Source organism: Bos mutus, chromosome 22 (assembly GCF_027580195.1).
Source record: "Bos mutus isolate GX-2022 chromosome 22, NWIPB_WYAK_1.1, whole genome shotgun sequence".
NCBI lineage: Eukaryota > Metazoa > Chordata > Mammalia > Artiodactyla > Bovidae > Bos > Bos mutus.
This window is the reverse complement of record NC_091638.1, coordinates 29,090,551-29,234,729: the sequence shown is the minus strand read 5'-3', so window position 1 is coordinate 29,234,729 and position 144,179 is coordinate 29,090,551. Positions and strand designations below refer to the sequence as shown.

Sequence of the window (144,179 nt, the reverse complement as noted above, 5' to 3'; positions counted from 1 at the left end):
TGGAGTCACCACATTTTGTCTTTGTTGGATTCCAGAGCCCTCAGCCATAACCATGAACTTACACTGCCTTACTGGTTATTGTTGACTTTCTCCTCTGTGCCAGGTATTTGACACATTTACATATTCTGGTTTACTTAGTTTTAAAAGATTGGCAAAGTTGGGGGTTAAGAAGGAGAAGGAGGAGGAGGAGGGGGAGAAGGGGAAGGAGAAGAAGTGGAAGGGGAGGAGGAGGAAGGGGAAAGGAAGAAGAAGGGGGAGAGGTCGGGGAGGAAGAGGGGGAGGGGGGAAGGGAGAAAGGAAGATGGGGGACGGGAGGGGAAAGAGGAGGGGAAGAGAGGAAACCTAGTTCAGTTCAGTTCAGTCGCTCAGTCGTGTCTGACTCTTTGCGATCCCATGGACTAAAGCACGCCAGGCCTCCCTGTCCATCACCAACTCCTGGAGTTTACCCAAACTCATGGCCATTGAGTCAGTGATACCATCTAACCACCTCATCCTCTGTCGTCCCCTTCTCCTCCTGCCCTCAATCTTTCCCAGCATCAGGGTCTTTTCAAATGAGTTAGCTCTTCACATCAGGTGCCCAAAGTATTAGAGTTTCAGCTTCAACATCAGTCCTTCCAATGAACACCCAGGACTGATCTCCTTTAGGATGGACTGGTTGGATCTCCTTGCAGTCCAAGGGAGTCTCAAGAGTCTTCTCCAACACCACAGTTCAAAAGCATCAGTTTTTCGGTGCTCAGCTTTCTTTATAGTCCAACTTTCACATCCATACATGACTACTGGAAAAACCATTGCCTTGACTAGACGGACCTTTGTTGTCAACGTAATGTCTCTGCTTTCTAATACGCTGTCTAGGTTGGTCAGGGTTTCCCTCCTAGCTCAGTCAGTAAAGAATCTGCCTGCAATGCAGGACACATGGGTTCGATTCCTGGGTTGGGAAGATCCCCTGGAGAAGGAAATGGCAACCCACACCAGTATTCTTGCCTGGAGAATCCCATGAACAGAGGAACCTGGCGGGCTACAGTCCATGGGGTTGCAAGAGTCAGACACGACTGAGTGATTTTCATAACTACTACTACTCACTACTAGGTTGGTCATAACTTTTCTTCCAAGGAGCAGGCACCTTTTAATTTCATGGCTGTAGTCACCATCTGACTTTGGTGATTTTGGAGCCCCCCAAAATAAAGTCTCTCACTGTTTCCACTGTTTCCCCATCTATTTCCCATGAAGTGATGGGACCAGATGCCATGATCTTCGTTTTCTGAATGTTGAGCTTTAAGCCAACTTTTTCACTCTCCTCTTTCACTTTCATCAAGAGGCTCTTTAGTTCCTCTTCACTTTCTGCCATAAGGGTGGTGTCATCTGCATATCTGAGGTTATTGATATTTCTCCTGGCAATCTTGATTCCAGCTTGTGCTTCTTCCAGCCCAGCATTTCTCATGATGTACTCTGCATAGACGTTAAATAAACAGGGTGACAATATACAGCCTTGACATACTCCTTTTCCTATTTGGAACCAGTCTGTTGTTCCATGTCCAGTTCTAACTGTTGCTTCCTGACCTGAATATAGATTTCTCAAGAAGCAGGTCAGGTGGTCTGGTATTCCCATCTCTTTCAGAATTTTTCACAGTTTATTGTGATCCACACAGTCAAAGGCTTTGGCATAGTCAATAAAGCAGAAATAGATGTTTTTCTAGAACTCTCTTGCTTTTTTGATGATCCAGTGGATGTTGACAATTTGATCTCTGGTTCCTCTGCCTTTTCTAAAACCAGCTTGAACATCTGGAAGTTCATGGTTCACATATTGCTGAAGCCTGGCTTGGAGAATTTTGAGCATTACTTTACTAGCGTGTGAGATGAGTGCAATTGTGCTGTAGTTTGAGCATTCTTTGGCATTGCCTTTCTTTGGGATTGGAATGAAAACTGACCTTTTCCAGTCCTGTGGCCACTGCTGGGTTTTCCAAATCTGCTGGCATATTGAGTGCAGCACTTTCACAGCATCACCTTTTAGGATTTGAAATAGCTCAACCGGAATTCCATCAGCTCCACTTGCTTTGTTCATAGTGATGCTTCCTAAGGCCCAATTGACTTCGCATTCCAGGATGTCTGGCTCTAGGTGAGTGACCACACCATCGTGATTACCTTGGTCGTGAAGATCTTTTTTGTACAGTTCTTCTGTGTATTCTTGCCACCTCTTCTTAATATCATCTGCTTCTGTTAGGTCTCTACCATTTCTGTCCTTTTTTGAGCCCATCTTTGCATGAAATGTTCCCTTGGTATCTCTAATTTAGGAACCCAACATTTCTCTCATTTTACAGATGAAACTGTCATTCATAGAAGTATAGTGTCTTGTCAAATGTCACATGGCTAGTGAGTCAGAGTTCCTTCCATCCTTCACACTTCCTTCCATGTCCATGAGCCCTTTGCCCTGGCCAGTCTACAGCCATACTTCTGCCAGGTCCCAAATATCACCCTACATGTAAGAGTTAAAGGTATCCTTTGATCCTTCAGATCAGATCAGTCACTCAGTCATGTTTAAAGAAGCCCCAGTTTCCAGAACAGGCTCTCTCAAGAGTTTCCTTCCCTGAGCAGCAGCTCTGGTTTGTTCAAAGGGAGAAGAGTGATTACAGGGATTAGCTCTGATGGCAGAGAAGATTTTCCTCCATCTCTCCCCCTTCCAGACTCAATTTCCTCAAAAATGCTCTGTGGAGATAGATATTGAAATGACACATGCCATTCAGGGACCAAAAAATAAATAGTTATCCCAGAGGATTGACAATGTAGGAGCAGTTTTGAGGATGTACATGGAGCACCCAGAAAACCACCAATGAAACCAAAGAACTTTCTGCACAAGATTTCTCATCCTTCATGCCCTGACATAACACAGGAGCTGCTGCCTTTCCCACACTGTTTATTGCTATAATGTGTCAGTGTGGCTAACAGAAAGCAGGCAGGGAAGGCTTAATTATAAAAAGGAATCTTTTCAAGACACTTTAATTCCCTCATTTTTTTTTTTTCCTGACAAGAACTCACACACAAACACAAAAATGTGAACCTACTTTAATCTGGGGCTCTCGAAATTACTGCCAATGTGATATCTTAATACCTGTTAGTCCAATCTCAGAATTTCAAAAATTTCTGGCTAAGATTTTCTGCTGTTGGAGGCAATGGAGCAAAGAGGTTTAAGGTGTGGATTCTGGAGACAGCCTTCCTGCCTCTGAGTTCCACCCTACCCCTCAGCAAACAGGGAGCCTTGGGTAACTCATGCCCAAGCCCCAGTTGCCTCATATCTGAAATGAAGAGACCAACAGAGCCTGCCTCCCAGCCTTGCTGTGAGGTTAAAGGAAGAAAATATGAAAAGAGTCTAACAGTCCCTGGCACTTAAATATGAAGTGTTCATGTGTTTTAAATGTCAACTATTTTAATATCATTATATTTAAGTAGCCCAAAGAGTTCATATATCTAAAGTATCACATATAACATGTGGATATATGTGTGAGTTGATATAAAATGACCAAGTATACATGTCTCTGTCAGTCACTCAAAAACATGTAAATTACTATAAAAGTAATTTGCTTATTGTGGGAAATGTTTGGGCTATATAGAAGTAGAAAGAAAAAATAGGAGAAGGCTCTGGCACCCCACTCCAGTACTCTTGCCTGGAAACTCCCATGGACCGGTGAACCTGGTGGGCTGCAGTCCATGGGGTCGCTAAGAGTCTGATACGACTGATCGACTTCACTTTAAAAAAAAAGAAAAAAAAGAAAGAAAAAATAATCACCACCTATTATCTAAATTTGTTGTTAATTTGCTAAATCGTGTCCAACTCTTTACAACCTCATGAACTGTAACACTGTTTAATGACATGTGACTATATTTATGATATATAAATCTGTATACTAGTCATATATCAGAGGTATAGTCATGTCATTAAACATTCCTAGATCTCATCATATTAAATAGCTATATAGTCTTCCATCTGAATACATCACAATTCATTTAACTGATCCCTAACTATTGGACATTTAGGTTGCTTCCAACATTTTTACAATATTAAAAACAACATTGAAATGAACAGTCTTGAAAATAAACTACTGTGCACTTCCAAGTTCTATTCCTAAAAACAGAATTTCCAGGTCAAAATTTCTGTGCATTTTTAAGATTATATATAGGACCATAGCACCCTCCAGGAAGGGTGTATCACTCCCTCAAGGGATGTATGAATATTTCTTTTTCCTGTATTTACCACCCCGAGCGTTCCTTGTTCAATTCTTTCAACTTTTTTTTTTTTTTTTAATTGTGGTCCCGCTATTTTCCGGCATTGTTGGGAATGTCTAGAACACAGACTCATTTCAGTCTGGTAGCTTTCTCTCTCAACTTTACTGTCAGAGAAATAGGACTGTCTGATATGTACAACAGGGCAAGGCAGGGCTTCTGTCTCTGAAACTATGAAGGGTCTCTAAAACAGGAATGTGCCAGTCCTAGTATCCCCTTCTTACTGCTCTTGGGTCCTCTTGTTCCTGTCCACTCTTCTGATCTAAGCCTTCTGCGTAATGTGTGGCAAGAGCTTATAACTCCAGGAAGAGGGTTTCAATGCAAACACCAACTCTAGTGGATTATACCTGGATCTCCGATTGAGAAGGATTCTGAGGCTATATTTGAGTTCATTTGAAAGAGGACTATGATTGATTAGAGATGTCTGCCGCCGAGACAGGAATGGGAAATAGTGGTCTGTATACTTATAGATGGTTACTTACTCAATTCCAGGTTTTGGCTGTCCTTAGGATGGAACCTTATGGATTCATGTGCCATTTTCCTATATTTCTGACTTCTTTTGCTCCTTTCTTCTTCCTTATACTCTCCCCTAATTTGCTTTGCTTTCTCCTTTTGTTTTGGTATTTCACACACATTTCTCATCTCTGTAAATTTTGTTTCCTATAGACCACACCCGCATTGTGTTAAGCTTGCAGAGAGAGCTCACTGTTGCACTTTCTTGCATGCCCTTGATCTTTCTCAGCTTCTCTACTCCTACAGATCATCCACTCAGCTTCTCCTGTGTTACCAGAAGCTGTCAATAGCAAACAGTATTTCAGCAATTTATTCTTACTAGACTGACCACAGGAGGGCTGTTTCCCTTAGGAAGCCCCATTGTTCAGTCAGAAGATGCCTGATGCTCTGATACAGTCACCAAGAATCCACCCCCACAGGAAACAAAGCACATCATTTATGATGCCTTGTTCACGTTATAGCATCCGCTGACTGCTTCACGAGCTCCTGGAGACTGGTAAAATGTCACTTGGAGAATAACTCATTGCTGGCCCCGGCCTATGGACAGGCCTCATGGGTCAACTGTCTTTGGGTATAGTATTACATTTCCCATAAACAGCCTCCCTTTACTGAGCTCTGACTATGGACCAGACATCGTGTAAAGGGTTTGCATGTAGTATCTCAAGGAATCTTCCTGTTCATCTGGAAGCTCGTATCATCATTGCCCCATTCTATAGATAAGAAAACTGAGGCTTGGTGAGTCTTAAGTAACTTGCCCCAAATCACTCTGCTAAGGAGCTGAGGAGCCTCCAACTGGTCTGTGCCACTCCACATAATACATGAGTCAATATGATACACTGCTCTTTGTGAGGGAGCCAAGGTGTCCCACTTACCCATCCTGCCCCACTGAAGAACTCAGAAATAAGGAAGACAGAATTGTCATCTTGGAGTTAAACCATACAATCAAGCACACAATGGATCAGATCAGCAAACTGCAAGGTGGTTTTAAAGAGATAGTCTCTCTTCCATGTTTGTAAGAATAAAGATATTAGTAAATTTAAAGAAAATAATTGTGTCCCTTTGAAGGAAGCTTGACTACTATCAGTAGACACTTTTAAAAAGGGGACTGAGGACTTGCCTGGTGGTACAGCAGAAAAGAATCTGCCTGCCAATGCTGGGGACACAGGTTCAATCTCTGGCCGAGGAAGAGTCCACATGCCACAGAGCAACTAAAGGCCCATGCACCCTAACTACTGAAGCCTGTGTGCTCAGAGCCTGTGCTCCACAACAAGGGAAGCCACCGTGATGAGAAGTCTGCAATGAAGAGCAGCCCCCACTCACCGCAACCAGAGAAAGTCTATGCAAAAACAAAGATCCAGTGTAGCCAAAAAGTAAATAATTTTTAAGAAATTCAAAAAGGGGTGGACTGAAAGGATGGTCACCAAGCACCACCCAGGAGAGAGGTGAGTACACCAAGTCTGCTCTGTAAGGCTATGCATTCATTAAACTATCATGTACAGAGTACCTGCCCCATGCCAGCCATGGTCCCAGCACTCATGGAGCCTACACTCTACTCAGGAGTTCACTTATCAAGAACAAATGAAGTCTGAGCATCAGGGCCCTCACCTGCCTTGGGCCCCTTTCAAGAGCCCTAACTGTGTTCATGGGGTCATGTGGTTTTATAAAATTTGCCAGAATAATATCCTTCAGTGGCCATCAGTTAAGGCCATTGCCTCCACTTTTATTTTCTCACTGTATTTAAAATAAATATTCACTTCTGTGCTGACTTAATTTGGTTCCCCTGGAAGCAGCCCTTGGGACAAGAATGGGAATACGGTTGGTTTATCTGGGAGGCGTATTGGCAGGCATGTAGGGAAATGAGACCAGGAAAGGCAGTCAGCCAACAAAGGCTGCATTATCAAGCCAGCTCCCACTGTGGGTGTCTGGAACGTAATCCCATTGGGGCCTTTGGGGAACAGAATGTTTTAAAATACGGGTTTTATTATTATTTAGCTAAGACAAGGCCAACAGATCAGAAGGCGACTGCCACTGAAGAGATAGCTTCTTACTCACAGTTCCCAAGAGGAGGGGACACAGTACATTGGGAGCCACATGGAGAAGCACCAGGAGGCAGAGGGGTTGCCATGAAGAGACTTGATTGAGGTTTCTTACAAAGGAATGGTTGAGGCAGCTTAAGTACATTTGTGATTGGCTAACTTCACTAATTTCCATGAGTTCTGGGTACAGGGCTATTCTTAGTTGGCTGGTACCTGGGCCTGGGGTAGTTAGGGAAAGGGGATGATGACTTGAAGTGTGAGAGCCTGCTACACAAAGAAGGTGCTTGGATAGGTTGGTTTGAATGTGAAGGATACATGGACTGTGCACATTTGCTATCTCTAAGACTTGGCTAACCCTAGGATGTGGGTATTCCCCCACAGTGGGTCAGCAAGGCCTCAGAGGTCAAAACAATAGCAATACAGGAAATAAAGACATGGTTGATGCCCAGGATAGAACATACACCTCACTGACGTCCCACCAAAGGGGTGAGGCAGTCACTGGCTGAGGGCTTCTGAGTGTTGTGGTAGGAGTTATTTCCCCAGCACTGTTGGTGGGCAAAGGCCCTTGGAGACATCTGGGGGTTCTCACACTGAGTGCCAGAGCCTGTGGGACATGAGTGGGGCAGCAACAGCTCGGCTCCCTGCACTGAATTCTACATTCATAGTTGTATATTCCTTTTTTTTCTATTGGTATTTTTATTAAGAGTGTGTAGAAATCATTTATGGGAAGTTGACACCTTCAAGGTAGCAATGTCCATTTGTAAGTAAAATAAATCATGCCATTGCTACTTAATATTCTTATTTTTCTGCCTACAATAGTAATAGTAATTTTATCTCATAATTTCTGTGGGAGAAAGGATAGTCAGGGAGTTTGGGATTGATATGTACACACTGCTATATTTAAAATGGATAACCAGCAAGGACCTACTGTATAGCACAGGGAACTGTACTCAATGTTATGGGGCAGCCTGGATGAGAGGGGAGTTTGGGGGAGAATGGATACATGTATGTAATATGTATGTATATATATATATTCTTTTTTTTACCAAGAAGCCTTCCAACATTGTATAAGCTTCAGACTATAAAACTGGGTCTGTCCCTATGGGGAGATAATCAATATCTGATCATTATGAACTGAATTGTGCCCCCTCCCAAAATCATATATTGAAGTCCTAACCCCAAGTACCTCAGTATATGACTATATTTGGAGAGAGTCTTTAAAGAGGTCATCAAGTTCAAATGAGGTTATTAGGGTGGGTCCTGACCCAATATGGCTGGTCTAGTTGTAAGAAGGGGAGATTAGAACAGAGATGCACTGAACAGTGAAAACACGGGGAGAGGAACAGCCGTCTGCAAGCCACGCAGAGGCCTCAGAAGACACCAGCTCTACTGACACCTTGACCTTGGTCTTCTAGCCTCCAAAACTGAGGAAATAAATATCTGTTGTTTAAGCTACCCAGGGTGTGATACTTGGTTACAGCAGCCCTAGCAAACTAGTACACTGAGGAAGTTCTGACAGGTTGGTACCCTTCCACACTGGGGTCCAAGAACCTCCCGGGTTGGGTCCAGCCTCCCTCTGCAGCTGTGGCATCATCTAATTCTTCAAAGAGCAGGCCTCCAGCTGGATGGGTCTGTGGCCCTCCAGAGGGTTCTTGTTCCTTTTAGAAAGGGCAGTCATCCTTCGCTCCAACTGACCGTTCCCAGATCCAGATCTTCTGGTTTCCCAGGAGAAGCCAGAAATCTGCATTCTATATGGAAACTCCCTATTTTTAAGAGTTGGTAATAAATTCAAACATTGTAAAAGAAATACTCTTCAGGCCAAACAAAACAACACTACAAGGCAGATTAGACTAGTGTACACGGTTTGCAACCTCCAGCTGTATTTCTTCCTCGCAGGGAGCTACGAGGTGCTCATCTGCTGGACATTTCCCTTTCTTGTTGTCAGTGAATCACTTGGCATTGACTTGGGAGCCAGATCAACCTGAGTTAAAAATCCCAGCTCCACCACTTACTCCTGCTGGAGCTCACGCAGCTCACTTCACCTCTCATGCCTCAGTTTCCTCATTTGGAAAGTGAATGTCATGAGGACAGATGTGGTGTGAAGGTCAGAAGCAAGGTTTCAAAGGGCTGAGGGTACAGCAGGCATCCAGAAAATAACAGCGCTTTACATCCCACCTCATCCATTTGCTTTACTGGCTGATGTCAGCCTCCCAGCACCGCTGCAACAGGCAGTGTCTGAGCCCATGTGGGGCCTGTGATAACTGAATCACAAGGTAAATATCTCCTGGTCATGACCTTGTCAGGCTGCTGTCCTCTCCAGGGGATGATCTGACCTTGAGACACTCTCCAATGTCTGCACAATGGAATGAATCACTGTTAGTTTGGCCTTAGAGGGTCCCCAGCACTGAGTTCAAAAGTTGGAGCTTCTTCCCTGATCAAAATCGGTCTCTAAACACGTACTTGGACACGTGCTTCCTGGGCCCCTGATCATGATGTCAACTGATTCCAGAAGGAGGTCAGCTCCAAAGGCATGCCAGGTACTTCTGTTGGATTCACTATATCACACACGTTCGTTTTAAATTCCCAACCAGCCACATAAAGACAGGAAGAGACTGCCAAATATCGATCCTGGGAAATGAGACATAAATCAAGCTAATTCTGTCCACCCGGGCCCCGTTCCCACAAGCAGGCTAGAAAAGCAGGCAGAGCCAGCATCTTCCTTTTTTTTTTTTTGGTATTTTTCATAAATTAAACCTGACGCTTGGTCCATGGATCAATCTGTGAACACAGGCAATAGTGCAGTTACAATGGGCCAAGTTTTCTATGGATCTAGGGGATGTTCTTGTGAGCGTTTGTTTGCTAGAAAGGAGACAGCATAGCCAGGTTGTGGAAACAAGTGCCTCTATTGTAGCTTGATTATTTCCTTGCTGTATGAGGACTTTGAGCAAATCTTACTGAGTCTCAATTTTCTTATCTGTGAAATGGGTAAACAGTAAGACCTACCTCATTGAGAAGGTAAGAGGAATACACAAGGTAATGTTAAATACTTAGTCTAGGGTTGCCCTTAGTTGCTAAAACAATAGTGTGCAGCTCTTTATATGAACATGTATTTTCTAGACTATATGATTTTCATGGCAGGTTCTCTGTCTGGTTTATCTCATAGAACTCAGCAGATGTAGAAAAAGTTTTTAATTCTTTGTACCAACACATACTTTGACATGGATGGGCCTTGAAAACATTAGGCTAAGTGAAAGAAACCAATCACAAGAAAACACATATGATGTGATACTACATAAATGAAATGCCCAGAATAGGCAAATCTTTGGAGACAGAAAGTAGACCAGTGATTCCTAGGGCTGGGAGGTTTAGGGGGAAATGGAGAATGACTGGTAATGGTATGATGTGTCTTTTCACAGCAAAATTGATTATGGTGATGGTCTCACAACTACGAATACACTAAAAACCACTGAATTATACACATTAAATGGGTGAATTGTATACAATGTGAGTTATTTTTCAATCACACTGCTAAAAGTTATTTGTTAAATGAACAAATGATTTAATAATTGAATGATTCCATGTATGAATGAGTTCCTTGTTTCCTTGGCTATTTCTTGTTTCCTTGGCTGTTACAATACACTTTGATATTTATCTGTAATTCAACTCACTTACTGGACATCTGCTGCTGCTAAGTCGCTTCAGTCGTGTCCTACTCTGTGCAACCCCATAGACGGCAGCCCACCAGGCTCTGCCGTCCCTGGGATTCTCCAGGCAAGAACACTGGAGTGGGTTGCCATTTCCTTCTCCAATGCATGAAAGTGAAAAGTGACAGTGAAGTCGCTCAGTCGTGTCCGACTCTTAGCAACCCCATGGACTGCAGCCCACCAGGCTCCTCCATCCATGGGATTTTCCAGGCAAGAGTACTGGAGTGGGGTGCCATTGTCTTCTCCACTGGACGTCTAGTAAGTGCCAAATATGGTATTATGGGCTGAGGGTTCAAAGACAGAGGAGACACAGGATCCATCTTCTCAAAGACACACACTTGAGAAAGGGAAACAGATTGTAAATGCAGCTGCGATAGATAACACTGACATATCACTTACTATGAGCCAGGCACTAAATATAAGTACAAATATATGTTCTTTCATTGAATCTTCATAGCAACACTTGAGGAAGGTACTAAAATTATTTGTAGTCTTTAGATTGGAAGACAGATGCACAGAGGGTCAGTAACTTGCCTAAGGTCACCCAGCCAGTAAGTGGTCAGGTGGGACTTGCAGCCCAGATAGCTTGATTCTATGCCCATGGCCTTGTCTCCTGTGCTCCAATGCCCATTCAGGGTTACGCTGCTCTAATGGCAAGGGTCCTAATCATGGCAGTGATATGAGAGCCAAGGGCACAGTCTCATCCCCACCTTGGGCTTGGTCTCTCAACCCTTCAAAATCTGTCTTTATAATCTTTCCCTGTCCCCTCTCCTCTTACCACCTGGCCAGCCGCTGGCCCTGATCACACTCTTGAGATCACAGGAAAGGACCCCTAGTCCTATCTCTGGCATCAGGTATTGCCTCGACAACTGTCTGCTTCTCTTCCTTTCCTGCAGCAGAGCAGAAACACCACATCATTTGTTATGGACTGAACAGTGGCCCTCCCAAACCCATCTGTTGATTTCCTACCCCCAGTGTGACTGCATTTGGAGACAGGCCTTTATGGAGGTGATTCCAGTTCAATGAGGTTCATAATGATGGAGCACTCATCTAATTAATAGGACTGGTGCCCTTACAAGAGGGAGAAGGCAATGGCACCCCACTCAAGTACTCTTGCCTGGAAAATCCCATGGATGGAGGAGCCTGGTAGGCTGCAGTCCATGGGATCGCTAGGAGTCAGACATGACTGAGCGACTTTTTCACTTTTCACTTTCATGCATCGGAGAGGGAAATGGCAACCCACTCCAGTGTTCTTGCCTGGAGAATCCCAGAGATGGCGGAGCCTGGTGGGCTGCTGTCTATGGGGTCGTACAGAGTCGGACACAACTGAAGCGACCTAGCAGCAGTAGCAACAGCCCTTACAAGAGGAGGAAAAGATACCACAAGTATGGTGCACATAAAAAAAGGCCATGTGAGGACACAGCGAGAAGGTGGCCATCTACAAGCCGGGAGGAGAGGCCTCACCAGAACAATACTGATGGCGCCTTGATCTTGAACTGCTGGCATCCAGAACTGTGAGAAATAAATGTCTGTTGTTTAAGCCACTCTATCTGTGGTATTTGTTACAACAGCCCAAGTAAACTAATATACTGCTCTGCACCTGCTCCTCTCAGAGAGGAAGCAGGCCTGACTGGGAAGGACAGTAACAAAGGATGGAAGGTCTGAAGTGCTGTGGCCCTTCTTGGACATCTCATCTGGCTGTGGATACTGAGTTGGATCTCATCAAACCACTGTTGTGCTGCAACCTGCTCATACCCTCCCAAGAGCTGACATTAAAATTTTTAGGAATTTTCCAAGCTGGTTATTAAACAGTCATAATAAAAAATTAATATATAAACTTCTAGTAAATAACTTATATTAAAAATAAAGGTCATAAGTACTCAAGCCACCTCTTCCTAAGCATTTTACTACATTTTACTATTATGTGTGTTTCTGAGGTTATTTATATCTCCTGTATCTGTAGAGTGGGTACACCATATAAGGGTGTACAACCACACAACTCTTCCTAAATACAGTTTCACTGACATCACCTGGGTAGCTTAAAATAGGAAGGTAGGAGTCTTTACACCACAGATGTTGGCCAACTGCACATCAGACCATCATCTATTGTTTTGTTGATTATCTAGATTTAAGAGGTTACTAGAAAAATGTCAGTAATTAGATGCATCATATATACAGTTGTTACACTGTGAGTAGCACAAAAATCAAGGAACTATTCTTCAAGTATTCAAACATTGTTATCCATTTCAACAAAGAAGTCACGCATGCCACTGATGAATGCATACTATCCCAACATATGTCTTTGTTGTTTCACTGTCATCTTCCTCTTTAACATAAACAAAAATATCAACGAATATTCATGTCAGAACTACAACCATTTGTCAGTTGCAACTGTTGGTTGGATACTGATAGGAGAGTTGGGCAAAAATCAACAAAAACATTTTGTGAAAATCAGTTGACTTTGTGGGATGTATAATAGGGTACTCTATGTTTTATTATTTTCAATTAAATACTACACATCAGTAATATTAATAAACTGTATAATAAGCACATGGTACATATGCAAATACATATATACATATTTATATATATATAGTGTATATATATATACACACACACACACACACATATATACACACATATGTAATTTTTTTTGGAGAAATATTTAGTAAGTATTAAACATTCACCAGTGTACTACTGCATCTAATCTTCCCCATGTGAGAAGGTTGGGGTCATGGAGCAGAGTACCTGTTCCAGAAAACACACCGAGGTCTCCTGACCACCCACCCCCACCCTGGTTTGCTGTCTCCACCTAACCACAGCCCCCTCACCCCATGGGGTTAAAGAATGATAACCCAGTAAGACAGGAAAAGACTCTGAGATTCCATCATTTATATTTGTTTCTGAAATTCTTTCCATGCCATACAAATAGTAAGCCACAAATCCTAAGAAGTGCATAATTTCATTATTCTTATGATACTTAATTAAAATAACACCGAGTCTAGGTTAGTGATTAACTCTCTCTCCACTTTCCTCAGCCTCCCATTGGGGTAATTTGTTTCTGAACTCACCAAACAGGCACAGGCAGGGATTGTGTTTTTCCTCTGGGTATTTTGGTTATTTTTCATGATTATTTTCATACTCCTTGAGGGTCGTATTCCTCAATATGGACCTTACTTGGGAAAGTGTGAAGGAATGAAGGGCAGACAAACCTTGGATCAAAAATGGTTTCAAAATGGGACTGAAACACCATTAAGGAGATGAAAAGACAGGACACAGACTAGGGAGTGGAGGCAGATCATATTATATTCTGTAAATGTGTGTACAATGTATAAATGAACAAATGCATAAAGTATCACTCAATCTCAGTAACAATAAGATAAACAATCCAATTAAAAGTGAGCAAAATATATGAATAAATACTTCACCAAAGAGGATATATTACTGGCCATAAGCACATGAAAAATGATCAGTATCACTAGTTGTTTGGGAAATGAAAAGTTAAGCCTCGAGGAAGTAGGGCTGGCATCCAGTTCAAAGCTGAAAGTTAAAAAGACTGACCACACTAAAGGTTAGAGAGCATGTGAGACAGTTGGAACTCTCATATGCTGCTGGTGGGAATGCAAAATGGTACAAATGCTCTGAAAAAGGGTTTGAACATTTCTTCTAAAGTTAAACACAGAATGGTTATACAATGCAGCAAGTCCACCCCTAAGCATCTACCCAGGAGAAATAACAACAGATATACATACAAAACTTGTACATGAATGTTCACAGTGTCTTTATCTCTAACAGACACAACCCAGAAACAATGCAAATGTCCACCAACAGGCAAATGGTACTGAAAAAGGAATGAACTGTTGATACACAGAGCAACATGGAAGAACCTCCAATTATTATGCTGAGCCAAAGAGTTGGGCATAAATGAGTACTTGCTATATGTTGCCATTATGTAAGATGTTCTAGAAAAGGCAAAAGTATAAGGACAGAAAACAAATTAGGGATTACCAGAGGCTGAAGGATATTGTCTGCAAAGTAGCACAAGGGAATTGTTGGGGGTGACAGAGAGGTTCCATGTCTCACTTGGGTGATAGTTATATGTATCCACTTGTCAATAATACATTGGATGTGGATACATTATAGGAAATTCATACCTCACCAAAATTCATTTTCAAAGTAGTTTTAAAAAGTATAACCTTTGGCAATCGATTCTACTTTTCTGGGGCTTAGTTTCCTCATCTGTAAAATGGTGATAATAGCAGTTGCAATATTATGAGAATTAAAGGAGAGAATACTGCAAACACTGAGAATATGCGTGTGCACAATAGGCTTGGGGTGCTTTCCTTGTTGGTTTTCATTAAACTACAAAAGGCCACATAACGGGTATTCACTCAGTCATCCATTCATGAAACAAGTATTACTTAAGCATCTACTATATTCCAGGCATTGTTCATAGCACATGAAGCACCAGCAAACAACAAAGATTCTTCTCTTCTCAAGATTTTAAATTCTGTTTGGGGAAGACATAATCAATAACAAAGACAATACAAATAAATTATATATGCTATATATACTATTATATAGATACGTGAGAAGATGACAAGCACTATGGGAAAAAAAAAGAAAAAGAAAACAGAATAAGGTGACAGATAAGAGCATTCAGGGCTCACAGTTTGCAATTCAAAGTAAAATAGCCACAAGGGGTTTTAGTGAATAGATGATGTTTGAGCAAAAACTTGAAGAATGCATACTGATGAGAAAAAGGAAAGAACTCAGGCAGGAAGTGGGTGAGGGAGGAATTATAGTTTCCCAATTTGATAATCTATCAGTTGCCTAAAGCTGAGTATTAATTCTACCAAGTGGGGTTGGGGATGGTCATGTTCTTTCTACCATATCAGGTGGAATGAATTTGCTGGAGTATAAGCACTGAGAGAATGACAATCAAAGTGAAGAATGTTTGAGATTCACAGGAAAGCACCTTGGCATGCCAAAATTGAAACACCTATGCTGAAAAGTCACCTCAGCCACCTATTAGCCATGTGACCTCTGGGAGGTCATTCAACCTCTCAGCGACTTGGTTTCCTACCTGAGGAAAGGTGACAAGGGTCCCCAAGAGTGCTTTGAGGGTTAAAGGAGCTAACAGAGTAACATTCTAGCATAATTCCAGGTGCCCTTCTTGGCTGAGATCCATTTGGATCAGCGTGGCTGCCCCTACCTGCAGGGCCCCTCACTTTGCCCACCATGGGCTCCAGAACAACAACTGTTCTGCTCTCTGCAGTCCCACCACTGCTTCTGTGTCTCACCAATTAGCACGTGCAATTTCAGCACTTCTCCAATGAGATGATGTTAAATTCATATTCAATAATTTATGGAAATGGATGCTGGTATTTTCCCCTCTCCCTCTTTTTTTTTTTTTTTTTAAAAAGCAGTTTAAAAAGATGGCCCAATCTTCTGACACTTGACATAGTCGATGAGCAATCTGCCTGGTGGCTGCATGGTGCCACTTCTGCCAGAGCTGGGCCTCCTGGGGAGACTCAGGAGAAAATAGAGCTTTCTCAAACATTTTCATTGTAAGTGGAGCTCATTAGTTTAGATCCCATTACAATAAATTATTAGCCACTGCTTTCAATCTTAACAAAACGGACACTACCATGATTAGAGTCTATGTTTATACAAAGACCCTATAATAAACCACACTTGATGATAACAACAGCAGATTGGTTCTCAACCAAACTGGCTGTTTGTCCCAAGATGGAAGGCCCCATATTTGATGAGCAAAGTAGAAACCTGGTTTTCTTATGCTCAGAACATTAACAATGGTCCGCTGGCAAATTTGATCATGGCAGTTGTCAGCTTAAAACCTTCCACAGTTTCTCATCATGCTTAGGAGAAAGTTCTGTCAAAAAATCATATTAAGAAGATAAAACCCATCTCTTTTTTCCCCCAGTTACATTGAGACATAATTGGCATATAACATTACATGACTTTAAGGTGTATAACATAATAATTTGATATGTGTATATATTATGAAATGATCACCACAGTAAGTCTAGTTAACATGTCACTTCACATAGCTACAATTTTTTTTTTCTTGTGATGAGATGTTTAAGATCTACTATCAGTGACTTTCAAATATACAACAGTATTGTCAACTATAGTCACCATGCTGTATGTTACCTCTCTAAAACTTATTTATTTTATAACTGGAAGTTTATACCTTTTGATCCCTACACTCATTTTGCCCACTCCCCACACACCATCTCTAGCAACCACCAATCTCTTTCCTGTATCTTTTCTACTTTGGTTTTTTTTGGTTCCACAAACAAATGAGATCATATGGTGTTTGTCTTTTCTCTATCTGACTTATTTTACTTAGTGTAACACCCTCAAGGTTCATCCATGCTCTCACAAAAGGCAGTATTTCCTCCTCCTTTATGATTAAATTATTGTTTAATCACTAAGTCATATTTGACTCATTGTGACCCCATGGACTATAGTCCACCAGGCTCCTCTGTCCATGGGATTTCCCAGGCAAGAATAACTGGAGTGGGTTGCCATTTCCTTCTCCAGGGGATCTTCCCAACCCAGGGATCGAACTTGCGTCTCCTGCATTGGCAGGTGGATTTTTTACCACTGAGCCACCAGGAAAGCCCCTTATGATTGAATACTATTCTATTTATGTAGTCTATATATACACAATGTTTTCTTTAACCTTTCATTTGTCATTAGATATTGGGTTGTTTCCATGTCTTGGCTGCTGTGAATAATGCTTCAGTGACCATGGGGATGCAGACATGTCTTTGAGATAGTGATTTCTGAAAACCCAACTCTTATTGATATAGAATAAAAACATGTTGGATGTTTATTTAACTCAATAATGAGAGAACCAGTGGTATGATAAGAGCTAAAAGCATTTGATAACAAGGGTTTAAACTGCCCCTCAGAAAAGATGTAAGGAAGTTAACTGTTATTTACTGTCTTCCTTTTTTTTTTTTCCACACTGTATGACTTGTGGGATCTTAGTTCCCCAAGCAGGGATCAAACCTAGGCTCACAACAGTGAAAGCACGGAGTTCTAACCACTGAACTGCCAGGGAATTCCCTATTTGTTCATTTTTTTAAGTTAGAAACAAAACTGACTAAAGTCCTTCAGGACTATAAAGCAATAACCTTAGGGGCCATCTTCTCTACCAGACAGAAAGCACTTGCTACTCTGCAGAAGGACAGCTCTACAAAAGTACATATAACTTCATAAAGATCAGGCCCAAACAGTAAAGAGCAAACTCAAACAAAGGTACAATCTCAGAGAATTAAGTCATTGTTTGGGTGGGTTTGGTAATGATGCTATAGTCTGACATCAAAAGAATCTATGGTCTTCCTTTTAGCTCTCTAAGGTTTGGATCGTTCTTTGTAAGAGTTCTAAGTTTTCAACATGGCCGACAACATCAGCTACTTCCCCAGCTCCAGCCCCATCCAATACTGCTGCCCTCCTAAGATCGGCTTCTCCTTCCCCTCTCTGGGCCCTGTGGCAGCTTCCTTTGTCTGGAAGACAACCCTCTCACTTCCCTTCTCCTATGCTCATATTCCCAGCTGAAGTCATGGCCTCAAGGGAACTTTCCTAACCCCCTGGACTAGGTCACACCCACTATGAATACCTAAGGCAGCCTTCTGTTGGCCTCCATCTGGCACCTCTACAACTCTGGTTAGCTACTTTGTTGTACGGTTTGTTGTTGAAAGTCTAGCTCCTTGACTGGAATACAACCCCCTTGAAAGCAATAGTGGGTCTGTTTCACTCATCAGCGGATAACCTGGGGCCTAGCACAGAGCTGGGGCTTCCCTGGTGGCTCAGAGGGTAAAAGCATCCGTCTACAATGCAGGAGACCCGGGTTCGATCCCTGGGTTGGGAAGATCCCCTGGAGAAGGAAATGACAACCCACTCCAGTACTCTTGCCTGGAAAATCCCATGGACTGAGAAGCCTGGTAGGCTACAGTCCATGGGGTCGCAAAGAGTCGGACACGACTGAGCAACTTTATTCACTTCACTTCATTCATAGCTCAGAGCCTGGAACAAGGCAAGTGCAGGAGGATGGTCTCTCTCCAAAGGATCATGAGTCTCCATACCCAGGGGTCTTGTGCCCAGTTCTGTCCAAAAGCCAGGCTAATCCTTCCATATTTCAGGAAGCTCACGTGAGGAAGACACACACAGAGCCTGCAGCTCCCCCCGACCCTCCCTGGCTGTAAATGCCTTCACCCCTCATCCCCATTTTGCTTGGCTCATGGAAAGTTTTCAAACAGATTTCAATTAGTTGTCAACATTCAAGGTTTAGGATCCAGAATGTCCGGTTCCTCTTGGAAAATCATTAGGCCCAAGAGGCCACACTTGGCAGGAGCTGAGGAGCAGCAATTTCCTGCAGTCTCTTTGCTGACTGAGCTGAATCACCAACTGCCGCCAACCTTGGTGTGGGCACCCAGCCCATGTCACACGTGTCTCCCTGGTATGAGAGCATTTGAGTTTTCAAGCCTTGTGCAGAAGTCTCCAAGAACCAATGAGGTCATCAGAAAGAAACACATCACGCTGGCTTCCCATCAATATATCCTGCCCACCTCACTCTGGGACTCTGTGATGTCCCCTCTACTGTCAGAAATCACCCGGAGGGAACCTCCACACATTCAGAAAAACTAAATCATCTGAGAAATTTAAATAGTTGCCGATGAATCCTCCACTGTATCTCTCAGTTCCCCCTTTCTCTTGGGAGGAAAACCTCCCAAGAATGTCTGCTTAACTTTAGTAGAGGAAAGCTTTTCTTTCCTAATAATCTGCTTTGCCTTGTTTTATTAGCAGATGAGAAACTCTGAAACCCACTCACGTTTCTTTTTGAGCTTTGATTACCAGGAAACTCAGTGTTAAATTCTGAGCTTGCTTCCTGCTACATTCTTTGGTTTCTTTTTTCTGGCAACTTGGACACTTTGCTCACTCTGCCCTACATCCTCACTTTCCTTCTGGAGAATTATTCCTCCCGCCCAGACCTCCCCTACCCTTACTCAGAAGCAACCAGGATGTCAAATGTGTTCCTGACCCACTCTAGCCAAAGATGATGGATCCAGGAATGAACTCCTGGCTCAAGTCATCTGAGAGATACATTACCCTTGAGATGCTGGATTGTGGAAGTCAAGTTTATATAATAGAGGAGCTGTTGGCTCCATGTGGATTGGGGTAGAAAGAGTACGGAGAAGACCCAACATGGGGGTGAAGAACCCCCAGCTCTACTCAAACCCAGCTTTATTTTTGCCTGTAGTTTCTCTGACACACTCCCACAGTCTTTTAAGAAATCCCTCCTTTTGTTAAAGCTTCCTTGAGTTGGGTTTCTAAATGTTTTAAAACAGTAAAGGAGACTATGCCATTTCTCTGCTTCAAGGGCCCAAAATTCTTAAAATAGTTGAATACTTTATTATACCAGATAAGACCTCGTAGGATCTAGCTTCATCCAACCAATAGAAACTGCTCTCCTTCCCTCATTTTGTTCCAGCCACAATCGTCTTCTTTTTACTATTCTTCAAACTCTTCAAGCTCCCACACACCTCAGGGCCTTTGTACATGCTGCTCCCTCTGTATGGAGAGTTTTTGTCTCAGAGTGTCATGTGGCTGGTTCTTTCTTGTCCTGTCACCTTCTCAGAGAAGCCTTTCCTGATCACCCAACATATATTTGCCCTCCACCCCACCTGGCCCTTTCTCTCTATCCTGTTTATTTACTTCACATCTTTGTCACTCTGAAATAATCTTATTTGTTTGCTTGTTTTCTTGGACTTCATACAAGTAATACGCAAATGTGAGCTCCATGAGGTCACTGCTGTAAACCCAGTGATGAGCGCACTGCCTGGTACCTGGTAAGAGCTCAGCAGACAGTCATTGGATACATAAATGTTCCTTGCAGCCCAAAGAGCCTTCCTTAATACAAGATACGACAATCCTCTCTTCTTACCCCTTTCCTTAGGTGGTTCTTGAATTCCTCAGTCTTCAGTTTACTTGTCTTTGTGTATCTTCATTTTACTGGTCTTTGTGTATCTTCATTGGAGGACTTCTCAGAGCCCTTTTGGAATGGACAGAAAAATATAAGAGAATTTACTTACTTGTGCCAGGTATGTTTCCAAGCAAATATTAATTCATTTAATCCTTCCAACAATGATATGAGGACTGTAGCATTATTATCACCCCATCTTATAGATGAATGACTGAGACACCAGAGATGGAGTCACTTGTCTAAGGAAACCAGCCTATCAGGGGCAGTGCCAGGACTCACAACCAAGGAGTTTGGGTTTGAGCTCACATTTGTGAGCTCTTGGCCAGTGCCCTCCTGGGTGAAGGGGAGGAAGCATCCTCATTCCTGGGAGGTGATCATGGGTCACATTCTACCTCCTCGAGTTCCTTTCTCTAATATTTGGGCTCTTGAGCAGGGCCCAGGAAAGCATATATTCAACCCAGCACAAAGCCAGGGTGAAGTGCGTCTGATTAGGACTTTGACAGATTGCAATGAGACACCGCGGGATGATTGAGGGCTTCCTCTAATCACACCAATTGATATAAATTACTATGCCGGCCGCCCCGAGCGGCATCTGTGGGATTTACACCTCATTAGATCGGCGGTGCCAAATGAAGCAACAGGGTTGGGTCGTCCCCTCCTTAGGAGCTGTGTCTGTGCTGGGCAAAAAAAATTGTCAAGGGGAATCAGAAAGTAGGATCCAAACCCTCCAGGGGATGACAGCAACCGTGCTGGAGAAAACAGAAACTAAAATGGGCACAATTTTGCATTTGGGAGCTTCTGATTTGAAAACTATTTACACTTCTGCCAGACTCCTGCTTTAGCTCTTCTGCAGTTGGAGATTTAGCCTGAAAACAAGCAAAATCACAGCCTCAGGTGGTTCAGGGAGAGTGTTGAGAGGCTCAGCATGTTCTGAGGTTTGGGGACTCAGCAGACGCAAGGATTCAGCTTTGTTGGGGGTGATGCCAAGGGTTAGTTGAACCTCCTCCAAGTTTCCACTGGCCACCACCCCCATTAAATAAACAATGTCAGGAAAAACAACACACACAACTTCAAGATGACCGCCCCCCTTGCCCCGCAAGCCCCACTCCTGAGCTTCGTGCAGTCACTCCTGATCCTGCCAACTCCTCCGGAGGTCTGCGGGATAAAAACAGGAAGGCAGGAAGCCAGGAAACCTGGATTTCCTTATTGGCTTCCGAGTGTGGAGGGGAGGAAGGGAAAGAGGCAGAAAATGAAGAAAGGGCACATCAGAGCCAGGAACAGAGCCCAGACTTGATTATAAATTTGGGAGCCTTTATGTCATGATGATGTTTTAGCAGTCATGGGCCTCTTTTCCAAAAACAATTCTTATTTAGACTGTGTGAGGACAACATCACAGGTTAGTGCCTATATTTACACTGCAGTTGATGAATGAAGTTAGGGGGGCAATAGTTTGGATTGCTTGGATCTGGCAGAAGAGAAGTTCTGGACACAGTGAGAGGCTCACGTAGAGGGTGCCTAGGTGGACGCTGACCACACCCTGCCCAGGGCAGCTCAGCAGGAACAACTGTGACCTCTCAGGAGGACTGTCTGCCTTCCTGAGAGCATAGCCTGTGGGCAGGGCAAGTGGAACAGCCCTTGAAAGCAGCCCTTAATGATGGCCAGCGAGGCACTGGAATGACTTTAGGGCAATGTTCTCTGCTGTTTCCCAAAGCTCCCCAGCAAGCCTGGGCTCTGGTTGTCCACAACAATACCCACCTTGATACATACCTGGACAATTCTGGTCCCCCCCTTCCCTGTCTTACGCCCCTACTTCCTACTAGTGCTTCTTGGGATCATCTTCAAGACCAAAGACCTTTCCTGCAATATTGGTCTCTGGGTCTGCTTCCTGGAAAACCCAAACTAAGGCAGTGTCTTTGTTTAATTTATTAAGAAGCACCTGTCTGAGAGGATGTGGTCTCAGGGGCACAGGACTTACAAACAGCACTCTCCAGTATGATGAAGCCCAACACCACGGTATGACTGGCAGGTGACATGGAGGTTGCATTTCAGCCCCCACCTATTCCTCTGCTGGGTATCTTTGCCCAACACAGAGGCACTGCAGCAGGTACTTCTTCTCTCTTCTTGGCTTCAGGGAAGGAACAATTTACTGGAAGGGACAACTCTTCTATTTTTGAGGCATATCAAAAATTCCACCAACATACTCTTGAGAGCCTGAACATCCCTTTGAATTTAGGGCATGAGCAGAGTATGAAAGAAACAGTGTAGGGTTTGAGTGTAACTTCTTTGAATTCAAATCCCACCACCATCAAGTCCTAACTGTGTCACTTTGGGTTCATCATTTTTGCACTCTATAGCTTCCACTGCCTCAGCTGAGAAAGGACACACAATTGCTTGAGGCATAAAGTTAGGAAGCAAATCGTGGGTGCACCACCTGGCGGCCAGAGTTGCCCTTTCAGTGCTGGTCCCTCCTCACTCCTCCTGCACCCCTCTCTCCAAATAGCCAGCGGGGCTCACCAAGTGGCTGGGATTGGACTGGGACCCATGTGCATATGTCTCCAAGATCCGCTGATACTCAGAACTGGGTCAACCTCGTGTTAGTTTTGAATGTTCGCCACTGTTAGTGCCAGGCTACAAAATGTTAATGAAAGCAGGCCACCAATCAGGTGATGGTGACAAAGCTCCCGTCCCAATCTGTTCCCTCTGCTTCAGGCTAGCATGAAAACAACTTTTCCACTACTCCTCTGCTGGGTGAAGTGATACATGAACACATGCCCACCAAAAGACCCAGTGCCAGGGGAGAGCATCGGCCTTCCCACTTATTTCTTGACTTTTATGTGTCACTGGATTTCTTAGAAAGTCCCCTAGGTTTGGCACCATCTGAGGTTTTCCTCACCTGGAGGTGCTGAGTGACCATGAGTCCTGGGCCTCCTTACCTAAGCACAAACCCTGCCAAGCTTATTGTTTCAATCAAGGGAAAGAGCCAGTAAGAGCTGCAGAAATAAGACTCTGGAAGCCTGGACATCCTGGCAGCACCTCTTCTAGGTTCCCCATAGACCAACCCCTGGCCAGGCAATCTTGTTTTATCCCTTAGGAACATACATACACATATGCACACACAACACACATGCATACACACACACGCACCTTCGAGGTCTCAAAAACACGTCAGGGATCACGAAAAAATAAAAGGCATTGGCTTAAAATATTTAAAGAAAGACATGCAAAATCAGAATGAATAAATGTTTAATTCAACATTTACATTCAGTTCAGTTCAGTTCAGTCTTTCAGACATGTCTGACTCTTTGTGACCCCATGGACTGCAGCACGCCAGGCTTTCCTATCCTTTACTATCTCCCAGAATTTGCTTAAATTCATGTCCGCTGAATCGGAGATGCCATCCAACCATCTCATCCTCTGTCACCCCCTTCTCTTCCTGCCCTCAATCTTTCCCAGCATCAGGGTCTTTTCCAGTGAGTCAGCTCTTCGCATCAGGTGATGAAAGTATTGGAGCTTCAGCATCAGTCCTTCCAGTGAACATTCAGGGTTGATTTCCTTTAGGATTGACTGGGTTGATCTCCTTGCTGTACAAGGGACTCTCAAGAGTCTTCTCCAGCACCGCAGTTTGAAAGCATCAACTCTTCAGCACTCAACCTTGTTTATGGTACAATTCTCACATTCATTCATGACTATGGAAATACCATAGCTTTGCCTATATGGACCTTGCAAACACTGTATCTATTTTGTTCATTTTCAAGTTTAGTTTTCATAAAGATTTTATTACATACGAAGACATTTTGTGTGGTACCTTGCTTTGCAAGAAGTCTTGAGTATGCGTGATGATTGCTTAGAAAGTAGAGCCAATAGCAAATTAAATAAGTTACTATTCATAGCCTATAAGTTCAAAAGCAAACCTCTAAAATTTCTTTAAAATATAGATAATACATAAAAATAAATATATATATATACATATGATATGGGTACATTATATGTGTGGTATATATATGTATTATATAATGTGTATTATAGGTAATATATAAACACATATGATATGGTTTTAGTATAAATACTTGATGTAACATATAATATAGGGTGAGGTTCTAAAAGTAAGAGTAAGTATAAGAAAAGAAACATCTTTAAATGCTCTGCTATGAGGCAAAAGTCACAACTGCTATTTGTTCTTGGGGAACGCTTTACTAGAGTATACCCTCTGAGGAAGCCTGTATTTTTTCCCCCTGGAGACCTTCAGTCACTGGTCACAAAAGATGCAAATAAATCCTGCCTTATTATTTCAACATAGGAAAAGGGCCATTTTGCCCTTTAGAATTAAGAAAATTCATGACTGGCAACCCATATGTGTACATATATATACGCCTTCCTTGGCCTCTTATCCTACAGATTTGCTGCCATATCTCTTACCTTTTGAGGTTTCTGGAAGTTGGTTGGGTTCACAGACAACCGAACCTCTATCTCAAATCTCTGAAATCTTACTGCCTTTTCCCCAGGAGCCTGTGGGGTTCACCGGCCCTCCCAGGAGAGCCGCCACAAATGTGCAAGTGATCAGGGCCCCCATCTTCTATCCCTGGTTCTTGGAGACTGCGCCTTGTGAAACTGCTGAGACTAGAAAGCCACGTCCTCCCCATCCTACCACATACACCGTTCTGCCAACCTCTTCAGAGCAAATGTGTGAAGAGGCAGTTAGCCACAGGTCATTAGCAGAGCCGGAGTTGAGGTGGTGCCAGGGCAATCCCCTCACAGCGGGCATCCCTCACCCTTTTGTTTTCATGCCGCTTCAAGGAGAAAATTGATTTCAAATACACACTTTAGAGCCTCTTGTTCACCCCATCGTCTCTCCAATTAAGACAAAAGGCTCAGGGAGGCTCATCTTCACTCTGAGGAAACCAGAGGCAGGCCAGGGCTGGGGGTGCCCTGGGCAGCGTTGGGCACAGAAAGGTGTGAGCAGTGCTGACTGGAGACAGATGGGTGCTGGGTTTTGTCGATGAATAATTCACACCCTCAGAGAGCCGGGTTGATACTTGGCATCAAAGAAGGATTCTTTCTGAGCCTGGCTGCTGTGCAGATGGGTGGGGGCTCCCAGGCAAAGGCCAGGACAAGCCTGGGAGAAGGAAGGGGGGGGGGAGGGATGGAGCTGCATCCACTGACTGCTTTAGGACACGCATCCAGCATCTCCAGCACCTCCCAAGCTGCTTTCCCACGCTGGGCAGCCAGGGCTGAGTTCAACGTTTCAGTCCACTAGGCCTGGCTCTTAGAGGGCTGTTGAGTGAAATGAAAGTGGATCTTTCTCCTCCTCTTTGCAAAGCTTTGCTCCTGACTTTCCTCTGTCTCCTGGTCCCAACCAGCCCTTGGGAAGCCACTGCTAGTCACATGTGACAGAATCCCAGACTCACAGAAAGACAACTCAATTTAAAAAACATGCATTCAAGTTCTGGTGCAGGAGATATAGCATCAACCAAATGACTAAAAAACAACTTCTTAGGGAGCTGTGGACTCTCTGGAAACCAGTATGATCTAGTCTCCTCTGTGAAAGAAAAAGTAAAAGGGATTGAGCTTCAACTGTTGCCCTAATGATGTGCCAGGAGCTTTATATCTCATTTGAAATTATCAGCACTACTCTAGAAATGATCAAATCAAGGCCCAAGGAAGTTTGGTAAGATGCTCCAGGTCACAGAGCTAATGGGCAGTAAATATTGATCGTCTTCAAAACAGGTAATGTGTGTCTTTCATGAAGCCTCTCCATTTCTCTAACCCATGTGATTAGTCTTCCTTTAAAATAAAACCAAGTTTAGTTGCTAGTACCAATATTTAATAACTTTGTATGCTTGTGTAAGGGACTCATTTTTCTCATCTGTAAAATGGGATTGATGGCACCCATCTCCCTGGACTGTAGTGATGATTATAGGAGATCAGACCTGTAAAGCCCTTAGGAGATCAGATCTGTAAAGCCCTCTGTTCAGAGCTTGGTGCTGGGTAAGTGTTCAATAAATGTGAATTATTATTATTAATAGTATTTTCATATTTGATATGAACAATCTCACATGGGGAGAAAATTATAACACACCTAGTAAATCACTCCTAATAAATGAATAAAAACTAAGTCACAGAAACTTTAATACTAAAAATGAAAGTGTACTAAGTCAGGCCTATAGAAGAACATATGGCAGTAATCATTATAAATTAATTAGGTGCTCAAACACTGCAATCTTTTGACTCTGATTGTCACAGCTTTAGGAAAGCCTAAGAGAAATTATAAACTGTCACATGTGTATCTGACCACTCCATCCTAAAGACAAATCTGTGCTGGATGCAATGATTCCAGTGAACCCTGGCCAGAATGGCTGTCATGGGGCAATGCCACGAGTGGTGCCTATCTAGGTGACTCCACTCAGAATTCAGCATCATGGGCCCCATGCTTATTACAGCCATACCTCATTTTATTGTGACTTGATTTACTGCCATGGGTTTCCACCCCTGTGGAAACCAGAGTGTAGCGTCAGCCCTTCAGACAGACAGGAACAGAACACTATTATCAGAGAGGGGAAGAGGAATGGTTCCCCCGGGAAGATGCCAGACAGACCAAAAGGCATGCCCGCTATTGCCCAGGAGTTCAGTTGGTTATGGAAAGATGCTTTGTATGATAAGCTTTAAAAAATGCTCAAAAAAGATGGGATGGGCCCTCCAAAAAGGATCACAAAAGGGCCATAGCTTTTGGAAAGAGAACCTTGAAGCAGAATGCCACCATTCGTAACCCCAGGAATGATCAAATAGTTCTAAGTCACTCCCCATCCTAGAAAAACAAGTATGACCATGGCAGACCCATGTGACAACCACCAATGGTTTGTCTTTGAAAGCAGCCTCCATCCCTCTCCCCTTGATTGCCCTCCTAGACTGGCACACAACAGCCTCCTCCCCCCCGCCTCCCTCCAGTTTTCCTCAGAGTCTACCCCAGGTGGGCCTGGAAAACCCCAAAAGCCCCAGGCCAGGCACCTAAATTGCTACAAGATACATATCCATATCCCACTTCTCCGAAACCAGGGGTCAGCAAACTTTTCCTGAAAAGGGCCAAATGGTAAAATAGTCTAGGCTTTGCAAGCCAAGAGGCAAATTCAAGGCTATGACATGTAGAAAAACATATAATAAGATGTAACATACGACAAGAGAAAAGAATTTTTTACAAGTTCTTTTCAATCATTTAAAAGCATACTTAAAAAAAAAAAATCTCAGTTTATGGGCCACACAGAAATAAGTGATGGGATGGATTTGGCTTCTGCAATGTCTAGTTTGTGGAGTCTTGTTATAAACCATTCAAGAGGGAAGGAGCCACAAGTAAGCAGAATTTATATTGAAGGGAAGAGGATGCTGTAGGATCAAAATCACAGCCATAGAGGGAGAAGAAGGGAGAAAGGAAAGAAACTGTGGGGGCAGAGATTGAGAGTCAGGGAAATTTGGAAAGGAAAGGTGACTCTTCATTTGGTGGTGTGCAGAGTTGATCAAACAGTGAGAAAAAGACGAAGGGAGATGATTTACAGTATTTGCTGAGCTCTTACAATGAAATGCACCAGGGACTACAATATTCAATTGATTTTCAGTTATTGTGTATAATAGGTTTTCTACCTCCCCCCGGTCCCCGCCCCTGCCACCCCCGCCCTATCTTTCTGTGCCACAAAGCTGAGTCTGGGCCCACAAGTAGATGTGACTTTTATGGGTTGCTTCCCAATCCAATGGGGTGGCTAACCTGCCCCCTTCTCTGTCCCCACCATCAAAGCACTCTGGTTCCTTCAGCCATCACATCCATCCACCTGGGACATGCTTTTTCATTCCAACCTCCGTCTCCTTAATCAACTCCTGTTCATCCTTTCTTCCCCAATCTTCTGTGATCCCCACTGCCTACTTCCTCGGTTCTTGCTGCTAAGTGCCTCCCCAGAAAGCCTGAGCCCCAGCTTTGAAATGGGCCCACTCCTGCCTGCCCCTGTTGAAAACCAGGCAATGGACAAGAAAGCGCTTTGCCAACTGTAAAGCTCATAGTAGTCTTTGGTTCCAAAAACAGACTACTTCTGATCCTCTTGTCTGTGCCTTCTGCTCCAGGCAATACTTCCATGGGCCCCTTGAGTCAGCACTCCACACACACAGAAAAAATGTTATTGGGAGGAGAATGAAATATGCTTGTGATTTAAGGATCAGCTTCGTGCCAAACAGTTTAGTCAGAATGGGGGTGAGAGTAGGCGCTCTGAGTTCTCTATTAAAGCCTCCTGGGGTTCCAGGTGATTATTTTACATATCAGGAAATTCTGGGCGCGCCACCCCTAATTAAAGAAGCAGATGTCTCCTCTCCGCGGCAGCTTCCAGTCTGCTACCTTCTCGAGCTCGGCTCAGAGCTCCATCTGAACCTGTCTCCTATAATTCTTAACTAAAACAGCCCCCTCCGTCGACTGTAATTAAACATACACTCAGCCATCGCTAGTTTGGCATCTGCACCTGCCGCTGGGATCCCCTTTCTCCAGGCACCTGCGCTCGGCCGCGCCCTGCCTCCTGGCCCTCGCCCGTGCGCACGCGTAGTCGCACAACCCCAGCCCGCGCCCCCTCGCCCGCCTCCCGTTGGCGCCGGAGGAACAGATGGAGCGATCATCCTCTTCATTCCGCCAGAAGGGCCCCGCTGCTCTGGGGGGAGTTCTGCGGTTGTAAGACACATAATTAGACACGTCAATGGACAATGCGGCGGATTAGAGGGGGTGGGCTCGCGTCAAGGAGGACAGGCGTCCTCATTGATGTGCCGCACGCCGATCCCCGATCCTCCGCGCTCACACCCGCGCCGAACCCGGAGGGAGCAAGGGCCACGCGAGCGCCTCCAGGGTAGCGGGCTGCCCGCCTGCTGCATCGCTTTGAATTCCGGCCCTCCTCAGCGACATCTGAATTTGCTTTATCTTTTAAAACACCGTGCCAGGATGAGTTATGCGCAAAAGATGACCGGCGCCTTGATGGCTCACCTGTCAAGTTCCCAAGCTCCGCGGGGCAGTGGATCCCGCAGCTCACGAGGTAGACAGACAGTGACGATCTCCACCGACAGCAGCGCGAGTCCCCCCAGGAGGGTGAAAGAGTCAAGAAAATCCCTCTGGAGTGGACACACGCTGAGTCTCACTCTCTCCTCCCACAAGGAGCCGGGTGACCTTCAGTGACTCAGGCCACCTCACCAGGCTCCATGGGGACAGCATCTAAGGTTGTAAAGAGCCCGGGATGCAGAGAGGGAAAGATACAATTTGGAATCCAAGGCTGTCCCTTGCTGCCCAGGGGACATTAGGCAATTCACTCAGTCTGGAGCCCTGGTCTCCTCTTCTGTATAGTAAGGGAGGTAGTCTCTACCCTACAGGCACTGTAGGGTACAGTATATTTGAGCTGAGCTCTTTTGTGAAATCAGAGGCTCATTCAGAAAACCAGTGTGTCATTTGGGTCCTGTGGGGAAGCAGGAGCCAAGACATAATTACAAGCGCATCCTCCATGAAGGATAAAGAGGAGAGGAAACAGGAGTAGGAGCAGAGGGCCTCAAGCAGAAAGGGGACTGACACATGTGAAAGAAAGGAGAGGAAGATTTGGCGGAGTGTCCCAGAGCCTGAGAAGGTCTCAGAGCTATGAAGGCGAGTCCAGAGCAAAAACTGCCTATGCCCACACTGGGCAGCAGTGGCCCAGTGCTAGCATCTGGGAACAACCTGGGACAACTGAGGCACGTTTGTGAACAGTGCTTGATCGGGAAGTGAAAGTGGCAGCCTGAAGCTGTCAGTTCACCATACTCCCCCAAAGGGTCTCCTTGGAGGGAGAGAACTGGTGTCAGCTGAGCTGACACCACCCCCCACCCCCATCCCCCCTCAGCTATCCTGCTCCAGGGCTGGCCACTTGGCTGAGACAAAGTCAGCTAGCACACTTCATTGGGCAACCATGAATGATTCAGTTTCCCTAAACTGATCCCATCAGAGTAATCCGATGTCATCCGCTGAGGATTCAGTTCAGTTCAGTCACTCAGTCGTGTCCAGCTCTTTTCGACCTCATGAACCACAGCACGCCAGGCCTCCCTGTCCATCACCAACTCCCGGAGTTCACCCAAACTCATTGAGTCAGTGATGCCATCCAGCCATCTCACCCTCCGTCGTCCCGTTCTCCTTCTGCCCTCACTCAATCTTTCCCATCATCAGGGTCTTTTCAAATGAGTCAACTCTTCACATGAGGTGGCCAAAGTATTGTAGTTTCAGCTTAAGCATCAGTCCTTCCAATGAACACCCAGGACTGATCTCCTTTAGGATGGACTGACTGGATCTCCTTGCAGTCCAAGGGACTCTCAAGAGTCTTCTCCAACACCACAGTTCAAAAGCATCAATTCTTCGGCGCTCAGCTTTCTTTATAGTCCAACTCTCACATCCATACATGACTACTGGGAAAACCATAGCCTTGACTAGACGGACCTTTGTTGACAAAGTAATATCTCTGCTTTTCAATATGCTGTCTAGGTTGGTCATAACAGCATCTTTTAATTTTTGGGCTGCAATCACCATCTGCAGTGATTTTTGAGCCCCCCAAAACAACAGCCACTGTTCCCACTGTTTCCCCATCTATTTGCCATGAAGTGACAGGACCGGATGACATGATCTTTATTTTCTGAATGTTGAGCTTTAAGCTAACTTTTTCACTCTCCTCTTTCACTTTCATCAAGAGGCTCTTTAGTTCCTCTTTACTTTCTGCCATAAGGGTGATGTTATCTGCATATCTGAGATTATTGATATTTCTCCTGGCAATCTTGATTCCAGCTGGTGCTTCATCCATCCCAGCATTTCATGATGTACTCTGCATATAAGTTAAATAAGCAGGGTGACAATATACAGCCTTGATGTACTCCTTTTCCTATTTGGAACCAGTCTGTTGTTCCTTGTCCAGTTCCTCCCTACACCACCACAGTTTTCTTGTTTCTTTCTCATCTTAATTTTACACAAGTCTGAATACAGAGCTCTAGAACCCACTGTTTCTGAGTACAGCCTGGTAGAAACCCCTCTTCCCTGCTCCCATTTCTTTGGCTTTACTTGGGTTCCAGGCTCTTCCAGCAGGGTTGGCCCTGATTCAGTGGGAGTTCAGAGGAGTGAAATTATTTCCAGCCAGGAAGAATGAAGGGTGACCTCCTGAAAGAGGTGGCATTTGCATGGGGCCTTGAAGGATGGGTGAAACGCAAATCTGGGCAAAGTCACAGGGAAAAGAGAAAGCAGTATGCAAGCAAACAGGGGGAAGTGGGAAAACACAGAATGTACAGAAACATAAAGATAGTAAACTGTACAGTGGGTAAGGCTCCATGGGAGCCTCTGGGTTGCAACACGGCTCTTCTTTTCCAGCATCTCTAGGCTGGTGGTCAAACTGTTGGAGCTCCAGGCCAGATGGACTACAGGCAGGGCTCTCAAGTTGCTCGGCTGTTCCTGCTGCTGCTGCTTCTAAATGCTCACTCTAGCAAGAGCAGTTCGGTAAGGTCGTCCTGGAAGAACTTAAGAGGTAACATCCTATCACTTTGAATACATAAAATACCAGGGGCAGAGCCTTCAGCATGTGATCCTAGCTAGGACTGAGGCTCGCATGGCCAAACTGCTGCTTCCAGTATGTTTAAGGGGAAAGGAAAGCAGATACACAGCCAGATTCTTCCAGGAGGTACATCCTTTCTGTTTGTTTTTTTTCCAAGTGCTCAGGCATCTGCTTTCACATTCATCCTTTTCCTCCAGCTTATCTTTTCACAACTTTGGAGAGAAGTCTTCCTTATCTAGGAAACAAATGGCCTTCACAGAGAGCTCAAAACAGCCAAGTCATTTATCTGTTTGACATGTGTTTCCCTGTTTGTTTTCTCCAGCCTTGAGACAAGAGTTGTGTCAACTGTGGATGTCTGTGCCCCAGTCACTGGAGAGGCATGAATCAATTTCCAGCAGCATTTATCACTTGCTGCCTTAAATCAAGTCTAATCAATGCTTCCTTCATTTGGTATGGATTGAAACTATATATAACACACTCAGAAAATGGGCGGGAAAGGCAGCAGCTGATCACTAACAAAAACTGTCAGGGATTTAGATGGAATGATGTTACAGAAACATTTGCAATCTTTGATTTGCTTTCATGGAGACGCCTGACCAGTCACAGAGATTTGTGTTTATGAAGCTTTAACTTCAATCTACCTGACAGGCAATGACATTACATGACAGATCATTTTATACAAGAGGATGTCTGCATCTTCAAAGATTTTATAATTAATACATTCTGAAGAGTTGGAATATTTCTGATAGTGCAACAACTATAAAGCTGCCAAGAGTTTCCTTTCTATTATTGTCTTTCATTCATTTCCATTTCTTTTAGAGGTATCTCTTTTGTCACCATTGACTATATGGGTCAATTTCTAGTCACAAGATAGAAAATAAAAATCCCCTTATAACAAAAGAGTTATCTAGAAGCCCTCTCTAATTAAGAATTTTATAAAGTCTTAACGGCTAAGAAAACTTGACCCTTTCTCTCCTATGCCCAAGTCTTGGTAATATAATTTGATCCATGCATCCAAAATGGATTTTTCACTAGCAGGTGTGAAAACCACCCCCCAGCTGTTCAACCAATTTAGAATGTGGTAGGGAGCAGCCCTGTCTCATTTGTAAATTAATCCCATGCCAGTGAAAGATGATATCAGCATAGTCCCTGGCACCTAAAACCGATCATGCCCACAGCAAGGCCCCACATTGTTCTTCAAGGATAATGGGAGAGGAGACAGAACATAGAAAAATAGGTCAATGATTCCAACCGGATGAGGCAGTGCTGTGATTCACTGATACAATTAATATTTCTATCTAATCTGCTGAACTGTGCAGACTTTTACCACGAGCACACCTCAGAAGTGATTAAGAGGGCTCTCATTTTCCAAGTGCTGGCTCCCCCAGTGGCTTGTTGTCAGGTAGCTGAAAAGAGCCCTGTGCAGCTCTGGGAAGTGTGACAATAATAATAAACCCTTGTGCTGGTTTAATACTTTCTAGTTTATAAAGTGTTTTGAATATACAGTCTCCTTATCCTATAAGGTGAGCAAGAAAAGTAGTTGTATTCCCATTTCCAAGAGGCTTCCCCAGTGGCTCAGAGGGTAAAGTGTCTCTGCCTGCAATGCGGGAGTCCTGGGTTCTATTCCCTGGGTTGGGAAGATCCCCTGGTGGAGGAAATGGCAACCCACTCCAATACTCTTGCCTGGAAAATCCCACTGATGGGGAAGCCTGATGCAGGCTACAATCCATGGGTCGCAAAGAGTCGGACACAACTGAGTGACTTCACTTTCACTTTCCAAGAGGAAGAGTGAGGTTTCGAGGTTGGCGTACCCCCGGCAGGCTGCTCACTCCCAAACTGTGTCTCTGGGACTCAATGCCTCATCTCCTCAGCCCTGTCACCGTGGTTCTTGCCACTAAGCTGGAGCTAGTCAGCTGCTAAATCCCCCTCTTTGTGCTTTCCCTAACTTTTTTTTCACCATCACCCAGGGTTCTTGGAAATGCATATGGTTATAAGAGATCCCTCGAGTTGCCTGCCAATTATCTAGTTAAAAAAATATATATTAAAAGCAGCATCTTTGGCTGTGTTTTGTGTTATAGACATGGTATAGTGCTCTTAACTCATCTTAAAGACAGGGTAATATAATAAAGTTTTAACCCTCAGCAAACAAAGACAGGGTAAGAGAAACGCTGCAGACATGGAATCTAAAATTAAAGTGCCCATTCTCTTTGTCTTTCCAACGCATGAGACTTGTATGGTGATAAGAATGCTTTGAGGATGTCCAGGAAGGATCACATTTGCCCATCCTCTGAGTAAGGGAGTCACAGATTTTTCCACCCAAGGTGAGTCTCACCAAAGTAGATCCTCTTTAGATTCCTAAGTAAGGACAGAAGTTGATGGAAAGAGAAATTTCCACAGCTTTAAATTTTTAGACAAGAGTAGATTTGTTCAACTTGACATTAGTAGTAGTAAATGAGAGGAATAACAGATAATGCATTTTCAAACTGGCCTCAGGTCATGTGCTACTGAGGAGAAATGCATTTTCAATGGTCATAGGGATTTTGAAGCTCTCCGGGAGCCTGAGAAAAGTCTTGAACACATTCTAACAAAGCTGTTACAGTGTTCAGGAGTTAACGTGCGTGTCAAATGGTACAGTCACCCCAACTATCCTGTTAATACAAGCTGGAATTTACAGTGGAAATACAAATACTCGCAACCCACAGAGAAGTAGAATAAAAGGGATCATACACTTTCCTGAAATAAAAATACTACTGAGATTAATACATATCAGATTTCATTTCATTTCCTCCCCAAAGTAAATTGGTTTATTTCATTTGTTCATTCACTCAACAAATATTTATGGTGCACTGAGAATATGGGCTGATGATTCAGTGGTAACAAGACACGACACAGACATCATTCCCAAGGAGCTTACACTCAAGTGAGAAAATTCACATATAAAATATTAATGGAAGTTTATGTTTCTAATCAAGATGGAGTAACAGGGACTAGGTTTAACCTCCCCCCTTCTGATATAACCAAAAAAGAAAACCAGAACTAGTACATGAAGCAATGGGTTTTTAAGGTACTGGACATGAGGCAATGAAGGACAGTGATCCTGAGGAATGGAAACCAAACCCTAGGAGGGTAAGAGGGCCTCACCTACTGTCCCAGATGATTGTCCAGGCTGCACAGCGAGGGGCAACCCAGAGAGAACTCAGTGGACTCTGCAGTTCAGGAGACAGAGCTGGGGACTTGGCCAGAGTCTACAAGACAGAGTATGGGAAAGGTGAGAGCTGTGGAGAACACCAGATACCAGGAGAGGGTCAACTACTCACTGAGGAGAGCCTGTCAATGAGGCTGGGAAAGAGCCATGTGAAAGGATTAGAGGGACCAGTATTCACACAGGTGTCTATTTTCATCAGCCGGACTGCAAAACACATAATCCCTGGGGCATGGGAAAAATCTTTCCTTAGGGCTGGGATATTGTCCTAGATGGAGCACTGTTTCAGACCTATATAACAAATTAAAAAAGCAAGATCCAAAGGATCAAAACTATTTCCAAACAACTGCATCCCAAAACAAAGCTAAAGAATACTTAGGAGAATACATATATCCAGCACCCAATGAGGTAAAACTCACAATGTTTATCCAATCAAAGATTATCAGGCAGGCAAGGATGACTCATTTAAGGATTTGTATTTAGAATTTATAAAGAATTCTGCAAACTCAGAAATAAGAAAAGCAACCCAGGTCAAAAATAACCGGCAAGAGATTTAAACAGACACTTCACCAAAGATATGTGAATGACAAACACACATGTGAAAAGATGCTTAACACAAGTAGTCTTAAAATGCAAAATAAAATCACAATGAGATACTACTTCACACTTATTAAAATGTTAAAAATTGACCACACCAAGTGATGATACCAAGTGATGACAAGAATGAGAAAGAAGCAGGGCTCTCACAGGCTGCTGGTGGGCGTGTAAAATGGTACAGTCACTTTGGAAAACAGTTTGGCAGTTTCTTACACTGTTAAACATACACCTACCATACGGCTCCATCATTCCACTCCCAGATATTTACCTAAGAGAAATAAAAGCATATGTCCACACAAAGACTTGCACACAAATGTTCGTAACAGCTTTATCTGGAACAGCCAAAAGCTGGAAACAACCCAAATGTCCATTCAATGAAATACTACTCAGATACGGAAAAAAAAACAACAAACCCTCAATACATGCTACATTGATGAATCTCAAAATAACAACACTGCATGAAATAAGCCTGATAATATTAATTACAGTTTGCTTTAGAACTTTGTTCTTAAAGGTATAAGAAAACCAACTGGTGTCAATGTTAGCTCACAAACAATGTTGTATATACCAAGGAAAAGTACAAAGTGAAAATGAAGAATTTTAATTCAGTCAATAAAACCAAATCTGACATAATTCTCAATAACAAATGAGACCACTCAGGAGTCAATCCTCAGGTGTCTGCCGGCTTTCTCTCTCCAGCACACTGTCCTGCTGTCCAGCAGCAGAGTCTTTGGGCTCGGAAATCTGAACCGAAGTCTCCAGTTGTTCTCCAAGCTCCTGGATCAGAGGCCCAGATGCTCTGGGAGCCCCAGGGGAGGCCAGCGGCTGTCCTCGACCACCATCAGACCCCAGGAAAGTGGTGCTTCTACACATACCACCATCGTTAAGAAGCAGGGCCATGCTGCTTTCTTCAACAAAGGGACCGAGCAAGGAATGCCCTGTCTCAGATTCACCGCCTCCAGGCTCCTCCTGTTCCGAGTCTGACTCCTCAGTCTCAAGTGATGCACTGCCCTCTGATTCTTCTGAACCACTCGTCTCAGAGCTGGAGGAAGGTGTCTGCTGCCTGGAAGTGGAATGGACTCCTGCTTTTGATGTGGTTTCTTCCTCCTGGACCAGAAATGCTGCTGCCTCCAGCTCCTCCAGTTCTAACCCCAGCTGGGCCTTGGTTAGGGATGCTTTCTTTAAGGCTTCTGCAAGAGCTGCCAACTTTTTGGACCTTGAAAACCATTTTAAGAACAATTATTAGGACTATTCATTAACTAGTCTGGGGATAACAGGGTCCACAGCTTAAAGAGATGACAAAATAAAGCTGGATCTATACTTCACATGGCACAGAGGATGAACCCCCCAAACAGATCAAAGATACAAACAGAAAAAAGGAAATAAGTATTACAAGGAAATGAAGGAGATTTCCTTTATGACACCAGAATGAGGAAGGCCTTCCTATGATCAAAATCTAGAAGCCACAAAAGAAAGGCTAAGACTGATAAATTCAACTAATAAAAATAAGACAATTTCTGAAGGGTAAAAAAGTAGTAATAATAATAAGAAAAGTCAAAAGGCTAATGCAAAATTGAGAAAAGTATTTGTGATTTATATCATAAAACAAGGCCTAATTCCCCTAATAGAGTTCTTAAAAGCAGAGATAACAATCCATGAGGAAAATGGGCAAAAGATACAAGCAGACAATTCTCACAAAAAGAAATAGAAATGACTCTGAAAATATATGAAAAGATGTTCAACAACTTCAGTCAAATAAAAGAAATACAAATTAAAATCATGCTGAGATATATTTTCATTTATCAGATTGGCAAAAATCCAAACATTTGGTAACACTGCCAGCAAGGCTGTGGACGAAAGGCGCTTTCATTCACTGCTGGTGATAGAGTAAACAGTTATAATCCCGGTGCAGGAGAACCTGGCAATAACTTTCAAAATTGAAAATGTACATACCCTTGACCCAGCAAAACCACATCTGGAAATTAAACACATATGCTACAAGACGCAGGTCCAAGGTAATATTTAGTGCGGCATTGTTTCTAATACTCCAAAATAAGAAATACCCAAATGTCCACCAACATGGCCACAGGAAGGAATAGTCAATGGTGACGTAATGTAGGAGGCTCTTCAGGGACTAAGCCAGATATATTGTTTAACAATGACAAAAGGCTTTCTATATGTATATGCTGCTTTCTATGTTAAACACACAAAAAGAGTAAAGAAGCAAAAACATTTGAAGTTGCTTGTACACTTAACCATGAACTCTGGAAAGCTACAGAAAACACTAATATTTATGTAGAGGGGGCACTGTAGGAGTTGGAAAGATGAAGGATGATAGTGAAAGGGAGACTTTTCATGCATATGGTTTATTTTTAAACTTATGGGAATGGAATATCTATTCAAAATTCCTAACTAAAAAAGAAAAGAAAAGCAGTATAAAAGAGCAACAGAGTGCTTTTTAACTGAAAACCATCTCATGCTATTTCAGAAGATATTTTTGCTAAACTTATAACATTACATGATAAACACTATACTGAACAGATAAACTTTTTCATTAACTCAGATGCATTTTAGTTGTTTTGTTTTTGAAACAGTGTAAAGCATACTGCAGTTTTCCAAAAAAGATGTCTTTGCTGTTCCGTACAGGGAAATCTGGTGTGACAAGTGAAAAAAAGTAGCAGTGAGTGAAAACGGTAAGCGTGCTGACATGGCTTCTGTGTTTCTCTGGCTCCAAAGATTAAATGGAAACAAACTTGAATGAGTTTGAAACAGCTTGAAACAAACTGAATGAGTTGAGTTCACAGGATAAATTCATTTGTCAAAGTGCAGTCCACCCCATAACACTGGGGACTACAGGCTTCATTTCAATAGAGTGATGGATGGGGATTTTCATCTAAGTGCCTGGATATACCTGAGACCCCTTTGTCTCAAAATATTTAGCATAACAAAAGATTCCACAGGGATGCTTCCCCAACCCCCAGCCCAGGTCTGGAGAGTGTAATCAGGACCCAAAGCTCCACTGCAGTGTCCAAGGTTGGGTGGGACGAGGACAATGGCTGTCATGGATGTGCAACTTTCTCTTAAACGAGCAAAACCCTGTGTTTTGGTGCTGGAATTGCAGGAGTTTAGAAAAGGAAAGATGGCCTGCGGTTGAAAGGAAAGCTTGGGTGAGATTCACTGGAGTTAGTAGATGATCTACCAAAGGGCTGTAACTCTGGGTAAGTTCTGGTGGGTTTGAGACATCTTTAAAAAGCACAGTGATAAAATAAGATGTTTGCAATACAATCTACATCCATGTCCAAGACAATTTGGATGATATACATAATATATTTTGAAGGCTTGGGTACCGGTTGCCAAGGATCCGGTCAGAGCTAGTGTTCCAGTTTAAAACCTCCCTGCCGCAAGGCTCTGCCAGCCTAAGGACTAGTTCACTGTCATCTTTCTCACTAAAAAAAAGATCCTCTCTGGGTAATGACACACAGCCTTAAGAGATAAAGAGCCATGAACTTGGAAAAGAAGAGAATGCTTCTTATTAAATTATAATATCCGAAATAAAATTTTTTAATAAAAGCCTTTACACTTCAGTGACCACACATCTCACATTTTTAACAGACATAACAAACACTATTGACAATATATGAAGGATGACGTTCCACAAACATTGTTGTAATTGCTCCTATGACAATCCTGTGAATCAGCTTCATTTTCATCCCTACATGACAGATGGCAAAATAGAAGTTTGGAGGAATTGAGAGACCAGCTAAAGTTTGCCCTGCTGAGCAGGAGGGCAGTCAGGAGCGGAAGCCCACACCTCTGAGCTCTAGCGCGCTCTCCCCTCCACCACAGGGCCTCTCAGGAATACTTCTGAGGGCTCTGAAAAGGTTCCCATGATTTCTTCCCAATTTGATGCCACTCAACACCTTCCCAAGGAGCAAGTTCTCACTTGCATAAGGCCCAGAATTCTCCATAGAAACTGTGACGGGTCTCTTTTTAGCTCAGCAGTCTTAAAGTATACATCTAAGCTTTACCTACAACGACTGCAGGATCTGAGGAAAAAATGTGAGTATTAGTGAATACCACAGATATATGTACTCAAGCTAAAACTGTTTGGATCTTTATTATTGTCTACTATAAAAATATTAATCTGTCACTTATAACTATATAAATTTGGAATTCTAAAGTTCTTCACCTGTAATTTTGGCTCTTTACAGAAAGCATCCCTCGCGATGCTGGGACTAAGAAGTGTTAACTCTAACAGGCAGGGAAGTGGCAAAGACAAGCCAAGTGATCTTTGCCTGTTACCAGCTGAGGTAAATTCCTATCCAACAGAGAAAAGTTCGTTTCTCACTTTTAGCACAATATTATGTTTAAAATGATCCATTATATAATGTGTATTAAAAAATTGATCATATGTGGATTTTTTTTTTGTTCCTTACCACCCTGATTCATCTTTATTTCTTATTACCCACTTTTACTACCTCAAGCTATCTAGTTTCTCAAATTTATATTAAACTTCTGATAGAAACTTAACAGAATAAGCACTTTGAACTCTCAAAGAATGCTAGGAAGAAAAAAAAAACTAATTAAAATTTCAAAATATCATTGGTATAGAATATGACCCAACTAATCTCAGGAATGAAAGTTGGGTTTGTTTCTGTTCAATTATTTGACACAGATAATTTAGCAGTCACTGTTCACAGAAAAGGAAATTATTCCTTTGGAGAAAAAACTGAGCCATGAAAGAGTAGCCTTTTTGTTCTTTTCAAACATTGGCACAATTGGAGGTGGTTCTGTCTGCCACTCCTTGTAAATTCTAGAATCTAACTGTAATGGCCTTTCCATTTCAGAAAGCACCTCATTTAACGCAGTTAGTGGCTTTTCACTGTCACACTCAAAACAGACCAGGCTAGGTCATGTCAAAAAGCCTTGTCAAATGACATTATTAGTTAGCCAGAGTGCTTGCAAAAACCAGGTACATGTGGATATACTCAACCGACACATATGTTGAGTCACTAGTTGTACTTATAGAGTATATTTTACATCTAAGTGAAGAATACCTATCTGTTAAGATGTATTAATTATGGAGTGAAGAGATTCAGCATTTAAAAGACACATGATAGATCATACTAATGTCATATTTTAATTATACTCAATGCAGGTTTTTCTCAGAAAATTTTTGGAAATGTAATCCTGCCATATTAACTTTAAAAAGAAGAAAAAAAAATCTTCCATTCTGTTTATATATGTGAAATAATTTCCTATTTGGAGAAATTTTTTTTTAATTAAAGACTGACAAGCTACAGTAAATCCAACTACCAATGAAGAGTAATAGTAACAGCTAAGGGTGCATGCCTTTACTGTGGCTGAGCTGATATAAAATTTCCTCAATTATTTTATATTTGGTGACTGATTTTAGGAGGGCAAAAAGGGAACTGTAACCTTATGAAACCGCCAAAACAAAGTGCAAAAGGAGCCCTGAAATGTAGGCAAAAGAAAACTGGGTATAAATAGAAAGCATACATCCTGTTTCTTGCTGTAGAATTTTGTCTCAAACTATCAATCAACTTTTCACCACTTCCTGCAATAGCAGGTCTACTATAAATCTCATAGTAACTGACTAGGTTTCATTTCCTCTGCCAAAACCTGCTAGCCTGCCAGCCATGACATACTGACACTAGAGCCAGCAACCGATAATGTAGGACAGGACTCCAGTGAGGCCACTCCAGACACATTTCATACTAAATGATGAATACAGTGACTGGCTTTTAATTTCAAAGGACACATACACACACACACACACAAACACGCACACACCGTCAGACTCTTTCTGGGAACAAACCGTATATCAACATTCGTTTTAAAAGACAATGATGACAATGACATATAATCATAATTCCTTTCTACTAAAAACAACCAGTTCCAAATTTCAAACTCCCCTGCCTAATATACATTTATGCAACCTGATCTAAATAAAAGGTAACGCATTAGCTTTAGGTAGAAGTTGCTGGTGAAACTCATCTCTGAACAGGCATGAAAGACAAATACCAGTTCATGCACAGATGAACATAGAACTAACTGCCTGCCCTGACTCTGTAAGAATGAAAAGCATTTCCAGCTCAGTCATTAGCGGAAACAACTGATCTTTTTGAACAAGAAAATACCAATTTAATGCAGAAAACACTGCAAGATAAGAGTTATTTAGGCCTCACTGAGTATGGGCCAATAAAATATTTTTTCATCCTATTTTCAACTTGACTTAATGCCCTTCTCTGGGTCTGCATTATGAAAAACAATACCTAGTCCATGGGTCATTGGATCAATTTTCCCCAAAACTCCCTCTATTAGTTACTAGTAACCATCATAACAAACTACTACTGGCTGGCTTAAAACAACAGAAATTTATCCTCTCATAGTTCTAGAGGCCAGAAGTCCAAAATCAAGGTATCAGCAGGGTTGCTTCCTTCTGAGGGCTCTGAGGGGAGAATCTGTTCCATGCCTTTCTCATAGCTTCTGGTGTTGCCAGGAATCCTTGGCTTGTAGATACATCAACCTAAGCTCTGCTTCTGTCACCACCTGGCGTTCTCTCTGTGTGTTTCTTCACAAGGCTGTCTTCCGTCTAGATGTGTCTCTTCTCCTAAGAATACCAGTCATACTGGATCAAGGGCTCACCCTACACCAATATGACCTTATCTTAACAATTAATTACATCTACAAGAACCCTATTTCCAAAGTCATGTTCTAGGGTTCTGTGAGAAGATATGAATTAAGGGGAGGCACTATCCAACGACGCACTCTGTCTTCTATCTAGCCTTTGCCTCACCCCCTATTCATGTCTGTCCCACATGCAATATATATTCACTCATCTCAATATTCCCAAAGTCTCAATCCATTCCAACATCAACTCTAGGTCCAAACTTTCATCTAACTCTCATCTCAAACAGGTTTAGGTGGAACTCTGGGTATACTCTATCCTGGGGTAACATTTCTCTCTGTCCACAGATCTGTGACTAAAGAACAAGTTATCTGTTTCCAAAACACAACAGTTGTACAAGTGTAAAAAACAAATATTTCCATTTCAGAAGGGAAAAAATGAAATGGATAAAAAAAAGTTAACCAATCTAAAGCAAGTTCACAATGCAGTAGGTCAAATTCCATTAGTTTTGAAGCCTGAGAATAATCCTCTGTGGCTTGATGCTCTGTCTGGGCCCACCCACGAGGGTGGAAGCTCCACCTACTCTGGCCTCTGAATTCCTGGTTCTGCCCTCAGACCCATTCTCCCTTCATTTCCTCCCTTCTCTGCCCTTCTCAGTCCAGGCTGGTTGTTTCTCTGCTGCTATAACATTCTCAAAAACCTTGTCAGTCTTCTGTGAAAGTCAAGGGGATGCACACCATTAGACAAGAGAATTCTCCATATGTCCTTCCTGGATGAGCCCACCTCCATTCCTGACTTGTGCCAGATGGCTGAACGGATCCAAAATTCACATGCTTAATCTCTTTAGCCAAAGGCTGTCCACACATACCTGTGGCCCCAATTCCAGAGCACAGTTATGTGAACAGGCTCATGATGATGATGAGTGCATGCTCAGTCCTTTCCGACTCTTTGCAACCCTGTGGACTGTAGCCTGCCAGTCTCCTCTGTTCATGGCATCTTCTAGGCAAGAATACTGGAATGGGTTGCCATTTCCTCCTCCAGGGTATCTGACCCAGGGATCGAATCTGCATCGCCCGTGTCTCCTGTATTGCAGGCAGATTCTTTACCCACTGAGCACTGGGGAAGTATGGACAGGCTGGAAAGTTTCCAAATCATCAAGTACTGACCCCTTTATACTCAACAATTTCTTCCTCAATTTCTCTTTGCCTTCTCTCATTCTACTCTAGTTAACAAGGAGAAACCAGGCTGCATCTTTAACACTGTGGAAATCTCTTCAGCTAAATACCCGAGTTCTACTCTCCACACTGAATGGCTGGCCGACACAACACAACCAAGTTCCCCACCTTTGTAACAAGGGTCACTGTTCCTCCAGTTTGCAGTAACAAGTTCTTTTCCATCTGAGATCTCACTAGAAGTACCTTTCACATTTCTGTTTCTAGCACCATTCTACAGGTGATGATATGTAAATTTTTTTCTAAGACTACAGAAGCTTACTCTGTAGCTCTCCTCACTTCTTTCTAAACCTTGGCAAGATTCACCTTTAATGTCCGTATTTCTCCTATGTTATCTCTTTAAGTAATCTAAGATTCTTCCATTATGCACACATTCCCAAACTCTTCCAGCCTCTACTGATGACCGGACTCTAAAGCCACTCCCACAATTTCAGGTATCAGTTACAGTAATACCCCATTCACGGTATGAAAATCTGTATTAATTTCCTAGGGCTGCCATAACAAACCATCACAATGTGGTGGCTTAAGACAACAGAAATTTATCCTTTCACAGTTCTAGAGGCTAGAAATCCAAAATCAAGGTGCTGACAGGGTTGATTCCTTCTGGGAGCTCCAGTGGAACAATCTGTTCCATGCCTTTCTCTTAGCCTCTGGTGTTGCCAGGAATCCTTGGCTTCCTTGGCTTGTAGACACATCATTCTATGCTCTGTCACCACATGGCATTCTGTGTGTCTGTTTCCTCACAAGGCTGTCTTCCTTCTGGGTGCATCTCTGTAACTCTTTTTCTCCTTATAAGGGTACAAGTCATATTGGATCAAAGGGCCATCCTACTCCAGTATGACCTCCTCTTAACACCTAACTACATCTGCAACAACCCTATTCCCAAATAAGGTCACCTTCTTAGGTTTGGGGAGGACATGAATTTTGAAAGAGAGTGGAGATGCTCATTAATGGAAGATAATTAAGATGAAGAAAAAAGAACACTTAAAGTCGATCAACATAAAATAGAAGTCAAATTTAACAGTAAAAAGTGATTTTTAAAAAGTGAAGATTTCACCTTGAGACAAAATGACAAACTACAAAAATAAGTTTAGAAAATATTTAACAATATTCATACATAGGTTATAATTACAACTAGGTACTAACTCTCAAAATAAACAAAGAATGAACCAAATATTAATTGTATTTGTAACTATTCCAAGAAAATTCTATTATAGTACTGTATGACACTTCAGGTTGTCTTTTAGAGCAGAATTGTAAGATAGTTTTTAGAAATAATCACGATGGCACCATGCGTTCAAGGGCCTCTCAATCATGTGATACTCAAATCAATGCTTTAACAGTCAAAATAAAGACTTTCAACTTGTCACTAGTATTGTAGAATTTTCTGCTTCAGTTGTTAATAATCCCACACATCCAAGCCTCACTGTCAGCAGTTCTATGTGTGGTTCAAATCCAGCTTCTATATTACTTCCTCTGCCTTTGTGAAATCCTTGCCCTTTTCCTCAATCTGCAGTTCATTTGTACTACATAATATCAACCATCATCAAGAGGTTAAAGAAAAAAAATACTGGCAGGATGAGTAGGGGAGATGCTAGGAAGGAGAGTGATATACTAGAATTGGGACTAAATTTATTAAATGATTTGATCAATAGTGTGTTATTTTTGTGTGCTATCACCAGTTCTGTTTGTAATTTTCTAGGTGTAGAAACTCTAAATTACAACTATTCAGAAAGAATGACCCCCTCACGATATATATGTGCTGTACTAGATATACAAACACCCTCCACACACACACACATTTTTAGAGCAAAGTAAAAGAGTTTATATTAAAAAAAATTGATATGGCAATTATACATACTTAAGTACAGTTAACAGTTAAATGAAGTAGGTGAATGAAGGTTTATCCAAATCCAGAGAAGCTATCGTTCGCTTCACCACTGGCATCCACCTAAGAAGTGGACAGTGAGGATGACAAATAGATTAAGAAGGACGCAATGTCCATAGTTTGAGAGAAATGCACTGCATCCTGTCCTTGAAACCATTCTGCATTTATGCCAGACTGAATCAAACAGTAGACAGAAATGTTAAGTGTCATAAATTTGCCACATTTCCCTCTATGCCCCCCGCACCCCAGCAGAACTGTGTTAGGGAAATGTGCTTCATTGTAATCCCCAAAGCTAGAATTCAGAATCAATTTCAAAACTGGCCCCATGAAACTCTTGGAACTATGCCAAGTCAAAAGGTCTCCCTTTCTACACCAGCAGTTGTGAAGTTCCAATCCGTGATCCACCTGCATCATGGGACAATCCAGTGGCTCCTTCTCGCCTCTCCACTTCCATTTAGGTCTTTACCTTCTCCCCGCTTCTTTTACCCCAACCCTAATCAGCTCATCTTGTTTATGCACATAAGAAAGATGCTTTAAATAATTTATGGTACAAGGCAGGAAATAAATACATAATCTATCAGTGAACCCAAACAACTGGTTGAGTAAAACAAAGAACAACAACAACAAAAGACTTTTGTAGGGTAGAAAAGGATATGGGAAAATGGGGACTATAGGTCCAAGGTGGAAACACATCTCTTCCTTCCATTTTTTTTCTCTAAAATTATTCCATGAAGCAAGACATTTGCGGGTTTGTCAGACTTGTACAATTCTGACAATATTTCTACCTTTCATCTATGTGAAAAGGGCAGACCGTACTGTTCAACCACAGAGATGTAGTATTTTGACCTACTAACTGTTCAGATGACATGGCTATTTGGATTCCATTAAACTAAGTAGATGGAGAAGGCAATAACACCCCACTCCAGTACTCTTGCCTGGAAAATCCCATGGGTGGAGGAGCCTGGTAGGCTGCAGTCCATGGTGTCGTGAAGAGTCGGACTCGACTGAGGGACTTCCCTTTCACTTTTCACTTTCATGCATTGGAGAAGGAAATGGCAACCCACTCCAGTGTTCTTGCCTGGAGAATCCCAGGGATGACGGAGCCTGGTGGGCTGCCATCTACGAGGTCACACAGAGTCGGACACAACTGAAGCAACTTAGCAGCAGCAGCAGCAGCAAACTAAGTAGAGGTCAATAAACTAAAGGGAAGAAGGCACTAAGAAGGTGGTAGCATAAGGAAGGTGTTCTGGTTGAAATGTACCCCCCACAAAGATATGTTCAAGTCCTCATCCCCAGAACCTATCAGTATGACCTCGGTTGGGGAAATAGGGTATTTACAAATGTCATAAAGTCAAGATGAGGTCATACTGTGTTAGGGTGAGCCCTAAATCCAATCACTTAATAGGGACTGGTGTCCTTACAAGAAGATCATATAAGACACAAGGACACACTAATGGTGTATGATGTCTATCTTCTTTGTGAATTATACTTTTTATTATTAAAAAAATTCATCTTTGTTTCATTTATAATAAATAAATTAAAAAAAAAAAGACACAAGGATACAGAGAAGACCATTTGATAATGGTGGCAGAGACTGAAGTGCTGTGTCTACAAGCCAAGCAAGGAATGTCAAGCATGGCTGGTAGTTAGAAGCTACAGAGAGGCATGGGACAACTCTCTCTCAAGCCTGTAGAAAGAACCAACCCTGCTGAACCATTGACTTTAGACTTCTGGCCTCCAAAACTGTGAGGGAATAAATTTCTGCTATTTTAAGCTATCTAGTTTGCAGTCATTTGTTATCATAGCCCAAGGGAACTAATACAGAGGTGTATACAGGGATCAAGATCTTTAGAGCCAAAAAGAAATTAGAAGGCACCTCATACAAATTCCTGATTTTACAAATGAAATAAATGATACCACGAAGACTATCAACAGCAGCAAGACACAGAAAAGTTTTCTTCACATAGTAAAATGCAGTGAATGATCAGTCTGTTTCTAGTTTCTGAGTCTAAAATGCTATGCTTTTACACTTCTACATTATGCTCATGATGTTCCCCTGTTTAACACCTGCAATGGGTTCCCAGAACACTCAGGATAAAATCTAAACTTCCCCAGTGAAGACAAGGCCCCAGAAGCAGCCCTCTGGGCCTGTCTCCTCTCAGCGGGGCTGCCTGGCATTTGTTTCCGCGTCACTGTGCTCTGGAGCTCCACTCACCACCCTCTCTCTGTCCCAAGGACACAATGATACGTTCTTTCTTCAAGGCCTTTGCAAATGCTCCCTCATTCTGGAACATTCTTCCCCCAAGTCTTCCTAGGCTGGCTCCTACTCATCCAGTTCTAAGCTGAACTCAGACAGTCTTGCAGAGTCTATTTAAAGCAACGCTTGCCAGGCTGTTTCAGGCCCTGGGACACAGAAAACAGTCTCCGTCTGGCATGGCACAAAATAACTGTCCAGGCTGGCTCCCATCCCACCTGCCATCCTGAAGGCTGAGGGGCCATCATTTCCATTTCTCCTGAAAGCCACCAGTGGGGCCGCAGACCACCAGCTGGGATGCTCTGCCCCTTGTCCTCCAATTTCTTGCACACACAGTGAACTTGGCATTCTAAGACAGTCTTGAGGTCTACAGAAGCACAAGTTCTGGCTGCGTTTTCAAACATGTCCTTTTTGTCTCCACTTCCCCATCTTGAAAGCAGAAGGAAAATGACTGCTCCCAAACTTCCTGGCATGCTCTGAGGAAGAAAGACTGGGACAAGTGATTTAATGTGTTTATTTCTTTGTAAGTTTGTTCTCAATGCTAAGATTTTCCCTGGTTACAAAACACAAAGTTTGTGCACTGTGTTGTTTTCACAGTACTGAAACAGGAAAATACTCGAGTGCCGGAATGTTCACCACACACACGATGCAGCATACAGCTTTCCAAATTATGAAGGAAGTCAAGAAACTTTGAAAATTCAGAATATTTATCTGCTCGCAAGTATGATGGTCAATGAAATGTTTTCTCCAATGCATACTGCAATGAATCAGTTAAAAAAGAACTATTCTGCCTTTTCTTAATGACAATCTCGTCCTACCAAATGAATGACAACTATGCACTGCCTGCTCCCTGGTGTGGGTTTTCTGGAATAACTAAATGTCTGACATATCACATAAGCTCTCTGGCTCTTCCCACACACTTTGAACCACAGTTAACATGTTCTCTAGAGAAAGTTGGGAACCTCTGCTTTCCAACATGATCAGACACAGTTACAGAAAAGACCTCCTCATGAGGGCCAGTCACTATGCTAAGTGGCCACCTCCAAGGGCAGACCTGCAGCACCTTCCTGCACTCATTCTTACACAGAATGATTCCACAGAATGCCAACTGGTACAGCCTGCTGACACGATAAAGACAGCTCTATAACTTGTCTCCCTCTGTGGGGAAGCCAGACCCGGAGCTGCAGCATTTGTACTCAGCTTCTTCTTAGATATGATGCACTGGGTTTTCCTCAGTTGAGGAAACAGTTCAGTTCAGTCGCTCAGTCGTGTCCGACTCTTTGCAACCCCATGAACCGCAGCACGCCAGGCCTCCCTGTCCATCACCAGTTCCCAAAGCTTACACAGACTCATGTCCATTGAGTCGGTGATGCCATCCAACCATCTCATCCTCTGTCGTCCCCTTCTCCTCCTGCCTTCAATCTTTCCCAGCATCAGGGTCAGGGTCTTTACAAATGCCATGAAGTCAAGATGAGCTCATAACGGGTAAGGTCAAGAGATTTTGCTACAAGTGCCCCCAGAGAGACCTTTAAAAACTGATACTGAGTTAGCTGCTGCTGCTGCTGCTGCTGCTAAGTCACTTCAGTCGTGTCGAACTCTGTGCGACCCCATAGACGGCAGCCCACCAGGCTCCCCTGTCCCTGGGATTCTCCAGGCAAGAATACTGGAGTGGGTTGCCATTTCCTTCTCCAGACTTCTCACCAAAATAACTCTGAATAGATGAAGCCACATGCAAAAGAGTACACACTGTATTATTTCAGTTATACTAAGTTCCAAAGCAGGCAAAGACCAATGGATGGTAACACAATGTGAGAAGGTACAAGGGACTTCTGAGAGGTTCTTGACTTGGGTGATACTTACACAGGTGTTTTAAAATTCATTATTTGTATATTTATCATCTGTACTTACTTAACAAACACAAGTTCTGGAAAAGAAGCCTGAGGCTTCTGAACATTTGTTCAGGTAAAGGGGGCAGAGCCAGAGAGAGAAGGGTGCAGAGGGTCACAGGGATAGCTCTGGTTTCCTTGGGGCAAACAACAAGATTTCTAATACAACGCTACTCATCTCAAACTACTTTTTAAAAGGCCTGGCACGTTTTACCAAAGACAAAGAGAATCTCAAAATATGCCTAGAGAAAGATCCATTAGTCATTTCTTTCAACAAGCATACTCTCCAAAGAAAGCTGTTCTTTGCAGAAGTACACAGTTCACTGCAATGGAGGTGATTCCTATGATATTGGTTAAAGCACTGTCTGTGGGTTATTTCAAATACCATTTTTAAAGGCATCCACTCAGAGCCCCAATAGAACATTTGATCTACAGACCAACCTTAGTACTCTCTCAAGTAAGAATAAAATAAGAATGTGTATTATTTTTCTTTTTAATACTGTTTTCAAGCCTTCAGCCTTGATGGAAGGGAGTTTGGGGAAGAATGGATACATGTATATATATGGCTGAGTCTCTCTGCTGTCCACCTGAAACAATCACAACACTGTAAATCAACTATACTCCAATACAAAAGAAAACGTTTAATTAGAAAAATATTTCATTTTTCCCATTAAAACCCTAAAAACTAGCCACCAGGAATCTTTCTATCACTTGTATGAATATTTTCCAGAAAGTGAGCAATTTTATCAAATTTGTGTAGTACAGACTGAAGCTTGCTTTCTAAAACATTTATTTATTCATTTATTTGTTTGGCTGCACTGGGTCTTAGTTGTAGACATGGGATCTTTAGTTGCAGCATGCAAACTCTCAGTTGTGGCATGTGGGATCTTGCTCCCTGACTAGGGATCTAACCCAGGCCTCCTGCACTGGGAGTGAGAAGTCTTAGCCACTGAACCACCAGGGAAGTCCCCAGATAGTTTTGTTTTGTTTTTAAATGAGTAAAAAGCTTTTAAATGAGTAAAAAGCTTTATAAGTGTTAGCTGCTCAGTCATGTTTAACTCTTTGTGACTCCATGGACTATAGCCCGCCAGGCTCCTCTGTCCATGGAATTCTCTAGGCAAGAATACTGGAGTGGGTAGCCATTCTCTTCTTCAAGGGTTCTTTCTGACCCAGGGATTGAACCTGGGTCTCTCACCCTGTAGGTAGATTCTTTACTGTCTGAGCCATAAGGGAAGCTCAAGGTTTGTAAGACTCCAGGCTATATTTTCAATTCCAATTAAAATTTATACAGGGATTAAAAAAACAAACAAAAACTCTTCCCCTGGAGAAGGAGAAAAGACAACCAAATTCCGTTTCCAGGTGCTTCATTATAATAATCTTCTTTATTATTCCTAGTAGAAGAGAAGCAGATGGGAAAAACTTTTTTGGTAGACCTCTGATACTGGGGTTCTTTTGCTATGAATTTTTTTTTTAACAGAATAGTATGTTTTACAACAACATCCGCTGTATCATCGAAAAAGCAAAAGAGTTCCAGAAAAACATCTATTTCTGTTTTACTGACTATGCCAAAGCCTTTGACTGTGTGGATCACAATCAACCGTGGAAAATTCTGAAAGAGATGGGAATACCAGACCACCTGACCTGCCTCTTGAGAAACCTGTATGCAGGTCAGGAAGCAACAGTTAGAACTGGACATGGAACAACAGACTGGTTCCAAATAGGAAAAGGAGTACGTCAAGGCTGTATATTGTCACCCTGCTTATTTAACTTACATGCAGAGTACATCATGAGAAACACTGGGCTGGTGGAAGCACAAGCTGGGATAAAGATTGCCGGGAGAAATATCAATAACCTCAGATACGCAGATGACACCACCCTGATGGCAGAAAGTGAAGAGAAACTAAAAAAGGCTCTTGATGAAAGTGAAAGAGGAGAGTGAGAAAGTTGGCTTAAAGCTCAACATTCAGAAAACGAAGATCATGGCATCTGGTCCCATCACTTCATGGAAAATAGATGGGGAAACAGTGTCAGACTTTATTTTGGGGGGCTCCAAAATCACTGCAGATGGTGACTGCAGCCATGAAATTAAAAGACTCTTACTCCTTGGAAGGAAAGTTATGACCAACCTAGATAGCATATTGAAAAGCAGAGACATTACTTTGCCAACAAAGGTCCGTCTAGTCAAGGCTGTTTTTCCAGTGGTCATGTATGGATGTGAGAGTTGGACTGTGAAGAAAGCTGAGCACAGAAGAATTGATGCTGAATTGATGCTTTTGAACTGTGGTGTTGGAGAAGACTCGAGAGTCCCTTGGACTGCAAGGAGATCCAACCAGTCCATTCTAAAGGAGATCAGCCCTGGGTATTCTTTGGAAGGACTAATGTTGAAGCTGAAACTCCAATACTTTGGCCACCTGATGTGAAGAGCTGACTCATCGGAAAAGACCCTGATGCTGGGAAAGATTAAGGGCAGGAGGAGAAGGGGACGACAGAGGATGAGATGGTTGGATAGCATCACCGACTCAATGGACATGAGATTGGGTAAACTCCAGGAGTTGGTGATGGATAGGGAGGCCTGGCGTGCTGCAGTTCATGGGGTTGCAGAGTTGGACATGACTGAGCAACTGAACTGAACTGAATGTTTTACAAATACATTTTTCTGTGAAATGATAGTTGATTTGGACATTATGGTCAGTCTTTCAAATATGTCCTGAAATTCAAGGAATCTCTTTTTCTATAAAAGACTCACATTTTTAATATTTATTATAAAGTCTTAAGATTAATCAACTTCTTCACTTTTTATGATTTAAGCTTCCAATTCACATAAAGAACTATTCTCACAAATCTTCAAACTTACCCTGGGACTTTACTCTATACATTGTTCCTGCAGGAGGTAAGCTATCAGATTATATCACTTAACTATCTCATCTTCCAGAGGCCATAATCATTTACGTCTCTAATTTGTTTCTAAATAAATTTGCTTCTTAAATAAAATTTCTACAGAAAACCCCTAAATCATACTAAAAGTGAATAAGACATCATCTGAAACTCTTAGACCTAGATGAGTTCCAAAATTACAGTTTGTTTTACATATCAGAAAGGTGATTCTGGATCTGTAATATTATATATGCATTACTTAACACCACCAGCAGCAATCTGTAATCAAATAGACTAATATTTCTATGCAAGATGTATGGTTAGTCACTCCAAGTTGAATAAATATTATAAATAGCCTCAGGTCACCAGATGAATTTAGGTCAGTCAGGTTTTGCTGTCCATTGCCCTGAAAATACTTCTGATTTCAGAACTTTGTAGGTTTCAGAACTGAGGAACTGAGGTCAAGGGGTGGTGGACAAGGACCAGAAGCAAGCAGACTGAGCTGCAGCTTTTCAGTTCAAGTGCCCAGGTCCAAAGTCAGTCTTCTGACAAATATTTATTGACCATTTGCTATGTTTGGTGACCACCCAGGTTTGATGGATGTAATGGTGAATATAAAACACAGTCTTTGCTCTGAGGATCATATCATCTTAGTCTGGACTTGGCAAGGAAGAAGACATCCCACTAGAGTGAAGGACATCTATGGGAAGGATCAGCCTGGGGTGCCTCAGGCATTGAAGAGACAGTCTGTTCCCACATATAATTCCACAGGAAAACCATTTTATGCCTTAAATTGAGGGTACGACAACAGTTGACTTACCATTGACTACTTCAATGCTTATCTTAAATTTTTAAATATCAGATTCTTGGAGAGAAGCAATAGTTATTTCTTGTCTTCTGCCCCTTCTGTGTGAGTCTGTATATCAATGTTTACAGGCTTTATTATTCACAAATTCCATATTGGTAAATCTGACTACTTGTCACAGTTTTCTGTAGCCTCAAAATCAATACTCCTCAGCCTTACGTAGTCATTCATGGCTGCACAGAGAGCAGTGGGCATCTTCAATACCCAACACACATATTCTGAGGGATGACTGGATGCAGCTCTGCCTTCTTGTTTCAGTTTTCATACTGTAAATACGGTCCTTCTTCACGGTCAATTTAGTGCCATGGTTTTTGTATCTGGGGGCTTTTGTTGACAATTTTCCTGTATATCATGGCCTCCAAGTCCAGTGTTGAACTCTTGTCTACTGCCCAAAGTCTAGAATGTGTCTTATGAAGAAAACACATGTTCTTAGATAAGCTTTGTTCAGACATGAGTTATGGTGCTGTTGGCCAAGAGTTCACTGTGAATGAATCAATAATATTGGTATATATGAAATAAAGTGTCTTTAAGCAGAAACACTAATAAGACAAGGATATGCACTGATTGGTTGATGAAAATGTTGTGGCTAGAGGCTCACAAGAAACTAAGCCTGTATTTCAATGGTTTCAAGTTTGCTAATTGAGTGTCTGCAACAACTTCATATAACATGCCTGCTGTAAATGATGAAAGGTGACTGTAACTAGGTACTGGCCATGAGACCAGAAGAAGGGGGCAACCATTTCAGGTTTGGAATGGTGGTGACAAAGCAAAGACAGCAGACAAGGTTTGCTAAGAGGGTCTATTTATAAGTCACCTTGACTCTCAGAACACAAATTCCAAAATGCCCATGGTTTCAAGTCATCTTTCCTACTTCTCTCTCTTAAGTCTTCCAGACAGCAATATTGATAAAAGCATGGAGAGCCTTCAGTGTGAGTCAGGTGCCACCAACTCCTCTGCACCACAAGAACAGAGTTCTCCTAATCCCGATCCAGGCCCATGTCTAGACCAGCTTGGTCAGTGGCTCAGCATACCACACTACATCCTGCTGGGCACAACCACCTCTTGCACGAAGGGAACAGACATAAAAGTCCACTCAACTCAGGCTTGGAGTACTCAGTGACTGATTTGGGAAGTCTTGGATTTCTCTACAGACTGGACAGCAGTGCCGACAAGCACTCATCTACAGAAAATCAAAATTGGGGAGGCTGATTTTCTGAATGCTCAATTATATTCTCTCAAAAATTACTTCAACTAAAGTGAAAAGCATTTGCCTATCAGAACATTCTCAAGTGGCAGCTCCCAGCCCATCTAAGGGGAATTTTAAAATAGTTTTAATAAGAGCAATTGATATCAATGACATATTTAGCTTCTCTCTTTAATAAAGCCTTGCTACTTTAAGTATAGTCCCTTGCTACTTAAAGTATGGACCAGTAGCAGCAGTATTACCCCAGAACTTGTTTGAATTACAAAATCCCAGGGCCTGCCCCAGACCCTTGAATCAGAATCTGCATTTTAACAAGCTCCCAGGGGACCTGCTTGCTCAATAAAGTCTCAGAAGCACTGAGTCAGATAGCTGTGACCATCATCTTCATCAGAATGAAGATTATGACCACCTTATACTTTATGGCTTCAACATCGCTGACTCAATCTTATCAAACACCTGGGAGGGTGGGGCAGCATGAGGCTCTCCCTGACTCCTGGGTCAGCTCTTGAGGGTGAAGCATTTGCTTTCCCTTCACAGGTTCTGGAAAGGGTGGCCTGACTTTGTCCTAGCCCTCTCTTACCTGGAGCATAAACCTGACTCTTCAGCCTGCAGCCACTCAGCAACCATGGCTCCAGGTCAAAGTTGCAAGGAGCCCTTCTCTAATGGCCCTTTGGCTTAAGGTTCTCCCTACGGCCTTTCTTCTAGGCCAGCTTAATCCTGAGGCTCAATCTCAGAAACACTTTATCTCTCAGCCCTGATTCTACAAAGCTAAGGTCAGCTGCTATCTTGTACAGAATCTTCAACCTCCACAGGGACCTCTACCAAGGTCAGGCTCCCAAAGTCTGCCCTGACCCCTCTGCTGTCCAAACAGCCCCAATCCCTTGCCTGCCTCCCCCAACCTCCACCCATTACTTCACCTGGACCCTCCTACAAGTAACTTCTACCTACAGGTCTCAATGAAACAATGTAGCAGGTGATTTTTTTCATTCATTCATTCAATAAACATTTACTGAAAGTACTATGTGCCCAAGGACTGAGCAAAACACATAAGGATCCTCATGTTCATGGAGCTTATACTCTGCAGGAAAAGATAGACAATAAATGTGCCACATGCTGTATGTGCTACGGGGAAAACAGAGCTAAAAAGTGGCTTACAAGTGCTAAGGACAGAGGACATTCAATTTTTATAAGTGTTTAGAAAAGACCTCACTGAAAGGTGACAAAAAGACCAAATACGCTGAACAGCCTGAAGTGTGGGACCTGGCATTACTCTTTCTTTATACTAATCCATTTCTTCCTGGCTTGACCCTCCAGCCCACAGAGTATAGCACTCAAACTGACTCCCTGTTTGCAGTCCTAAGAGCCATATGGATATCAATTGCCATGTGGTTGTCTAATCTCCAGATATACAGATCATGTATCCATGCTTAGACAACTGCTTCTCCTACCTGGCTTCACTCCTGAGCCTGACAGACTACCTGTGCAGTCCCATGTTCATGGGACGTGACAACATGTTACTTTGTTTCTAAAAAGGAAGACCCAAAGGTTTGGGAAAAGAGGAGAAAAATTCTGCCAGAATTTTACAGTATTTCATGTGATAAATATAAGCTATATAAAACCACTTGAGGGCTCAAGAATGTATCCTTCTATAGCTAAATTCTCTCTGCTAAGAAACTATGAAAGATGACAAAGGAAGACCTCATGCTCAGCCACCAGGGAAACGAGGGCAAAGATTACAGCAGATCCGTGAAGCTGGTTTGAGTGGAGGATGGGGCATTAGTTCAGTTCAGTTCAGTTCAGTCGCTCAGTCATGGCATTAGAGGCACAATTAATTCTTTAAAAAAAAAAATTCTCCTAAGGACTGAGCAAGCTACTCTGTTGAGGTCTACACAATAGGTTGGAAGGAACCTATTGAGCCCAGGGTCATCCAGCAGAGCTTTATGTAATGATGTAAACATTCTAGATCTGTACTGTCCAACATGCTACCCACAAGACACATGTGTCAACTGGGCACTTGAAGTGTCCAGTGTGGCTGAGGAGTTGAATCTTAAATTGTAATTTAATTAATTTACACTAAAATAGCCTTGGAAGGCCATTACTATAAAATTGGACCACATAATTAAAATCTAAAACCCTAATTTTCTGTGACAAAGATGAGGCCTAGACAAAGCTAAGACCACTGGGCTACCTCAACTTGAAGCATGAATACTCCACACGAGCACCAGACTGGAGGCTTTTCAAGCTGCATTCACATGCATGAGCCCATGTGATTCTTTCTTCAGCCATGCAGGCTAAGCTGGGACTCTTCACACTTAAGACTCTCCACACTTTACCATGGCTCACAGGCCAACGTGTGCCTGATACTAGAGGGAAAATCCGGGGGTAGCCTGGGCTTCTAACACACACACCTGCTGTGTGCTGGCTCCCAGGAAGCAGTGACATCAGCTGGGTACTCAGAGGGCTTATTACCCATGTGAAACAAGATGCTGGAAGACGGCACTGGCCAGGAGAACTACTGAAGAATCTTTCCTATGGGGGATGCAATCCTTGACCAAACATTTATGCAAATCAAGTCTTCCAGGATACAATTACACTTGGTTCTCTATTTGAGGTTAGTAACCATGACTTTTAAAAACTAGGACTCAACTAGTTTGTTGGACATCTCTTTAAAACCCTATGTTCACTTTAGCATCAAGACATACAGGCAAAAACTCTGCTATAATTAGAACTGAAGAGTTGCCAAGATGTCCAATCAGACCCAAATTACTATCTACAAAAATTACTGATTACTAAAAATAAGAATGAAAAAGTGGATCCAAGATATCATTTGACTAAATACAGGCATACACAGCACAAGTGAAACCCCCAGTTAGACGGCTGTGAGAAACAAACCTGCTGGCTGAACAGCATTTCATGTTCCTACAAGACCTAGATGCAAAAGCCTAATTATGGTTTGATTCAATGATGTTATCAAAACATTTCCCGCGTGGCATGAGAGATGTAAGTGCTTTTCTCCTTTCATTCTTTGTCAGGGCATCTGGGTGGGTTTTTTCTTGGAGCCACCTCACTCCAACGAGATGAATCCAGCCCCACCAGGAGCACTTGACAAAAAAGCAGGGTTGGCTGTCAGCAGGGAGTGCGAGGCTGGGCTTTGATCGCAGCTGAGCTCCCACCTGCTTAAAAAGGCAGCCGTGGAGCTTCCTCCTCTTGCTCAAAAACACAAGAAATCGGCAGAGATAAGCTGACAGGGAAAACATTACACAAATCGCTGACCCTGCTGCAGGCAGAGAAGAGCTGCCTCTGCTTGGCTTTGATTTTCTGGAGCCACGCCTGGGGGTAGAGGCGGCTGGACTTTCTTCTTTCCCAGGGCTTCCCATGGCAAGGTGTGTGCAGACAGAACCCTGAGGAATACCAAGTGTGGAAGAAAGGTAAAGAAAAAAAGAAACAAAACAAGAAGCCAGACTACACTAAACCGTGGTGGAGAGCTGCCATCAGCAGCCAGGAGGAAAGATCACATCCCTAGTGAAAAGCAACAAGGGTTTTACAGGTTTTGGGGAAACCATGCCAAGCCAGAAGCTCTGGCTGTGATCTCTGTTGTGCTGCTGTCCTGCTGAGTGAAGCAAATAAGTACGTGCCCAAAGTCCTCCTGATGCATTTTCTACTTCTATTGTTTAGTTTGTGTCCAAAGAAGAAAATAAGAGCGTGCCTACCTGTGTCCAGGAGTAGTGTTGGAAACAGAGCAACGAACAACCAGCAGCTCTTTCCTTGACACACACCATGACCATTCTCAACTTCATAAGCGACCTATTTGCTGCTTAAGGGTCATCTACAGTTTGCCTTTTTAAGTGGATTTAAAATGAGCCACTAGGTTTACTGGTGTGTGCCTCATCTGTATTTAGCTTCCAAAACTGAGCCCACTATAACGTGGTCACTGGTGTCATGAGATGTGTGGGGCAGGTTTCCAACCTGAGCAGCGCAGTAGTGCATAGGCAAGGCCTGGCTCCTGCTCACATGGAGCTTGCAGTTTGGCAGGAAGAAAGGACAAGGTCCTCTGAGCCATTCTCAGAGCCTGTATCCATGAGGCCAAGGTCACAAACTCTGCTGCCCTCACCAGTAGGCAGATGGAGTCACAAGAAGTGGAGGGGGTCTGCGGCAGAATGAAGACACTTGTCCCGCATGATGGAGACAGCTGGCCTCAGTTTCAGCCAATTGTCACCATGTGGGAATGTGGGCTCAGCAACTGCCAGAACTTCCATTAGTTTAGGGGCAGCTGTAAACAGACTTTGACATAAAATCTACCAATTTTTAAGTGCTGACAACCAATTAGAAGTTTTACAAAACTGAGTACCAACAGTGACCCAATGGCCGCCTGCTTGCAACCCTTACATTCTGCAAACTTAGTTGCATCTTCCCACTGCTCCAACCTACTCTCAATACCCCAACACATTCCCGTAACACTGGTGTGACCAGTTTGCTACTTGTCTCATTCCCAGCACAATTGTTTTAACTGTGGGGATTTGCCTTGCACACCTCCCTCCTTTCTCTCTGTGCCTGGTTAGATCCCACCCATCTTTACTTCCCAGGTCAAGACCCTCCTACTCCACTCAGCCCCACTTCAAGTTCCCTCTTCTCTGAGTCAATATCTTTCTTATGACTGTGTCACTGGCAACGAGGCAGGGATTCACTCTACCATCCTCTAATTCTTCTATTTGCATATCTTATCTCCCCAAGAAGACTAAATGCTCAATAATAGAAACCACTCTGGAAATCCATCAATGGAGATGGAGTATGCAGTGTTAATGGAGAGGGAGGGTTAACAATCTGGAAGACAACAGGGATTGACTGACCACAGCAAGGTGGTTAAGAGCTTAGATTCTGAAGACAAGCAGGCTTGGGTTTCTTCATCTCTTTGAGCTTCGGTTCCCATACCTGTAACCTGGGGCCACAGTAAAATGGGGACATAACCCAAATCATATAAAACCTGTGAGATTAAGAGCAAAAATAAACAAATGGGACCTAATTAAAATTAAAAGCTTCTGCACAACAAAGGAAACTATAAGCAAGGTGAAAAGACAGCCTTCAGAATGGGAGAAAATAATAGTAAATGGAGCAACTGACAAACAACTAATCTCAAAAATATACAAGCAACTCCTACAGCTCAACTCCAGAAAAATAAATGACCCAATCAAAAAATGGGCCAAAGAACTAAATAGACATTTCTCCAAAGAAGACATACAGATGGCTAACAAACACATGAAAAGATGCTCAACATCACTCATTATCAGAGAAATGCTAATCAAAACCACTATGAGGTACCATTTCATGCCAGTCAGAATGGCTGCGATCCCAAAGTCTACAAGCAATAAATGCTGGAGAGGGTGTGGAGAAAAGGGAACCCTCTTACACTGTTGGTGGGAATGCAAACTAGTACAGCCACTATGGAGAACAGTGTGGAGATTCCTTAAAAAACTGGAAATAGAACTGCCTTCTGACCCAGCAATCCCACTGCTGGGCATACACACCAAGGAAACCAGAATTGAAAGAGACATGTATACCCCAATGTTCATCGCAGCACTGTTTATAATAGCCAGGACATGGAAGCCACCTAGATGTCCATTAGCAGATGAATGGGTAAGAAAGCTGTGGTATATATACACAATGGAGTATTACTCAGCCATTAAAAAGAATACATTTGAATCAGTTCTAATGAGGTGGATGAAACTGGAGCCAATTATACAGAGTGAAGTAAGCCAGAAAGAAAAACACCAATACAGTATACTAATGCATATATATGGAATTTAGAAAGATGGTAATGATAACCCTGTATGCGAGACAGCAAAAGAGACACATATGTATAGAACAGTCTTTTGGACTCTGGGAGAGGGAGAGGGTGGGATGATTTGGGAGAATGGCACTGAAACATGTATAATATCATATAAGAAATGAATCGCCAGTCCAGGTTTGATGCAGGATACAGGATGCTTGGGGCTGGTGCACTGGGATGACCCAGAGGGATGGTATGGGGAGGGAGGTGGGAGGGGGGTTCAGGATGGGGAACATATGTACACCCATGGCGGATTCATGTTGATGTATGGCAAAACCAATACAATATTGTAAAGTAATTAGCCTCCATAAAAAAAAAAAAAAAGACAGTCACATTAAAAAAAAAAAGTGACATGATGAAAACTCCTAAAAAAAAAGAGAGATGATAAAAAAAATACATAAACAGATATAAAGCACTTAGCACAATGCCTGGCATGCAGTAGTGAAAGTCACTCAGTCTTGTCCAACTCTTTGCAACCACATGGACTATATAGGCCATGGAATTCTCCAGGCCAGAATACTGGAGTGGGTAGTCTTTCCCTTCTCCAGGGGATCTTGCTAACCCAGGGATTGAACCCAGGTCTCCTGCATTGCAGGAAGGTTCTTTACCAGCTGAGCCACAGTAAGCCCTTATTATCTTGGACTAATAGCCTGATTCAGCCAATATCATTGTTAAGCAAGCATTGCATCAATGGAGGAACTTTCTTATGTGCAAACTATTGACTACTTATTTTTTGCTAACATTCTCTAAACATACTGAATGTGTCAGCTCATCCACTTTCTTAATTTTACCTATTTTATGGATAGCTGAGGCACAGAAAGGTTAAATGACTTGTCTAGGCTACCCAGATCTGAACCCAGCCAACTGGCTCCCATACTCTTAATGACGATACTCAATGGCGTCTTTATATATCTAATGGGAAGGGACATCTTTCTGACCACAACCTTTTCAAATCAAAAGCAGGATTTCACTTTGCAGACAATGGTTTAAGAGGACAGAGTGATCAGGGCTTGGTTTGAGCCAAACTATATTTCAGAAGTTCCAAGAAGAAGCAATTTGCTTTTCTGTCAGTTTAACCAAGGGCTATATGTCCTATAAAATGAAAATAATGAGGAAAAAAGAAAAATGCTTAGGAAATACTATAAAATTATAAATATCATTATGGAAGGCAAAAACTCACATAGATTAATACTAACAGAAAAGGCATTTTGCTGATCATAGAAAAAACCTGAAAAGGAATCAACAATATTTTTAGCTCTCAATAACCCCAGAAAAGACAGGAAAGACGGAAATGCATCTCCAATAACTTTCAGAATGTGAAGAAGAAAAGTGGTGAAATCACAGACAGTGAACTCAAAATCCATAAACTGTGGGGCATTAGGAGATAAACTGGTATCCTCAGGAGTTGGTGTCAATTCACGAAAACAGATGCCATCCCTTGGAGTGGCCTGAGCCTAGGAGCCCTGGGCAAAGACTGTGCCTGGGTTTTAAGAAGGCATATGACAGTACACAGAAGAACTGTACAAAAAAGAGCTTCACGACCCAGATAATCATGATGGTGTGATCACTCACCTAGAGCCAGACATCCTGAAATGTGAAGTCAAGTGGGCCTTAGGAAGCATCACTACGAACAAAGCTAGTGGAGGTGATGGAATTCCAGTTGAGCTATTTCAAATGCTAAAAGATGATGCTGTGAAAGTGCTGCACTCAATATGCCAGCCAATTTGGAAAACTCAGCAGTGGCCACAGGACTGGAAAAGGTCAGTTTTCATTCCAATCCCAAAGAAAGGCAATGACAAAGAATGCTCACACTACTGCACAATTACATTCATCTCACACTCTAGTAAAGTAATGCTCAAAATTCTCCAAGCCAGACTTCAGCAATACATGAACAGTGAACTTCCAGATGTTCAAGCTGGATTTAGAAAAGGCAGAGGAACCAGAGATCAAACTCCCAACATCTGCTGGATCATGGAAAAAGCAAGAGAGTTCCAGAAAAACATCTATTTCTGCTTTATTGACTATGGCAAAGCCTTTGACTGTGTGGATCACAATCAACTGTGGAAAATTCTTCAAGAGATGGGAATACCGGACCACCTGACCTGCCTCTTGAGAAACCTGTATGCAGGTCAGGAAGCAACAGTTAGAACTGGACATGGAACAACAGACTGGTTCCAAATAGTAAAAGGAGTACGTCAAGGCTGTATATTGTCACCCTGTTTATTTAACTTATATGCAGAGTACATCATGAGAAACGCTGGGCTGGTGGAAGCCAAGCTGGGATCAAGATTGCCAGGAGAAATATCAACAACCTCAGATATGCAGACGACACCACCCTTATGGCAGAAAGTGAAGAGGAACTAAAAAAGCCTCTTGATGAAAGTGAAAGAGGAGAGTGAGAAAGTTGGCTTAAAGCTCAACATTCAGAAAACGAAGATCATGGCATTCGGTCCCACCACTTCATGGGAAATAGATGGGGAAACAGTGGAAACAGTGTCAGACTTTATTTTGGGGGGCTCCAAAATCACTGCAGATGGTGACTGCAGACATGAAATTAAAAGATGCTTACTCCTTGGAAGAAAAATTATGACCAACCTAGATAGCATATTGAAAAGCAGAGACATTACTTTGCCAACAAAGGTCTGTCTAGTCAAGGCTATGGTTTTTCCAGTGGTCATGTATGGATGTGAGAGTTGGACTATGAAGAAAGACGAGCGCCGAAGAATTGATGCTTTTGAACTGTGGTGTTGGAGAAGACTCTTGAGAGTCTCTTGGACTGCAAGGAGATCCAACCAGTCCATTCTGAAGGAGATCAGCCCTGGGATTTCTTTGGAAGGAATGATGCTAAAGCTGAAACTCCAGTACTTTGGCCACCTCATGCGAAGAGTTGACTCATTGGAAAAGACTCTGATGCTGGGAGAGATTGGGGGCAGGAGGAGAAGGGGATGACAGAGGATGAGATTGCTGGATGGCATCACCGACTCGATGGATGCAAGTTTGAGTGAACTCTGGCAGATGGTGATGGACAGGGAGGCCTGGCATGCTGCACTTCATGGGGTCACAAAGAGTCAGACATGACTGAGTGACTGAACTGAACTGAACTGATGACAGTCTCCTATGGCTTCTTTATGGATGAAAATACAGAACATGGGATGTATGGTTAGTTATAAAGCTGACTGGACTCACATTTGACATCACAGATTAACTTCCATCTGAAGGAAGTAACCTAGTGGGAGAATAAAAAGTTTTCATGTCAGACTTGTTCATTCAACATGTATTCACTGTCTTAGATGAAAACACAGAATGTTCATTCTAATTCATTAAGGTTAGAAGCCTTACTAATTCCTATTCAGTTCCCCAGTGCCACATTTTATGCTTCACACACTAACAGAGCTCCAAAAATGGTTACTTATTGGATTTCAGGAGTCAAGTTTACAAAGAGTGTTACATAAGTAAAAATATCCAGAAAAGATCAGGAAATAGCTGGGATGACATCTTATAGCTCCTGAAAGATTCAAAGCAGGTATATAGGACAAAACCAAATCCAGTAAGGTAAAAATCAAGGAAACAAAGTTCTTCATAGCTGATACAAGAGAAGTTAAACAACAATGTCTGAGAAAAAAATCCTAAGGGTTAGAGTTAATGGTAAACTAAGAGTAAGTAGTGTGTTGAGGTTTCCAACTGTAAGTAGATGAGCTCCTAGATCATATGAACACAAGAATGGTAATAAAAAACGAGAGCAACAGCTCTTTTCTACTTTCTGGCCACACCTAGAGGATTATATTTATCTTGGAGGATGCTTTGAAAAGGTATTGACCAAAAAAGGAAGGGAAGAGGTAGTGACAAAGTACAGTTTGCTTTTTAAAAAGAGACCAAGAAGGGCAAAGTAGTAGAAATTTGGGACCTGTAAGAATCATTTAAAGGCAGAATAGCCTAATCTAGAAGATTTGGAAGGGATCCAATAGCAATCCTCTAGATAAATAAAAACAGATACTTGAATAGAAAATGAATTATTCTGTATGGGTGCAGAATTAAAACTAATATGAAAAGAGTAGATTTCATCCAATTCAAAGGAGAACCTTCAAACAATCTAAGGTGCTTCCAAGTGGAATCAGTCTACTTTTCCATCAGTCCGTCCCTAGACATTCCAAGTGGTCCATGTGGGGGACTAGAAATCACACGCAACACATACACATACACACACACACACACACACACACATATACACACACACACAGAGTTAGAAAACCAAATTCAGCATACTATTTAAATAATGCATCTTAATAAAATACACTTATCCCAGGAATGCAAGGCCCAATTTAAGTTAGAAATTTAAAAAATGTCATTCATTCAGTTGAGTTCACTCAGTCGTGTCCGACTCTTTGTGACCCCATGAACCGTAGCATGCCAGGCCTTCCTGTCCATCATCAATTCCCGGAGTTCACCCAAACCCATGTCCATTGACTCGGTGATACCATCCAACCTCTCATCCTCTGTTGTCCCCTTCTCCTCCTGCCCTCAATCTTTCCCAGCATCAGGGTCATTTCAAATGAATCAGCTCTTCGCATCAGGTGGCCAAAGTATTAGAGTTTCAGCTTCAACGTCAGTCCTTCCAATGAACACCCAGGACTGACCTCCTTTAGGATGGACTGGTTGGATCTCCTTGCAGACCAAGGGACTCTCAAGAGTCTTCTCCAACACCACAGTTCAAAAGCATCAATTCTTCGGTGCTCAGTTTTCTTTATAGTCCAACCCTCATATCCATACATGACTACTGGAAAAACCATAGCCTTGACTAGATGGACCTTTGTTGGCAAAGTAATGTGTCTATTTTTCAATATGCTGTCTAGGTTGGTCATAACTTTCCTTCCAAGGAGTAAGCGTCTTTTAATTTCATGGATGCAGTCACCATCTGCAGTGATTTTGGAGCCCAAAAAAAAAAAAGAGTCTGACACTGTTTCCACTGTTTCCCATGAAGTGATGGGACCAGATGCCATGATCTTTGTTTTCTGAATATTGAGCTTTAAGCCAACTTTTTCACTCTCCTCTTTCACTTTCATCAAGAGGCTCTTTAGTTCTTCACTTTCTTCCATAAGGGTGGTGTCATCTGCATATCTGAGGTTATTGATACTTCTCCTGGCAATCTTGATTCCAGCTTGTGCTTCTACCAGCCCAGCGTTTCTCATGATGTACTCTGCATATAAGTTAAATGAGCAGGGTGACAATACACAGCCTTGACGTACTCCTTTTCCTATTTGGAACCAGTCTGTTGTTCCATGTCTAGTTTTAACTGTTGCTTCCTGACCTGCATACAGGTTTCTCAAGAGGCAGGTTAGGTGGTCCGATATTCCCATCTCTTGAAGAATTTTCCACAGTTGATTGTGATCCACACAGTCAAAGGCTTTGGCATAGTCAATAAAGCAGAAATAGATGTTTTTTCTGGAACTCTCTTGCTTTTTCCATGATCCAGCAGATGTTGGGAATTTGATCTCTGGTTCCTCTGCCTTTTCTAAATCCAGCTTGAACATCTGGAAGTTCACTGTTCATGTATTGCTGAAGCCTGGCTTGGGGAATTTTGAGCATTACTTTACTAGCGTGTGAGATGAGTAATTGTGCAGTAGTTTGAGCATTCTTTGTCATTGCCTTTCTTTGGGATTGGAATGAAAACTGACCTTTTCCAGTCCTGTGGCCACTGCTGAGTTTTCCAAATTGGCTGGCATATTGAGTGCAGCACTTTCACAGCATCATCTTTTAGCATTTGAAATAGCTCAACTGGAATTCCATCACCTCCACTAGCTTTGTTCGTAGTGATGCTTCCTAAGGCCCACTTGACTTCACATTTCAGGATGTCTGGCTCTAGGTGAGTGATCACACCATCGTGATTATCTGGGTCGTGAAGCTCTTTTTTGTACAGTTCTTCTGTGTATTCTTGCCACCTCTTCTTAATATCTTCTGCTTCTGTTAGGTCCATACCAGTTCTGTCCTTTATTGAGCCCATCTTTGCATGAAATGTTCCCTTGGTAACTCTAATTTTCTTGAAGAGATCTCTAGTCTTTCCCATTCTATTGTTTCCCTCTATTTCTTTGCATTGATCGCTGAAGAAGGCTTTCTTATCTCTCCTTGCTATTCTTTGGAACTCTGCATTCACATGGGTATATCGTTCCTTTTCTCCTTTGCTTTTCGCTTCTTTTCTTTTCACAGCTATTTGTAAGGCCTCCTCAGACAGCCATTTTGCTTTTTTGTGTTTGTTTTTCTTGGCGATGGTCTTGATCCCTGTCTCCTGTACAATGTCACGAACCTCCATCCATAGTTCATCAGACACTCACTCTATCGGATCTAGTCCCTTAAATCTATTTCCCACTTGCAGTATATAATCATAAGGGATTTGATTTAGGTCATACCTGAATGGTCTAGTAGCAGATTAAAGAAGAAAATCCTTAAGATCATCCCAACAGATGAGGAAAATATGTGATAAAATTTGATGACCATTTGGGATTGTAATTCTTAGCAAAAACTATGAATAGCAGGAACCTTTCTTAACATGATACAGGCTATCTACAGAAGCCTGCAGCAAACACCAATTTAATGGTGAATTGCTGAAAGTTTTTTCTAAAAGATAAAGAGCAAGATAAGAAGTATTTTACCACTACATCTATTCAGTATTTTACTGGAGGGTCTAGTCAGTCTAATATGATGAAGAAAAAGACAAAAAAATTAAAAGATATAAAGATTGGAAAAGAAGAAATCTAACTGCTATTATTTGCATTGCTATCATTGCCTATATCAAAACTGAGGAGAAACTGTATGTAAGTTGATAATAGACTTTAACAAGGTAGCTAGATACAAAAATCAGTATTAAAAAATGAATTATATTTCTGCATATTTTAAACAAGAAGTTTGAAAATTAAATTTTTTAAAAATACCATTTATAATAGCAAAGCAAAAAATAAAGCAGTGAATCTAGCAAAACATGTCTAAAGTCTTTATGGAGTATTATTATACAATTTTATTAAAAGACATCTAAGAAAACTTAAGAGAGTCACACCATGTTATTGCAAAGAGATGAAATGTTTTAGTCTCCCCAAACTGATAAACAGATTCATAGCAATTCCAGTCAAAGTGTTATTCATGGAATTTGACAAGCTGATTCTAAGATACAAAGCTGCAGTAATTAAGAAAGTATGGTATTGGCACATGATAGACAAGTAAATCAGTGAAACTGAAGCGACAACCCCGAGGCAGACCTGTGTATATATGTAAACTTGATGTATGACAGAGTGAGCACTGCTGGATGCATGGGAAAAGGATGGACTATTTAATAAATGAAGCCGGAATAAGGTTATCCATATGGGGAAAAAATGAAACCGGATCCTCTACCTCATAAAACATACAAAAATCAGTTCCAGGTGGACTAAAGACTTAGATGCTAAACCCAAGGGAATAAAAATTTTAGAAGATACTATATGAGAATATCTTTATGACAAGCAAATCAAAAAGCTTTCTTAAACAAGAAACAAAAAGCATACCCCAAAAGGAATATATTGATAAATCCTACAACGTTAAAATTAAAAACTTCTGTTTATATAGACACTACAAGGAGACTGGAAGATAAACTACAAAATGGGGGGAAATGTTCGCAACATATTTAATCAATAAAGGACTAGTATCTAGACTATCAGAGAAATCTAAAAATCAAAAAAGAAAAAGATAGGCCTAATGAAAATTAGGCCAATACAACAGACAGATATTTCACAAAAGAAGGGACATGAATGGCTAATAAACACATGAAAGGATGCTTAGATAACACTTGTTACCAAGAAAATGAAAATTACAAAAGAAACTCTTTCACAGCCTTATAGAATGTCAAATTTAAAATCTGAACAATACAAGTGTTGGTATGAAGGATGAGCTAGGGAATAAGTTGAAATAAACTGGTACAGCCACTTTGGAAAATAGCTTGGCATTACCCAGTGAAGTCTAACTGGCCTATAGCCATCCCCTAAATCCCAGCAATTCCACTCCAGAGTAAAAGGGCTTACTCAAAAAGTTGCACAAGTGTACCATGAAGCATGAACAAATATGTTCAGAGCAGGATTTTTCTCATAACCCAAAATGGGAACCATTCATCAACAATACAACACACATTACAATAGATAAACAAACTGCAGTCAAGTCACACAGCAGGAAAATAAACTATACCTATGTGCACCATCTTCCCTGGTGGCTTCCCTGGTGGATCAGACAGTAAAGAATCTGCCTGCAATGTAGGAGGACCCAGGTTCGATTCCTGGGTCAGGAAGATCCCCTGGAAAAGGGAACAGCAACCCAGTATTCTTGCCTGGAGAATTCCGTGGACAGAGGAGCCTGGGGAGCTAAAGTCCATAGGGTTGTAAAAAGTCAGACATGACTGAGTGACTAACACTTTCATTTTCTATATGCATCATCATGGATAAATAAAAAGAAAAGAAAAAACATTATGTGAGAATTGCAAGTAACAGAAGAACACATACAGTATGATTCCATTTACATACAGTTCAGAAGCAAGTGAAACTAAAACTAAACTTGGGATAAATACGATGGCAAAACCATAAGGGAAAGCAAGGTAATGATTAACACAATATTCAGAATTGTGGTTAGCAAAGGGAGGAGAGAAATATGACTGGAACTGCTCCTATAGGGTGCCTCTAGGAAACTGGTAATGCTCTACTTCTTAGGATTGGTGGTAAGTATATGCATGTTCACTTTTTTTATTATTCTTAAAGTATACACATATATCTTATATTATTGTAATATTTCATAAGAAAATATTTTTAAAAATAAACTTTATAAACATACAAAAAAGGCAAATAAGCTGGATAACTGAATCCAATATTTCCATTAAAGAATTAAAAAATAAAAAATCCACAGAGGCAAAGAAAGAAAACTAACCATTAGTTTTAGCAGACCACCCCAAAAGAAGCCAAGTTCTGTAAATAGAGGAATTTTTCTAACAAAAGTCAACAGGCTGAGAATTATTTTTCCCAAATGTGTTCTCATCACTTCTTCAGCTGTGCAAGCCACAAACTCAGGCATAATCTTCCAAGATGTCTTTTCCCTCTCTCCTCAAATTCATTTTAGTTTCTAAATCCTAATTTCCTCGTCAGGTTACATTCATCCTTTACAAGAACCTTTCTAGCTGGTACAATATGCAATTCAGACTATTACCCTAGTGATCTCCCATCATGTACCTACGATCTTTTTCCAGCTTCCCACTGCACTTAAGATAAAGATTCTTAACATTACACAGAAGATACTCTACAGTCTGGGCCCTGCCTGAAGCACCAGCCACATCCTGATCCATCCACACATACATACACCTTTTAGGTTTCAGACATTCTGGTTCCTTCAGTTTCTTGAACACATATAAAATTCCCTCCTGCCACAAGGCCTCTGCAAGTAGTGGACCTACTACATTCTAGGTGAAATCCTAAAATGTTAAAATTCACCACTTCTCTTAACTCCTGGTTGAGCAGATGCTCAATAATTATTTTTTCAAATCAGTAATTAACAATGAAATAACAAAATGATTCTTCACAGAATCATACATCTTGAGAAAGAACCTCTATCTCATCCCACTCCCAGATCTATATAATCATCCATTTCAAATTTCAATCATTTTGCCTCATAATGATAGTCATCTTTTTGTTCTTTCATACTATAGGTTAACAATGAGAAGCTCAAAAGCAAAAGACAAAGCCTCTGTAGTCCAAAGTGTCCAAGAAATATGTGCTACCATTGACAAAGGCCCCACCTTCCAAGTCAGGCTTCTCTCTCCCCACTAAGCAAACAGAACATACAACTAAAGCAGGAAGGGACCATTTCATAGCTAGCATAAATCTCAAGCTCCAAAAGTTGAGTTTCTATGTCTTCAACTAAGTTCAAGCAATTGACAGAGCCTGACTGGAGTCCCTGAACCTCAACTCCAGTTTCTTACGTGAAACAACCCCTTCCCAGCCATAATTCAGGCTGAGAATAAATATACTGCTTCCCTTTGGAAACAAGGATGGTTGTTCCTCTAAACTTCAGACCATTATTTTAAAAGTTTGGTACCCACAAAACATGATTTTTGCTACTGCTCCATATATTAAATATTAGTGAAGCTTAATATTTTTCTTAATAAACACAGATCTATACAGTTTTCCTGCACTCTAAAGACTGTTTTATGCTCTCCATGGCCTAAGATCACTTCACTTTGAAGGTGACTATAATAGATTTAGAAAATAAACATCTAAATTGTAACCACAATTTTACAGTATTAGAAAACTATACACGAAAAAGAGATAAGATAAACATAAAATAAAAATAGAAAACAGTACTCTTCATGAAAATACTACATCATTTTAACAAAAGAAGAAGCTTCTATGAGGAAATGACAACACAAGCATGGAAAAGCTGACACTTTCCTTAGTGTAAACCTTCTAAAAGGCCACACTGAGTGAAAACATCTAGAAATGGATCAGGAATTTGCTGAAACCCATCCATTTAAAAAAGAATCTGTCAAATTCTTTCAATGCTCTATTAATATTTATAATTTACAAGATAAACACTATTTCCTGGACTGTTTAAACTGAGAACAGCAAATAATCAATGATAAAATTATCTACAATAAATGTTATACATCACTTACAATTGAGAAATAAACTTCAGAGGCCCTTTTCCAACATCATTTCCCATCCCAGGCACAATACTCTCTAAAGCTCTATTTATAATTTTCCCAGCTTCTATTTATTCAGGAAAGTAGTCAGAGCAGGAAATGGGACCAGTCAAATGATCACAATCAATCTCATCACCTTCACAACATGCTGTGAATGTAATTAATCCTCTATTTATTTAGGGGACTTCACACCCCTTACATTAAGACAGCAACTCCCTGTTGGCTTAGGTTGAGATAATTATGTTATAACAAGGATTGGGTTTCAATCATATTTGGCAGAAGAAAAAGGAAACTGTACTTGAAGTTGTCAGTTTTTTTAAAAAAGCTTTCTTGTGACTCCATTCAAAGGACGCTCTTGACAAAGCTCTTCTTAAACAGAGCACTTTCTAAGTACGATAACCACACATACACCACATTAATCAATGTAAGCCTCTTCTCTGAATGAGATGTGAAGACCATCCGAGCACAGGGAAAATTCTATCTGAAGCAGAAAATACTGGTTTACAAAAGCTGACTACATCAATCCCCACCTAAACTCACTTGATCCTGCAGATCTTCTCCACTGAGAATCCTTCCAAGACCTTTGACATGCAAAAAGTACATTAGAGCAAGGGAGGTGAAGGAAAATACCAATTTGCTCACACAGTAGCTAATTATACTCCCTGTAAAGCCAGGGCTCCAGCAAGCCAAAATTAAGGATTTGAGAAGTCTGAAGCCAAGTATGCAGAAATGAAACGAGTAAGGACAGAGACAAAAACCAAACACAGCCACCCAGCTGTAGCTCTTGAATGGGCGTGACACACACAAACCTCCATGTAGCAATAAATGCAGGCACTTTCCGGTCTGGGAGCTGCCAAGTCACCCCTGCAAGTTTCTTTTTTACAAGAAATTGTATTCACACTTTCTCCACTAAATCCTCCACCTTTAGAAAATCAGTAAGAAAATATAAAGTCTTACTTTATTTTTACAAATCTGTTCTATTTTTATTAATCTAGCAAATTCACAATACCCACAGTACAGGTAGAAGTAAAAATGATAAATGAATTATGTCTTCAAATTTCTAAAAATTCTCCCACCTTCCAAACATATTTTTTTCCCAAGGTCTGGATTATAATGTTTGTATGTATTAAGCCCCTCAGGTAAATCTTAACATATCTCAATAATATTTTATTGCCTTTTGATAACATTTAAGCTCTTGAAAAAACAAAACAGGCAAGAAACAGAGCTTAACTGATCTGAGTTCCCATTCTTAGTAAAAAACAAAACAAAATGTGATATCCTGAAATAGGAAAAGGATGTTAGTTAAGAAGTAGGAAAATCTAAATAAATCAATGGGCTTTAGCTAACAATAATGTATTAATAATGGTTCTTTGTGACAAATGACCATACGGATATAAAAAGTTAATTATAGGGGAAACTGAGTCTGGGACATCTGGGAACTCTCTAAACCATATTCATAATTTTTCTGTAAATCTAAAACTATTCCAAAATAAAAAGGCTACTTAAAAAAAAAAAAAGGATATTACAAATTTTAAAAAACAAACAAAAACAACAACAACAAAAAGCTCCACAAACCTTGGAATGGTCAGATACAGGATTCTTTGACAAGTTTTCTCAATGTATATAGTTACAGGGAGCATTCGTATCTTTACAAAGGGTTATTTTGACCTGAAATCTTTAGGAACATTCATAATCCCATGATTCACTGGCACATTTCTTGTTAGAGAAGTCTAATGAAGAGCAGCAGTCCCCAGTGGGCATTGCTGAACTACTGGTGATAAGGTGAAGAACCATTAAGTAAATCCTTTCTATATGAAACCTCACTGAAGGGCTACAAGTGAATGGAGATTGGCATGTACTAATCTTTTCTTACGGAGATAAAACCCACTCCCATCTAGGATGAATTTGTGGATTTAATTAAAAATAAACAGTAAAACTGAAGAGCAACTTGACAGGCCAGAATAAGCACCTTACCAAGAATGATTTCAATTCAAGGGAGGTTTAACTTGCTTGAAATTCTGCACAATTGTTTCTTGAAATTTCTACACGCTAATCATTAGCAGCTAATGTAACACTTAACATTGTACCATTTGTCAGAGAAGTAACTTCCCCTGAAGAAGTGAAACCACCTAGAGTGCCTGATTATCATTTGGTTATGCCTGAATTAAACAGACCTCTGAAATCAGCCGCAGCACTGTATTTTTATTATGATCATCAATGACATGGGCAGCAGGGCTCTCCCTCAGCTATGGCTCAGATAGGTGCCATGAAATTACAGCAGTCCTCTTTGGTGCCACACATGCACCACACCCTGCTCTGAGAAAGGCCACCCACTAGTGACAAAGTGGGCCCTGGGACTATGTGTATACCACTTTAGGGGGCACATGCCCACTGTCATCAAGGCAACTAGACCAGAACACTGACCCACACTGGATCAACCACATGCTCCTCCCTTGGAATCATAAGCAAGTGACTCTAGTCCATCTCTACTGAAACTAGGCACATGGAAACTCAGAGCAGTGGAAAAGCCACTCTCCTTCTCGTGCGTCAAGGAAGAAGAGCGGCAAGGACTTACAGAAAGAAGCAACATGAGGGACACAGGTCACCAGAAAGTCAGCCAACTGTTGTACTTTGTGCCTTGAGCTCAGGGGTCCAACTGCACTCCCAGCACCTGGGTCCCAGAAGATAACCGAAAGCCTTCTGATAACGTCCCCATTTTTACTATAAAAGTCTGAGTGGGTTTCTTGTTTGTAACCAAGCGATTTCTAAGTAAAAATACTGTTGTAGTCTCCAGACGCTGAAGAGAGAAATAAAGGTTTCATATCTGGCCCTGTTACTAAAACGCCGGAACCCCAGGCTAACTGCAGACTCTCTTATTCAATAATAAGGGACACTAAAGGACAGATAAAACTTGTGATCCAAAAGCAAAAACGCCTCACATCCATTCTTGCCCTTCAATGCACCAGAGCTACAACCAGGAAATCTATTCTCCATGTTGCTTACATGTTTAACTTGTCTACTCCTCTGCATGATGCTGTTTGCCCAGCCTGGAATGCATCCACTCCTGATTATTATTATACTCATATGTGAAACAGTGCTGTGCAACCAGATACCATTTTTTATGTTTTGCTATTAATACACATCCTTTCTTTGTCCAACTCTTCTCCATACATCTTTTCCAGCTGTGATCCAAATGTTCCTGACTCTTTTTTTCACGGATACTCCTTAGAGATCTCAAATCAACATTTTAAAAACTGAACTCATCTCACCTCCCTTCTCCTCCATCCTATACCCTTCTCCAATATGATTTAATTTCAGCAAATGCACCTCCAACCACCTGGTTTACTGGCCAAGTCAAAATTCAGATCTCATCTTTGATTCTCCCACTTCTCACCGTTGCCTGAGATCCAGTTCTTACTTGGTCCTCTCTCATCTACCCCTGACCACTCGTCTCCTGCCCCACTCTCACTACCCTCACTCAGGCTACAACTGCCTTTTGCTTCCATCACCTTTTCTTCTGAAATCAGCCTTTCCAGCTTGAATCTGAGCTCTGTTCCCATGCCAGTTCATTCCCCACAATGTGACCTGATGGACTCTCCCAGAATCTAAATCTCACCATGTCACTCACATACATACCCAGCACTTAAACTCTTTAGATTCTCCATGCTCTTCCAGGATAAATTTCAAACATCTTCATGTGGCTAAGGCTCTATAAGAATCAGCCTTATTTCTTTCCTCTCATTCCTGTACCAACAGTCAACTAATCTGAGCTTTCAAGCTCTTTAAAAGGTCCATATTCTTTTGTCCCTATTGTCTGAAATACTCTCCATACCTGCTTCCCCATCTGCATCCGACCATCCCTTACTGACCTTTCAGCTCTCAGCTTCAACTCTTCCTTCTGGAAGCGGTTTCTGAGACCCTAAGACTAGGCATGTGGCCTTCTAGGTGGTTCCACAGCACCATACTTTCCCACTGCAGCCGCTATTTGGCTACAGAATAATATTTCCCCTTATATCTGTGTTTCCTGCTAGAAGGTCAGCTGCAACGTGGCGTGTCTCATGTTCACCAGAGTGGCTTTATCACCTCAGTTCCTGGCACATGGTAGGGCTCGATAATTAGTGATTAAAAAAATAATTCTACTTTTACATCCAATGCTGATGGTTTACCTCTGCATCAGTTACCACCATTCCCATGGCTTTTGGCAGATAAACCAGGAACAAGAGAAAGCCAGAAGAGATCTATACTCTTCTCAGGAACATAATTCTTTTCCCTACCAAAACACACACACAGAGGAAGCAACCAAAGCAGTATGAAGCAATATAAGGTTTTAAGTTTTCTAAAATTTTAAGATTTTAGTGCAGAAATAGCTTAAGTTTATTCACAATTGAGGAAATATTACTGAAACGCCAGTCTGTGTGTCTGATACACAGTGAGGCCAAACAATGCCAAAACATCAGAGTTTGGAACAGGAAAAAGTTTACTGAGAGCCTTGCAAGGAGATGGGTGGCTCCTGCCTTAAAAACCCCAAACTCTCTGAAAGTTTTCCTCACAGAAAAGGTGAGGGAAGGGAGTGATTAGCTGCTGCAAATTTTTTGGTACCAGATTCTTTGTTCTTGAGGTCATGTCAATGATGTTCCTATAAATCTACACTAAACAAATGTTATTCTCCGTTCTGACAAGAAAGAGCAAGGTCCCAGGGCATAGCTTTCACCCTCTGAGGTCCAGATCCTGGCTTGAGAGGAGAGGTTCCCGCAGGGCCAGGTACTCTGCCCCAAAACCTTCACATACCACTCGGCCTGGGTCCTCCCGCCAGTGCCCAGGTCCTGGCTGAGGAAGCAGGGCTCAGCTGGCAGCTCCCTCAGGGTCTGGTCCCCAGACCCTGCCCTGCTGTCATCATGGAGGGAGCCAGGCACCTAAGACCCAACTGACCCTCAAGTTCCTCAGGAAGTTGGAATGGCGGGGGCAGGGCGAGCAGAGCGCATGCCAGGCAGACGGCTGCGGCCTTCAGGTCACAGAGGCACGGATACAGAAGAGATTCACCCCACCTCAAAGCGGGCCCAGCCAGTGGGGTGCCTTGGCGAGGGCTCTGGAGCCCTACAGGACACAGCCCCCAGCCTGTTTCCTGGACCACCCAGCTCACGCGCTGGCCCAAGGCCAGGTGAGCTAGAGGCCACCGGGAGAAAGCCGGGATCCACCTCTTACCTCACTCTCCACCTCAGGACCACAGCTCCGCTGACGGCTGGCTGAATGGCTCACTAACGGTTGCTCTTTGACAATTATTCATTGTGGGAGGGGCCCAATGCAAAACTGACCAATGGCTGAGCAGGACCACTAACGGTCACTGTTGGACAGTCATTCGCTTGGGGGAGGGGCCCACTGTGGAAGCTGACCAATGAAAGGTGCGCAGCAACCGCCAGGTGTGCTAAGAGCTGCCGTAGAGCAGAACATGCTCTATTACAGAATCTGAGGTCCAGGATTTATCAAATAAAATTCTCTAGCAATGGAGCTGTTTACCTCTACAAACTTTGCACATTAGTGTCCAAAGGGCTGCAAAATAAGATTGCATTTCATGGTGGGTGGGAACAATGCAAAAAAGCAGTGAAAAAAACAAACGCACAAAGAATATTAATGAGAGTAAACCATTTATCTGGAGAAGGCAATGGCACCCCACTCCAGTACTTTCGCCTGGAAAATCCCATGGATGGAGGAGCCTGGTAGGCTGCAGTCCATGGGGTCTCTAGAGTCGGACACGACTGAGCGACTTCACTTTCACTTTTCACTTTAATGCATTGGAGAAGGAAATGGCAACCCACTCCAGTGTTCTTGCCTGGAGAATCCCAGAGACGGGGGAGCCTGGTGGGCTGCTGTCTATGGGGTCGCACAGAGTCGGACACGACTGAAGCAACTTAGCAGCAGCAGCAGCAAACCATTTATCAGTTCAATGTAAAAAGGTTCAGTGTTTCAAAGACATATATTTTCTTTTCTCCCCTATAACTACCTACCTTAAAAAACTATACCAGAGAAAACGAAGATATAGAATCTTCACGGACAAGCTCTGACTTACAGTGAAGTTAGCTGGGACTTTAGATTTTAATTACTTTAAAAAAAAATCCAAAATCTTTGACATAGAAAACATCATATTTTATCCTGTGTCATTTTAAAATACACCATGCATTAAAATACTAACACTGAATGCATTAGATGAAATAATGGAGTGACTTGCTAAAGTCTTATTGTCAATGAGAGGCAGGGCTGGAACATATTTTACTGTGTAAGCTTTTCCACTCCAGCTTATACTAAAGAGTGTAAAATGCTAAACTTTCAGTAGGTCAGAACTACCAGTGCTACTGGTGAGCACAGCCCACCAGAAGGAAATCAGGGGAAAGGCAAAATCTTATATAGCTAAAATGTAGCTAAAAATTTCAATAAAAATAGGTTAGAGCTGATTTATAGTTCAGTTGAGGGGGAAAAAAAAAGATGTGTTCCTTCAACTGGCTCTATGAGGCACCATTCAATTCAACTGAAATTTACTGTGCTCACAAGGGACTGTAATGGGCACAGATAGGTGCTTATTCACATGGATTTTAAATTTTTAGAGGAAGAAAGAGATATGCACCTAAATTACTACAATGAGAGGCAGACACAGTGTGTGCCCAAGTGATCTCTAAACCAAGTGCTATGGGAACATCCCTGAGGAAGACAGATAAATCCTTAATCCCTCTTCCTAAAGGAAAAGCTCTCTACAGGAAAGGTTCCCCTCTTCACTCTCTACCCCACCCCATATCATGGACAGAGACAACTGCTTGTCTAGGTGGCATATCTGGGAAAACATGCAACCTGGAGCCAGAAGACCTGAGATTATCACAGACATATCTCTTATAAGATATATGACCTCAAGCAAACCACCCCTGCATGCTGCTACCCAGGGTGTGTTTGCTGTAGGAGCCACCACACTTGAAACTTACAATGCAGCTTACGATGAAGGATAGCATGAAGCATTTCTTTTTAGAAAAGTAATGTGCAGAGTCTATAACTTGAAATAAAAATACACGAGCTTCAGTTTTTAAGACCTGCAAGTGTGCTCTACAGGACACAAATGTTACAAGGAAAACTATGAAGCACTAAAGCAAAACCTCATGGTAACTGTTGTCCTAACTTCATTAATTCACCATAAGAATGACTTTGCAGCCCATATTCCAGTAAGTTTTTGCCAAAGTAAATGTCTGACTGTAAAAACGGAATGCTAGTCAGAATGTAGCACCTGTCTGGTATTTCAAATAAAATTTTATACAGTCATTATTAAAAATAAAAAGCATCAACTAGAGACTAAGGAAAATGCAGAACTATTTTAATACATAAAAATAAGGCACTAGATTTCACTAATTGTTTGGAAAAGAAATGAGATAGAAAGTGAAAGAAAGGAAGAAATTAGTTATGAAAATTATGGACATTCACCATAGTATTATTAATTCAAAGTTCACAATTAAGATGATACTAGAAAGCTCAATTATTCTGTGTTTGAAAAATCAAGAATGATATTAGAAAATTTAAAATTCAGTTCTCTTACTTCAAGGGGGAGGGGAAAATAGGTAAAACATAACACACAAAGTGAAAACAACACAACCTACTTAGAGAAAGGGACATTACAGTCAAATGATAAAGTTGAAAATTTCTTTTCCAAAGCAACTTGAAGCATTCCTGTTGTTTCTCTCTTCTATTCTGCTCCCTATACATTAACATCTTTTTAAAAATTACTGTCACCACAACAATGACAAGTAGCCTAAGAATGTTATTTGATTTCCGGCAACTTAAAACAAAGGGAAAACTTTTAAAGCGAAAGAAAGTCCTATTAATCCCCACATCAACTTGAGGGTATTACACTCTTCTACTTCAATGAAATAAGATCTCTCTAGTCAATAAAGAATGCCACAAACAGAGCAAGGAGGCGCTCTCAGAAATGGGATCCTAGCATAAACTTCAATGCTCATTACATGCTTATAAAATCCTCACCCTGAAAGAAAAAAGAAAAACCTAAACCCTCACAAATAGACTTTTCAATTTAATTTTATTATGAAAACAACGGGAAATGGCAGCAGGGTATTTGATAAGCTCAATTAGCAGAAGGATCAAATGAAGTGATGACATACCATTATGACCTCAGGGGTTAAAGATGCAATTTTCCATCTGGTGAAATCTAGATTTCTACTTCGAATGCTGACACCACCTGCTGTATGCTATTAGGCATTATCTTGAGCAGTCCCTAAGCATTTTGCTTACAACAGGTATAGCCTCAAGTTTTTTTCTTACTTCACTCTGCAATATAATTGCTTCCCCGTGAACAGAAATCAAAAATAAATTCTGTATAATGGCTTGTTCAAAACAGGCATTAAAAGCCATCCTAACGCATTCATTTACCATTCACAGTAATAGTAAAAATATTATCATTTATCTTCTAAGTCACAAATGATATTATGCCATCATTTTCTATAGCACCTAAGAATTATTCCAATCAAAGGCTCTTTTTGTATGTTCTCAATTAACAGTCTCCTGCTACTAAGATGGATATTTTAGGCATGTCTGATAAGAATCAGGTCTATAGAACATTCTTAACAAAATGAAAATTCATTGTATTTTTAAACTTGATAAGCCTCCTTGAATGAGACAATGGTAAACAATTAAAAAATTTTTTTTACATACCAAGTTCAAGGAGCTCATTTCTTAGTGTTCAGACCCTTGCTGCTGCTGCTGCTGCTAAGTCGCTTCAGTCGTGTCCGACTCTTTGCGACCCCATAGACGGCAGCCCACCAGGCTCCTCTGTCCATGGGATTCTCCAGGCAAGAACACTGGAGTGGGTTGCCATTTCCTCCTCCAATGCACGAAAGTGAAAAGTGAAAGTGAAGTCGCTCAGTCGTGTCCGACTCTTAGTGACCCCATGGACTGCAGCCTACCAGGCTCCGCTGTCCATGGGATTTTCCAGGCAAGAGTATTGGAGTGCAGTGCCATTGCCTTCTCCGTTCAGACCCTTAGATACATTTAATTAGGCTCTGAAAGTTGTTCTTATACTCTGATAAAGGATTCCATTTGCCAGTGATTAACCAAAGAGGGCACAGTTATTTTGATTAGGTCTCTATCCTGTCATGTTAAACATTTGCTAGCACACACACTCACATTCACACTCCCCTATAAATAAACTCCAGATACAGGTTCAGATAGAACAGTCTTGTGATTTCATTGGGAACAGTCAATAGCGTAACAATGAATAGTCACAACTGTTTAACATTTATTTTCCAAGCTATTGCTAATTTTTTCTAGAAAACTTCACCTTTCTGTCATCTGCACCTCCTCCCTAAGCAACTTCACCAAGTACCCCATGTTGATCCATTACTTCTCAAGTATTTGGTAGGTGTAGAGGTTTCTCTCTCATTAAAACTAACCTCCAGGTTATTTCACTTTCTTCAGTGTTTCAGAAATGGGAGCATGTAGCATACATAACTCAAAACTTACTTGGCTTTCTGGATCCACACACAGTAGTCTGAGATGTAGAGATCATTTAGAATATAAGCTGGGTCATTTTCCTGAAAAATTTTGTGAATGTCCAGTAGACACTTTAAAACTGCACTTTTCCCTAAAGGAAATTGAAAAAAATAAAATTATCCTCAAGAAAAAAAAATCTGATTTTTTTAACTGAGAAATTCACATATGGAGGAGTAACATATGTATAGCAGCTCAGAGTTTTAATCATTTTAAAATATTTTTCATATTATTTTATTGCAAGATATCGTATCAGTATCATTAAGTCCAAACCTTTTTATTTCTTTCCTGAAGAATTATAGAAAAATCTTTATACTCTATTGTTACAGTTGATTAACTATGGTTACCATAAAAACACCATAAGATATGACAAGGTACATTAAAATAACAAGGAGAGAAGTTATCATAAGTAAATGAATATTTAAATGTATCATAGCTTTAATTAGATAATGTTTCCCTAATTCAAGCTTTCAAAATATTATGGAAAATTATATTTTCAAATGTCTCTATTTCTTAAATCAATATTTTTTGTCAAGGAATTACCTAGAACAAACATAAATTTTTCCACCTTAAAGAACTGAAGAAAACTCAGACTGAAAAATATAAAATATCATAACTCTGCTTCAAAAACAAACTGACAAAATCACTTGGAAAAAAGGTATCAAGTATCGAAGTCTTGTCCAACTTAATTACTTCCTGTTTGTTCAGTCCTGTTCAGTTCAGTCGCTCAGTCATGTCCAACTCTTTGTGACCCCATGGACTGCAGCATGCCAGGCCTCCCTGGCCATCATCAGCTCCAGGAGTTTACTCAAACTCATGTCCATTGAGTCGGTGATGCCATCCAACCATCTCATCCTCTGTCATCCCCTTCTTCTCCCGTCTTCAATCTTTCCCAGCATCAGGGTCTTTTCCAATGAGTCAGTTCTTCGAAACAGGTGGCCAAAGTATTAGAGTTTCAGCTTCAACATTCGTCCTTCCAATGAATATTCAGGACTGATCTCCTTTATGGAGAAGGCGATGGCACCCCACTCCAGTACTCTTGCCTGGAAAATCCCATGGACAGAGGAGCCTGGTAGGCTGCAGTCCACGGGGTAGCGAAGAGTCGGACACGACTGAGTGACTTCACTTTGACTTTTCATTTTCATGCATTGGAGAAGAAAATGGCAACCCACTCCAGTGTTCTTGCCTGGAGAATCCCAGGGACGGGGGAGTCTGTTGGGCTGCCGTCTATGGGGTCGCACAGAGTCGGACACAACTGAAGCGACTTAGCAGCAGCAGATCTCCTTTAGGATGGACTGGTTGGATCTCCTTGATGTCCATGGGACTCTCAACAGTCTTCTCCAACACCAAAGTTCAAAAGTATCAATTTTTCAGTGCTCAGCTTTCTTTATAGTTCAACTCTCACATCCATATATGACTAATGGAAAAACCACAGCTTTGACTAGACGGACCTTTGTGGACAAAGTAATGTCTCTGCTTTTTATATGCTGTCTAGGTTGGTCATAACTTTTCTTCCAAGGAGCAAGCGTCTTTTAATTTCATGGCTGCAGCGACCATCTGCAGTGATTTTGGAACCCCAAAAATAAAAGTCTGTCACTGTTTCCACTGTTTCCCCATCTATTTGCCATGAAGTGATGGGACCCAATGCCATGATCATAGCTTTCTGAATGTTGAGTTTTAAGCCAACTTTTTTACTCTCCTCTTTCACTTTCATCAGAGGCTCTTTAGTTCTTCTTTGCTTTCTGCCATCAGGGTGATGTCATCTGCATAGCTGAGGTTATTGATATTTCTCTCAGAAATCTTGATTCCAGCTTGTGCTTCATCCAGTCCAGCATTTCTCATGATGTACTCTGCATATAAGTTAAATAAGCAGGGTGACAATATACAGCCTTGACGTACTCCTTTTCTTATTTGGAACCAGTCTGTTGGTCCACGTCTGGTTCTCACTGTCGCTTCTTGACCTGCATAAAGATTTCTCAGGAGGTAGGTCAGGTGGCCTGGTATTCTCATCTCTTTAAGAATTTTCCACAGTTTGTTGTGATCCACACAGTCGAAGGCTTTGGCATAGTCAATAAAGCAGAAGTAGATGTTTTTCTGGAACTCCCTTGCTTTTTCGATGATCCAACGGATGTTGGCAATTTGATCTCTAGTTCCTCTGCCTTTTCTAAATCCTGTTTGTTAAATGAACCTAATTTTAACCCAAACCCAAACCTACAAAAGGAACCTTTCACAACTCAACAACAACTCTCTAGGTGTTCCAAACTTCAAGATAGTCCCTGAAATTTATCAACTATAAGGCAAATTACTAAATCTACAGTAGTAGCACTTACTTTGATCTGTGAAATACAGCATTTTCAGTTTAATTGCTTTATTCTTATCTTTATAGTCCTAAAACATGAAAATACTGTCTATTCATTTCGTGAAGACACTGGATGTGCTTTCACTGACATTTCCCAACTGACTTTTAGACATAATAAAAGCATCATGAGCTGCCTAATAACACCTCAAGATGCCAAAATTGCAGCCACTAAATTTTGAACACAATTAACCCTAGAAACTAAGCTTCGAAAGAGCAGGGACTTCTATTTTTTTCAGTGGTTAATCCTCAGTATCTAGAACAGAACCCCATAGCAGCAGATTTTTGATTTAAGTATTTTAATGATGAATGAATGACACAGTAATCACCTGCTTTGTGGTTGTTTAGTTGCTAAGTCATATCCAACTCTTTTGTGACCCTGGGTTGCCATTTCCTTCTCCAATGCATGAAAGTGAAAAGTGAAAGTGAAGTCGCTCAGTTGTGTCTGACTCTTCACCTGCTTAAACCCTTGCAATTTCGCCAATCACCTAGCCTCACACACCAAGCTCTGATGATTTTTCCCTGGAAATGCCTCTCAGAGCTACCCTTTCTCCACCACTTCCCAATAACCCATCCTCACTCATCCTAGATTATAAATTCTTCTGCATTCGTCAGATTGCAGACTTTCTCCTGTCAAGCCTTCTCATACATTTTGATGCACTGTTTTCATCAAGTGGTTCCCTGCACTTGCTTGCAAGGCTCTATGGACCAGTCTGTGGCTTGATCGGTTCCTCACATCTGGAAGGCCTTAACTTTTTCATTTCACCTAGTAGAATTCTAGCCTGCCTTCACAGCTCAGCTCCCTTCAGGAGGCCTGGACTGACTTCCCCAGGCATCACAATTATTGACCCAACCCTGAAAAGGAGAGAAGTGGAAAGAAAACACGGTTGATTCTCCCTATAACCTCCCTTGCTCATTTCAAAGAAAGAGAAACTTTCTTTGAGACTCAAGGACCATAAGATACTCACAGTGCCCTTGAGTGGAGGATCTAAATTCTGATCTTATTGACTCCGGAAGCTACCCACTGTGCTCTGCTACCCATGTGTTCTTGGCCCATTTGGTTATATCACATTTTTATTATTCAGTAGTTAAGGGGGTACTAAATTCAAAACAGAGACCATGTCTTTTTCAAAAATGTTCACAATTTATGTGGCTTCCTTATATGCAGAGGGAAAGAATGTCAATAAACACTTCACTGCTCAATGGGTTAAGAGAAATAAATACTTAGAAGGCCTAAAACTACATTTGGCTAAGTCAAGGTGTTTGTGTCTTATCAAAGTGGCCCAGGGTAACTGTACCTAATGAGTGTGGATCTCCATCTCCCCACCACCACAGACCTACTTTAATTACAAAGTAGGTAACCTTGAAGGCTAAGTTTGAAGACAGGAGGAAGGAACCCAATCATAACTCACAGAACTGATGAAACCAAGTTAGCCATGTTATTCAAACAGGAAAAAATCAAGGGAGAACTAAGGAAACTATGAGAATTTGGGGAAACAGTTTAAATTGCAACAGAGAAAAAAATTGTCAGGGCACGCATATGCCAAGTTCTTACTTTCCCTCTCTCTCTTGTTCAGGGGGTCGGGAGGGGGGACACGGAGTTTTATGACAACTACTAACTTAAAGGTTTCAAAGTCAACCAAAAAGACATTCACTTGAAGCTTACATAAGCTCCTCTATGGCATGATGCCCCAGAATACTGCCTCTCAATATGACATGCCCTACTATGACATGAGAGTTAATAGAAAATGCAAGATTTGGAGCTAGGTCACCTCAGATGGTAAAGAATCTGCCTGCAGTGCAGGAGACCCAGGTTTAATCCCTGGGATGGGACGATCCCCTGGAGAAGGGAATGGTAACCCACTCCAGTATTCTTGTCTGAGAATTCCATGGACAGAGGAGCCTGATGGGCTACAGTCCATGGGATCGCAGAGTCAGACACGACTGAGCAACTAACACTTTCTTCTTTCTCATAGCAAATAATTCAGTGAGTGAAGAAAAGGGGTAGGTATGCCAGCTTGGAGGGTGGCATGTAAAGGAGCAGAGACTTAAAATGGGGTAGGTTAGGGGAACAACAGAAAGAGACCATTTAGATGGAGCGATAGTTCTCGTAGGGAAACGGGGAGTAAACAGATGAGTTTGGCAGAAGTGAGACTGTGACAAGGAAGGGAATTTGAAGGTGATCAGGCAGGACTGTGGGGACAAGACCTAAAGGCAGCTGTGGGCAGTAGTGAAAAATGACCCTACACACCAGAGATTTTCTGAAAAAAGAGTGTGGAATTAAGGTTACATGTTTAATGAGAATTCATTGCAACCATTACCTAATGAAATTATAGGAGCTCTTTTCTACTTGCTAGATGGGATGCTGATTCATGAATCACTGAATAAAGCAAATTAAATATTTTTTTTTTAAGAAATTTCCAAGTTTCATTTAACAGACATGCCTAAAGTGAGGTTGCCCCTTGCTAGGGGCCACAGGCAAGTTCAAATCTTCCAGTTGTCACAAAATAATAACAATAATAACAGCAATGACCAAAGAAATCAACTTTTAAAATTTAAAGTGAAGTTACACTGTACTTATGTTCTGATCTCTATTTTCTTTCTTTTTTTAAAAAAAGACAAATACACATGGAAAAAAATCTTAAGCCTGAACACACTCATATTTCTATAGTCACTGAACAAACGTGGGAGTCTGATGTGTGTCGGGCATCGTTTCACACATGGGATTACAGTTGTTTATTTTTCTTTAAACTTTCCCTTATTTTCTTTTTTTTTTTTAAATATAGTTTATACTTACTTTAATTTTATAGTTCATAACTATGTATAATCTTACTGCAGTAAGGGCAAATTCTACAGAGATTCACAGGCCAATCACATTAGGCATTACTAGGACATTCAAAAACTACCTCCTGTATTGATGTACCTCATATATGGATGCAACTTCACTTATCTTATAAGTTTGAGTTTTTTTTACAGCTTAAGATCATTTGCTATTTTAGATGCAGCAGTGTTCTTAAAGGCAACAGATGCCCTGGATATTCTCTAGAAGCAGAACCCACTGAGGGACAGCCCTGACAACCTGAACTTCTCCCACTGCTCAAGGCTATCATGGCATCTCCATGGACACAGAAATAACTTTCCCCTATTTTCAAAATTCTCCACAATAAACATTTAGTAATTTACCAAACAGATATTCCTGACTACAGAGCTAACCCTTGAAATACTGACAAAGAATGTGAAAAATTTTTAATTCTTATTTCAATCTTCTTTACCTTGTATTTTTGAACAATAGACAAGCAACATTTGGATCAGGTGATTCTAGAAAATCACATGTGAGGCAGTTTTAGGCATTCTTTCAAAGTTTATGTTTTCATTGTAAGTCTTATTCAAACTATTTTTGCAGTGTGCTATGTGACAAATAAGCTAACAGATAACTAGGCTACTGGCAGCTGACACTCTAGAACCAAAAGTACATTAAAACCATCCTGCCCCCAACAATGTATACTATTACTCCAAGGACATATTTGATCCCGTGTATTCCTACTAAATCACCATAGGTGACTGCAGCATCATAGCTAAGAAGCTTGGGAAGCATGCACTTTTTTTTCTTCTCTGTTTTACATCTCTTACACTGACTGCTCTTTCTCTCAAGTTGCCAAGCACTTATCCAAGAGCTATGAGCAAAGGAAAGAGCTGGTCCATCTTCAGACAGTCACACGACCACTGGCTAGAAGGGGACTCAATGTACCTGCCTCCCTGTGGGGTTGTAGCTAGCTGTGGGCTAGTTACACAACACATGGGCCTAAAAAATTGTTCAGACCTAAATCCAAAAGAATCATTTCTGCTCCAAGGCACTGCAGATGAGTGACCATTTTCCGCCAGTTCACTGCCTGGCCCGGAGAACAAAAAAGCAGGTACCTTGCATAATAACCACAGTAACTAATTTCACTGCAGTGATACACTAACAGACCTCTCTGATGAGTTAAGGATTCTCTATGCTCACCTGGTCCTCAGTGAAGCCAACTCTGTCCATGGAGGAAAGACTTTTGACACCAAGATTTCTCTAAGAGTTTTAAACCAGTGAAGGGACTTCAAAACTAGAAATACAGCACATAAATGGACAAGTTCCATGCACGTTTCACTTCTGGGAAAATGACTATCTAATGACAACAGAGAAACACAACACCACCACCAACAAACACATGATAGTAACAATCAGGTGGGCAGTAAACAGTGTTTAACACAGTCTCTGGCTATGCATTCTCCAGCATTCCTTTAATGGGAATGTAAACTAAGAACAATATGCTTTCCTGTTCTGGGCAGATGTGGCATCTCAGGTTAATACATCTTAAACCAGAGACAAGATTGAACTGTTCTAAGTTAGAATCCATTGGCTATCTGAGATCCTCCTATTAGCTGACCAGGTTTGACCATAATCATTCAGTGACAGGCCAGCTCATGGTTGAAGGCTCTTAAGAAATGGCTCCCATCTCTAGGAGATTAGAAGAATAGTGGATATGTTTACTGGCTAAAAGCCAGCATAGAAAAAATAACATAAATTGCTAACTCTATACAGTAAGAGCAGAATTTCTTTTCAACTCTTGGTACATTATAGCTATGATATGACTGTGTTTTCTGGGTATAGTTCTGTCCTTTAAAGTTTTGAACCATACATAACAAGAAGTCAAAAAGAGTAAAGGAGAAAGAAATGGTGATTCAAAACATCTGAAAGAAAGCACTGGTTGGCCTTCATTTGTAAGAGCATCTCAAAATAAAACCCAACATGGCTATCATCTTAAAATGGGTAACTTAGTAGATGCCTGGCTAGAATTCTGGGATTTTGATGAGACCATATTATGAGGAGGGATAATTTATGAGTTATCTTTAACATTAATTTTCAGAGATCACTGGACCATAAAAAGGGATGACAGAAGAACTATATCAAAGTGATCAAAATGAAGAGAATCAAAGTGTGGGAATTTGCTTCAATGTCAGGCTCTGTTAGAAAGTAGCATAAAGTCCTTAACAACACAAACATGAGTTAGTTTAACTTTATGAAAGCTTCTCAGTTATTAAATTACATATGTGTTATTAAAATTCTACATGTTATCTGTATAGCCACAAATGAAATCAGCAAAAGCAAACACATACTTTATAAATGTTCCCTTTGCCTAGAAAGCACAAACCTCAACCCAAACCTAATTTTCCATCAAGTCTCAACATGGGCCATGCTTCCTTAGGAACTGGCTGCCAACTAACTGCCCAACCCCACCCTCCTCCACCCAAGCTAGTTTGGGTTCTTTCAAAATGCCCGTCACACTGTCTGTTAATTAATAGCTACCCACCAAGTACTCTCTATATACTGCATCATTTAACCCTACTAGTTTGGTGCTTTCTTGCTCATTTCATAAAAGAGGAAACTGAGGCTCAACCGAAGGTGTTAGCCAAGCTCACAGCTAGGAAACAACAGCCATGATGAACATAGGTATGTCTGCGTCCCAGCCACTACATAATACATAGTGTCACTATTTATCACCTTCTGTGGCAAACCTCTTGATGGGAAAGAACACAGCTTTTCATTTGTCTTCCAGAGTCTAAAACAATGTCTGGCAAACGGTAGGATCCTGTTCAGTAAAGGCAGCTTGCTAATGTAACCCAGAGTACACAAAACTTAAGTTTAAAACCACTTGGTCAGATTGCTCAGTTAACTTGTACTAGTTATAACACCTTTGTGATCTGTACCCAAAAGTCAAGGTGTCCTGACAGATGTGTGGTACACAACATGTTTGCCTTCCCTTTTTATTTCTATTCCCAACAAGAAAAGGATGTAGCTGTGCCAACTTTCTCGTACCACCACACCATCTGAAGTTCAAATAATGAATTTAACCCAAGGCTGCTTTTTGCCTTTTCTGCTCTAACAGTCTCTGCTAGATTCGCTGGTTTGAAAGGACAGCCTTGACATTCACTCTATGCTCCTCTTTAAGTCACCTGTCAAAGCCAGCAGTTGTGTCAGTGTAGAAATACATGGCCTGATGTCATCAAAATTACATAATGGCAGCATGACTAATTTCCATTTCTTTAGACAGTTAAGAGTGAGGCATCCAAGTTCAAGGTAAAACATTAAAAAAAAAAACCCATCCACACAGTAAGTATAAAAGTAGACAGGTCAAGAAGCTGAACATGCATGGAGAAAAAGCTCTTAGAACAGCTGCGATCTAGATCTCAATTTTTTTAAAAATCCATAAGCATCTAAAACTTAATTATGCAGATAAAATTGCATTTCAACTATTCTGCCATGAATATGGCATGGATCTCAATGCCTGGTACCTCAATTTAAAATAAACTCTTTGTATTGCTGCTTTAATTAATATTATACTTCATTTTTCCCAGTAGATATTAGTATGAAAAGTTCTGACTTTTTTTTTTTTTTTTGCAATTAGCTTAGTTTCAAATTGGGAAAACTGAGACTGGACATGCAGTCAGAGAGAAGAAACATACAGGAAGAAAGACCGGATTAAACATGCAGTCAGAGAGAAGAAACATACAGGAAGAAAGACCGGATTTCTCAAATGGCGTGTAAATGGGAAGAACAAACCTGGTCTGACCAGATTTACAAGTCCCTTTTGGTGACATCAGAAAATTAAGTAGAAAGAGAGGTAAGGGATCTGGGCTTTGTTGTGTTTGGATTTTCTAAGTTTCTGGTCATAGTCATTTAGAGAATACAGGACCTCTACCTCCTCCCCAGCCCTCATCTTGGAAGCTACACTGGATGAGACTGAACCTAAACCGTGATGGAAGGAACGGACACCTGGTACAAGGCCTCACTGCAGCTGAACACGGGCTTGCTAAGTCGCTTCAGTCATGTCTGACTTTTTGAGACCCCATGGACATAGCCCGCCAGGCTTCTCTGTCCATGAGATTTCCAGGCAAGAATACTGGAGTGGGTTGCCATGTCGTCCTCCAGGGGATCTTCCCAACCCAGGGATGGAACCCGTGTCTCCTGCTGTTCCTGCACTGCAGGAACAATGGGTCCATCTCATCCTATAGGGGGAGAGAAACGTAACAGGATGCCCATCAATGCTGGCCACTCTTTAGGATGGAAGGCAGCCAAAGACCTTGGCTCACTTGGAAAGGGCTCTCCTCCAACCCCAAATACAGCTGATCTTTGAACAATGACAGGGTTAATCTGGCCTTTGTATCTACAGTTCTACCCCATCCACAGATTCAACCAACCATGGACAGTGGGGCGCTACAGTATTTTCCACTGAAGAAAAAAATTCACCTGTAAGAGGACCTGAAAGCATCAGTCGCTCAGTCGCATCCAACTGTTTGCAACCCCAAGGACAGTAGCCCACCAGGCTCCTCTGTCCATGGACTTCTCCAGGAAAGAAAACTGGAGTGGGTAGCCATTCCCTTCTTCAGGGCATCTTCCTGATCCAGGGATCAAACCTGGGTCTTCCACACTGCAGACAGATTCTTTACTATCTCAGCCACCAAGGAAGCCCATAAAAGGACCTGCCCAAGTTCAAAGTCAAGCTTGTTCAAGGGTCAACTTCATATGTACTTATAGCAAGGGGAGGCAAATTTTTTCTCTAAAGAGCCAGAGAGTAAATATTTTGCTTTGCAGGCCACATGATCTGTTGCAACTACTCAACTCTGCCATTATATCACAAAAGCAGCCATAAACAACACCCCAGTGAATGAGGATGACTATGTTCCAATAAAGCTTCATTTACGGGCACTAAAATTTGAAGTTCATATAATTTACGTGTGTCATGAAATGCTATTTTTGTTTTGATTTTTTTCCAACATTTGAAGATGTTAAGATATTATCTTAAGGGACTATTTCTCCTTTGTATATTATAAATACTTATATTTTGTACTTTTGTCTTATCGTTCCTGTTACACAATAAACTCAAGAGTCAAAGCCAAGTCATATATATCCTCATAATTCTTTCCTGATTCTCTTTTAATGTCTTGTACCGAGAAGGGATTTGATTTGTGTCTGTTGAATAAACATATGCTTGGTCATTATTTTTCAGTATTAATTTCTATTTAAAGGAACCCTAAATTGCAAAAATATAATTCTTCCATGATTTCCAGATAACATATAAGTATTTATTATTCAATATACATCATCTGGGCTTCCCTGGTGGCTCAGACAGTAAAGAATTCACCTGCAACGCAGGAGACCTGGGTTTGATCCCTGGGTTGGGAAGATACCCTGGAGGAGGACATGGCAACCCACTCCAGTATTTTTTCTTGGAGAATCCCATGGACAGAGGAGCCTGGGGGCTACAGTCCATGAGGTCACAAAGTGTCAGACAAAACTGAATGACTAAGCACAGCACATACTTCATCTAGGTCTCAATATTACCATGCCACAGGACTTTCACTCTTTAGGGTAAATAAAATATTTTCTCTTTGTTCTCCCAAATTTGTCTTAAATATATACATTTTTATACCTTTATCTTCTTAAAGAAAGTTTATAGTTACTTCCTTAAAAATTCAGATTAAGAAAAATCTCAAAATTGACTTTAGATTTATTAAAAGAGTCACTAAACATAGAATTTTTTTAAGCCATAATATCAAACCACGTAACTAACCTCCTGGGGTTCTTTTCCATTGCTCAGATCAGAAACTGTAGAAATTAACAAAAAATCTTTTATAAATGGTATAGGAAATACCATGTAGACTTAAATGTAAATAACATGTAGATTTAAATTTAAATACTTAAAAGATAAGCAGTGTATCTTCAGCTATTACCCACCCATAAGATACTTTAAGTGATTTTTTGGGGGGGAGCAGAATAACCACAAGATCTTAATCAGTTATGGCAATTAAAAGCAATTTATTATTTGTAAACCATACAGGAAATGCTGCCCCCTAGAGAATATTTTTGGATTAGGAAATGGCAACCCACTCCAGTATTCTTGCCTGGAGAATCCCAGGGACAGAGGAGCCTGGTGGGCTGCCACCTATGCGGTCACACAGAGTCGGACACAACTGAAGCGACTTAGCAGAGAATATTTTAAGAGAACAAAGAACGCTTTATACAAATGTAAACCAGTAATTTCCAGGCAAGCAATCTAAAAAAATTTCAGTGATTAACAATATTTAATGATGAATAAGATACTTAGAGGAAATATGTGTCTATGGAGTTGATCAGAATTTTATTTTCTTCCCTTTAATGTTCATGCTCATATACAATACCCTTCCTTCCATACAAAAGTATATGTATAAACCCAAAAATGCTGTGAGGATAAATAATATAGATAGGCAGTAAGAATGTGCCAATTTAAGATTGGGAACACGGATTTAGGCTCTGAGGAAGTGATGGAAGTAAAAGAAGTTTGCTCTGCCTTGTCGAAGAATCCCAGAAGAGCAAGGCAGAAGACTGGCACATGGGGACTTCCCAGGGGAATCCTCTCCTTCACAGGTTCCAGCTGCAGTTCACACTCGCCAGGGCTCCAAAGTCCCTCCTTTCTTAGGCTGGTTGGCATGTAAGGAAGCAGTCAGCAAAAGCAGATACCAACACAACTTCAAATATCCAATCTGAATTCCATGCTATTGAAATTAACTGAAAGCACTACAGTTGTTCCATTCTTCAAAATGTTTTAACTGTGACAGGGAATTGACCAAGAAAGGAAAAGTTCAAGAACAATTTAGAATGAAGAGGGAAACAGCAAGAAATATCGTCTCCTGACTGGAGAGCAGGAGATTAAGTGATCATATTAGGGAAGCAGAGAAATCAATTCTGGAGACCAGTTGACTCAAGTAAAACTGTCAACTAATTTTAGAGGCTGTAGGGTAATAGTGAAGAACAGAGAAACCTGGTGTGCTAAAGTCCATGGGGTCGCAAACAGTCAGACACGACTTAGCAACTGAACGACAAGGGCAAATCTCAGGGTCAGAGAGCCTATCAATTCCCAAGTTTCACTGATGAAACAGATGCTCATCTATAAAATGTCTCATGCCCCTCACTCACAATATTTAGAATACTTCCCTCCACCCTGCTATGCAATACTACCAGTCCTTGAAGTCCCAATTCAAATCTCCAGTCCCGAATGAAGCTTTCTCTGATCCCTAACGAAATATCACCTCTCCCTGTTTTGAAACCGCTCACTCAGCATTTCCTGTAAGGTGCTTACCACTGTCTGCTCTGTCTTTAATGTTTGTGATGGACATCTTAGCTCCCTTATTCATGAAGATGTTCCCCAAATACAGTCCGTGAACCTAATTCAGCTTTCTGCTGCTCTTCATATGGGCACTTTGTACATAATAAATAGCTTTATAGTAGGTGCTGACAAATACCTACTGAATGAATAAGTTAACAGATGAACACACTAACCAATGAACAAGTACTTTAGAGCGACGCGAAACTGAGGAGGAGCCTAGAATCAGAAGTCAAACAAGGCAGAAGCTCCCCTCTGCAGGAAATGACGTGTCATACGTGACTTAAAGCTCAGCCAGTTTTCCTGGCTTTATATTATCATCCACTGTATTTCTCCTTTGAACTACTTATTACAAGATGTAATTTTTTAAAAACCTGATAGCTGTGCTATCCCAGGACCCCAATAGAATTTTAAGTTCTCCCAGTGCAAGTCATGTCCCACCTGCTTACTCCAAGATCTCCAGACCCAGCTCAGCATCTTCGCATAGCAAGTGCTCAACAAATGCTTGTTGAATAACCCTCAAAATCATTTCATATAAGGCCCATAAGAAAGAACAATTAAAAGGTCTAATAGTTCTTTAAAATGTCCATAATTGAGAACCCACAAAAATTAAGTACAGATAAATGTAAACATCAAAAACTAGTGATTTTTCTTCTAGTTTTCAAGTTAGGATAATTTTTAAAATTCAATAAAAAGAAGCTGGGATGTCTCTGGTAGCCCAGTGGCTAAGACCTCGAGCTCCCAATGCAGGGGACCTGGGTTCGAGTCCTGCTTGGGAAACTGGATCCCACATGCTACAATGCTGCACAGTCATATTAATTAATTAATTATTTTTAAAAAGAAGCGTTTGGATACTGGACTAAAGAGAAATGAAATGCTAAAAATAAACTCATCTTCCAGGTTGCATGAGGTCTCAGAGCTCACACAATACACTTGCCATAGTTCTGTTTCTTAAACAACCATTCGCCTTAAAGGAAAAGATCAGCCCTAAGCCACTTACTATGGCTCTTTTCTTTCACATGGATTGTGCTATTATATCTATTCACAGAAGAGGTTAGTAAAGCTGTCATTTCAGTCATTTCTGAAAAAGTGATTAGCCCAGTAAGACTAATATGTAAGGGCTATTAATTACATGAAATAATGCCAGCTTTTACTTGGTAACAATAACTAATCGCCAGAAGGCTATTTCTTAGGTTATAGTCTGCCCACAGAACTACCAGACATCAGATCTCAAATGTTCACAGAAGGGTAGGTTTCTTGTTAGACCTAAAAACAAAACAGAACCTGAAATCATAACTTCAAACATGCATTTTTACTAGCCAAAAATTTTATATAATGGTCTGAACAAAGAGTACTATGTTTTCTAAAAGATGGTGAATAAATTTAAATTGAAAACACAGATATATAGGGGTTAAGACCCCAGATTCTTTTTAAAAAATAACTTTTTATAAAGGAAGATCACAACATGTACAAAGAGAAAAAATAGGGTGGTGAACTCCCAAGTACTCATTACCCAGCTTCAGCAAGGACCAACTCATGGCCAGCCTTGTCTCCACACCCTCCCACTTTCCGCCAACTTACTGTGGATTATTGTAAAGTCAATCCCAGTTTCATAAAATTTCCTTTAGTATAACTATTTCAATACTTCAAAGGGCACAGACCTAAGAGTCAGGCAGACCCAGCATCCAATCCAGGCTCCACCAACTCCTAGCTGAGTGAGCCTGGGCAACTGGACTGAACTTCCTTGAGACTGTCTTCTTCTATCCATGAGATGGAGACTGACATCCCGACTTCTCAGGAAGACAGTGTGGATATAATGAGGAACTGAGCCTCGTGCTGGCACACAGAAAGGAGTCACCAAGGTGCTGTGGCTAGAACGATCACTGTGCTAGCACATTAAGACAGGACTCTGTGGCTCATTTCCAGTGCGGCTCACAAAGGACAAAATAGATATCAAGTATTTCCATATTTTAAGAAGGGATGCTTAACCCTCTGTTGCTAAACTCGTAAGACACTAGCCAAAAACCTGGTATGTCACCTCTGGACCAATATTCACCTCCTGGAATTTAAGGGTATCATGGTCCAGAAAATCTCTTCGGATAAGACTGTTGGGGTACTATGGGATTTCTACCATCATTCATGAGGAAGGGAAAAAGGTGCTCTCCTGTCTCTTGGTTTTTCTTAAACCAAGAGAAAGGAGATTTCAAAGGGGGGACCTTGGAGAGCATAAGATACCTGTCCTGGAAACTGTGGGGCACAAAGACTGTTGTCTGACCCCAAACTGATAAAAGGCCCCCATAGAGAAGCAGGCAGGAGCAGCCTGTGGCTGAGTAGAGAGTAGCTCTGGAAGAAAGCAAGGTTCCCGCAGCAGGGTAAGGGCCCCCTCCGCACTGCCGGCTTCCCAACCTGAGGCAAGCCCAAGCTGGGGAAGGGAAGATTTATATTTTTAATCAAGTTCAAAGGGAACATTTTAAGTACTGAAATGAGACTTCTCTTATAATCTAAAGCAATATAAAAAGTTATAGAATATTTATCATATAGGATATATGTGTGTGATGTGATATTTATAGGATATATATTCCATCCATAAGCAATAAAAGAAACACTTCACAGAAAGAGCTTGAAGTGGGAACAGGGAGAAAAAATTAAGTTTTTTCCCTTTTACCCCTTGATGTTTAGCCCTTTCAATCTAACAGTTACATGATATGCTCAATAACCATACAAGAATGTGGAAGAAGAATAAAGAATGCCTTTAGAAAGATGAATGAAACACAGATAGTAGAATAAACAGTAAGTTGTATAAACAATGTATAATCAAGTACTCAGGTCATTTATAAAAGCAATAAAATTTCTTAAGACATACTAGAACACTGCTCTCTTTTAATTCCTTTTTATCATTGATTTTCAGTGAATAATGGCAGCTAAGTGATACTTCCATGAAGGATTCTTCTTAATCTTCTCAAAAGAATGAAGGAAGAAGTAAAAATTGCTAAAGATACAGGAACAGAGGGGGAAAACATGGAATGATCATGTGCCCCAAGATTATAGATTCAGACAGAGGAATTCCACATGCAAGACCCGACATTAAGCACTAAAATGACACTTGAAAGCACAAAGTAGGTTTTCTTCTCTTACAAGAATTTGAGCTATCCGTACAGCAACAGTGAGAGATGAATGTACAGTCTTCCAGGGGTGGGGAAGGTATAGCAGAGAGAATGTAAAGTTGAAAACAGCCAAAGGCCCAGAGAAGAATTTTGTAAGGCCTCTGTGAAGTCAGGTAAAGCAAATTCATGGCTCTTTAAAAACTTAGCTCTCAGTCAATCTGTAGATTCTGATACCAGCCTTCCTTCCTTGGTTTCGGAAACGTGTTTCACGTAAGATTTGCATTTCTTCTGGGGAGAGAGTTATTTATTACTTTCAACTATGAAAGCATGACACTGACCTTCAGAATAAAAGTGTGATGGCTTTTTTGATTATAAGTAGGCACGAATTCACTCTTGGAAAACGTTAAATGCCAAACCAGCGCTACCTGCACTTAAACTATAAGGTGTCTGAACAACTGAGACTCTTCAATGGTATTAATGGCATCCCGGTGGCACCCACCTGTATGAACAAAGGCGTCAACCCTCATCCAGAGCTTGCCATCCCCATAGTTTAGGGCATGAACTCTAGACAACCTAGCTCTCTGTTTCAGCACTAACTAGCCACAACCCAAACAAGCCACAGAACATACTGTGCATGGTTTATACAGGGTTGGGATTCATTTTCAGCATGCTACCTCGGGTTTTCTGTTGCTATCACAACACAGCTGATAAGCCTTTTTTTGTAGATAGATAATAATGGAAACTTAAGTCGAAATTTTCAATTCCGACCTACTAAAACTGAGGAATTGACTACAGTGTAAGTCAAGGCAATCAAATTTATTTTTGATTATGAATCACACAACTGCTTACTTTTCAAATAAAAACCCAGAGAACTAGATTATTTCGCAGAATAAAATAACAAGAGGGTGTGTGGGTGTGTGTGTGTGTGTGTGTGCATGCATGCACATGCATGCTCATCCGTGCATGTGCACACGCACATGGGGGTTTTGCAAGTTTTCCATCTCAAAGCCATGATATAACAAGAAAATCACAGCTGCATTCTCACTGTTTAAATCTATGAATAATGTGCAGATAATCTAGCATGACTTCAACAAGAAATTAACTGTGACATGTACTCAAATTCAACAATCAGTCATTTATAGTAGATTGACTTTTCAAGATAATTTTTGCAGTTCAAAAAAAATATCTTGGGGACTTGCCTGGAGGTCCAGTGGTTAACACTCGCCTTCCAATGAAGGGAGTATGGATTTGATCCCTGGTCAGGGAGCTAGGATCCCACATGCTTCAGGGCCAAAACACCAAAACATAAAACAAAAGCAATATAGTAACAATTTCAACAAAGACTTTAAAAATGGTCCACACCAAAAATATCTTAAAAAAAATATCTTAGAAGCTAAAAAGAAAGAATATCCAAAAAAAAACACAAACAAACAAAACAGTGTGTTTCCCCAGAAGACAGATTCCTCAAAGGCAGTAGCTCTTCTGTTCTATAATCAACAATCCTTTAAAATAAAATACTGCTAGTCTAAACCAGTAGGATGAATTTAAAAAGATCTTTCACTTAACTATGATTCATTTTTACGATTATTATCTATTTTAAAAGAATCTACTTCAAAGATGACTTTTCCCCCCAGGGCAGGAAAACTATGGGTCACACAGAAGTCAAAGAAAAACCTAGATAAATCCTAGGAGGGAGAAAACAGTACAGATGTGATTATTCCCATTAAGCCTAATGATATAAAGGAACGAACTTCTTCCTTTCTCCTTCTTAACCTCAAGTCTGAAAACTAAACCTCCAGAAGCACTGTTATCTAAAGACAAAGAAATAATGAGACTCCCTAAAAAAAAATATAAGAAATGACCATAAAGTATACCAAGTGAGTTTTAATAAAAATGTGCCAGAACTAATACATACAAATGGATGTTGTCCCATTAAAAAAGTCATTACCTTGGAAAATATATACTTAATCCAGTGATGCTGTTATAGGAACTTTGGAATTTGTTTCAGAGCTTAGAATTTTCCACATCCTTAAAAATAGCAAACATTTGTCTTTTGGGGTTTGATTTAGCAGTAATCAAGTAACCAGAGTAGCTGAACTTTCTCTGGAGAACCTTTCCTGATCTGCCAAATCCAGGTTCTGTGCCCCTCCTAGGATGACTGTCCTTTCTCCAACAGAGAACTTTTCACTCACCGCTGGAATTGTTTACTTACTTACCATCAGTCACCTTGGCAAAACTGTAAACTTCACAGGAGCAGGGAACTTACTTATTAACTTACTCACAACCCTAAAATAAAGCCTAGACAATTACAGGCATCTGTATGACACAGAAATACTGAATGATACAATCTACTAAATACAAGATGTTTTGGAACACCGTCTGTATTTACCCTCCCCACTCTCAAACTCTAAAAAAAGTACCACACCTGTCTGTATGATTATATACCTATAGAGAGAGACAATTACTTTATATAATACCTGAGAGGAAGAGTGTTTGGATTGAATGATTTTCATTACTTATTTTTGTAAAGGAAGAAAAGTAAAAATCAATGACTACATCCTCACAGACTAAAAACATTTAACTTTTCACTCTCAAATTTGCAAGCATAACATCTTACCTAGCTGCAATATCTTTATAGTGTCTCTGTAGGCTTTCATCACCAGCTTAAAATGGCGGTACAGTGGATAACACAAAACTCTTCTTCCAAAAGACACCAGGATTTCATGAACATTAGTCCAAGTCTGTGAAGTATCATTTACATGAATAATCATTTCCATATTACACAAAACAAAAGCACCACAACAAAATGTAAAACTATTCTCAATTAAAAACCAAGTCTGAGTCAACATGAAGCCAAGTGGAAGATAAATACAGTGCCATACAGTGAGACTCTTTCTGTAAACGTATAATAAAATTTTTATCTCGGCCTTTGTAATTCCTCATACTTTATCAACATATCACAAGTGCTCCTTAAAAATCACATTCATAGCAGGAAAGTTTTTAAAGTCTTTTAAGAATTACCACTATGAATGTGAAACACATGGTACTAACAAAATACAGATGCGCATAAAATGCATCTCTAAATGATACATGTTTCATGTTTTTGTCCTTTAGGACCATTCGAGATAATACAGATGAAAAATGCAGAACTCTTTATTGCAATGTGTTCAGAGTTCCCTTCTTTCCTCTCTCTCTTTGTTTTTCTGCTTTGGGCATGAGTAATACATGGCATTTACTTCAGTAATTTACTTTCACTTATCAAAGCGAAAACTACCCATTTCTGTGAAAAGGCTTTATCTTGAATGGTATCAAACTGATGCCATCAGCAATGTAAAACTTAATGAAAACACATTTTCTACAAAATTGTTTTTTAATTGGGTTTTGATTTAAAATGTATAAAAATGTTAACCTGCAAATAAAACTTAACATATAACATTAAAGGAGTACAACATTTCCATGTATATTCACCTTTAATAAATGAGTGATCTGATTAAGAATACTGAGTACTCAACAAAGAATAGTTGATATAATATAAAAAACAATGGTGAACTTCTAAAAAATTCTGGCAAAAACTAAATACTTATAAAAGTTTGACAGAGCTGGTTATATGTATGACAATAGCAAGTTATCTAAAAAACAATAAAAAATATCAAAATAAAATCATAAATCGATGAACTTTTTCATGCAGATTTTAATAACTAAACTATGAAATGATCTAGTCACCAACTACTTTATTTTCAATATTGGAATAATTACTGTGAGTATCACAAAAGTGGATTTATCCACTATATGCTGATTGTGGAAATACACAGAACCCAAGAGGAGTCCAGAGAAAAGCACTTTTCCATCTTAAATATGCATATGAATTCCTGGAGATCTTGCTATAGAGTCTAGCTCAGAGGGTCTGCTCTGTGATTCTGTCTTTTCAACAAGCTCCCAGCAGAGGATACTGGTCAGGCAGTTGGTTCATGGACATTCTTGGAGTAGCAAGATTCTCTGCTAAAGTGAAGTGTTTCAGTTCCTGTTTTTATCTTACCTATTATTTGAACAGATGTAGGGTATTTTGGAAGTTTGGAGACAATGTCTGTTATGGGAAGATGTATGCCAATATATGCCAACTTACATATAGGCCTTATCTATTATTTGAATAAAGTGATGCCATGAAACAACTTTGATTTTCCAACTGAAAATGTACACTATTTAGGATTCAAACTGGGGTGGGGAGGAAACAGAAACAAAACTAGTTGCCTTAATAGACGAAGCAGTTATCAATTGTCTTAAATAAACACTTTTTTTAAGCTTCTGTTTTGATGGACAACAGCATGTTCAAAACTAATAAATTTAAAGACACCATCCTTTGCCATTTGAAATATAAACAAGTGCTTTCTAGAAAACAGACACAAAAACAATTATGGCTATATTAGAAGAGTTATGAGATCTAAACATACCAATTGTAGAAACCTAGGATAAATTATTTAAGCTATATAACCTATGTTTCTTCATCTGTAAAACACCAGTAATACTTATCTCACAGACTTACTGCAAGGTTAGGTGAAGTAATATATATATGAAAGGCTTACACAGTCTCTGGTGGTAAGTGACAGTTAACAGTATTATCACCTAGGTTTGCTGCCTGTCTTTGAGCTCTGAGCCCCAATATATGCCAACTTACATACAGGCCTCAAATTTGACCCAGCATCTTCCCATAACAGACAATGTCCCCATCACTTCTTCAAACTTCGAAGATAACCCTACATTTGGCCTTCTTTATGTACTATGATTAGCGTAAGAGTAACAGATAAAAGCAAAATTTCATTTAAAAACATGGGGAAAAAAAAACTAGTACAATAAAGTTACCACTTTTCAGTCCAGGTTCGATGCATGAGACAGGGCGCTCAGGGCCGGTGCACTGGGATGGCCCTGAGGGATGGGATGGGGAGGGAGGTTCAGGATGGGAGACACATGTACACCCATGGCTGATTCATGTCAATGTATGGCAAAAACCACTACAATATTGTAAAGTAATAAGCCTCCAATTAAAATAAATTAGTTAATTTGCAAAAAAAAAAAAAAAAGTCAAAGAATTGCTTAAATTACCACAAATGAACTAATAACAACAAAATGTAACTCTGAAGAAACAAAATCTAAACAACTGCAACTGAAAACTGTACCTCAAACCAGCACAGCGTTGGGCTCAATTTTCTGATATTCCATGCAGATTCAACCTTTATTTGTTATGAAGAAAAGGATAGTGTCATATGAGAGGTAAAGTCATTTAGAAAGAAAACAACTATATCCACTTATTCAACTAGTATATGAATAGTATTGACATGTGTAAAACCTAAGAAGTGTCTATGGCTTTGCTGATGTCAAGGTGATCAAACGCCAAGTCTCTACTTTCTTCAGAATTTTATAAAGTGAAGCTTTTGCACTGGTAAGAGTACCAGAACACAAGAGCACATAAGCAATAGCTTTGAAACTAAAGAAAAGCAATGCATGCTCAATTTCTGTCCTTCTCAACTAGGTTACTTACCTCCCAAATATTTCACAAACAATCTACGAAAAGACTCAAAGATAATGTTAAAGTACCCTCTGTGGCATTTAAAAAGCTGCTGAAGAATCTGGCTTTTCAGAGAAGGTCTGCAAGAATAAGTACATTCTAGAGAAGACCTTGAAGTTTGCAAGACTTTGTGATTTCAAATATATGAATCTAAGAATGAAAAATGCAAAATTTTATTGGGCATAACTAAACACTCTCACTCATCTTCTCAAGCAATATGAAGCTATTTTTTCTGTCAAAGAAAACATTTTCTCTGACTATGGTGTTCTAAATAGATGAGTGGAACAAAATCCATTTTCAGTTATAGTATGCACTTAATACACTCATTAATATTCATTTTGGAGTCAAATACAAATCTCAAAAGTCACCTTTGAAATTTTCAGAATCCCAACAGCAAAAAAACTTGACACATATCAAATCCTTATCCCAATATTATGCTAATACTATGATGTTAAGTAGGCGAGAAAAGCAGGTTAAATAATAGTACATACATTACAACCCAATATAAATACATGTGTGTGATGAAAGAAGCCGAGAAGAGAAACATTTCCTTGTAACAATGGCTACCTTTGATAGCTGAGATGACAGGAAATTTTAATTATTTTCTTCCTGTATTTTCCTTTACAATGATATGAATTATTTGTGTAATCTAAAAAGAAGGAGGGGGGAGGGATACGATAGGGGTAGGAGATGAACTATTATGTACAAAATAAATAAGATACAAGAATACAGTGTACAGCACAAGGAAATATAAGTAAAATATATAAAAATACTGAATCACTACAATGTAAACGTGAAATACTGTAAATCAACTTTATGCCAATTTAAAGAATTTTTTAACTTAATAAATAAATAAAAAACAGGGAAGCATATGCACACCTCAAGTATAACCCCTTGAGCAAAAATTATTATCAATAGATACAGGGACACATTAACTGGAAAGATTTTTTTTCTGGCTTTCCAGCCTTTTGAAAAAAACATATATATACGATCAGAGATACAGGTGAGAAAGAAATTCAGCTCTTCATTTACAGAATCAAGTGTGGTATAAGAAGAGATACAATACAATTGTATATATTTCTTTAAAAGATCATTTAAAAAAGTAAGATCATCCTTTCTTTACAAAAAGATTTACTTTTGCAATAGGATTTCACTGAATAGCAAAAGGATACAATTCAGGTTTTTAAAATGTGATTTACATACAATTTTTCAGAAGTACAAATACTATTTAAATTGAGGGACACCTGCAGATAAATGCTCACATTCCTTTTTGTACAAAATACTATACCTTACATCTGTTAATAGACAGCTCAGAGAAAGACTAGAAATGGTAAAGTTTACCCCTTTCCAATGTCAGGTGTCATGTGGCAACAGGTGTCTCATTTGGTCACTTCATCTCCTAAAAGAAATGAGAGCCCAGGATATCCTTCTTCCCTACCTTCAGCTTTACTTCCCCACTCTGCTATTGAGTGAGACTAATGCCAAGAGAGAAGAAAAAAAAGACCAAATAAAAGCATTATGCTGGGGCTTCCATGGTGGCTCAGTGCGTAAGAATCCGCCTGCCAATGCAGGGGACACAGGTTCAATGCCTAGTCCGGGAAGATCCCACATGCCTTGAGCAACTAAGTCCATGTGCCACAACTACTGAGCCTGTGCTCTAGAGCCCGCAAGCTGCAACTACTGAGCCCATGCACCCTGGAACCCGTGCTCCGAAACAAGAGGTCACTCCAGTGAAAAGGCTGCATACCTCAAGAGAGTAGCCCCTGCTTGCCACAACTAGAGAAAAGCTTGTGCAGCAATGAAGACCCAGCACAATCAAAAATGAATAAATGAACAAATCTTTAAAAAGCATTATGCTTTCATGCTGGCATCCATCACCAACAGACCTGTGCACCTCAGTTCGGACTGTCCCCAAATAAACACTCATGACCTTAATACAGTTTACTCTGTACAACAGTCTATGCCAACGTTCACAGACACACACGCACTTACATTCCTCTCTCCTTCGGTGACACGGGTCTCATAGCAATATGCCAGAAGGATATCAATCAAACTGTAGTACACCTGACGATGGGCTTTCTTGTCCAGCAGGTAAGATTTATTAACAAATTTTCGCAGCTGATATTTCTCTTCTTCAGAAAAAGATACTAGAAGAAAATGCATTTAAAACTTAGATGTTTCATTCTGTTTGGTAAAACCCCCACTGCAGACAGATTTGTCAAAATTAGAACTTTAATTATAGAAACTGAAATAAAAATTCTTAAACTCTGGACATGGAAACAACTTTTTAATTAGACTTCACAATTTTTTTAAGAGCTATGTATTTGTTCAAATTCTAGTAGGGCTAAAAAAAAAAGAAAAAAAATGTCTAAACAATATCTATTGCTTATATCCAGACCCCTCCCACATACTGGCTGTTTTTTTTTTTTTGCTACACAGTTCTGTACTCAAGACAGCTAAATGACAACTCTGTTGTCAACAACAACAACAACAACTCTGACAATTACTCAATTGACTTTAAAAATAAGATAATTATATTTTGATAACAGAAAACATGTGAAACACTCTGTAAATATTATTTCGAAGTATTCCCATGTATTAGTCAATTTTAAGGGCATATTATTTTTCAAAATATCATTTATACAAAGTTTTACATAAATATGCAAATTTGATTATACCACGCATACTAAACTGGTTGGAAGAGGATGTTTCCTTTTCTTCTTCTGCTTGGCACCCTTTATCCTCATCAATAACTTTTTCCGTGTTAAAAAAAATCTAGTATATGTCACTTCATATTTTTCTTTACAACCATAGGACACACAAACATGTATACAAGGGAGTTGATATCTTTTCCTCCCCAGAGAATCAGATTATTTTTGTCCATCTAGCCAGTCTAACTCAATGACACCTCCAGGAAATCTCCCCAAGTCACTTGGTACTTAGCTAATTTTGTGGAGTAGAATATTCCATGGTGTGGTATGCTCTATCCAACCACTCCCCCTACTGATGGGCATTCACTCTGCTTCCAACTTTATGCCACTGCTAATGATGCTGCAGTAAATGTCATATCATATGTCACTGGATAATGGAGGCCTTATTTCCATGAAACAGATCCCCAACAGTAGACTTACTGGGTCAAAAAATTTATCTGTTTTTAAGAGATACTTTATTTAAGGGCTACATCTCTCCTTTGTAATGGTCATGGACAGAAGTTCCCTTCCCTAAGCATATCTCTTGCTTGCTCCCAGCCATAAATGCTTTTTTAAAAACCATTTTCAGTTTAATGGATATGAAAGGACTGTGGTAAGAAAAATTCTAAAATAACCTCCAGTAAGACATCACTTGAGTGTGGGCAGGAACTGTGACTTGCTTCTATTCAAAAGAATACGGCAACAGTGATAGGACAGCTACTGTTACGATTATTATGACTATGTTCTGATATTGGCAGAGACTCTCCCGCCAATCGCCAATCGTGAAGAAATAAGACGTCATGTCATGAGGGGGCCACGTGGCAGGGAACTGTGGGATCCTCTAATATCTGAGAGTGACGCCCCGGCTGAAAGCCAACAAGAACATGGGGGTCTCAGTTCTATAGTTGCAGGAATCAAGTTCTGCCAACCATCATGTGAGCTTAGAAAAGAACTCTGAGCTTCAGAAAGGAATACAGCTGCAAACATCTATTTTTTGAAAATGAAAAGATGGCCATATTTGTCTCCAGCCTTCCAAGACCCCTAGCAGAGGGCCACACCTCAGCTTCTAAGCATCTAGATAAACTATTAAGTATCTAGATATATTATTACCTCTATGTCAGTGTCATCAATCTCTTCCCTTACAAATTAATTCTTCATTCTCCTTCCATGCCCCATAAGAAGACCACTTTCAAATTCAATTTAAAAGTTGTTCAACTCAGTCATGAGGAACATTTAGCTTCCAGAACCAGTGAATATCAAAGTATTGCCAAAATAACTTTAAAGCCTTTTTTCCAGGTTTCAGAATTGTCCATTATATGCAGGTCAGGACAGGCTAAACTGCTGTAACAGACAGACCCAAAATACACTGAAGTTTCTCTCTCACACTACTACTCAGAGTGAACAGTCCAGGACAGGTGGGTATCAGGGTCTCCATACCTGTCTCCTGACCCATGAAAACAGCCAAATCAGAACTCTGTTTCTGATCTGTGGTAACTTGGAATGCAAAAAGAGGAAACTAATACAGTGACATATCACTGTTACGTCAGTTAGCATTTCTCTAACTGCTAAACTCCAAACATTATTTCATAGATTTGTTTGGCAACTTGGATCTGCGCTCCTATAAATTACCCATATGTTTTGCCCAGTTACTTTCTGGATGGCTTGTCAAATATTTAAGAACTTGTCTACTATGGATTCAAACCCGAGTCATCTCTCCAAATCTACTGCATCTCTACTGACTCTGTTCAGAGGATCTTAGGTCATTGAATTATTTATGTCTGTGTGTAGTCCAATATGTCTTTTTTTTTTTTTAAACCAGATTGTGAATTTATAGCCTTCAATAAGGTTTCTCCAACTCCTGAATTGTCCATGGAGTCTCTCAGCTTTTCTTTAAGAGTTACTGTTTCCTCTTTTAAATTTAAATCTATAATCTATCTGAAAATTACTTTTTTGTATTTTCAGATTTTGGTTAATTACAGATGAGGAGTTAATTGTGCCCGCACAGTCTGCTCAGTAAGCCATCTTTTCTACTGTATTGAACCACCAACTTTATCAAATAGATCTGCTGCTTTTCTTGCTAAATACTACTTCCAAGCACTTTAGGTTTTTGTCACCTGCAAATACAATATTTTTCCCATTCCCAATAAATTATCAACAGAAGAGAGAGACACTATCTCTTTTAAATATCAGTCACCTTACCAATGGAGAAGGCAATGGCACCCCACTCCAGTACTCTTGCCTGGAAAATCCATGGACAGAGGAGCCTGGTAGGCTGCAGTCCATGGGGTCGCTAAGAGTCGGACACAACTGAGCGACTTCACTTTCACTTTTCTCTTTCATGCATTGGAGAAGGAAATGGCAACCCACTCCAGTATTCTTGCCTGGAGAATCCCACGGTCAGAGAAGCTTGGTGGGTTATAGTCCACAGGCTCACAAAGAGTTGGACAGGGTGGAAGCAACTTAGCACACACACACATATAGGCATATAAAATGTACATACAGACAGACCCAAAATACAGTGGCTTCAGTAAGACAGAAGTTTCTCACACTACTACTCGGAGTGAACAGTCCAGAACGGGTGAGTATCAGCATTTCCACTATATGACTTCCATCTATGGTATAAGATGCTGTTTCAGGTTAAAATTTTCCAACCAATGGCAAAGTGGAAGAAGAAGAGGATGACAAACACCTTTTTCTAAGGAATTGATCCAGAAAGTGCACACAGCACTTTCACTCACTTCCTATCATCGAGGACTTAAGTCTTACAAACACATCCAGGGGCAAAGAAAGGCAGGAAACTTGGCCACTAGCTGAGAGGGCATGAGCTCAGTTTTAACTCAGGAAGCCTGTTCTTAGTGGAGAAGAGTTAATAAAAGCCACGTGTTTTTGACACCTTCTCAGAAACCAAAAATTATTAAACCACCTTTTTAGTATTCCCAAGTCATTCTCTTAACAGCTAGTTAAGTCCCAGCCTTTCTGTCTCTGCTCAACAAAAGACTGCCCTTCTGTTCATCACAACTGGGCAAAAGCCCGAAGGAAAAGAATATGATTACTCCCGCATAATGGTCCCTTTTCACATATCGTTTTCATGTCTATACTCTCAGGAGCCTTAAGTTTAACATGGCTTCTTTTTGCTGTAAGGTTTCCTTCCAGCAGTTTTTTGCAGTCTGTTCTCTTGGGAAAAAAAATCTTAAATACCCTTACATGAAATTACTAGAAGCAATATTCCTTTACTTACTAAAATACTGTTAGTACTAAAAAAAAAAAAAAAAAAAAAGACAGGATATGACATAAAATACACTATTTTTTTCAGCCATGTTAAAAAGTCTATGTTTAAAAAAAATTTTAGTGTATTTGTACAAGCATTGTTCACATAAACAAGTAACTATATGAACGTATTTAATTTGCTGGCCAGCAACAAAAAGAAATGTGTATATTTTAAAGTTTAATAATACAGGTGAGTATAACACAGTTAGGAGAAGCACTCTTTAAAGACTGACTTCTAAAAAAGATTGAATTCTAAAAAAGAAATTCATGTGACAGATCAAGTGGGTATTGACTGTCCCATTACAGGGCTCATATGAAGATTTTTCAATTAAAGAGAAGCTCTCCGTTCACTTAAAGTGGTCTGATGTGAGGAAACTATTAAAAGGAACATTTCTTCGATGCATGAAGAACACATATCTGACAAAATATTTGAAGACTCCTATTACTCAGCAAGAACACCTGAGAAGGTATTCCCTTAAGTACAGTTTTGGAGACGTTCATTAGTTTAGCTAATAGGAAAGTGCCAGGTGATCGTGACAATAGGATCTCACTAGAGAAAAGCCTTTAGACTCTAGCTGGCTAAGAAAGACTTCTGCTTCCATGGACTTCTGAATCACAAGGTAAGCGTGCCCAGAACCAGTGAACAACATACCAAATCATTCACACACACATTTATTCCTTACTCCTAAGTCATCACACCTGTATGTATTCAATGATTTGTAAAGGTTGACTTGGGTACTATGAGCTCTGATGTTATATGACCCACAGATAAGTCTTTCTATACATCACAAATAATTTTCTATGACTGTACACACAAGGCTGACTTGAATGCACTCTTCCAAATTCCTGAATGCTGGGTGCCCCTAACCTTCACTTACAACACACCCACCTTTTCCTGGGTGGTTTGAGTTCCAGTTTGGCCTAAGTAGTTCATTAAAAATACACAGAAATATTTAAATTCTGAACTTCAAACAAAGAAACCAGAGATAATAAATAACAATAACAGCAAACCGGGAAATCAGTAGAGAAACCAAAAGTCTGAGCTCCCTCAGGCCTTTCACATTAGAGCTATAAATCATATCACCCAAAGGGAAACTTGGGGAGATTTGCACACAGTCAGGTCCAACCAAGGAGAAGCACCACAAATAACTACAGATGCGGTACAAATAATACTTGGATGCTTGCCACCACAATTAACATTTATAATAAAGTCAAGCATTCATGTGACTTTAGCTACACAACATAGCAGCTTTGTTATCCAGTTCATAACATTTTGGTTAATTATACTTCTGTAAACAATCTACAGGGTTTCCCAGGTGACTCAGTGGTAAAGAATCTGCCTGCCAATGCAGGAGATTCAGGAGCGTCTCACAGGTTCAAACCCTGGATCAGGCAGAACCCCTGGAGGAGGAAATTGCAACCCGCTCAAGTATTCTTGCCTGGGAAATCCTGTGGACAGAGGAACCTGCTGGGCTACAGTTCAGGGGGTCGCAAAGAATCAGATAAGACTCAGCAACTGAACACATAACAACAAATAATCTACAGTCAAACAAAAGCCTATTTCGGGCTCTATTTGGGGAAGAAACTGGTGCCTTAACATGGAAGCAAATGGCCCAAGATCACCTCCCGAGATGAGAAACTCCACCAAAACATTTGAAGACCGCCAAGTGGCTCCCACCAAAGTGGAAAGTGACTTTGTTACTTCACTTCAAACATCATCTGTTTTTATTATTTTTAAATCTTTGCTGCCTAATTCCCTTCCCAAACATCCTTGTCCTCTGTGGGTCAACAAATCATACATGATCTGGCTCCTCTCAGAGAAATTGAAACCTATTCCATTGTACACTTTCTGGAAACAGATCAGGGGAATCAGAAGAAAAGGTACTGCACTCAAACCCTTGGCCCCAATGGCCAGCCCCACAGTGTTGCAGCTTTCAGGGCTGATGCTGACAGTTTAACTCCGCAAACACTGGTGCCAAACAGGATGTCCCTGCTAGGAAGTTCACCGACTACGAGTGTTACGTGGTGTCATAACAAGCCATCATGTGCCAAGATTCTTGGGCTGAGATTAACCGCTGAGACACAACATGGGAAATGTGGTAAGTTCATCCTCGTGAAACCAGAGCTCAGTGGGAGCACTGCATTTAACACTTCCATTTACAAGCCTTTGGGGAGGAAGATCCAGATCATTACAGAAATGAAGACGGCAAGGAAAGTCTCCGTGTTGAAACTGAGAGCGACGTGACGAATATGACAAAAGTCATAACCGAGGCAAAGACAGGGGACAAAGTTTATCACCTAAGGCTTATCTGGAAATCAAGACAATCCAGCTTAATGCTTTAGGAGGAGGAGGAATCCAAGACGCACCCCTCACCTGCACTGTTGTATCTGCTGGAAATGTCCCCCTGCGATGACAGAGAGGAAGAAGGCCTGGGAGCAAAGAGGGGATGAGAGGAAGAGGAGGAAGGGGGAAATTACAGCAGCAGCACGCTGCTTGAATGAGCTGAGAACTTCAAAGTTCATGTTTTGGTTTATTTCTTTTCTCCCCTATTTGAGCCCGGTTCGACGCATTTCAATGTGTGCCTCCAATTCTGGGTGTCTCAAAACATTGAACAAGAAAAAAAGAAACCTGAAAGAAGAATCATGTAAACAAAGAACTTGCCCTTAAAGCCATGTAAATGTACAAAAACTGTCATTTCAAACGGAAGCCAATTCCTGGCTCTCCTGCCATTGATTTACTCTGTACTGATATTTCTAACACATAATACGCTAAGATTTTAAGTAAATGATCTAGTTCAATCCTCATGACAATTCTGTGAGGCAGATACAGGATTTCCACAGCATCCCAGAGCAGTTGCAAAGTCACAAAGCAGCCTGTGGAGGAGGAGGGCATTAAACCCTGAACCCCCTATTATATCCCCCTTATATCCTATGCATAACCAAGCTTCCCTGATAGCTCAGTTGGTAAAGAATCCACCTGCAATGCAGGAGACCCCAGTTCAATTCCTGGGTCGGGAAGATCCCCTGGAGAAGGGAAAGGCTACCCACTCCAGTATTCTGGCCTGGAGAATTCCATGGACTGTATAGTCCAGGGGGTGGCAAAAAGTTGGACACGACTGAGCAACTTTCATAGGCATAACCATTACTTAACACATTTACAAGAGATACCATCTGTACAACAAAGAATTCAAGTTCCTCTACCTTTATCACATGCCCTTGTTGTTTTTAAAAGTGATTCTTAGAATAAAGCACTGTAACAGTTTAATGGGCTGGGAATGTGTCTGAAGCACCAGTCTGGGTTACACACCACAGAGACTCAGAAGGGACAGTGGTTAAAGGCACCAACTGGCTTAGCCTTCTGTTAAAAGTATACATAGAGAACGACTGAGACAGAAAATAGGACCTAGATACACTACAACTGATTAAAGCAGAGCAAGTTAAAATTTAAATTAAAGGTAAATACCATCTCGATTTTTAAGGCAACTAGCTCACCCTTGTGGACAGAAAACTACACAACCACCAATTCCTTCCCAGACTGCTTCAGTAAGATACCACACCAAAACTGGGGAACGGACTCAAACCAATAGAAAGCATTGACGATTTAAGTCTGAACAAACTTTCTAAGCAGGTCTATAAATCGTGTTAGCAATCCCATGCCTGAAAATTCCCCTACATGATACGGGAAGTCTCTGAAAGATTCTTGAACTCAAATCAAATATACAACCAAGGATTTGCTGAAAACAATGTAACAAGAATCATCATTTACAAATAAATTTCCATTGTGCCGGAGAGTCAACTCCAAAAAATACTGGCAATTTTTCAATCTGCTAGAGACCACCTAAATTCTAATGAAACCTAATTACAAAAATATTTACTGCAATATTTATTTTATTCTACAAATATTTGTTGAGTACCCATTACATGATAGGCTCTTTCAAGGCTCTAGAAATAGAACAAATAGCAAGCTGCTGCATTTCTATGCAGAGGATCAAAATACTGTGAAGCAACAGTTTCTTCAGAATCAGTGGTCAAAGAAGGTCACTGCAGAACCATGTAAACACCCCGAATGTCCACAAGTAGTCAACAACCCAAACAGTCACCAGTTATGACACAAAAACACAACAGGACACTAGGCAGGTATGAAAAGCTTCAGGTAGAACTGTAAGCATTGATGGAAGATGTACAACATACACTATAAAGGAAGCAAAGTGAGAAGAGAGTGTATATGAATCTATGTGTATAAACTTCTAAAAGCAAATGCTTAGATGTGGGTATATATGTTTAGAATACCCCAAATTGTTAACAGTGATTATTTTCAGGAAAAGGAATTTGGAGTGAGGAGATTCTATATTCCATTTCATGCACGTGTGTATGTGTGTGTGTGTTCCTTTCATTTAAACACTGAGTTTTTTTTTTTTTTGGAAGTAAGATTGTTTGCTCTCAAATAATGCATAGGATGGATTTTTTAATACATGTATTTTTATTATATAATTTTCAAGTATACAGCATTAAAATTCAACATCTGCATATACTACAAAATGATCATCACAACACAAGTCTAGGCATGGTATTTTTAATGTATAATTAAAAGCCAAATCAGTATAACAGAAAACATTAGCCCACTATTCTTGATCTATGTGAAATTGTTATAATTCTAATTCACAGACTTAACATACCAACCTCCCACTTAGAAAAGGTGTTAATAAAATGCGTGTGTGTGTGTGTGTGTGTGTGTGTGTGTGTGAGTGCTCAGTCATGTCGAACTGTTTTGTGACCCCATGGACCATAGCCCACCAGGCTCCTCTGTCCATGGCATTCTCCAGGCAAGACTACTGGAGTGGGTTGCCATTTTCTACTCCAGGGAATCTACCCAATCCAGGGATTGAACCCATATTTCTTATGTCTCCTGCACTGGCAGACATATTTTTTACCACTGCACCACTCGGGAAGCCCATTAATAAAATGCTTGTCTAAAACTACAACTCTGTGTATAATATTTGGCTTAATGTTAAGCATGGCACAATCGTCTCTTGTGGCTCATAAAACCCCCTAACTCAGCCTTATTTGGTAAAAATTGCTCTCTGTAAGGTACAGAAAGGAAGATAACTAGTCCTGCTTCCACATGAAACCACTTCTGAAATAACTGGGGAGAACTTATCAAATTCATCCAACAGACAAAGGGATGGAAAACTTGGTCTTTTCTCACCATTACTAATACTCAAACACCTTTACCACAGAGGAACATTCAGATCCCACAAGCAGATTATTCAACAACTACACATGTCCTGTATGTTAATGTCCCTAAATTTGATAAAAATATTTAAAAAATTAAGAAATTTTAAAGAACCCCAATGATTCAAAAGTAAAATATATTCCAAAAGAATTTTCTGAGACAAATAAGTATAAGTACTGTGTGACATTTCCAAGTCCCGGGTAAAGCTCCTATTTCCAAAATTAGCAAATCAAAATAATATCTTCACCCCATGTGACAATTACAATTGTGTGTTTAAGAAAGGCAGTGTGCAAATGAGTCTTATTTTGAGTTTCTTACCTAACGCAGCAAGATTTTCTTCCTCCTGACTCTTTCCCAAAGAGGTCATCATTTCTGAATATAAATCACTCCACCAAGGATTATATTCCAAAACCTGCTTAACTGCTTCATCTTCCATAAAGTCAGCTCTGGAAAAAAAAAAAAAATATGAAGGGGCTTGTTACATATAATCAGGCTGGTTTTCACTGTTTAAAATTTTACCTTAATTCATCATATTTGTACTAGAAATACAGACTGATTTAAAGCACATTTCAAGGCAAGACTGAGCGCTGCTATTACTTTCACTGTGGTTACTAATCATCATAAATGCAAAGTAAGCCTCAGACTAAAGGGGTATTTGACATTTGCGATCTTTTTAAACAGAAAGTACAGAGAAGACCAGTCCCCTCTAAAGTCCTATGTCCTATACCACAGTTATGCGGGATGAAGCAAATCTGAATACACAATGCTCATGAAGGCTAGGCCTTGTGCAATTTGCAAATATTACAAATTTTCATAAGCTTATAATAAATAGTATTTTAATTCCACCACCACCACCAAGAGGTCTCTCTCTCACATACACACACACATCATTTTTTAGTATGTGCATTCATGTTTCCTTCCAAGACGCAATCTATTTCATTTAGCTATGCTAATATTTATAGACCCTAAGTCAAAACTATTGCAAAAGATAAAAGGAACTTTCACAGAGAACAGAAAATTACTTTTCCTGTACTTTACTTTCTCAGTTTTAACTAGAAAAATAACTGCTACATTCAAAGTAAACTCTTTGAAGACACTTATTCAGAAACGATGCTGTCTTACAGCTTCCCAGGTGGCAGCAGTGGTAAAGAATCCACCTGCAAATGCAGGAAACAGAAGAAACGTTGGTTTGATCCCTGGGTCGGGAACATCCCCTGGAGGAGGGCATGGCAACCCACTCCAGTATTCTTGCCTGGAGAATCCCATGGACAGAGGAGCCTGGGGGGCTACAGTCCATGGGGTCACAAAGAATTGGACACAACGGAAGCAACTTAGCATAGCACACACAGCACAAATACTATCTTATATTCAAAGTTGGAAGTTGGAAAAGAATGACATAAACTATAACTTATGGTGGGAAATTCATTGATATTTCAGGTAATTAGAACCTCAAGACACTGGTCATTTTGATACACTGGATTTTCTAGCTCATGGTTTTAATACTTTAAAGACTTTAATAGACTTTAAAGACTTTCAACTGAGATACTGAAATCTTTTTAAAATTAGAAAGATCACAGATAACTTACTGAGTTCTTTGGATGTGGCAAGCCCTGCACTAAGTGCTTTTCATTCATTATTTCCTTGAATACCCACACCACTTCATTAGGCAATGGGTGCTATCAATACTCCCCTTTTACACGAGTGGAAACTGAGGGCTGGAAAAGTTGTGTACCAGGGTTAAGGTCAAAGAACCAGTGAGAAGTGGGGCCAGGATTTGGACCCCTTTAAGTCTCAGTCTGAAATCCAAGCTATTAACCAATATAAACTTTCCATTTTTATGAGTGAGGAAATAAAGCACATATTGGACAAAACTGAACAGCAATTATCTTGAAGGAGTAATTCTCAGTGCCAGCTCCTCTCGGGATCAGGCTGTTGCCCAGGACTCTGGCCTGAACAGTTAAGTGCCCCCGACAGAGACAGTGACACAGGATGCTAACAGACTCGACTGGAGAGGGAACGGCTTCTGCTTTGGGACGAGTTATTGGAGGCGTCCTTGTAGGAAAGACAGAAACTTGTCCCCCAGGCAGTCAGATATGCTAACCTGTGCTCAAGAGAGACACACAGAAGTCCTGAGCATTCACACAGTTACTGAGGCGAAAGAAGAGGACAGAACACCCAGGGTGAAGTGGCCACCTGAGAGGAAAGGGTGTTGAAAGCTGGAGCACCAAGGACGTTTTAATCAAGGGTAGAAGAAGGGCAACCCACTCCAGTGCTCTTGCCTGGAGAATCCCAGGGACGGGGGAGACTGGTGGGCTGCCGTCTCTGGGGTCACACAGAGTCGGACGCGACTGAAGTGACGCAGCAGTAGCAGCAACAGCAGCAGCAGAAGGGCCCATCTGAAAAGATGCTGTTTTTTTCCCCAGGAGGAAAAATAATAGGGGGAAAATCCTCTTGTAAAACAGTATCTCTGCCACCTTCACGCACACCCCTCAAAAAATTCAAAAATGTTTTGAGTAAAATCTCACTAGTACAGTCCCTCATCTAAACAGTGATGGTTCATTCCTTGTGATGCCCAGCATCTAAGGTCGACTGATGCTCTACGTTTCAGAATAAATTATTTTCAAGTTTTAAAATGCCATGAGTTCAATGGGCATTCACTGAGTGCCCTCTTTGTGGCGTAAGAGAGAAGACCAGTAAGACTCTTGCCCTGTCCTTCAGGGCACCACAATTCAATGGGAACAATAGAAAAAAAACCCACAGAATGTTACAAAATAATGCAGTAAAAACAAGATGAGCTATAACACATGAGCACTTCCTATGCCAAGCTGGAAGCAAGGGTGCCAGGGGGTGACAATTGAGCCCAGCCTTACAGGATAAGTCAAAGTTATTCAGGGAAAGCAGGAAAAGGGGAAAAATCAGCTGGCAAAGGGAAATCAGAAGTAAAAAAATGTGTGAGAAGCAGTGTGGTACAGGTGGGGAGATGCAAACATTCATTACTGTCATCATATGAAATGTGGGCAGGGGGTGGCAAAATAGACGCCACAGAGGCAGGTAGCATCCAGATAACAGAAAACTTTCTATACATGCTAAGGAGTTAGGAATTTATGCTTTAGGCAAAGGAGAGCCCAGATCAGATCAGATCAGATCAGTCGCTCAGTAGTGTCCTACTCTTTGCGACCCCATGAATCACAGCACGCCAGGCCTCCCTGTACATCACCAACTCCCAGAGTTCACTCAGACTCACATCCATCAAGTCAGTGATGCCATCCAGCCATCTCATCTTCTGTCATTCTTTTGCCCCAATCCTGCTCAGTCTTTTCCAATGAGTCGCTTCGCATGAGGTGGCCAAAGTACTGGAGTCCGATCATTCCTTCCAAAGACCCCAGGGCTGATCTCCTTTAGAATGGACTGGTTGGATCTCCCTGCAGCCCACCAGGCTCCCCTGACCACCTGGGATTCGCCAGGCAAGTCCAAACACTGGAGAGCCCAGTGGGTTGCAGATTTCCTTCTCAGTAGACACCAAATGGTTGATGGATCTGCAGAAGAGCAGGGCTGGAATGAGAAACGCCAGCTGGGCAGTTAGGGGACAGCTGCAACAAGCCAGACACAGATGAGGGCCAGGAAGAGATGGAGTGAAGCAAAGCAGAAAGAGATAAGTGGTACAATTTCAGGATTGACTGGAAATGTGGAATAAAGAACAAAGTCCAAGGTGACTCCCAGGTTTTCAACCTGGGTGACTGGGATGAAATAAAGGGCATCCTATCAAGCAGAAAATTCAGGAAGATTTTACAGGTAAAATGATGCATTCGATGTTAAACATGTGGAATTAGAGGAATCAGTGAGATGCCCAGTCGCTCTCTAAACCCTTCACCTGGTGCCTTATTGAAATACTTTTCATTTCCCCACTTCTCCAGCTGTCATTGTGAGATCTGTCTCAATAAATCCAGGAGCTTGAGTCATTCAATCAAATCTTGGTAGAACCAAAATGTATAATGAATGAACATTACATTTTTTCCACAAGATTTTGCATAAAGAACCACATTAAGAGGTATAAACTATCTTTTATATAAAATATTTTGCTGCTATAAGGACATATTGTACAGTACAGGGATAGAGTCAATATTTTAACACTAACATTTTTCAGTTCAGTTCAAGTGAAAAGTGACAGTGAAGTCCGACTCTTTTCACTCCCCATGACCCTATGGACTGCACACCAGGCCTCCTGTCCATGGGATTCTCCTGGCAAGTTCACTCAGACTGCCATTGCCTTCTCAAGTCATTCAGATGATGCCAATAAATCCAGCCATCTATCATCTTCTTTGTCGTCCCCTTCTGAACCTCAATTTTAATCCCTCCCAGCATCAGTATAAAGTCTTTTCCAATAAAGTCAACATATTTACATGAGGGGGCCAAGGTCTGGATTTTTCAGCTTTCAGCATCATTCCTTCCAAAGAAATCCCTCTTTCCTGAATCTTCAGCACACCAGGCCTTGTCCATGGATCTCCTGCAGTTCAAGGGACTCACTCCATCAAGTCAGTTGCCTCCAACATCACAGTTCAAAAGCATCAATTCTTGCCCCTAATCCCTCCCAGCATCAGTCTTTTTCCAATGAGTCCAAATTTCATGAGGTGGCCATCCATACATCATTCCCACAAGGAAAAACCATAGCCTTGAATGGATAGACGTTGGATCTTTGTTGGCAAGGGACTCTAATGTCTTCTCCAACTTTGAATAGCATCTATCTAGGTTATAGTCCAAATAATCCATTTATATAGGAAAAACAGTGTATTGACTAGATATACTTTATATATATATAATAATATTTATCTAGGTTATATACTTTAGGTTATATAATAATATATTTAAAACTTTATATATAATCTATATAAAAGTTGTGAATCACTATGTTGTAAAGTTGAAACTAATATAATAAACTAAATAATATTGTAAAACTACACCTCAATTTTTAAAAATAAATAAATAAACAAAAGGTCTTCTCTCAGTCCAAAAAAGGCACTTCAAATGCTATATAATCATTGTTGTCCCTTTTCTTATCTCGTTATTTTGAATGTTAACTAAATTCTTTTATTTTCTTTAATAAGAGAATAAGTGAGACTTTATGAACTGGTTAAAGTAAAATATATGCCAACAATTTAAAAAAAAAACTTGCCTGGGAAGGAAAAAAAAACAAAAACCAGGCTCAGCTAGAGAAATATGGAAATTATAATAAGCAAAAAAGGAAGGACTATTAACGAATGTTTCAAAATTCCTTCAACATACTTTACTGTGAAAATAATACCAAAATAAATTTAAAATGGCAAGAAATGGATAATCAAAAAGTATAATGGATCAACTTTACATGCTCAGCATTCTGCTGGGATGCAAAACTTATGGGGGAAAATATCACACACTGGTACCCAGATTTTACAAGAAAGGATTTTTAAAACAATAATAACCTGAAGTCATTTACATGTGCCTTTGGAATGTATAAATTTTTGTATATAGTCAATTTACCTCACAGTGTTCTGCCTTAGGGTAAAATTTAAATTAGTTTTCCTTAAGCTACTGAAATGGAGAAGGCAATGGCACCCCACTCCAGTACTCTTGCCTGAAAAGTCCCATGGACAGAGGAGCCTGGTGGGCTGCAGTCCATGGGGTCACTAAGAGTCGGACACGACTGAACGGCTTCACTTTCACTTTTCACGTTCATGCATTGGAGAAGGAAATGGCAACCCACTCCAGTGTTCTTGCCTGGATAATTCCAGGTATGGGGGAGCCTGGTGGGCTGCCGTCTATGGGGTCGCACAGAGTCGGACATGACTGAAGCGACTTAGCAGCACCAATAGCAGCAGCAAGCTACTGAAAAACCTGACAACATGAAGAGACATCATGACTTGTGAGGGCAAGTCAAACAACTTGAAAACACCATGTATTATGCTAATGTAAAATCTACTATGTATTACACATGCATATCACATTATATACATATAAATTTTAATACAATACATGCAGTGTATTGTCTTCATAGTATGTGAGAATTTAAAATAAACCTTTTCTTCCACTGTATTAACCATTAAGAATGACAAAATAAGCAGTGATTTTTAACTGAAAATTTAAAAGAATTTTACTTGCACTTCATTTAATTCAACACATTTGGGCGAGTCAGTCAGCTAATATAAATAAAGAGTAAAACAAAAATGACAAATAACTGGTCTTATTCCTACCAGCTCCCGTTATAGCTCAGTCGAAGAGTCTGCCTGCAATGCAAGAGATGTTGGTTTGATTCCTGGGTCAGGAAGATCCTCTGGAGAAGGAAATGGCAACCCACTCCAGTATTCTTGCCTGGAGAATCTCATGGACAGAGGAGCCTGGCCAGCTATAGTCCAAGGAGTCACAAAGAGTCGGACACGACTTAGTGACTATACCACCACCACCATTCCTACCAGAAAAATCACAAAGAATCTTTACCTCCTGACTCTCAGCCTCCAACTTGCCTGAAGCTGAATTTAAACTGCTCATGTAAAAAGAACCCTTCCTGGAGTAATACAAAAAACATTTCATGCATACTATTAAAGAAAATGTGCTTCTGGATAAAGACACAGAAGATAGAGAAAAATAAGGGCTGCTTCTAATATCACACTGCTAACTATAAATTCCAATTTCCTAACTCTCTCAGGCCATATCACTATTCTTCAAGTTTTAGAAGAGAAGAGATAGGCAGTTCTGCTAATTAAGCTCCCTCCCACTCAAAATTTCTGTCTTGTAAAGCTCAATCTGTTTTCATGCTTGCCCAGGAAATTTGCTGACAATGAAATTTCCAATTTAAATATTCAGCATGATTTTAAATGGGTTTCTTCAAATTATTCTTCAGTGGACATTTAAAATCACAATTGGAGAGATAAAGGTAATTAGAAATGGCAATGTAAATGGAGTTGAATCTCTCAGATGTCCTCCAAAATATAACCCACCCTACTCTTACACAGCTTCCCTGAGGATGTTGAAGGGTTCCACCATTCATCGTCACATATCACTCAACCCATTTGCACATCACAAGATATATTTCTGCCATTCCAATTAGTCTCCCACTGAGTCACAGGAGATAGAATGTTAATCACAAGAGCAACAGCAGTTAAACTGAAATAGTGTACATGAAAAGGAAATACAAAATGATAAATGGAAAGACTCTTTTCAAGTCCCAGATGAGTCACTTAGCAGTGGTGTGACCTTGGGTGAGTCCCTTAACCCCCTCTTCCTCACTGCTGTGAAAACTGAAATAATCACACAAGAGAACTCGATAAGCTGAGAGCACTGTACAAGGGAATAGCTGCATACGTAACAGTTTAGAAACTGCCGGCCCAGAGTATGGGGAGAATATTACCTGAGGTCTATATCAAAACACTGCTGCTGCTAAGTCGATTCAGTCGTATCCAACTCTGTGCGACCCCATAGACGGCAGCCCACCAGGTTCCCCGTCCCAGGGATTCTCCAGGCAAGAACACTGGAGTGGGTTGCCATTTCCTTCTCCAATGCAGGTAAGTGAAAAGTGAAAGTGAAGTCGCTCAGTCATGTCCAACTCTTCGCAACCCCATGGACTACAGCCTACGAGGCTCCTCCGTCCATGGGATTTTCCAGGCAAGAGTACTGGAGTGGGTTGCCATTGCCTTCTCCAAAACACTACTGACATCCTAAGAAAGCTATCAAATACTCACAGACGCCTGGGGACAATCACTTCCTTGCAAGAAGTGCTGCTATTCGTGATCAATGAGACACATCACAATCTTTCCAAGGCAAGGGATTATTTACCTACCCCTTAGTTTTGTTCCTTCAACAAATATAAGCCGGACAGAGACACATGATAGCTCAAGATACAACTGATGCAGATGGGAAATAAAGCAAAACTTAAAATTAGACTGTATTTATATCCTATCCCAATAAAGTTATTTATTAATTTGAAATGGATCCTTGATTACAGGTGCTAGTGGATAAAAGTGTTGGGAAAACCCACCCCTAGATCAGCCAAGAAATGCAGTACATGTAGATTCAAATTCTTAAAGAAACTGAAATGTGTTTTTATTCATATATACCATTAATCACAACAGAGTCTTCTCAAAAGAATGGTATGTATTCTCAGGAATGCAGTGTTCTATTTTAAAGCCTGGAGAACAAAAAACTCAAAGAAGTACCTTAAAAGATTTCTGTGGTGTGCTGAAGTGAGGTAATGAAAAGTAGCACCTTACAAAGATCACCGAGGTATAACAGCTGTAGGTTAATTTAAATGTCAATTAAGATTGTGAGCTATCACTCATTTCTGGAGTCCAAAAAGCACATGTCCAACATGGTCAAGAACGCACTCAAAATTTTTTTAAATACTCAATTTCAAGTAAATTATTTAAAACTTAAAAAATAAAACTCAATACTTACAGATAATGATCAGGATCAAACTTGGCCAGCTCAGCAGCCAGGCGTTTCTGCCTTCGTTCAGCAGCAGAGGTGAAATCTGGATCCTTAATATCGATAACATCACTCAATTCATCCTAAGAACACCCAGGAAAGAAAGAATAATTGCTGTCTCCTATTTGAGCCATGAGATATCTAATTTTGTACAAAATGCCCAAACACAAGAAGAATCTAATAGATCGATAAGTCATTATACCACCTGTGACATTTAAATTCAAATCCAGCAAATGTTAAACATCTACTATTTGCCAGGCCCTGTTAGAAGCTTTCACATCAATTATTTCATTTAATCCTTACAACAAACAAACTGATTAACATGGATTAAAGCTATAAAAGTTTAACATGAAAACCAGAACAGAATAAACCTCTCCAAGCAAACAGGAACATCTAATTCTCCATTTATTCCCCCATTTACTTCCAGAGATTTAAAAATTATAAAAGGGCAAGTTGAAATAAATTTCTAGACCCAAGATGGAGCTGCTGCTGCCAGGGGTGCCATGTCAGCAAACCAAAACTTAGATAATTTTCATGTCCCTGTAAATACTTCCCATGAAGAGAAATGCAGTCTTTTTAGTCAATCCCCCAAGACCAAGCCAACTTTGGGATCTGTCCTTATTTCCTTGCCCCTTTTCATCCCTAACAAGAATTTTTAAGGACAATTTTAATAGACATAATTTCCACTTGAAAATTTAAAAATCTAATCCAAAGTAATATTCAACATTACCACATTTCCTAAGTCCAACTCTACAAAAAACACCTGTATTAGTAAAACCACCTACAATCCATAGTCTTTTTTCTTTTGACTAGAATTATGAAGGGAAGAAAACTTGTACAATACAAAATATTTCTAAAGCTCTTTTTTCTTTCTTCAATCTCCCCATTCCCACCACCAACTGCAAGGGATAAGTAAGCAAACTGGAAGCAGCTTGAAGACTATTAGTTGAAAAGAAATCAAGGGAAATAACTTGGTAGAGGGTTGAAGGCAAACTGTTAAAACAGACTTGTAAACAGAATGACTGGTTGGTGACTGATGCCCAGGCTTAAAGTCAACAGCTGTGGCAGAGCAAAATCACTACAATGAAACCAGCTATATGGAATCTTCCAGGGAGAGACTAAGATATAGAACTCTCCACACCATCAGAATTCCTGCAATAAAAAAAAAAAACCCTCAAAAAAAGCCTCTCAGCCCTACCACAATCCATTGAGCTAAAGTAACATCAGCTATGGTTTTTCCAGTAGTCATGTACAGATGTGAGAGCTGGACCATAAAGAAGGCTGAGCGCCTGGCCACCTGATGTGAAGAGTCAACTCATTGGAAAAACCCCTGAAGCTGGGCAAGACTGAAGGCAAAAGAAGAAAAGGGTGGCAGAGGATGAGATGGTTAGGTAGTATCACTGACTCAACAGATGTGAAATCTGAGCACACTCCGGAAGACAGTAAAGGACGAGGAAGTCTGGCCTGCTGCAGTCCATGGCGTCACAGAGTTGTACACAACCCGGCGACTGAACAACGAAACATCACCAACACTTAACGTAAGCACATCCTAGTGAAATGAAGGGGCCCAGGGGCTCTTTCATGTTTGGAAGTCACATCCAGAATATCTGAATACTTCAGAGCACAAACATTCTGGGGAAAAAACAGATCCCAAACTTGGAAAAATCTACATTCCAAGAGTTCTTTTACAATTTACTTTTAGGAGGCTCAGAATGAATTTTCCTAAAGATACATGATTATAAATCATAGTTAGATTCTCTGGGCAGCCCACAAATTTACTCAATTCAAAATAAACTGGAAATAGAGCACTCGCAATACAGAGTTTACAAGCGTGCAGCAAGGCTTCCAGGGGAAAACATTTTTAGAGTTCTGGTTTAATTTCTCAGACATATCTCTTCCCTGAGCAGCACAACCTGGACTCTTTCTCTCTCCTCTGCTTCCTCACCTGCCTGACATCACCTCCTCAACCACAGAGACAGGAGGGGCAGCGAGGCAGGCCTTGGGCAGCATGGTGGGGGGCGGGGAGTGTGAAACGGAACAAACTAAAAAGTGAAGTGAGCTTGGAGCAGTGAAATCTAAGGCATCTGTCAAACAAGAGAAAGGAAGTGAAGAGGATGAGAAATGACACGCTACAACAGGGTGAAAATGATTCTTGTTTTTCTTTTGTTGTGAAAGTACTGCTAAGGTCAGCACTGGGAGAGCCATTTAAAGATGGGCAGTGCCAAGAAAAGGTCATGTGGGATCTAAACAAGGCTAATGTGAGTTTCAGCAGAGTGAAGGCAGAGACTCTCCAGAGAGAAAATGAAGAAATGTGTGCCCATGAGGCCAGTAGGTCTCTGGAAACAACAGCTTCAGGTCCCCAGTGTAGCTGAGAGAAGGAAAGGGCCGGCAGGCCAGCATCCTGCGGCTGCTGGCAGCAGTGGTCCCGGGAGCCTGCTGGGTGGGAGTCCAGAGACTCTAGGATTGTTGCTGCTGGCAGCCACTGACGCCAGAAGCCTGGTTAGAAGCCCTGACTTGGAACTGCCAGGGCAGTTTTCCAAAGGCACCCTGTGGCTGGCAGAAATTTCAGAAAGGAAAGAGTGTGGGTGAGCGTGCACACATGTGTATGGGGGCAGGGTGGTGACAGAGAATTTGTTTCAGCAAAAATAATTTTATTTCCTTCTCAGTATTAGCATAAAATACAGAAGTCATAAGCAAACCCTGTGTAAATGGCTGGTGGGAAATAAACATGAAAGACTATACACTGTCCCCCAATAAAGGGTTAAATAATTCAATTCAGAGAAGATAACTGGGTACTGGAATTATGGATGATGTTTTACTTTCTTTCTTATATTGTATCTTTATAATGAATATATATTGCTTTTATCATCAGAGAAAAATGAAGCTGTATTTCATTTAATGGAGGGTGGGTGGGAAGAGACTGTAAAAATGTTAATAAAATATGAGTCAACAAAACTTTATGGATATTGTCTCATCCAAAGGCAGAACCAGAGGAACTGTAAATGGTGGTTTCTTAAACACATCATTTAAAATAGAAAATATGTTCTCAAAGTTCTTATTTATGCAATAATGGTCTCAGTTTCCTCTAGCTCGTTTACTAGTAGAAAAAGGTCTTGTGGATGACGTGGGGTGGAGATAAACTAAGAGTTTGGTACTGACATATACACACTACCACATGTAAAATACAGATAATCAACAAGGACCTACTGTATAGCATAGGGAATTATAGTCAACATTTTCTAATAACCTATAAGGGGAAAGTATCTGAAATATACACATATATACACACATATATGTATGTATGCATGTATAATTGAATCACTTTGCTGTACACCTGAAACTAACACAATATCATAAATCAACTATACTGCAATTTAAAAAATTTAAAAATAATAAAATTTCTAAAAATAAAAAGAATTTTTTTTTACAATCCATAAAAAAAGGTCTTACACGCTAATCTTACATGATTGTTCAGTTTTTAATCGCATGACATGAATGTCACAAACAGAACAGTTATAAATGCAATTGAACTCTGCAAGTAATACCAGTTATGAAAGATTTCTGTGGCACGATCACATAAAACACATGTACCTTAATACCCCGAAGACAGCATCCTTTAATTACTGGCATCTTGATTCACACATGATTTTCAAAAGTTCTGACATTTCCAAACTGTCATGAAGGACACCACAAACCTCACATTTAATCCATATAAGAAAACACAATATTCTTTAAAGACTACATATTGGTTCATCCAGTGGTAGAATATGCATATACAATAGCGGTGAGGCCACAACAGAATGGTGACGTGGAGCCCAGCCCAGTGCCTCTCAGGGACACACATACCAGCTGCTAGCTGTCACTGGAGGTCCAGATACTGTCCACTAGCTGTCACTGAGGTCCACGGTCTACCCAAGTTCCCCAGGGAGGGCTGAGCTTCAGGATTCACTCTTAAAAGAGTGTAGAAAAGTAATGGTGCACATACAATCCATGTGTTACTTAATCCCCTCTAAGAAGTCTGGGGCAGCACACCCTATTTAAATTCATTGCTATTTCTACTGCAAAATCTTTGAATATGTACACTAAGTGGGAATTTTTTTTTTAATTATTGAAAAACTCACATATCAGCTCTGATCAGGTCATGTCATCAAACTCAATATAAAAAACTTCTAGTTTCAGAACTTTTTGTGATCCCTACATTGTACATGTGGGGTTATATACCTACACTGTTAACAGTATTGCTATTTACATTATCCTTTAGAATTTTCTCAAATGCATTTTGTTTTTCCATCTGTTGAAGACAACAGGCATTCAAATTGTTTATAATAACAAGGTTCAGAGGGATGCAGTCAGGAAGAGCTACAGGAGGGCTCCAAAAATGTGAGGATGATTCTCTTATGTTTTTTTAAGCTGGGAGACAGGAATCTAGAGATTCAGGGCATTAGACAAGACATTCAAAGATAAAAAGAATATTGATTAATAACTTTTCTCTTAACCTAAACTACTAACTTAGTGAACATTTTCAACACATACAAGAATTTCTGACCTCCCAAGGACTTGGCCTGGGCTCACATCATGGCAGTCCTGCATCTTCTCAGCAACGTGGCAGAAACCCCTTGAGAGGATCTTCCCTCCACAGCGGCAGTAATGAAGAAACCAAGTTCCTTGGCATCAACAAGCACTTTCAGACTGAACGTACAATCTGTCCTTAGCCTGCAGGAGTCTTCTCTCGTTCATTTATAGCTTTAGACAGGTAATCACCAAAAGATTAACCACAGACTACTCTCTGCCAAACAACTGAGGTCCATTTACTGTAGTTTCTGCTGTAGAAAAAAACTGATTCTATTCTTACTACCTGAGAGTTAACCAGGAAATTTGGTTAGGGAGAGAGAATATGGAGAAACCATAACTCGGCAGAAAAACATACAAGGCATTTGAATGAAGTATCTCATCAGTATTATTTGCTCTTAAGTAAATCCCAATTTTGTTTCTTTTAAGAAGTTTTGAGAGCATTTTAAATTTCTTAAGGGCAGAAGTCTTTCTAGCATGCTAATCTTTTTTTTCTCAAGAGTTTTCAAATGTAGCATCTCTGTAAATTTTCTAAACAGCCTTATAAAGTAGGTGAGCAAATTTATCGCTGTTTTACAAAGAGGAGACAAAATTTACTTGTGGTCAAATAACTGGCCTGAATTCCAAATTTAAACAGAGGTACAAGTAGGACCAAAATACAGATCCTTTACCTTTCCTTAGCAGACTCAAATATGTCTTACTATAATAAACCACATACCAAGCAGGTTTAACATCCTCTACCCAGAAGGAATGAAGTTAAAAAACTGTTCATCACATGTTTCTTTCATTTGAAAAAAATTAAGGGGACTCCCTGGCAGTCCAGTGGTTAGGGCTCTGCAATTTTACTGCTAAGGGCTGGGGCTCTATTCCAGTCAGAGGAAACAGAAAAGAAAAAAAAAAGAAATGAGCTATCAAGTCATGAAAAGACGTGAAGGAAACTTAAACACATATTACTAAAAAAGAAGCCAATCTGAAAAGGCTACATGTTTACATGTTGCATGGTTCCAATTATGTGACATTCTATTTAAAAAAAAAGTAAAACTAGACCAAAAAGTTCAATAAGTAAATAAATTAAAAAATTTTAAAGTAAGACATCAACTATATTGCCTTCTATAATACAACTAAAGTAGAAAATAACCCAAAATCTCCATTTTATTCATGAAATAGAATTTCCCACATTGTCTGAGGAAGAGAGTGATGTCATTCCTTTTTTAGCCTAACTGACCAAAGAGCAGATTTTAACAAAAGATTCCATTCAAACCCCACAAAGAGTAAATACAGAAAAGTGCCTACAGTACACTAAACACTAAACAATTTGATCAAAAGACGGAAACCCCTTCTCATCAGGAATATTCTGCTTCATTTACATATAAAACAGAAGAGACATCATGCCACAAATAAAGAATTTTCATTTTTTAGAAGTAAAAAACATAAAGCTTTTCAGGAAGTATGAGGAGAGAGGGGTTCTGTTCTGTATTTTGGAAACTTCATGTCTAAAATAACAACTGAAGTGGAGAAAAAAGAAAGTACCAGGACATCTTTCACGTGTAAGCACAATGAGACCGGGCTACACAGACAGTGACACAGAAGGGAGTGACTGTGTAACGATCACGTGCGAGCAGTTGTGGTTTGCGCTCTAAATACAACATCTCCTACTATCTTCATAAGAAAACCTCCAGGTATGAGCAGAACTGAAATTAAACTATGCAAATGGTCAAACCCTTGGTATATACCAAGGTCTTTTAGAAAATCATACCTGCAACCGCTGAAACACTCCTGAGCGCAAGTTTCCAAACCCGTAGCGGCAGTTTGGGTTCAAGGCACTTTCTGGTACCTCTTCATAGGGGGACTGTTCAATTTCCCAATCAAACTCATCATCGTCATCTTCCACTCCTCCCTCAGAAACCTCAGAAGCACCTAAATATGTAAAGTACTAGTTCATTAAAGCACTAGATTTCCTTGGGGAAGAAAAAGTACAGGGAAAAAGCGTCTGCCCATGTACCCCAAAAGAATACTCCTGCTATTCTCTTTTTTTTTTTTGAAACATGTTAATGTATCATACTAGGTCCATTCTGGGTGTACTACATAATAATTTGATACTGGCAAACATTACAAAATGACCACCATCTGTCCCCATATAAAGTAATTACAATACTATTGACCTGATTCCCTATGCTGTATATTACATCCCCGTGGTTTCCTTATAAAACTGGAAGTTTGTATGTCTTAATCCCATTCACCTATTTTGCCCAGCCCTTACCTCACTATTCTTATTAGACAAAAAAAAAAAAAAAGGAACCAAGCCAAAGTTCCATCAATGGTAGGATATATAAACAATAACATGATAAAAACAAACAGACCTCAGCTATACATGGATAATTCTCACAAAAATGTTAAGTGAAAGAAGCTAGACAACAAAGATCATTTACTGTAATGGATTATATATGCTACTGCTGCTGCTGCTAAGTCACTTCAGTCATGTCCGACTCTGTGCGACCCCATAGACGGCAGCCCACCAGGCTCCCCCGTCCCTGGGATTCTCCAGGCAAGAACACTGGAGTGGGTTGCCATTTCCTTCTCCAACACAGGAAAGTGAAAGTGAAGTCGCTCAGTCGTGTCCGACTCCTAGCGACCCCATGGACTGCAGCCTACCAGGCTCCTCTGTCCATGGGATTTTCCAGGCAAGAGTACTGGAGTGGGGTGCCATTGCCTTCTCCGAATGGATTATATATATATTGATCCAATTCAAAAACAGGCAACACTGAAGGTATTGGTTACCTTGGAGAGTCAGGAGTGAGAAATAACCAGGGTAAGATTCCAGGACATGGGAGATGTTCCACTTCTTTGACCTGGGTGGTGTTTGCTTTCTGCTTACACTGAATTGTAGGCTTCTGGTTTTAGCTCAAGAGGCCAATATTTTGCCAAACACATAGATGCTGCCTCAATTGGTCCCCAAAAATGACTGACCTACTGGTTTAACAGAGTTCTTTATGTCTTAAATTAAATGTCAACAAATGAACTATTTTCATATGGTGTGACATGATCTCCTCATCTTGTCATCTGAAGTATTTTCTCCTATTTCCTATGTGCTATATCCCTTTTCCCCGAGAAACACACAGCATTCCAAATATTCACTTACCTGCATTTCCTCCCAACTGCAATAAACATACCTATCTCTTCCACAAGTGGTTTTGCAGTCCTGGATTTTCTTGGTGCCAGCAGAGCAGTTAACATGTTCAGCCCTTCAAAATGTTGGCCAGGAGTTTCTTTGGGCAACCGAATGGTAAAAATTCCTTAAAGATAAATGGGTTCTATGTTTAGCTAAATTAAAATACTCAAACACTTCACAAACATACCTAAGAAACAGACATCTCAGAATTATCATTTTATTTCACAGAGCTCCAAAATTATGCCCTTATTACATAGTTAGTAAATAAAAATCAAGATAGGAAAAGGTTCAAATGAGGTTTTTCAGAACCACTGATTCAGCTGTCCTCTCTATGAGAAATTAATCTGTTAAAGCTGCAAATGCTTAAATCTTACCCAATATCACATTCACCTACTGATAACATTAAAAGTTCAGGTCAAAAACACAATGGCCTGAGAAGGCAATAGCTTAGATTCAACTGTAGCTACTCATAAGATTTATTTCTAGCCTGGGGGAGTGGGGGAGGCAGTGAAATCAAGATATCTAGTCCAATGAAGAACAACAAACTGTGGAAAATTCTTAAAGAGATAGGAATACCAGACCACCTGACCTGCCTCTTGAGAAACCTATATGCAGGTCAGGAAGCAACAGTTAGAACTGGACATGGAACAACAGACTGGTTCCAAATAGGGAAAGAAGTATCTCAAGGCTGTATACTGTCACTCTGCTTATTTAACTTATATGTAGAGTACATCATCAGAAATGCTGGGCTGGAAGAAGCACAAGCTGGAATCAAGATTGCCAGGAGAAATATCAATAACCTCAGGTATGTAGATGACACCACCCTTATGGCAGAAAGCGAAGAAGAACTAAAGAACCTCTTGATGAAAGTGAAAGAGGAGAGTGAAAAAGTTGGCTTAAAGCTCAACATTCAGAAAACGAAGATCATGGCATCTGGTCCCATCACTTCATGGGAAATAGATAGGGAAACAGTGAAAACAGTGACAGACTTTATTTTTTTGGGCTCCAAAATCACTGCAGATGGTGACTGAAGCCATGAAATTAAAAGGTGCTTACTCCTTGGAAGAAAAGTTATGACCAACCTAGACAGCATATTAAAAAGCAGAGACATTACTTTGCTGACAAAGGTCCATCTAGTCAAAGCTATGGTTTTTCCAGTAGTCATGTATGGATGTGAGAGTTGGACTATAAAGAAAGCTGAGTACTGAAGTACTGATGCTTTTGAACTGTGGTGTTGGAGAAGACTCTTGAGAGTCCCTTGGACTGCAAGGAGATCCAACCAGTCCATCCTAAAGGAAATCGGTCCTGAATATTCATTGGAAGGACTGATGCTGAAGCTGAAACTCCAATACTTTGGCCACTTGATGCGAAGAAATGACTCATTTGAAAAGACCCTGATGCTGGGAAAGATTGAAGGTGGGAGGAGAAGGGGACAGAGGATGAGATGGTTGGATGGCATCACTGACTCAACGGACATGGGTTTGAGTAAACTCCGGGAGTTGGTGATGGACAGGGAGGCCTGGTGTGCTGCAGTCCATGGGGTCACAAAGAGTCGGACATGACAGAGCAACTGAACTGAACTGAATCCAGTGAAGAATAGCAGCCATTTCAAATATACACAAAATCTTAAATAAGGCAATGATGGCTTGATAAAGTTCTTTGATATCTCAAGAGATATATCCCTAAAGCCTGTCTAATACAAGCCCAAATTCCATCTATGTACTTCTTTTTTTCCCTTGACAGGGTTTATCACCTTCATCTAGGTTCCTCTATGAATAGATTACATTATTCACTACTCTTACATTTTAAAACGGACGTGAGTCTGAGTGAACTCCGGGAGTTGGTGATGGACAGGGAGGCCTGGCGTGCTGTGATTCATGGGGTCGCAAAGAGTCGGACACGACTGAGCGACTGAACTGAACTGAACTACCTCTTTCAGTGCACTTAGCCATATTCTAATATATCAAACACAACTAAATCCAAATATTTCCACATATTTAACCTTCGTAAACCCCCATTTACTTTCGAGATTTAATAACTGTGCTTCAGTATGCACCTTATCTGCAATTAAAAGTGGATTTACTACCTAGAAAGGCAGTTTCATTGTACTTCATCACATCAGTTATACTGTGTTATGGGTTAGAACTTTGTCATTTAACTCTTTCATTCCATCTTTCCTCCATTACCCTAGCTCATTGAGGTCAATATTCACTGAATAAATCACACAACAGTACACAAGGTATTCTTATTCCAGATTCACTGATAAAGGAAAATCCAGTGACTTCTACAGAAGGAAAATAAATGGTTTCAAGATAAGCTGAAATGAAGGGCTTATCAATGAAGAGAAGAAAATTCAATCAGTCTTTAAAAGTCCAATATGGACAGTTTCTCTCTCACCTACACATAATTATATTTTAAGATTGAAAATAGTAATGGAAAAAAAGAATATATATATATCTGAATCACTTTGCTGTATACCTGAAACTAACCACACTGTAAATCAATTATGCTTAAACAAAAAATAAATTTTTAAAATTCTAAAAAAAACTGTCTTAGAAACATTTGACTCACAGCTTACAAAAATCATCCACTTCTTTTCTAATCAGTCACTTCCCACAATCTAACTTTAATTTTTAAACACTTACTAAATGTAGGGAGAAGTAGGAAATAAAACTTTCAGAAAACAGAGCCAGAGTATTTAACTAATTAAACTTTAAAGAACAATGTGAAGTATAATTTAAAGGACTGGGGAAACTGTAACTGTTAAGAAATCCATGAATAACAGGCACTGGACATTAAGAAACAATAAAGAGGGACAGGGACAGACTGCACTCGCCATTCACCTAAAGGTCACCATAACATGAGATTATTACGGAGCTACACCAACATGAAGAATTCAAAGAAAAAAAGCTAACAGAAAATTCTAAGGGCAATACCTTTATCTGCATCATAGGATCCCTGCTCATTTCCATTTTCTACAATTCTTCCAGGAAGGGTTAACCTGCAGATGTAACAAAAGGTCTCATGAAGTCCTTAAATTACAAAGCATCATGAAGCATGATAGTAAGCATCAAGCACTGAAATCTAGCAACCATTTAAAAAGATATTCCTCAGCATTTAAATTTTATAAACTAAATAACTTATATTTCTTCCCTAGCTAAGAAAAGAGGAATCAGAGATGACTCATTTTTCCGTTTGAATAGGCACTAGTCACTGATAAAACACTTAAAAAAGAAAAGCCACAATAAATACTAGCTATCACTACTCTTATAGTACTTTCCCTTCCTAATATGAGTTATTTATATACCTGATGACTGACACAGGATGGGCTCAATAAAAGTATACTAATTGGCTTCCAAAAAGAAAAGAAACAAAAAAAATGAGAAAGAATAAAGAACCAACAAAACCAATTGTTTATATTGGGTAAATCACTACTTTTTTAAAAAGAAGGCAGAAAGCAAAAGTGTTTTTTTTGTAAATCTCATTATTACTGTATAGGGATTTCCCCCTCTTTCCTGCTAAAGGACATGAACTGATTTCCCTGTTCCCAGTTTTACTCTGGGTCAATCAATGCTCTAACTGAGGCCCCAAAAGAATTTTTCTAAAACAGAAATCTGTCACTTCTCTACAATGAAAGCTTCCATGACTGCTTGATATTGGGTAGACAATTTAAATTCACCCATACTATATATGAGGCCAGATCCATTCCACTCCAAACTTAAAAATATGAACCTACTTTCCTCCCACACCCCCCTCCTTCTTGTTCCCTATTCTAACACCATCATCATGATCATCATCATCCATCTTAGCAGACCCCAAAAGGTACAGGGCTTTACCCCTACTTACCTTTGATCGTAATGTTTCCTGAAGCTATAACACATTTTTGAAACAAAAATCCCTTCTAAACCTAGCATAAAAATTCAGGTAGGAATAAATTTGTTATACAACGGAAACAAATAAGAACTTTACCTTCAGAGTCTAAATTAAGTCCATTTGTGGACTTAATTCCAAGTTGTGCCATTTACTAGCTCTGTAACTTTCTTTGTACCACAAGTTAATTAACTTCAAAGTTCATATTCATCATTTACAAAATGTGAAAAATAATAGAATCTATCTGAGGGTTACTGTGAGAAAGAAAGGATAATACAAAAAGCTTAGTGGCTAGTACAATAGGCAAGCGTTCAGAAAATGTAAACTATTATTATCATCTCCCTTCTAAGCTCTTTGTAAGTACAGAGTTAAATTCTTAATGCATGATGGCGAAACAGTATTTGCTAACAAATCTGCCTTCCCTGCTATACACTCAGTTTCTCAAGGAGAGGGGTGAGGTTTTATTCATCTCTGGTATACTGTAGCAAACTGCATTTCCAAAGATGACCTATCTCACATCATTCCTCCCAATAATGCAATCTATGTCCCCTCCCCTTAAAACTGAGTGGGCTTCTAGAATTGTTTTACCTGAAACAAAGCATTATAGCAGAAGTGACACTGTGATTTCTGAGGTTAGGTTATAAAAGATGATATGGCTTCTGCCTTGCTCCCGGAAATATTTACTCAAAAATTTCAGCTGTCATGGTAGGGATGCAACTCCCTGCAGGAATCACAAGTGAGACCACACAGGGAGGTCCTGAGACCACATGAAAAGAGATTCTCTCCTTCACCTACCCTATAAGTCCCCAGCTGCTTTAGCCCTTCCTGTCCCAGGTCCAGCCACGCATGACTAAAGACCTTAAGCCAGAACAGTTCAGCCAAGCTCTTACCAAACTCCTAAGGTATAAAAATCAACAGAGGGAGTTAAAGGATTGTTATTTTACACAGGTTTGATTGGTTATTGGCAGCAGATAATTGCAACAATATGCTCCCTTAATAAATAATAATACCTACCATTTATTGAATATGTAATTATCAGGCACAGTAATAAGGATTATACATGCATTATCTCAAACCTCACATCAGCTCTTTAAATCACTAATATTAGTCCCACTTAACAGACTAGAAAACTTACTGAGACTGAATAACTTGCCAAAAGTCACAGAACTATAAATGTGCTGACACCCATATGTACCCAACACCCAAGCCTCTGCTACTCAAGGAATGGATAAATTTGTATAAAAAGTACTGTATAAACTCCTTCACATTACTTAATTTTATCATCCTATCTCATTTAAGATCTTTTCTCTGAGCCCTTATATGCAACATGAGTATATAACAAAACCTACTTTGTAAGACTGTCCTAAAATCAAGTGAGTCACATAAAGCACTAACTAGGAGTAAAATGTCAATAAATGTTTGCTAACATCATCATCTTCTTCCCATTCTTCATGTTTTGGCTTTAATATCACCTCTTCAAACAGGCTTTCCCTGGCCACTTTGTATAAATCCAGACACTCTTTTATACAACATATTCAAGTAGGTAGATTAAGTTAAGGCCAAAGGAATACCTGAGCAGAACAGGTTCAGGCCAAGTACTTAAAAGCTTAACTCAAGAAGAATGTCTGCACTGGAAATGTACTTGGGCAGGAAGGGTAGGCTGGAACTACACTTGAATGAGAAAGATGAGGGGATTGGAGTTTCACTCGGTAGAAAGGAGAAAAGAAAGTACTGACAATGTTGAGAAAGAATAATATGGCAGTGTCTTCTAAAATGTTTTCTAAATAATGATGCCCATCTCTGAGGATTCTTAACCACTGGACCACCAGGGAAGTAAAAAACTAAGATCATGGCATCTGGTCCCATCACTTCATGGGAAATAGATGGGGAAACAGCAGACTTTATTTTTGGGGTCTCCAAAATCACTGCAGATGGTGACTGCAGCCATGAAATTAAAAGACGCTTACTCCTTGGAAGGAAAGTTATGACCAACCTAGATAGCATATTCAAAAGCAGAGACATTACTTTGCCAACAAAGGTCCGTCTAGTCAAGGCTATGGTTTTTCCTGTGGTCATGTATGGATGTGAGAGTTGGACTGTGAAGAAAGCTGAGAGCCGAAGAATTGATGCTTTTGAACTGTGGTGTTGGAGAAGACTCTTGAGAGTCCCTTGAACTGCAAGATCCAACCAGTCCATTCTAAAGGAGATCAGTCCTGGGTGTTCATTGGAAGGACTGATGCTAAAGTTGAAACTCCAATACTTTGGCCACCTCATGCCAAGAGTTGACTCATTGGAAAAAACTCTGACGCTGGGAGGGATTGGGGGCAGGAGGAGAAGGGGACGACAGAGGATGAGATGGCTGGATGGCATCACCGACTCGATGGACATAAGTTTGAGTGAACTCCGGGCGTTGGTGATGGACAGAGGCCTAGCGTGCTGCGATTCAATGGGATCGCAAAGAGTCGGACACGACTGAGCGACTGAACTGAACTGAACTGATCTCCAAGAATCGCTATCCAGGTCAAATGAGATAATGCACACAAGCACTTAATCCTTCACTTAAACGCACTGCTTGCCCCACCACACGAGGGGGAGAAGATGTCAGCTGTTACCACTGATGTTACGGTTCTGCAGGGAGAAAAATGCAAACAAACAAGAGCTGAAGGTCCCTCCCTGAGGCTTGCGGGATGACAACGACAATGAAGGGGTAAAATTAGAGAAGAACCAAACAACGAAGAGGTGAAGGAGACTATGGCATCAGCCGGACCAAGAAAGGCGAAAATTTCAGGGAAGAGAAAGCGTCAGCCAGGAGGTCGGCGAACAGGACGTGGACTGAAAAAGTCAAACCGACAGGTTAGTAGGGAAGGCAGCGTGAGCTGTCTCAGGACAAGGAGGACTAACGCAGAGCGAAAAGGAAACAGGAAAAGGGACAAGAACTAGGGCGACAGGACAAAAACAGGAAGGGCGATTATGGTCCCAAACTCTGCGTTCTAAAGTGGCTCCGGAATCTCTTCCAGGCGGGGATGTAAGAAGATATAAGAAACAATAAGCTTCTGCAGCATTCAGAGCGCAAGCCCGAAAGAGTTCGCTTCCTCGGCACCTGCTGCTGGTACCTCGGAAAAAGGCAGTCGCGATGCCGAGAAGTCCTCCCTCGATAAGCAGTTATCTAATGAATGAATAAATGAATCCCCAAAACATGCTCTTCCCAGAGCCAAACACCCGGAACTCGCCTGAGAAAGTACGGCTTGGCGTAGAATTTGAAATCGACTCCCTCGAAATAGACATCGAACTCAGAGACTCGGGCGTAAGGCACGCGGATGGCAACAGTCAGGAAGTCGGGGTCCTGGCTAAGATCGAACGCCGGAGTCAGCATCACCACGCCGAACTCGGGCGCCCAAGTCGACCAGTCTCGCAGCCGCCGCGGGCCTGCCACTGAAACTCTCCAAGAAGTACCCACGCGCTGGTACCCGCTGTTAGACACGGTGCTTCCGGCTCTAGGCGGAAGTGCGCGTGCGTGCAAGAGGAAATCCCGCCTCGCGCCGGTTTCCATGGAGACGGGACGCTGTGCGCTAGGAGCTAGAGAAGGGACAGGAGGAGAGAGGCTTTGTGCGCAGAAATTGAACCCAGGGCATAACTTGCAAGAACCCGGGCAAGAATCCACCTCAGAGCCACTAAGCTTCTTTGAGGGTTATGAGTCGGACACGACTGAAGCGACTTAGCAGCAGCAGCAGCAGCAGAGATGATTTTAACAGCATTGGCTTTGCAGGCAGTGAAACCTGCGTTTAAATTCTTTCTTTCCAATACCCAGAATTACGACTTTGAGAAAGTTACAGAACCTCTCTATGCTTCAGATATCTCTTCTATAAAATAAGGTTAGAAACCTAGCCTCGTAGAAACGGTGTGAGGATAGCATGCATTTGTGCATGTTAAGCTCTAACAAGGTTCCCGGCAAGTTGTCGAGGCTCGGTGTGTTGGAGCAGTCACCGCAGAAACCACAGAAACACCGTTACTGTGGTTTTCCTTAGTTCTCATTTGCCTTGTCAATAACTCCCCTTTCTCCCTCTCCTTCATTCTCTACCGATTTCTATCTCCTCCTCTTTCCCTCCATGCCTCTCTCCCTCTGTCCGTTTCTGCCACTTTTCTCCTTTTCCTAACTCCTTAATTGAACAGAATTTGCTCGTTTAGTGAACGTCCATTCCACTCATCTCTTTTAATCTACACCACGAACGCCGAAGAACACGACTCACAAAGGTTAAGCAATATGTCTTACAATCATGCATTTTACAATTACCAAAATCCGTAACATCTGACTCTTAAACCGTATTAGTGTCTGCAATGACGAATAGCAAAGCCTCTGTACTTTCTCCTCTTTCCTTTTCTCACTTTTCTCCTTACACTTATTCGAGGTCCTCTTTTCTGTCTTTTTTATTTCTCTTCCTTGTATTTCTCCCTTTTATTCTGGCCATACTCTCTCAATGCCTCTCCCACTAGGCTCTCTCCTCCCCTGCATATTCCCTTGGCCTTCCTTCCCTCTCATTTTATTTCTGGTTATTCCGCCAGTTACTAGAATAGTCCAAGAAATGTTTTTATTTCCTGATTTTAAATATCAGTGAAAGGCAAGTGAAAGTCATCTCTGGAGACCGTGGATCAGATAACCTAAAAAACCTTTTCAACCTCCAACTTTTTATGAGTCTTGAAAATTAATTAGGACTCAGCATATCAATAGGAGTAAATAAAATTTAAAATTCAAAATAAAAATCAATCTGCTTAAATCTGGGAGTTTTTTGTTTGTTTGTTTATTTTAATTGGAGGCTAATTACTTTACAGTGTTGTGGTGGGTTTTGCCATACGCTGACGTGAATCAGCCCTGGGTGTACATGTGTCCCACCATCCTGAACCCCCCTCCCACTTCTCTCCCCACCCTATCCCTCTGGGTTGTCCCAGAGGACCAGCGTTGGGTGCCCTGCTTCATACATCCAATTTGCACTGGTCATCTATTTTACATATGGTAGTATACATGTTTCAATACTATTCAATGCCATCATCTCACCCTCACCTTCTCCCACATAGTCCAAAAGTCTGTTCTTTACGTCAGTGTCTCTTTTGCTGTCTTGCATATAGGGTCATTGTTACCATCTTTCTAAATTCCATATATATATGTGTTAATATACTGTATTGGTGTTTCTCTTTCTGGCTTACTTCACTCTGATAATAGGCTCCAGTTTCATCCACCTCATTAGAACTGACTCAATGCGTTCTTAAATCTGAGAGTTTTGATAAAGACAAGAGGTTTATGTTAAACAATTTAAAAAGTACTCTGCCCATTCATCCATTGCTTGGGGAGCAGAGGGATTAATTGAATTGACTGAATACTCACTATGTGCCAGCACTGCACCATATCCTTTATAATGATCTCATTTTTCCATTCTGACAGCTCTGTGAACTAGGGATTACATATCCCCATAGTGTGCACAAGATTACAGTTAGTGAGTGGTGCAATAAGAATTGAAACCCAAGTGAGTCTGATTCCTGAGCTCAAGCTCTAAAATACTATAGAGTTGGCTCCCAATATACTACCTCCTACCCAGCTTGTTTCCCATTGTGAGCACAAGTCTTCCTGCTTTAGACCATATTTAGCCCTACAAATAACACGTGCTCTATAATGAAAATGAAGTGATGCAAACATGGAATTAGTGTAGCCCTCAAAAAATCCCTTGAGATAGGCCTTTGGCTGGCTCATTCCAAATTAGCTTCTCTAAAAAGAATCTTTACATCTGCCATGGGACCTCATTCCTGGAGGTCACAAGGATTAATATTTTTAAATTATTAATGCCAAAGAATTAACTGATGCTGAAGCTACACCTGAGGAAAGTCTATTTGAAAGCACTTTACACAGTAGATCTACGTATTTCCTGGATGTTTTACTCTTTGTTTGGCAACACACACAGACAAATTGTTGCAATACAGATAAACAGACCATAAGGTACATTGCTGCTGTTATGTATTTATTCAAAATATATATTGCATTCGCTATATATCACAAATACTATATATATATATATATATATATATATATATAAAACAGGGATTTATGACTTTATTTGCAAGTCATAGTTCACTCTATTGGGATTTCTAATTAATGGTTAATTACACAAGTGAAAAGTTCATTCTCTTTTTTAAAAAACAGAATATTACAGAAAAATTCCCTTGACTGCTGTCTGACTTTGGTTATTTCTCCTGCTTTATCAAGAATAACCCCTCTAGCCACTCTTGCAGAGATTTTTAGATTTCTATATACATTTCTAAGTACCCTGTTACTTTATGTCTCTAATGCTTGGGGAGCATTATCACACTATAAATGAATATCTGCAACACTAGTTTATTGTTTTTCTTGGGTTCTTTTTCAGGCACATCAATATTGGTTCAAAGATCCAGTTGAATTCTTATTTCTAGATATAGACAATGCTTGAAAATAAAGACATCATTTTAACATTTCATGTTAACTCTGCTTTGGAGGGAAGAAAACAAGAATGAAAATGTTCATCTTTTTTGAGCATTCAAAGTTGCCAGGGGTTTGTTTGTTTTTCCATTGTTTTAAGCCTTATTTTTGGATGGCCTTTCACTATTTTAAAAATAGCTTTTTTCCTGTGATCAGTTTGGTGGTCTTCCCAGGTAGCTCAGCGGGTAAAGAATCTGCCTGCAAAAAAAAAAAAAAAGAATCTGCCTGCAATGCAGGAGATGCTAGTTTGATTCCTGGGTTAGGAAGTTTCCCTGGAGAATGGATAGGCTACCCATTCCAGTATTCTTGGGCTTCCCTGATGGTTCAGATGGTAAAGAATCTGCCTGCAATGCAGGAGACTTGGGTTTGACCCCTGGGTCGGGAAGATCCCTTGGAGGAGGGCATGGCAACCCACTCTAGTATTCTTGCCTGGAGAATCCCTTGAACAGAGGAACCTTGCGGGCTACAATCCATAGGGTCACAAAGAGTTGGACAAGACCTAAGCAACTTAGCATGCACAAGCATGCATATAACCTGCCATCTCTGATTGAATTAAATTATCCCCTCCTTTAATAACTTGATTGTGATCCACATGATTCAAAATTAAATGTTAATTTAAAAATATTTTCTAAGAACAATCCCAGTTGCAGCCCTATTACAAAATTCTACTGTTAGAAATCTTTTAATGGTGAAGTCCCCCTTGCTTCCAGAAGGTGGCAGGCGCTTAGGCAAGTAAGACAATGTTAATGAAGAACAGAGTTTTAATCTATGTTGGAAATAGCTTCCTGTATAAGCTGTTTATAACTCTAGTTCATTCTCTGAGCCATTTTTGGGAGATGGTGGGATCTTATACAGAACTTGCAAACTACACTTTAACCACTGTTATTATTTTGGCACATATCTTTTATGACTGTCAGTGTATTCATAAAATTCATTAAAAGTATCTTCCTACTCATAAAAAGTACAGAGAGAATTTAAACAAAAATGGTATCATACCTTATTTTTTCATTATTTCCACCCAACATGGCATTATATCTAGTATTTCATTTGACTGTTTTTTGGCAAGAATATTTTACCATAACTGTACCTTCCTTATTTATCACTGTTATTGTTAATTCTTAAGAAGTGAACAGGGGTACTCTTTCTGCCCCCTTGGGGCACTCTTTCTGCCCCCTTCTGATGCCTATGTCAGAAGCTTTCTCTATCTCTTTTATACTTTAATAAAACTTTATTACACAAAAGCTCTGAGCAATCAAGCCTCGTCTCTGGCCCCAGATTGAATTCTTCTCCTCCGGGGGCCAAGAATCCCGGTGTATTCTCGTGATTCAACAACAACCTTTCATCTTGGGGGCTCTTCTGGAATCCTTCAGGACAAGATAGCAGTTCTTTTGTTCGGGATGGAAAGCGTAAAGCACGTTATGCAGTGGTGACTGCTGAACAGGTTTTGGAAGCAAAATCTCTCCCCCAGGGAACCAGTGCTCAGTTAGCAGAGCTTGTGGCTCTGACCCGAGCTCTAGAGTTAAGCAAAGGGCAGCGGATAGGCCTGATAATCTATGTGAGTCTACTTCTGCTGACTCCAAATATCCTGAGTCTGCTGTTGGATCCTCAAGACAATGTCTTCCTGTCCTGGGCTCACTCCTATGTTACATTCCACAATCGGTCTAACTGCTGGGTCTGCGGAGCGCTCCCCTGTTCATCAGTGGAAGGCTTCCCGTGGTGGACATCCCCACTTCAAGGAAAAGACTTTCTCCAAGTCTGTGAATACCTTCGACAACAATCACATGCGATGCCTCTTCTTCATCTGATGACATCTACCAACCCTAAAATGGACTGGTGCAACTTTGTACTCTAACTATGGACATAATGTGACTTTTAACTTTGATTCCTCAATTGCCTCACTTTGGGAGACATTAACTAGTTCCCCATGGTGGACAACTATCTTAATTACAATAATTCTGGTTGTTTTGTTCTTGCTGTTTGCTCCCTGCATCTGTAATTGTATAACTGGATTTGTTTCTAGCCGCATGAAAGCTTTTAAGTTACAAATGGTTGCTCAAACTCCTGCTACTGCTGTAGCTTCCTCCAACTAATATTTGGGGCCCCTGGATCAGATATCCTCAATATGAGGATTAGGAGAATATGTTGCCTCACCAATTTAGGGACAACACCCCTTGTCAGCTCGGAAGCAGTTATGGAACGAGAACGATGCCCCTTTTCCCTAGGCAACATAATTCTCCTAAAAGAAAAGGGGGGAATAAGAGAGTCATTTCCTAGGCAGGTTGATAGGGAGTCTAGGGGTCCCCAAGGAGAGAGGGGTCTGGAATTCTCAAGGAGGAAGAAAGGACAAACTTTTTTTCTTTCTCCACATTCCTTAGGATTATATAACAATAATGTATCCTGCCTAAGGACAGTCTTTGGATTCAACCTTCTGTTATCTTAAAATGTTAATTATGGGAGTAGACCTGGTCTTTACAAGGATGTATCTTGCCTGAGGACCGTGTTATCTTAAAATGTAAATTATGGGAGTAGGTCTGATGAGGTCTTTACAACCTCCAGATATTCTTTGGATTATATAACTTCATTGTTAACACTAGCAAGCGGGTACTCTTTCTGCCCCCTTCTGATGCCTATGTCAGAAGCTTTCTCTATCTCTTTTATACTTTAATAAAACTTTATTACACACACACACACATAAAAAGAAGTGAACAAAGTGATGATTTGTTTCAAGAGGGGAAAAAAAGTGAGACCAATAGAATCATAAGCAAAGATCAGAAAACTAGAATAAAAATACAAAAGTTAGAATACAAACTAGATAACCCATTTTGAAATTTGAAAAACAACTATCCTTCTATATACAGTGGGACTAGATAATCTGAAGTTTTGCAATTTTGAGCTATAAACTATTTCTAAGAGGGCTTGGATGAATTCCTGGATAGCAAGCAAGCGTTAGCAGCTCAATCATGTCCAACTCTTTGCAAAGCTATGAACTGTAACCCACCAGGCTCCTCTTTCCACGGAATTCTTTAGGCAATAACACTGAAGTAGGTAGCCATTCCTTTCTCAAGGGGATCTTCCCAATCCAGGGATCGAACCTGTGTCTCCCTGCATTGCAGGTGGATTCTTTACAATCTGAGCCACCAGAGAAGCTCTGAAATTTGGATTGTAAAAGAGGATTAAGGGATGGGGACCTAACAGGGTACATGAGCATGAGTTGGACACTGGTGATGTGCCCAGTGTTTTTTAAACCCCTTTATTGTTAAGCACAACTATTTTTTATCTTTGCACCAGTCTTTCAGCCTATTCAAGTTACAGCTGTTAGAAGAGCACAGTGTTAGCAATAAAAGAGCACAGTCATGGGTATTTCAGTTAAGACTTAGTCCAATTCCAATTGTATACAAGCTCAATAAAGTTCTGGAAAAAAACTAAAACAGTTACAGCTAATCCTAGGGTGTTTTTTGTTTTGTTTTGACATTTTTTGTGCAGGGTTTGGCTAAGGGCTTAGCAACATACATTCCAAGATGCTAGTCCCATTCCATTTGATGAAATACAGACCACGGGGAAAATGCTAACCAAATTACACCTTGAGCCTCCTTTATTGTTTTCTATCGTATATGTAAAAGACATCTACAGAAGGTACTGGTTTGATGCCCTGCCCAGGTGTTCTTTATGGACCCAGGAGGCCCATCTGTACCTGGCCACAAACATTTGGGATGACCTCTTCTCCAAAGACTTTCCTTAGTTCAGGGTTTCTCCACCTCAGGTATTTGGAGCCAACTAATTCTTTGTTGTGGGGAGCCCGCCTGCGTATTGTGAGATGTTTAGCAGCATCCCTGACCTCTTGTTTCTCAATTCCAATACCAACCCTGCTATTGTGACAACCACAATTATCTCCAGACTTTGCCAAATGTCTCTTAGGAGACCAAATAGGCCATAGTTGAGAATGACTGCCCTAGATTGATGGAAGACTCCCAGAAGTAACTATCGCCGCCGCCGCCACCTACCCCAGATCCACAACCATAAGGATTATTATGGGGTACAGAAGACTGCCTTAAAGGGCAGATGACTCCAGTGTGGCTTACACCCCAGAATTCTTAAGGGCAAATTTTCCCTGAGCCCACATCTTTGCTCAGCTTCTCCCCTTTCCCTTTCCTTCACTTCCTTCCTTACAGATTTCTCCTGAGTAATACCCCCACAGTAAATCACATGCATCGGAATCTCTGTCTCAGGCTCTACTTTTAGGGAATAAGTTGAGGGTACCTGACCTATGTATACAGCTTGAGGAACCTCTTACCATTCCTTACAGTCCTTCAAAACTGCTGGAGAAAAGTTATCTACAATATCTACAGAGAATACATGATACACGTTTTTATGTTACTCTTTTTAAAGTTCTTATAATCCGACTATCCTTAACAGAACTAATCTTTTCCTTAATT

The 144,179-nt window shown here is 40.7% G+C and overlaps 1 protein-coding gene across 1 annotated transcript; it reads right to left on the bottom strand.

Annotated features, from left to right (window-relative positions):
- Positions 1-34,744: 34,744 nt before the first annotated feature.
- On the bottom strand, positions 34,745-136,734 carry SHQ1 (SHQ1, H/ACA ribonucleoprotein assembly factor). The gene is made up of 11 exons (XM_005910916.2): positions 136,478-136,734; positions 132,314-132,378; positions 129,379-129,501; positions 127,965-128,125; positions 121,610-121,722; positions 113,507-113,634; positions 103,991-104,145; positions 101,610-101,663; positions 99,056-99,179; positions 80,777-80,897; positions 34,745-37,116 (listed from the first exon to the last, which is right to left on the bottom strand). The coding sequence occupies exons 1-11, from the start codon at positions 136,618-136,620 to the stop codon at positions 36,564-36,566; spliced, it is 1,740 nt and encodes a 579-aa protein (XP_005910978.2). The 5' UTR covers positions 136,621-136,734; the 3' UTR covers positions 34,745-36,563.
- Positions 136,735-144,179: the final 7,445 nt, after the last annotated feature.

Bases quoted from the DNA above. Each gene is read 5' to 3' on its own strand.
- SHQ1 (XM_005910916.2), bottom strand. From the start codon at position 136,620: ATGCTGACTCCGGCGTTCGATCTTAGCCAGGACCCCGACTTCCTGACT. The intron at 129,502-132,313 runs GTATTGCCCTTA...TTTATCTTTAAG, and splicing joins ATCCTATGATGCAGATAAAG to GAATTTTTACCATTCGGTTG. The intron at 80,898-99,055 runs GTAAGATGTTAT...AATTTCCTTTAG, and splicing joins TATAAAGATATTGCAGCTAG to GGAAAAGTGCAGTTTTAAAG.